General features: G+C 47.2%; 2 protein-coding genes across 2 annotated transcripts; one reads left to right on the top strand and one right to left on the bottom strand.

Moving 5' to 3' along the window:
• Positions 1–49437: 49437 nt before the first annotated feature.
• On the bottom strand, positions 49438–122511 carry LOC149337329 (uncharacterized). The gene is made up of 9 exons (XM_089554391.1): positions 122492–122511; positions 121255–121390; positions 105940–106158; positions 97238–97389; positions 91607–91907; positions 88299–88510; positions 85397–85517; positions 63033–63224; positions 49438–49617 (listed from the first exon to the last, which is right to left on the bottom strand). Exons 1-9 carry the CDS (start codon positions 122509–122511, stop codon positions 49438–49440), a joined length of 1533 nt encoding a protein of 510 aa, XP_089410517.1.
• Positions 122512–130117: 7606 nt separating this feature from the next.
• On the top strand, positions 130118–133170 carry LOC149337328 (uncharacterized). Its single transcript, XM_089553417.1, has 2 exons — positions 130118–130648; positions 130954–133170. The coding sequence occupies exons 1-2, from the start codon at positions 130415–130417 to the stop codon at positions 132790–132792; spliced, it is 2073 nt and encodes a 690-aa protein (XP_089409543.1). The 5' UTR covers positions 130118–130414; the 3' UTR covers positions 132793–133170.
• Positions 133171–144179: the final 11009 nt, after the last annotated feature.

The raw sequence follows: 144179 nt of genomic DNA, 5'->3' as shown, positions 1-144179 counted from the left end.
ACGGGTGGAGGAGTGTTTTCCTCCTGAATCAACTTTATGTTCAAGTAGCAATATTTTGGCTTAGATATACGCCTTCGAAGGAGTTTCGAACTTTAGGAAAGCATACAAAAATACCCCCCTCAGAGTTTGATTTCGTTCCTAAAGGGAAACAAGTCAGTAACCAATTCAGCCAAGACAAATTCAGAGGGCACAAAAAATCTTGACAACCTTAATGGGAAGCCAAGCCGATAACCTTGACATGTCGCGGCAGCAGCACTGCCAATTAAGCCATGGCAGCAGCTACCTTCTTGTGTACTTCCTTATGCCTAGAAATGAAAGACACCACCTTGCTGCGTGTAAGTAAAGAAGGGAAGAGACGAAAAATCTTTCTGTCTTTCTGTAGAGAGGCGACGCTTCGGGTATAAAATTGGTTGCCTAGTCATTTTGATACAAGAAAGCTTCATAGAAAACAGAATAAAAATGAACTACGCTGCCTGTGGCATCAGAACTCGTTACTTTCAGAAGTTGTTATCAATTTATATGACCATATTTAAGCATTCTAAAAGGGCGGATAATTTTTTGTCGGTATACGATGTCTAGGAACAACCGGTCTTTAAAGAACGATGCTGCTGTACCAAACAACGCCGTCACCTCTATTATGAACGCCGCAGTTGTACCAAACTATCTGCCGAATCTACAACGTGATGTTCTACTGTGAAAACGCCAGCACGAAAGCACGTCTTGACCATTGCCCTCGCCAGAACCATGCACTCGATGCCAAATTCGACGCGGAACGGGCTTCCGCTTGACGTGGTCAGCTTGACAAATCAAGATTCTTTCTTATCTGCTGTCGTGTCTCTGTTATAGACGCAATGTGTTTGCTAATGCTCTTTTTTTGCATTTTTGTGTTCTTGAGAAACACAGCGTATTTGTTCTTGCTTGTGTGCTTGCATTTTATTTTTTTATTTTTGCGTGTGTTTGCTTTGTTGCATGGCGTTGTACAAAGATGTATGCTTGTTCCACTCCTGCATTGGCAACCAAATGGCGGCTTGCAGTATTGAATGAAATAAAACAAGTAAAATAAATTAAGCCGCATCATCCTAGCGGCACTATACATATTTAGCTCACGTTCGAACGACAACAGAATGACTGTCGTGCTCGCTTACTACAATTGTATCAATCTACAACTGAGGCTTCTGACTTTCGAGTGACCCGTAGACTGCCACGCTACTCAGAATAGTCCACTAACCAGACCTTACTTACCTGGATAAATTACCTGGATAAGAGCACCGCATCGAGCTACGTGCACACCAAGGGAAGGCTGTTTGGTTAAGTGACCACTGTATCCTAGTAATGAACCTAGAGCTAAGGAAACTACTTCATTACTCTAAAGTAAAATACGCCCAAGCTAAAATTGGCTAACTTATTGACTTGCCCTGCCATGATAATTGTTTATCGTATTTTCCGGTGTACAAGACGCACACTTGTATAAGACGCACCCGCCATATATGCTGGCTGTCATTGAAAAAATTGGTATATAAGACGCACCCCAATTTACCCATTTAGGCTAGTGAGGCTTAATTAAACATGCTTATTCGACCAGCTCAAAATGCACCGTATGTGTGAGAAGTTCTTAAGCAACGCTAAGTGATCGAAAAAGGCAGCACTCACGCCATACCTGCCCACGTTTTAGCACAAAAGAAAAAAAGCGAAAGAACTCTCTTTATGTCCATAACAATTTATTTTTACATAAAACCTTCAAAGTCTTCATCTGCGGATGGGCTATCGAAAAGACAATGCGGCTGAAGCATTCTCTTCGCACTACGTACTTGCAAAGGGTGACTAAAAAAAAAAAATCGGCTTCTCTTGGCTTGTCTTGACAATGGCCAGAAGCGCGACTGTCACCGTCTTTTGGCATTTCACATTACCTTTGCTTGGGGCCTCCGAAACGGCCGTGAGTTTAAGATCCCGGAAGTGGTCAACCCCGCTGTTTCATGATAAAGTTCACCTAAAAAAGTTGCGCACGGCGGTCCCCGTATTGAAGTATTAACCATGTTACAACCGCATTATTGGTAGTAATATTTTTTCGGTGAAGAAAGCTTGAACATGCACCTGAGTAGTTTCTGAACTCGCAAAAAAAAACCCGTAAAATTCGCATATAAGACGCACCCTTGTATAGGACGCACCAGCAAGATTTTTGAAAAAAACCTGCGTCTTATACACCGGAAAATACGGTACTTGCCCAGCCCTAGAAAACACATGGGAGAGGTGCATTCCATCCAAGCTTTTACAGAAGTGCGCGGTGGTCTGAGATCGTTTCTACAGCACGCATACGATTTCTGACACACAGACTCAAGTGCCACACAAGGACGCAGTAGTGAGAAGGGCCAAGAACGTGGTCATTTGCGGCGTAGGAATAGTAGTTGTATCAAAGCTCAATGTAGGCTTGATGGTGACGCAGAACGTGTTCGCATAAGGTGGAAGCGGGGCTCGACTCACGGGTGGCATCTGAGGAGGTGGCAGAGGCTAAGACGCTGTTGTCGGCCTTTGAAGGGGATACTGAACCGGCGCAACGGGCATAGGTTTTTGAGAGAGTGCCACAGGCAAAGAGGCGGTGAAGCAGTCCATGGCACAGGCCAAGTCATTGCATCGGAAGACAGAGCTGGCTGGAGGTCCGAAGGCGCTGTAGATTGCGTGGACGTAGAGGGTGCTTCAGGTCGCAACACAGCGCGCCCGCGTAGCTGTGATCAACGACGCAGAATAAATTCAGGCGCGTGGCGCAGCCTCGCTTCGCAGCTCCGAGCTGAGCCCAGTTTGCGCTGGAGGATTCCGGTTGGGTTTTTCAGTTGAAAATGAGCCAACGATGCCGGACATCACCCCGCAGGGGCGTCTTCGGTGTTTGTTCCCACGGGGGGCACTGTCGAAGCAAGAAAACTAACATGCCTGCATTTATAGCCGTTCCACATTCCAGCGTCCTCAACATCCGGCGTGGTGTTGACGTTGCGGTGCTGTAGTTTTGACTAGGCACGTGCGCTGGATACTGCTTTCCCTTCACACAGAATATCCAGACTCTCAAGTTAAATCTTTAGCTATATTGCCCTTTTAGTTTCCTGGTGCTGGCTAAACGATGGTCCTAAGCTGGTTTCACAATATTCGTTGTCTGTACAGTAGCGCACCTGCGGAGAGTGAGCACAGGTGCAGAACTGGCTTAGACTGAACTTTCAGCCTTCTATGTTGCCCAGCCAATAGCATGGAACAGCATGGAATACCGGACGAAACATTACCTAGAATACCGCCAGGTCTGCCATGACTCCTCATTCTTTGCTATGAGTGTTTAACAAAGTACACTGTGGGGCCAGTTGGTCATACATAATCATACATAATTTCATTCAGTTGTAAGTTGTAGTCCCGTCCTGTCCTCATCTTTCTGTGTCCTGTTTAAACGCTACGTTTGTTCGTTCAGATTTCCTATGAGTGCCCTGAACATGTGGTAACGCAGACCGCTCATTACCATGCATGAAAAGAGGACTGCCGTGGAGATATTTTCAACTACATCTTAGACTCAGAGTTTCATAGTCACGTAACAAATTTTGTTTTCACTTGCCTTCATACCTTTTATTACTTGCCTTATAATTACATATCTGCTCTTTTTTCCAGGCCCGCGACCTTTTCCTGAGTGCAATAAGAATGTGTCAGGCATTTTTTATGCTACGTACAATGATAGAACCGTGCCTTGGCACCCATAACGTTGTAGTAAATTTTCCGTATATAGCCAATCCCTCTTCCCCTCCGCCATTGGTGTGCGCCATTTTGTGTGTCTTCAGGTGTAATATAGATTGAGAGAAACGGCAAGAATTCACATTGCATACTGCCACCTTCTCGGCTTCATTTTTCTTTCGAGCAGCAACGGACTGGAACGGCCTACCCCGTGACATCGTCAACAACGCTTCATCCTCTACTTTTCAAGAACATGTAAGCAATCACCTCCAATGCTGAATAATATTCGCGTTTTTGTTTGTTCAAATCATTAAAATCCTACCCCTTATTGAATACCCCCGATACAAGGGGGCCGCTCAGGTTGGAAAGTTTCACGTGGTCAAATTTAAAGTAACGGCTCTATCCGCACTTTTTTTCGCTATTTTCGCAGTGTGCGGCCCTTACACGAAATAGCAGTTTTAATTTCATGTTCTCAGATAAGCTGAGAGGAAAAGTGCTTTATTGTGTCATATAGTCCGATGCTTTATCTGATGCTTTCTCTGTTACATATTAGTAATGTTCATGATCACTATCTCTATCACTCCTCGAGTCCAGCTCCTGATCACCCTTATAAATAAAGCCATCCTTGGCTCCATGCCCTGTGTTGGAAATTCCCGAAACGTTAAAATGTTTAACGAAGTTTCCGGGCGCATCACACGCCGCGAATAAAACTACGAGGAGGTAAGCTTCTATGATGCTCATTTAACCATTCTGAGTTAAACGACCATCATAGAGTAGACAAGTTATAGTTCCGCATCACATGACACATTGCACAACAACGAAGCACGCTGGTTTGCAACGATAAAGATAGCAGCCAGCAGCTGTATATTATTTAAACCGGGAGGTTTTTGTGTTAACTTCTCGATGTCATTACTTTTCTCTCAAAATTATTTATTTCTGATTATTGCTTTAAAACTTAGTTATTCAACCCACACCGGTTTGTTTCCTCGATTTGAAGTCCGATTTCCTCACGATCTATTAAAATTCATGAATTTTTTTCACAGATCCCTCTATTTGCTTTTAAGAGCCGCTTGAGGTAAACCTGGAACAGTTTTTTCCTGCTTCGATCTGCACCAAACCCTGGTAGCTGCCTGAGCGTGCTGCGCAAGGAAATTTATATACACCTCGAAATTATTGCCTACAAAGCTGAGCGCAGTGGCACTTAGTCGACATCCTAAGGTAATCCGAAACACTTCTCTTAGCGCACAATCTTGCTTTTGGTCTTTTGGTAAGCCATCTAAGAGCACCTGTTGCTGGGCTAGTGAAAAGAAATTCCTGGAGCGCGCCTTATCATGTCGTTCTTGAGCTTTAGGTGACCCTCCTGCGCATGTGACGACAAGCTATATAAAGCACGTTTAAGGAGTGCACGATGGGGGGCTAGTTGGTAATCCATGAACTAAGAACGAAAACCGCGCTAAGGACGATACACAGAGAAGAAGTAGACAGGACGAGCTCGTCCTGTCTACTTCTTCTCTGTGTATCGTCCTTTGCGCGGTTTTCGTTCTTAGTTCAAAGCACGTTTCATGCATGCAATAAAATCAGTTGGAAGTTGGCGCTTCGTCCTGTTACCTTCCTATGTGTCTCGTCTGTTTTTTGCGCCTAAAAACTATTTTGTTTTGGTACGCCGAATCTATGTTTAAGAATTTTCTTTAGACAAAGACGAAAATCGACCAATAGATGCAGAGAAAGAAGAAAAAAAAAGACTACGATGCGCGCTGTGAGGTTCAACGGCGAGAGAGCAAAGATTCCGCCAGCTATGCGTCCTCAAGCTCTCCGACCGCCACCTATGCGTCAACCTGCCTTGCGACCATCGACTACGTGTGGACGTGTTATCCGTCCACCACCTGTGAGGCCACCAACTATGCGGCCACCAGCTATGCGGCCACCAACTATGCGGCCACCAGCTCTGCGGCCGCCAGCTCCGTTGCCATCAGCTATGCATCGTCCAGCCGGGCCTCGACCGGTGATGAGCCCACCACTGGGGGCGCCTGCAGATTCACAGAGCCGACCTCCCACTAACCCGCCTGCAAAGAAGTCCGTTTCTTCAGCAGAGGAAGGCCCTACCGAACCGTATGTACACGGATTCAAAACAGCGCAGTTCTTAACCGCCGAAGCTTTAAATGAAATCTGTAGCATGCATTTCCAGCGCACTTATGTACAAAAATACACTTAATCATGCGCATACTCGTAACTTTTAGCCCTTGTGCTCTTTCATTGGTTTTGTTATAGCTGCACAAATTTTATACCACAGCATATGTTATGGACTTCTGTCGACCAATCATCATGATTGGCGACGTGTGTGTCTACTCTTTCTTGGTCTCTTGTCCTGTTTGCGCTATTGCTCCGAAGTATGAACCAGCAAGCCCGAATTTCAACGTTGTTAAACCATCCTAAGTTTGGTTTTGTTGGGCCGCAGATCCCATTGCGCCAAAAAATCACAATCATCTGTGGAATCCTTGTAGTGAAATTCGTTCTTGATCGGGCCGCATGAAGACCGGTCGCTATGCCTAAAAAGGAATTATTCGGCCACCAGCCAGAATATATTATTGCATGTTTTAGTAAGAGGAGGAACCAGGGTTTTCTTTGTGGTAATGGGTGGCGTATTGTTAAACTTCCTGTTGTTGATTAATATATCGGTGCCCTGCAGTTTTAATTTTGCTATGTTTCTGTTAATTAGCTGAATAGAATTTCGGCTGTTTATTTAAGGTGTGGCTTTTGTAGCAGGTGCAAGTGCCAGGGTATCGTAAGAACGTGAAATCTGCCTCACCTGCATGCCGGAATTTGTTCGAGTAGAGTGAAGTTTTAGAAGCTCAGCTATTCTGAAAAAAAAATTCTACGTTTCTGAGATGTGTACGCACTTTCGCAGAACCGCTATAGCAATGTTTGGTTATAGGCGCGAAAAAAGAGAGAACACAATGCAGAAAGACAGGACGAAGGTGCTTCGTCCCGTCTTTCTGCCTTGTGTTCTGTCTTCTTTCGCGCAGTAACCAAAGATGAACAGTTACCAGCTTGGGCAGCAAGACGTTCTTTTACGCTATAGCAAACATGCACTTATTCTCAAATTTTATGTTTGTGTGAAAAAAATAGATTTATGTTTTCTTTACTATTATAGCGACATACATTTATCATTCTACATTTGATTTGCGATAATCTATTTAGCGCAAGAACTCAAACTAACTTTGCATTCCGATCTCACAATTCGAAGAAATGATGACCGGCGTCGTATGCGCCATAAGATTGCTTCGCGTCAGAGTGTCACCAGTTAGCGCACTTTAGCGTGCGTTCCCAGACACACTTAGAGCGCGGGGGGGTAGCGGTCAAAGGAGATGCCCTCGACTCAGCATAGCAAGCTCAGCAGAGAGCAGCTACCAAGTTGCAAGAGGTTTTTGGTCGTTTGGTGCCCAGCTTTCGCCGGTCGGAAGCCAGAGAATGGGTCGGAACCAAAGGTTCACAAAACAAAACAAACTTTATACGGTAATGAGACGATACAGAGGATTTCACAATCACTAGTACAAGCATATACAAAGTGATTAACAAAACAATGCAACTCGCGCAAAGTTAAACTCGAGAGAGACTACAATGCAAAAGGGATATTGCACCTAAAGTGCACTAACACAAGAGAGAGGCAAACAAACGAAGCACAATTAGTGCACCGGGCACTGCGATAGTCCGACGACTAGAGGCTCACGACTGTGCCGTCCCGCAGACTGGCGCGCCCTGCCTCGTTGGACCGTGGCTAGGCGAGTGGTGTTTTCCCGGGGGTCGAGAAGGGCGCTTCAATGAAGCTTAAACGGCGGCTCGGGCTAAGCGACAGCGGTGAACGCCCTTCTTATATAGGCTTGCTCCGCGTCTCCGGGCGCCTACTACGGCGGCTGACGAGAAGATGTAGCGTTCTATTATTGTTCCTTTGCGTTTGCACTGATATCCTTCGTGTTATCATTGTAAACACCAGGATAAGCATTCAAACTCATTTTATCAAGCTCAAGTTAGAGAATAAGGTTATAACAACCGTCTGTATTCGTTTTCCGTGTTCTGAATATTCTTATCAAAATACTTTACCGAATAATAAGATCAAATAAGGCTCTTAGCAGCGTACTCACGCCTGGTAGCGAATTTGAAAAAGATGCCGCTTTTAAGTGAACTACACCAAATGCACCAAAAGCATGACCTAAACTTTACTTGCATTAAGTATCCGAAGAATTGAAAATCAGTTTGAATTTCGGACATGGTTATGGTGGTCGGCTGCTGACCCGAAAGACGCGGGTTTGATGTCGGCCGCGGCGGTCGAATTTCGATGGAGGCGAAATTCTAGAGGACCGTGTACTGTGCGATGTGAGTGCATGCGAAGGAACCCCAGGTGGTCGAAATTTCCGAGGCCCTTTATTACGGCGTCCCTCGTAGCCTTACTCGCTTTAGGAAGTTAAGCCCCCTAATCCATGAACCATTTTTGCAGCCTCGCATCGTAGAATATCACAACCAATTTTTCTATTTTAATACGGCGACGCTGTAGTTGGAAGGCAGAGCAGCTGAATTCAAACTCTTAGGTAGTTTTTTTTTTACCCTAATGGTGCTCCATTCTATCCATTCTAGTGTCGTGTTTTTCTGAGGAAGTCAAAAACGGGACCCTACAAATTCCGAAATTATTGCTTGCTGTTTATGCGTTGTTTTCCCAACAGGTCCACAGCCTGGATGGTTTTTGTTGCCTGGGTAACCGTCGCTTCACTGGCTGCGTTCCTCGCTGTATATCTTCATATCCTCCACAGTAAGTGTGCGGTGGCCTTCGAAAATGATTTTGAAATTCCACGGGCACAGCGACGACAGCTGTCAAGAAGTCAAGCACAACTAGTAGAACTGGAGGGAACTAGGGCTTTCCGGCCTCTTGGTCATTTAGCGGTCTTTAGCGAAACAGTGCAGGCTAATAAAGAAAAACGTAAACTTTTCATTGGAAGGAATAACACGTATACGTTTTTTCTTTTATGTGCGCCACTTTCCCTGTTTTCTGCTCTAAGCATGCCGCACAGGACTTCCCTCCACGAAGCGAAGGGCGTTATAACGATGAGAGCGTTTACACGAGCGAAGACAACTGGTCTTCTTGAAATTGCAGCCAGAAGACCGAGCGTACCCTCCCACCCCCATGTTCATTTTGCTTTCTGCGGCTAGTAATCCTGTCTTCCTTCTTTCTCCCTGCCGTGATTCTGAGCTATACTATTATTCAGCAATAAAGACCGTGGAGTGCGGTAAAGCGATGATTACACTGTAAGAAAAAATTGCACTCTTTAGGGTGCATTTCCGTGTCTATAACTCGCACCCTTGCACCCTGCCAAAAGGGTGCAAAGTATGCTCGTCGCACCCGTAGTAAGGGTTGGATCGTTAGAGTTACACCCTTTTTTTCCCGTCCATTCAAAAGGGTGCAAAGTATGCGTGTCGCGCAAACAGTAAGAGTGGGATCGATAGAGTTGCGCCCATTTTCCAGCTGCTTTGCAGTTTCAAAGGTTATGATTGCTTTAAAAGGCGCTGATCAATTTTTTGAGGGGTGCACTCTTCAAGGGAAGCTAAGCATTTCCAATGAAAAGCTGCCGACGGTTTATCAAACTTTGCATTACAGTGACGGCATCTCCAACAATAATACTCAGAAGTGTCTTTCACGTTGTTTCTGAATTCCCTTGCAGTGGAGCCACATCTGTGAGGTCTAGATTATGTTCACGGCGTGATTTTGTTGAATATAATAAAAGAAAAGAGCTCGCCAAAGGGGGCCAGCTTTCAGCAAACACGCTCGCACAGGGGTACGATGCTACAATATGCCACATATTTCTGAAAAAAAAACTAAACAGGCAGGTATAAGCTTAACTCGAATGAGCCGTAGAATGCTACTGAAGGGACAGAGTTCAACACAAAAGACACCACTGCTGCGCGCAATACTTACTTCCCATAACACGCATAGTTTATATATGCCATTTCAGCGAGTCCCTATTAGGAGTCAGTGATGCTTAACATGTGAGCTAAAATATTGCAGTTAATCATGACATAATGTAGGCATAAATCGCAGTCATAGCTGCTCGCATCAAGTTTGCAGCTGTCATTTAATGGAAAGCTCGTATAGCTCACATAATTTTAAATACGATTGTTTGATCTACTGCCATGTTATTGAAAGATTCAAAGAACACCCGTACATCCTATTCACCCTTGCACCTGAAGGAGCGGCAATACGCTTGCACCCGTGCACCTGTCAAGGGTGCATGGGTGCATTAAACATGCTACCTTGCTCACCGTCCCCTTTTAAAAAAAAAACATGAACAAATAAGGGTGTGAAAAGCGTGAAGTCATTAGCATTACACCTTGAAGGGTGCAAACCTTTTTACTGTGTAGGGGCCGCCTTTTTCAGCAGCCCATGATCGGACTCTCCACATTGCCATTCGCATGTTTTGACCAGGCTGCTGTTCAGACGATCAGGTAGTGTGTGGAACCGTGCATACCCTGCCAGAGGTTCCCAATGGCCAGGGGGGCCAAATTTGCACTGGTTGATCATGAAAGATAAACAACGCGCACATATGGAACGTGCTGTTGGGACACACAAGTGTGATGTACTGGAAATGTGCTGTACATTTATAACTGCGTGAGCATTATATGGCATACATCGCTGTAGACAGAGTGAAGACCTATAGGTAACGCCCAAGGAGTGAAGACCTGCTCACCGGATTGTGAGCAAACTGGCCTCCGTAGGAGGTGGAAGTTAAGGTAATGATTTGTCGCGACAGGTTGCCCGGGAATAGCAAACAGGTTCGCACGAGCCCCACCGATGGCAGCACTTGCCACCTCAGGGCAGTGATGCTTCTTTTAACCGCTGCAGCACTGCTCCAAGAGTGGTATGAGACCTCCCACGGATCTATGAATGTAAAGTAGAGAATGACCAATGCCGCGGCGTTAAACGACAACAAGAACGAAGACGCCAAGGACGAAAAACAAAAGAAATTAAAAACAAATTGCTGTGGGGTCAATGATCGGAGTTTGAACCGGTGACCGGTCATGCATTTCCGCCGTGTCGCCCAAGCGAGCACAATTGAGTTTTATATAAGTGTTGGGTACAGTGACGCGCATTTTCATTGGACGGCTCACATGTTTCTTTCTTTTTAGAAATGTGATGACCTGAGGCAGTTTCTGGCCGTTTAAATAAATCTAAGCCTAAAAGGTGTTTCTCTATTTGCTGAAACGCTATAAAGTATTTAGAAATATATTCATGGCAGTAAATTCTTTGGTACAATAAGTCTAAAATTGGTTCAACAATATTTTTGTTTCGAATATCAAGTTTCCATTTTCAGTAAAGTTTGTTCAAGCGATGTTAGTGATGTAACCTGGCCGGAAACCAAACTGCTTGGCTCTCAATAATACGATGTGGCATTCGTGAAACTACGCCGTAAAAGCGAACGGGTTTTTCGTTCTTGTCAAAAGGCAGGAGAAAAATAGAGATGCTGGCGTTATAAATAATTTTCTCTCGTTCTCAGCGCCCGAACCGAGTATCGTCTGACCTAATCGCAAAATCTACCTGCTTTTAGAACTTCATGTATTCAAATGAAAACTAAGAACTGTGAAATAATAACAAATGATAACTGCATTCAACTGCATTCAAGGAATTCAAAACGCCGGCAGCCTAATGGTTGCAGAAAGGGCAGTACCGTGATGTGCTCTGTTACCGCAAAATATACACATATATCAGGAAATTAACATATCCATCCGTAATTCTTTGCTGTGAAACATAGGTCGACAACAGTACACAAAAAATAAAATATATTCTCTCACGAATGCATTTCCTTTTAAACGAATTTACTTTTTGGCACACTCATTGTTTCTCCGAAGTCATGCTTCGAGAAAAAGCATGTCAATAGCGCATTTTTAAACTCACTCTTCAATTTTTAAATAAAGAAAGGCAAACTGGATAGCTGCCGCAAGGAAGGTGGAGTGAACTTTCTTGACTGTGATGCCAAATCACCACAATTACATCTTCTACACAACGTCATTTCAAACGCTGTTGGGATGTAAGGATAACTTCAGGTTTCAAAAATCACGAGTACTTTTTATTATTGCTACCTCATTTCCTCTCTACTTCCACTGTAAACAGCGTAGGCCGGCCTGTTCTTTTCTTTTCTCTTATGCGCTATTGTTTTGCAAAGAAGCAGATATTAAATCAAATGCGCTCTCATTACGCAAAAAGCCTTCTCCGTTATTGTTCGCGAGATGGTCATAGAAAATTGGGCAAGGCCACTTATGACTGCAAACGTGAGAGAATCCAAAAGCGTTGATGTTTCATTGTTCATGGCACAATGGCATAAATAACCGGTGCCAAGAAATCCAGGGCCGAAATGTGGCGCAGTGGCGCTCCACGGTGGGATTACGACAACACCCCTCCACCACACACACGCGGACGCACACGCTCACATTGGAGCGTATGACACCACCCCGAATGGTGTAAGCGGAACGATCGCACTCAACTTTTGACACGAAAGTCTGGAAAGGCATACAACTGAAGGTGCATATGTAGCCGGTTCGAAATCCTGTCGCAAACGGGCCTCAACTTTACTAGCACGTGCAAGCTATATGCAGCGAGAAATATTACGACACCACAAGGAACGCTTTGCGACAAACAGCTCCGTTATAATATTGGTACGAAAGTCTGGAAAACTGGCGCCACAAGGAGGTCGGCCAGTGGCGAGTATATGTAGGCGAACGTCATACATATTGTCTGAAGTGGCGCTGCTTGGCCTGCTTTGAGCGTCAAACTGCTGCTTGATGACGTCATACTATGCTTCTTGTCACTGCTGGGATTGCGAGTACACAGAAACTGCCGGCTTTTCTGATAATGAGACTAGTAACGCTTTCAGATGAAAATAGGTTGCAAGCGAAGAGGTGCAACATGTGTCTGAGAGGGAAAGCGGATTGGGCATTGCGGGATCAAAAACGGCGCAGATAGAACGCGTAGGCGGTGCCAGACATGGAAGGAGTGGAGCGGAGCGCTCAGGTATTGCGTGAAGCGACCCCATCGGACACTTGACGTCGCTGCTGCCTCCGGTGCGCCATTTGCTCTTTGAGTATCATCACCTCTTGCTGTGTGCTTTTCCTATCGACAGTGAGCCGACCGCTTCTACATCTTGGTCCCGGCATCGGCATCACGGGAAGGCCAACCTGGGCGGCCCCGCAAATACGCCACAGTCAACAAAGCACCACGGCGGATAAATGCGGGCAGGCGTGTTTAGTGGGTGGCGGTTGGTGCAACCTAACCAACCACCGTCGTTACGTCTGCGGAGGCACGCGTTGCTCGCCATGCAGGTCTACGACACGTCGTAGGCCTGTCTGACGAATCGCGGATGCAGAGCTGGGAAAATGAGAGGCCGGTCCCAAGGTCAAAGTGACGCGACCTTATATCTGTGGAGCAAGAAATTCGTTGTTGTTGTTGGGACTGAAGGACGGACGGAAAGTACCATCGGGGGATGAAGTTACAGACCCCCATCCAAGCTCCGGCCCCTGCCACTCTGACTGGGGGCGTCACCTGACAAAACACTCCTACTGTAGAGGCCAGCGCAGTGGGTCCGTTTCTATACCAGAAGTGCTTTGTCATGTGGCGGCCATACGCGTAGTGGCACGGGTCGGAACTTAGGGGGGTGGGGGGCCTCTTACTTTTGCCACCGGTGGCGCATGAGCCTGCCCACTGACTCGAGCTGAGCCGCAATCGCTGCCACATGCAGAGAGAGTAACGACTGAAGTAACAGACGTGCGTCGCAACAACCGCATCTGCTGAAGCAACGACCCTCGCTTAAACGATACCCCAGTGGCCAATAGGATGTTGTTGTGGCGACTGAAGGAAGAATGGAAAGGAAAATGCATGGGCCTGCCTACTGGCTCGAGCTGAGCCACAACCGCTGCCACATGCAGATGTTGAAAGATAGGAGGGTTGAAAGTTATGAGAGGAAAGAGTTAAAGAACTGACGCGCGTCGCAACAACCGGGTCTGCCGGAGCGATGACGCTGGCTGTAACAGATACCCCAATTCCTATTTCCCCTCCAATCTAAGAAGACCCCAAGGTTTGTGGTCTGGTGCGTAACAATTACGCAAAGACACCTACCTGCAGAAAAGAACCTTAATACATGTCTAAACATTACTCGATAACACTTCACTGAGAAACTGTAACGCTTTCGCAATCCCCACAAGTGTCTCTGCTGAAATTGAACTTTTATAACCTTCCTTGCCGGTGTTTGTGGCGTGAACCTGACATAAATTTCTGTTTCTTGCTTTTCAGCTAACCTCCCCACCTTCCCAGGTAAGGATAACTTCCACAGGGACCCTTAACATATAGAGGTCATTAATTCTATGCGAGACATGCTCAACTTAGTTATGACGAAAAGCGCAGTAACAGGCTCACTTTAGCTCGAAACCTCACCTCGCCGTGAAGGACGGGACGATGGAGGGAGTGAAGGGGAAATGAAGCGGTGCGGCCATGGATAGCTCTCGATTGATTCGTCCACGCGGGGCTATTTAATGCGCACCGCACCGCACAGAGGCGATTTTTGCATTTGGTGTCCGTGGAAACGCGGTAGTCACCGTCCAGTATCCGCTCCGGCCAACCACCCCGATTTAAGCAGCCTAACTCCGCGGCCACTGAACCTCCTCGGCTGCTCAATGCGGGCTGCATCTGCATCGAAGAGTTTATTGGCCAAGAAAAGAAGCTGGTGCCTCTCAAGTTAATGGTGCCTTTTTGAGCGATAAGTCTACTAGATGCAGAAGTCGATCTGCAGACCACCCCCGGAATTTGACTTAGACCATTATGGACCAAAATCGATGTCGAACAATAACTTTAAATTTGGCCCGGGCTACTCTCGAAATTTGACCTTGACTGATTTGGACGAAAATCGATGTCCAACGTTAACTGAGCCTGCCCAACACGATGGCGACCTTCAAATTTGGCCCGGGCTACTACCGAAATTTGAATTTGACTGATTTGGACCAAAATCGATTTCCAACCATAACTCATCGTGATAAGCACGATGGCGACGTTTAAATTTAGCCCCGGCTAATCCCGAAATTTGACCTCGGTTGACTGGGACCAAAATCGGTGTCCAAGCATAAGTGACTCGGCCCAACACAATGGCGACCTTCAAATTTGGCCCGGGTCATTTCCTCAATTTGGCCCGGGCCAATTCCAAAATCTCAATATATGGTCGATATGGACCAAAATCAAAGTGAAACCATGATTGAGTATGCGCGACATGATGGCATCATCCAAGTTTTGCCCGGGTTATTTCCAGAATTTTACTTGGGCCACCCCTGAAATTCTGACCTCGGTCGATCTGGGTAAAAATCGATGTCCAACCATAACCGAGCGTGCCCGACACGATGGCAATCTCTAAATTTGGGCCGGGCTATTTTAAACATTTTCCTTGGCGATTCGGGATTGCATTCGCACTATAATCGTTAAGTAAAACAATGCAGTTATGTGTACTTGAGTTTCTTTTGCAACAGACGGATGGTTAACAAGAGGCGACTTTGCTTCCTTTGTGTCCGACACCTGAGTCTATTGTATAACTTCCCGCGCAACGCGAAAACGCGTCCTCCTCATCCTCACATCACTCTTTCCTTATGCGAGCGGTTCGAATCGCTCTAACTCGTCATCTGGTGGAGGATTTTTCTCAGAACGGCAGAGCTTGCGTTCACATAACTTTTTTAACCAAGCTAAAACCCTATGGTGCACAATGTCTACCAAAGATACACCATAGTGCCTCACGTTGAGCATGGTGTATTGCCTTTTGCACAATTCACCTTTGGCCTTCATCCTAGACTCTAAACCCTTGACATTTTAACTTAAATGAGTTTCGCCGAGGTGACGCTACTTTCATGTCATGTGACGTTAACATATGACGCGTATATAAACGCCACGTAGCCGCGCTAGCATCATTAGCCATGGAAGACGAGACGGGACCGTCTGTCTAGCCATTCCAGAGCTATCACTCGACCTTTGGGTATAACTGTTTTTAAACCCTGTCAAACTTTCTTTTGTGTTCTTACCAGCTCTCAAGATTTTCAACAGTGACGCTCAGTGTCAAGTCGTTGTGCTGGATATAGTATATTTTAGGGGCAGTGTTCCGAATGTGCTGTTTCGGACAAAGAAACAATCTGACGGTTCATCACTTTAGACTGCGCATCTCTTGTTCTGCTATTCGGCACATGATACACGATCACATTGATTATGTGTTCACCGGGGTCGGCAGAATGCTTGCGGTCTTACTTGTGGTCGAGGTCACGCTCGCCATGTTTGAACGCCTGTCGTAGCTTTCATGTCGCTCCAGGTGAAAGAGGTTCGAGGCCAGGTATGGAGAGGAGAAAACGAGAGGAAAGCTTCCGATCGCTTCTTGTGGTGACCTTGGTGACCAAAAACCACGCTATCAATATCCATTTCAACAATATCGATGAAAATAATAGTCGATAGGGAACTGTGGAGTATTTTGTAATGTATATACGCGGAGCAATTTGCTTTATCAAGACGTTAATGGCCAATGAAAACATGAAACGTGTCCTTAAAAGAGCACGTTTCTGTGCATTTTAGGTAAGTTTCCGTAATATATGCTTTTGCATGCTACCTTTAAGCTAATGCCTAAAGCAGCTTTTTCTGACCTCGGCGAAATGACTGACCTTATCTTATGAATAGTTTTGTAACACGAACCATTCCTTTATTGCAGAGCCCAACATAACACCCGTTGCTCGGATCGCCGTGAACGCCGAGCCTTCTCACACGCAGATATGTAAGTGCACCAAAATCTTCTCTCCTGTATTTTAGATTTTTGCGTTGTTTGCTAAACTTTGCCTCCAGTGAAAGAAGAAAAGACAAATGATGAGGCGCTGAGGCTATCATGCTGAGTGTAGGCAGAGCCTTCCTGTTTGGAAACACTTCTACGTCGCGATCTCCGGCAACACCACCTCTATCCGGAGAGTGCGTTCGCTACCTGCCAGTGTAAACACTGAAAAAAAGTTGGATGTGAACCGTTTTTGCAGCCTTAAACTTTTTATTTGCAGATGGCTCTCTCTCAATTTTAGTTACCGTTTGGTTGATTTCATGCACGAGATAAGTACCCAGTACACATAAGTAGCCGGCAGGTCTTGAATATCACCTGCATTTTTGATATCATGAGCGCTGGCGCTTATAAAACACCACCAAGTGGATATTCACTGTTTACGTAACTCTCGCCTACCCGAGGCCCCAACTGGTAAATGAACAGGAATTTGATGAGAATGAACTGTGCATGTTTTGACAGAGCTTTTAGAGCTGCGGAATTTTTGTTAATGTTTTCGTGAAAGTATTGCTCCACACTAAGGCGCCTGCTTGCTGAGGCTACAAGCTAAGGCTCGAAGGCCTCTTGCTTCTTGGGTGGAGTTCCTTACCCAAGCTTCAATAAAGCTGCTGCATTCATTTTGCCTTCTTCTTCCGCAGTATGATTGCCTTCAGATTTTACCTACGCTTCATTGGAAAAAGGCTGCACCTTGCTCTATATAACTATGGCACCGCGGGTCAGTGCCAACAGGAAAATATACGTAGTACAAACCTACAGCCTGGCTCCTGCGCAACAATCCTAGCTATTCTCAATGTATTCACAATGTCTCGGAGTCAGGTCGATAGCACAGAGTGCAAAGTAGCCTTAGAGAGCTGCATAGCGGTTAGTTACTTCCAAACTTACCATAACAAGACTAGCCACCGGTATGCTAGCTTGTTAGTTCAGCATCTTTTCTAAGAAAAGAACTTCACGCCAAATAAAGAACCAAGACTACTAAAGACAATCATACCAGATCTATACTATGGACAGGGGCGCCGCTAACCGGAGCGAAGGTCTGAAATCATGCTAGCCGACCCTATTATTAGCTTTAGTGCTTTCACCACCCTCCAGAGTGGAAGCAGCCTTTTGGTAGGAGGGTATCAGATTATGTTTCGGTGGTTCACCACGCGGATGTGCTGTGTGCGGGAATTTCGCAAAACTACCACCTGAAGCAGCAGGTCTACGCCTCTCCAAACATTATCCTGCGAAATACCTCGCAAGCCCCAGTGCGCTGTATTTCGTACGACAGCACAATGGACTGAAGTGGAGCCCTCAAACCAACATGGCGATATTGTCACCATCTTAAAGGCCTACCTGACCGAAAGTTTACTTGAGCCAGTTTTGTGCTCCATATAGTGTGCATGTTATGAACAATATTTATTTTCAATATTAGGGCTGTGGAGCGTCTAGTATTTTAGTCAGAAGCGTTCAAAAACCTCTGTAGCAGACGACGCAGTCCCCTAGCGGTGTTTTGGGCAACTAACAAACCTGCCCGGAAATGACGCACCAATGAGACACCGGCATCGCCGGCTCGTCAGTTTCAGGCGTTCTGAAGTGAGTGAGCGCCCCTTGAAAGCCATTCTTCTTGCACATTTCGGGCTGTTTTCACCGCGAGCTCGATGTACTCTGCGAAAAATTAACTGCTGGCATCATGTCGACGGAAAGGAACTCGAAAAATGCGGAAAGCGCCATGTATACCTTTAGGCCTTCACACCCAATCTCGAAAGCTGGTGTCAACTGGCTGGAGCTCAGGTTTTAACGTGAATTCCTTTCTATTTACAAAAAAGGTAATGGTGGGTGACTCACGCTTTTGCCTCGCGCCCCTTTTGTGGGTTCGGCTGTGTCATTAGACCTCTCCCGGTCTACATTATGCATCTGAGCACGTACGTGTTTCTGGCCCGATCGGTAAAGCATGCCAAGAAACGAGAGGTCAATTGGGCGAAGAAATATTTCGAGGCGTCTCTAATCGGTAGAATAAAGAGGACAGGGGACCGCTCATCGCAAGCTAGCCTAGCCGGTTCACAAGCTAAAGTGGACGGCTTTTCTCATCGAGCAACACCCTTTTGACGTCACGTTGTTTACACCAGACAAAAGTCTAAGGAGAGGTCTGCTTCTTCCGAGAAGGAATCAACATGCACGTGTTTATTCCAAGTACAGCTCTGCCCAATGCGCAATAATATCGTCGTACACCGAGTGTATCTGCTCCCTGAAAGATTCGCAGGCCGGGCAGAAAATCCTGGAAGGCAATACGAGCGCTACTGAAAATGTCGAATTTCTTACTACCTCACGCTGTTCATACTTGAGGTCGATTATACAAAGATACAGCATTACCATCCGAGGCGGTGTCCAAGACGTCAGAGACCTGAACGCATGTTATTTGAAGGATAATATCTTGAAAGGAAGACAACGCGCAATTTTAATTATATGTTCTGGATTATTACTCAGTCAATACAGATACACTGCCTTCCGGCAATCTGCGAGGTAGGCGATACGGTCAACTGGCGTCCGGCAACCACGTCGTTCGATCCAGCTGTGTGGTTTGAAAAGATAAGAGAAACTTTTCCATTCCTGCCGTACACGGGCCTTAAGTGATTCTAGGTAAATTCAGTAATGAACGCAGGGCATAAGTCTTTGTTTATTTGACCCGGCATGTATTTTGCAACGCGCAGTGGCTTGCCTCACCGAGGCGCGCACAGATGAACCAGACCGCCATCGGCACCGCATTGAAGCCATGGTCCTCAAAGAGAAAAATTTGCAACACAAATTTTTCTTCTGGGATATTTTTCGCTTAACACAGCGCTTAATTCTCTAGAGCTACCTCTTTGGACACCCAGCGCCCGTGTCTGTGTCTTCTTCCTTCGTGTTTTCGTCCCGTTCCTTGCGCTGATATTTCATCATGGATTACCAATAAGCCCGGCATCTTGCACTTTTGCACTTCTTTACTGATTTGCATGGCGTTCTCAGCACCTGTTCCAAATTACTATGAACAGGCAGGAAAACCTTTCGACGGGGGAGGAAAATGAGGAGTGAAAGGAGAAGCAAAAGGAGAAGGCAGGTCATTTTTTTTTTCATCAAGGCAATAACCATATTTCACCCACAGCAGAGCGCATATGTGGTGTAGGCACGCGCGTGCCCGCTCAAAAAAGGAGACTTGATAATGGAAGAGTTTTTTCTACTTGGCCACCATTTTAATATGCCTCCTTCCTTCGATATGTTCGAAGTTTGCACAAGCTGTAATCGAATACTGTCAGGCAAACAACGCTCACTAGCATTGCGGCGCGGTCATCTTCGCTGAGGTTGAGCGAAAAGTTTTCTAGTCTACTACAGCAAATAAAACACGTTTAAAACTTTATCTGTGGCATTTCATCCGATTTAGGATGTGTGTTTTCATATATAACCTGTGTTTATTGCGCAAAGTGCTGCACGCGCTACCGGTACCAGTGCTTTGCACGAGCCGCAACGAGCAGATGCTCCAAACCTGTCAGGACTCGAGTCTCAAACATGCGTCACGTCTGGCGGGCGGTAATGGCGCCTGTTTTAACTTAACTGCTTGAAAGTGGAATATAATGTTTTATGGGTAGCATAATACGGCGGTGCACTATAAAAAAACAACCTTTTTTATGGTTTGCAAAATTTCGGTCAAGTCGGCCTTTAAGTGTACCCGGTTTCGAACCCGACCGCGGCGGCCGTGTTTCGATGGACGCGAAACGCAAGAGGCGCCCGTGCGTAACCGATTTTTACTCGTTGGTCAACTGAAGCAGTCTCCTGGCGGGGTGGCAGCCGCATGCGCCTGTCACACAGCTCCTAGAGATGCTCTTGCGACATCTACTTGCCAGAGCGTGGCTCACTGCGAGAAGAGACGCTGCTATTATAAGTTCTCAGAAATTGCAAAAAAAAAACAGTTTTTCCCGCGACGTGGAGCGCTTTTTTGAGATGATTTAACTCGTGACTTACATTCAGCCAAGTGAAAAATATTTAGCATATGGCAATCTCCCCCATCACTGCATCGCTTCTAAAACTTCTTGGTAGGAAAGGGCGACATGTAAGAACAATGGCGCCAGCATCCCCTCGTTGACACCGCTAGGAACGGTCCCGTATCAGTGCGCCAGTGTCTCGTATGGCACTGAAAAGCAGTTCGCTTGCTTAACTGTTACAGTATGCAAAATTTTACGCTGAAAAACCAGTACACGCATCAGGGAGGAATTGCGAGTGATCTTGGTGCCACGAGCAGCAGCAGGAAAATCATGAAAGAAATTTGTGTATTATTGTGCGTCCTGCACCCCGTGCAGTATCAATGCCAACAGTTAGTATAATGGTACTCTTTTATGTCGTTACCATTATAACGCGCAGAAGAAAACGTGAAACGAGTATCCCTTGCTCTCAGCTACGCCTCATTGTGCGATAGGGTCCCATGTTCCCACACTCACCGGTGGTTTCGCACTCGGCGACCACCTATCCGCCAGGCGTCACGGGCGGCACACAAAAAGCCAGATGCTACCTGTCACGGTGGGCAGGTGGCGAATGGAGGTAAGGAAATTCCCTCTCCTCCTCTAGGGTAGAGGAGGGAAAGACACGAAACTGGCTACCATAGAAGGAGGAGATACTGAGTCGGGAGCGGGGCTAAGTGGAAAGAGAGAAATTCTCCTCTCCACTTGCATTTCACACGTGGTCTTGCATGGCAGGTCGTAACGAGGTTCTTACTCTATTTCACTGTAGCAGCTAATGGCTAGTAGGCGTGCGCAAAGTTTTGTGCAGTGTGAGTGCTCAGTTTTGTCGTTAATGGCTAGCAGAACTAACTCTTTTATTCATGCGAAGGAAGCCAACAGCTAACGGAACGAAGGGGCTCAGGGGAATATCTTTTTTGATTTACCGTGTTGATGAATAGGATATTATTAGTGTAATTATTTCATCGCTTATATATTACTTATCACAAAGCAGAAGGAAAAACAAGAACGCAAATAGACCTGAAAAACAGCACACTGGAGAGCCGTCGCCTTAGCTCGAAAATGGAAAAACAGTAGCGGCAAAAAACACACACACACACACACACAGCTCAAGAACGACGTAAGACAAGCGCTTGTCCTACGTCGCTCTTGAGCTGTGTGTGTGTGTTCTTCGGCGCTACTGTTTTTTCCATTTTCGAGTACAATGAACCATCTAGCCCAAATAGAAGTTCTAAACTATTCGCCTTAGCTCCGTTCATGGAGCACCGTAGGTGAAATCGGGAAGTAATAGTTTGGTATTCCACCGGCGCGGTTTGGTTGTTTTTTTCTGCTTTCTAGTCAATTACCTATAAGCGATGAAATAACGACGCCATAATTCTGACATCAATAAACACCGCGAATTAAAAAAAAAGTTCCACCCCGCTCCTTAATTTCGCTGGCTGTTAGATTACTTCGTAGGTGTCATAACAAGCCCCTCACTTCCCTTTCCTTCTATCCTAATCCTAATCACTCAGGTATTGATAATTATACGACTCTAGATTTCAGATCTACATAATTGCTTTTGGAAAAGTAGCATACCGGAATGGCCAGCGATCTCGCACTACAGGAATATGAACATGTTTTAAGAAAGCGTTTTCAGCATCTTCCAAATAGCCTCAATGTCCGTTCGTTGGCTTTGTAATTTTGTATTTGCTACCTAGGAGAGATCACCAGACTTACCCAGCGAAATAATGTCCTTGCTCTCGTCTCTAGCGGGCTACGTGGGCGACCGGTGCGCCGCCAGGGCTCCGTGCTTAGGCGAGGCCAACTGCGTGGACGGCGCCTGCTTCTGCGATACGCTCGCTTTCCAGGTGGTCGCCGGCGTGTGCGTCCCGTTCGACAGGGTCAGCACCACTCACACGAAAACAGCAGACGAGGCTGATTCTTCGGAGCTCAGCGAGACGAGCAGCTCCGATAGGTACGGAAAAGTTTTGTTGGTGGTGTTTTTCAAAAGAAGTTAGACCTCTTAAATTGGACAGTTGATGACTTTGGGAACACATAAACTGTTGTCGAGTGACAAAAAAAAATATTCACAGGGGGACCTAATTACTGGATTGGTTAGCAATACAAAGAATTAGAAGCTGTGGATGCCTTTGCACTAAGAGACGCCATTTCCGGTACGGTGGCGTCACTTCTGTGTTAGTGACGTCACCTCCCTGCTGAAAAAAAGTTCTATGATGCAATAACCTCATAGATCATTCATCATAGAATATCATACAATCTGTATGACATATCATACAATCAGTATGATATATCATACGAATTGTATGATATATCATACAGATTGTATGATATGTCATAAAGATTTTATGAAATTCTGTGATGAATGATATATGAGGTTATTGCATCATAGAACTTTTTTTCAGCAGGGCTACCTTTAGCCACTAAGAATTTTCCGCTCTGGTTGCTATTTCCCTCCAGCCAAAAGGTATTATCTGACTGGTGATGTCACCATCAAGCCAATGGGCGAGTTTTAACGCCACAGCGTTAAGGCGCCAGTTTTGCACAAAAACCGGCTTCGTTGTCGTCGTCAGGCGCATGAGCAAGAAAACAAGTGGCCCTCCTGCCACGTAGGTCAGGTGATCTCGTGACGTCATCACGACCTGTCCACGGTGCCGGTGGCGGTTTAATTAATGATTGATAGGGAGATGTTGCTCGGGAAGAAACAACATGGCTTTCCCAGTCCCCTTAAGGTGGCTTGCCTGCCGGGGCTACGGCGAATCGCTGAACCGCTGCACCATTGCCTCAAAAACGGTAGGAGGACGGCCAGGCATCTGTGCATGTAAAATAGAGAATCGCCAATTCCGCACATATTGCATTCTGAAGAGGTATATGTGGTCTTTAATAGCACGGAGAGTTGAGCTAGGTGGTGCAACATTCTTAAACACAGCGCAACGAACGAAGGAAAAGTGAGTAGATAGGAGAACGCTGACTATGAACTGCTTTATTTATTGGACTCGCCTTTACATGACCAAAAAATGTTGCGACAACCAAGTGCGCATATTCCCAGATAAAAACATTCGCATCAACCAGCTTGGGCAAGATATGCGATTTTTCGGGAGCGAATGACAACCGAAGGGGTGCTTACACACGTGTCAGAGTTCTTATGAATGAGGTAGGCTTCTTTTAATTCTCTCGTAAATTTTTCTGTATGCTTGTGCGTACAACGCTGATCCATCATTGAACAACGGCATGCAAGGAGGGTGCAAAGGGGGCTTATGGCTTCATTCCTTGTGGTGTATGCTAGGTTGAAGGGGGGGGGGGGGGGGGGGGGGGGGCTTTGTCTGATGAGTTTTCATGTCTGCGTAGCTCATGTTGAGACATCTTCCTGTTTTGCCGATATATTTCTTGCTACATGTGAATGGAACCCTGCACGCAACTTCTTTTGTGCATGGAAGAAAAGATACATTATCTTTTACCTGGCATCTCCCATGGCCTGCGCATTGTTTCTTGTCATCTATTTTTCTGCGTAGTTTAGTACAAATTCTGCCTAGCTTAATGAGCCCCGAAAACATAGCATAGGTTCAGAAATCTTCAAATTCTGCGAGAATACCATCAAGAGTAGCTTTAAAGAGCAGGTTGCAGGTTGCAGCTGCAGTGGCCGGTCTCAGTGAAACTGCGTGCACCTGTAGAAGTACTCTAGAGCTCTTTAGCCAGTGTTTATGCGGCATCTTTTTGTTTACCTTGTTCTGGCAGACTGACCTAATGATGGATGCTTCCTTTAGAACCCTGCGGCTGTTGTTGCCTCCTTGTCTAAGACAACGAGTAGTAAAACGTTGGCAGCAAGGCTTGCTTCTTGCACGTGGACCAAAACTTATGTTAACTGAATCCTATATTTATGGTCCCTCTGTATTTACAGACTAGTAGGTTTATGGCCGTGTGCGCGTGTCGCAGAAGACAATAACGATAAAGGCCGATCTGAGAATGAGCTTTTTTATACTGAGCTGCGGTTTCTAAAGAGGTTGCTTTGAGATCACGTACCGCTCTTGTACTCCTCCACCCACTAGATTTTTTTATATTCCCCTCCCGTGCATATCAAGAATTGGTTAAAACGTGCTGCGCATTCAACGACCTCTCTGTGCCTGAAACTGCAATGACCCTGTGTTTCTCAGGCAACAAAACCGGATTCCCACCAAGCTATATGCGGCGTGGATTTCCTCTGTCATTCAACTGCCTCAGTGTGCAAAATACATTAAGTGTTCACTGCTGGAATATCGGAGAGAGGCGTCTCTTGCATATAAAACTCTACATTTTCTTCAAAACATATATACTGCCATTCCTGCTCACACCACCCACTGTACTGCTGCTACTAATATTACTACTGGTGCTGCTATGATCTATATTTCTTAAAAGGTAAAGACAAAACTTATTAATTGAGCGAATGAAATGGCGTTTTGACACTAACTTGTCTGCCTAACATTGCTGAACAAAATCACACTAATGTTTCGCCAAATTGGTCGTGGAGCTACTTATTTGTGCGTTAGAAAAGGGATTAATTTGTTGCAGATACCCTCTTCTTTTTCACATGCCTTCTGCAGCAGCTAAATGACGCAACAGTGCACTATTGGCCGCAGCTTTCGGGAAGTTTTTAACAACTCACACTTAACGCTGTGATGCTTACACACGCCTCTTTATCTTTGTTTACTTTCAGTGCTGAAGACCAGGCCGATTCTAATCCTGAAATTTAAGATCTCGCAAGAAAGAAGAAGCTCAAAACGCCTGCTGCTAACTGCTCTTGGAGCCAAATGTTCCTTTCCTAGTGGAGCCATACCTATCCACGTCAGCGATGAGAAAATGAAATCGGTGGCTGATGCTGCGATTCTAGCTCTGTTGCAGTGGCTTTGCAAACCCTGCGTTTCGTCCGCATGTAACATCACAGTCATTGAGCGTTACCTCGTTTAGGATGTAGAACTTAATTTGATGAGGTCAAGCGCCATCGCTGACGACTGTTACTATATTTTCGGGTTATCATTTAACAAGTATGAATCTGAAGTTCTACATATCAGTCAACCAATCATGTGTTTATATTCGCCAAAAAATGAAGGTTGGCCTAGGTAAAAGTGGAAAAAAATTTCCTCTTGAAACAACCTGAGCCCTCTGGCATACATGGCTTGCAGCGTGAATGGACACGTGCGCACGAAAAGAAAGCGGAAATGATTTGCATTCCAAAATAAAGCTCAAAACATTTGTGACCTAAGATGTACATACAGGTAAATTTTATGAACAAATGAGCCATAAAGTAAAGGGTGACAGTCAGTAGTTCCAGAAAAAAAGACGCATCAGGCGATCAAATGCAGCTTGAAGCACAAGTAACACAAATGTGACGATTATCTTGCAGACTGCAGGTGACAGTACATTGATCGCAACAAGTTCATCTAGTGGTACTGGTACGTTATGGCGCAGCATTTGATGGCCATATTCAGAGCCTCAGAAAGGGATGGGCCAAATTAAGGAGTTCGAAGAGTGTACATGGGATCATTTGTTTTTAATGTGCATACATCTAGAAAAGTATCATAGATATGGTGAAGGAACTTTATACCTTGTGGTTAATGTTTTTCTGGAGTCTTGGAATTTTGATTCTATTTCAGCGGCTCAAGCCCTCATCTGTGTTCGCTCGGTGTTCTACATTTGCAACAAAACGAATTCCTTTCTTTTGCAGTCAAAACTGCTTTTGAATATCTTTCTTTGTGGTGCTGCCCAATATCTAAAAAACTGACATTTGGCACGAGCAGCCCATTGTAGATTATTAGTTTACTTGGCACAGGTAAAATGAAGAAAACGTGCATTCCATTAAACTTTATTTACTCAACTGTTCCTCTATAGCTAAGCTTCATTAGTGAAGTTTTTCATCCCTTTTTAAGATATATCGACGCGTTTCCTCTTGCTTGCGTGTGATTAGAGTGCTTCGAAAGCATTGCGCTCGGAATGTTCTTTTCGATTGCTATAAATGGCGATTAGAAATGACATCTTATTTGATAGCTCTGGCAACTTCTGCGACTGCCCAAGGGCGAGCGCAGTAAAATCTAGGTAACACATTTTTCTTGTCGTCTTCTAATGGTATGCAGTTGGAAATGAATTCGGTGGAACTTAGCGCCCGGGTGGTACGTTGTGAAATATTTTGTTCACAAACTGAATGGACCCTACCATATCAACAATGTTGTAATGACAAAGGATGTATTTTAGTGTGCGCCATTCGCCAAATAACTTCATAAAAGCGTTTACCTATGTTATCATCATCATCCTGACTACGTTCACTGCAGGGCATTGAACTCTCCGACTTCTATCTGTAGATAACTGTTGGTATCCTTTAAGAAAACTTGGTTGACTGGGTTCGTAACGTTGATTTAGAGCCCATGAAAATCGCTCATCGGCCCAGGGTTCGGCGTAGGATTGAGAAGAGAGCTTCTTAATGGCCGTGAAGTTCTACTGCCATGGAGGAAGTCTTGTTCTAGAGGCGATAGGAAAGCGTTTGGCTTGTTGAGGGCACGTAAAGGACACCGCAGGTGTTCTCCTGATAAGTTTTTCCATCAATGAAGATGAGGGTATCCTGAGAATAATTCTCGGCTATGTAGGTCACAGGCGCTTGCGGAGGAGCTGCATGTCGATCTTTGCACCTTGGCGCAAATAAATTCACTTGTAAAAAATAGGCGAGAAGACAACGGACAGGCGCCAACTTCCAACTGTTTATTGCGCGAGAAAAGCACATACATTAATACCCTCAGGTTACGCCCACGTTTTCACTCCACGTGCCTTATCACAGCCGTGACTTATAGACTCGCGCTATCATCATTGTGTAGAAAATCTTACTCCACCGCATACAATTGATCTGAAGTGTCACTCATGCACAAGACTGCCTTTTTTGTGTGAAAGGCTTCCAATATAACCCGTGCCTTTTTGATCTTGCTTCTGCCTAAAATCTGAGGCTTTTAAAGTCGATATTCACTCTTGTTCGTGTTAACGTCGCTGACGAAATTGGCATATTAGGTCGGCCATTTCGTATAAAGTTTATTTCCAACTTTATCTGACATAAAATTGGCGCCCTGCCGTTCTCTCCTCGGCTTTCTGTATGTGAATGTATTTGCGCCAAGGTGGTTTTTCCAAGTTTCAAGATGCTAAACAAACCCGGCCGGCAACATGCTTTACTGATCAACCCATCTAGCCTGAATGTGCGTTATAGCACCATTCGAGAGGGGAGTAATGCCGCGAGTCTTTGCAGCGTTTGTTTGTTGTGTTTATTTGTTCATGCTTCAAGGCTGCCGGCACGCCGCTTTATCACTTCGTTTGTGACGCAAGACGCGCCTAGAATTATCTCGATGGATCGCATCCGGACGGAGCCGACTCTAGTTTGTGCCAGAATGTTCTAGCAACTTCTAAAGCTTTATCTCGAAGATTCGCTATCGGCTTTAGACAGGGAACGGCTAGCGTACGCGATGACCTTCTCCACTCCGACAATTTTCTGAACGAGGAGAGCGGCTAGGCCCACACTACTTGCGTCGGCACCCTATGCCAGCTTCCAAGCCCTGCAAACTGACCAGCCTGTTCTACTTCCAAAGTTGTAATTTGTTTCTGTTTATATTTCTCCTACACTCTGTCATGACGTGATTATTTGAATTTGTTACTTCTGTCTTTTTTTCGTCTTGTTCTACTTTTTTTTCTATCCTATATTTTTATGTATTTCCATATTCCTTCTATATTTATATATTCATGTATGACTTCTTACGTCTCGCCTTCGTCCTGGGGAAGACAACGACATGGCGGCAGCGAAACACCGACAAACCCCGAGACGCGCGTTGGGTGAGCGCCTGGATCGCCACGGAAGCCGCGTCCGGCTGCCCGGTCGAGCGAGCGTTTCCCCTACACCGAGTGTGAACGCGCGTTCGGAATGCGCGGGAACGCCGCTCGAGGACATTCCGGCGTCTGTGCGATGGCATCGTTCTCCCTCTCCCAGCGCGTGACGGCGGTGTGATCCCTCGGGAGTGAGAGTGCGTGTGTGTCTGTGATTGGTGCCAGTGAGAACTTCCTTCCCCTGCAGGCCCGGCCCCCATCTAGGCACCCTAGGGAAGGGGAACTCTTTAAAACCTCGGCAGCGGCACGGCCGAGGGAGCTCTTTTGTCGTCGAATGGTCTCCTGATGAGCTGTCGTGATGCAGCGTTCCTGAAGCTCACTTGTAAATATGTAAATTCCTGTATAAAGTCCTCTCTAATTGTCTTTTTCCAGCAGCCTCGTCTCAGACGTCCCTCATTCCCTCTCCGGCACACGACCATGCTACCTCGTATTTAACAAACTGGTGGCAGCGGTGGGATGCTGCTACCTCGTCCTTAACAGACTGCTGAACACCCCTGCACCACTTCCCCCCCTCCCTTATGTAATGTCCCTAACGGGACCCTTAAGGGTTAATAAATGATGATAAATGATGATGAATTGCAGTCTCGGCGTTTTCATCAAAGTGCGCAAGGATCGGTGGGGTCTGTAAACGGCGCTGAAGTTCCTTGAAGGCTTCTACTATTTGCGGCGCTTCCCATTTAAATGGTACATCTGCGTTTGTCAGGTGGATCAGTGGCTCGGCGATGCGCGAAAAGTTTTTGACGAAACGTCGGTAATACGCGCACAGTCCGAGGAATCTGCGCACAGCTTTCTTATCGGCCGGTGGCGGAAACATTGCGATAGCAGCTGTTTTCTGCGGGTCTGGGCGTACTCCCTCCTTGCTAACAATGTGGCCTAGAAACAGCAGCTCTTCATAGGCAAAATGGCACTTCTCTTCTTTCAAAGTTATCCCGGACTATTTGATTGCGTCTAGTACTGTTCGAAGCCTTTTCAGGTGCACTTCAAAGCTCGAGGCTAAGACAACGACGTCATCTAAATATACCAGACAAATCTGCCACTTCAGGACTGCCAGCACTGTATCCATTACTCGTCGAAATGTCGCTGGTGCGGAACAGAGACAATACGGCATCACCTCGAACTCGAAGAGGCCATCTGGAGTGATGAATGCGGTCTCCTCGCGATCTCTTTCATCGACCTCAATTTGCCAGTAGCCGCTCTTGAGGTCCATCGATGAGAAATACCTGGCGTTGCAGAGCCAGTCCAGTGTGTCGTCGATGCGAGGGAGGGGGTAGACGTCCTTCTTTGTGATGTTGTTCAAGCGCCGGTAATCAACGCAGAATCGAAGTGCGCCGTCTTTCTTTCTCACTAGAACAACAGGTGCCGCCCAGGGACTCGTTGAAGGCTGGATAACGTCGTCGCGCAGCATTTCTTCCACTTGGTCCAGGATGGCTTGTCGTTCTCGCATCGACACTCGGTAGGGGCTCTGGCGGAGAGGTCGGGCGTGCTGGTCGGTTTTAATGCGATGTTTGGCAATTGGCGTTTGTCGGACTTTTGGCGACGACGAGAAGCACTGGCTGTAGCTCCGAAGGAGATTACGGATCTGGTCTTGTCTGGTCCGGGGCAGGGCTGGGTTTACGTCGAAAGTGGGCGAGTTCTCTTGGTCAGGTGAATCTTCTACGGATGGATCGGAGAGGGCGAATGAGTATCGTACGTCGGATATTTCGTCGAAGAAAGCAATCGTCGTTCCTCTGTTAACGTGCCGGTATTCTTCGCTGAAGTTTGTCAGGAGTACTTCGGCTTGTCCTATCCGGAAATGTGCGATGCCTCTGGCGATGCCGATTCCTCGGTCGCGAAGTAACTGCATGTTCCCCTCGATAATGGCTTCAGTGTTATCCGCTTCCGTGGCGCCTACGGTGATGATGACGCTTGAGCGGGGTGGGACACTCACTTGTTCCTCCAGGACACTGAGCACAACGTGATGTTCCGGAGTTCTCATCGACGGGATGGCCTCGTCCGTGGAAAGTGTGATCACCTTGGATCGCAGGTCGATGATCGCCTGTTGCTCATTAAGGAAATCCATGCCCAAGATCACTTCGCGGGAACATTGCCGTAGCACTACGAAGGTCGCGGGATAGGTATTTCCCTTGAGAGTCACTCGCGCTGTGCATCGTCCTGATGGCGTAATGAGGTGGCCCTGCGGTGCGAAGTTGTGGGCCGTCCCAAGCGGTCGTTACTTTCCTCAGCTGCGCAGCGAATGATCCGCTCATCACCGAATAATCGGCTCCTGTGTCGACTAGAGCGGTGACTTTCCGGCCGTCGATAACCACTTCTAAGTCGGATGTCTTGGCTCTGGAGTTATATGTCGTCCTCGGTGTCGGGTTACGGCGTCGTCGCGTATGTGAATCGTGGGTGGGGCGTGTCTTCGGAGCTTTTCTTGATGGCGGCGTAGTTTTGAAGGCGATTAGCGTCGTGGTCGAGGTTGTTTTATGCCTCGTCGGCATAGTAGGTGCGGCGTCTTCATACGGCGTGGTCGCTGGAGGATCTTCGTCGTTTCCTCGGCAAGTGACCTGACCTCCACAGGTTGCTTTGTTTAGTTTCCCCCACGCGGGCTAGGGGACCTTCCTCGGACATCCGCGGCGTAGCTGCGACCCGGTGATGCAAAACGTGCGGTGGACGGAGACGGCGAGCGGGAAAGACGGCTTGACGACACGTACTCCCCTCTGTGTAGGTAGTCGTCGATTTCCCGTGGTCGTTGGCCGGGGAATGGTCGTGGGGCGTCGATGTGGAAACCACGCAGGTCGATGCGTCTGTACAAGCAGTGGCGAAGTACATGACCGGCTTCGCCGCAAGGGAAGCACAGAGGGCGGTTGTTGGAAGTCCTCCAGGCGTCGCACTAACTGGGGCTTGGGCGTCGGTCGTAGGCTGGGCGGGCGGGGGCAGGGGGACGGCGTTCGGGAACAGCTGGTTCACGTCGAACAGGCAGACTTCGGCTCTCGCGTTGGCGCTGAGGACTACGTAGTGCAGCAGCGTAGGTTAAGGCTGGAGCTTCAGCTGGAGGCGAAGATGACTGAGTGCCAAGCGCATGCTTCACTTCTTCGCGTACAATTTCCTCAAGGGTCACTACTTGAGGCTGGTTAGAAGATGGTAGCAGGTGACGTAGCTCTTCTCGTACAATTTCGCGGATAACATCCCGCAGGTTGCCTCCGAATGCTGTGCTATCCGAGAGGGCGGTCGAGGTAACTTGGAGCTGTCGAGGAAAATGACGGGCACGTGCTTCCAAGGTTCTCTCAATGGCGGCTGCTTCGCTGGTGAATTCCGCAACCGTGGTCGGTGGATTGCGGTTGAGACCGGCAAAAAGTGCCTCTTTAGCACCACGCATCAGAAGCTCCACTTTCTTACCTTCTGTCATGTCAGGGTCGACTCTTCGAAAAAGCGATTTCTACGTATGCGGTCACGGACTCGTTCGGGTGTTGGATGCGTGACTGGAGAAGCAGCTGAGCTCTTTCCTTGCGTACGACGCTAGTGAACGCAGCCAGCAGTTGCTTCTTGAAGGTCGCCCAGGTCGTGAGGGAAGATTCGTGGTTTTCAAACCACGTTCTGGCGGAGCCGTCCAATGCAAAATAAACGTTACGAAGCTTAGCGCCGTCGTCCCAGGCGTTCAGCGCTGCTACACGATCGTACATGTCCAGCCAGTCTTCCCCATCTTCGTGTGGTTCTCCACGAAAAGTGGGTGGCTCACGGGGCTGGCGAAGCACGACGGGCGTTGGCTGTGCACCAGGTTCCATCTTGGGGGACATAGCAGGCCAGCACCTCCACCAGATGTCACGTAGTGGTGACTGAAGTCCGGCGGACAGGAACACAGCGAGAATGTCTTCGAAACGGAACTCTTTATTTGTGCTGACTTGCGCCCGCAAAGAACTGAATCACTCGGCGCCGGCGTAGCAACAAGCGTGCTCGGCGGTCGTCGAACAGAATGCCCGCCGCTGTCGGCCGTGCTCTTTTTAAAGCCGATAGCGAATCTTTGAGGTAAAGCTTTAGAAGTTACTAGAACATTCTGGCACAAACTAGAGTCGGTTCCGTCCGTATGCGATCTATCGAGATAATTCTAGGCGCGTCTTGCGTCACAAACGAAGCGATAAAGCGGCGTGCCGGCAGCCTTGAAGCATGAACAAATAAACACAACAAACAAACGCTACAAAGACTCGCGGCAATATTCACTCTTGTTCGTGTTAACATCGCTGACGCAATTGGCATATTAGGTCGGCCATTTCGTATAAAGTATATTTGCAACTTTATCTGACATAAAATTGGCGCCCTGCCGTTCTCTCCTCGTCTTTTTGTATGTGAATTTATTTGCGCCAAGGTGTTTTTTCCAAGTTTCAAGATGCTAAGCGAACCCGGCCGGCAACATGCTTTACTGATCAACCCATCTAGCCTGAATGTGCGTTATAGCACCATTCGGTGATAAAGGGCGCCTTTGCGAAACTGTCCTTTGCCAAAACTTACGTCCGTCCTGAACTACTCATTGCCTCATCGCATGACCGTGCTTGTCCCTCGGTGGCTGGCCTCCCATTCTCTACGAACAATTCTGCTAGCTCCAGGACAGGCTGGAGCTAGCGATTTTTAAGGCGGAAGCCTTTAATGCCTCATCGCTGTAAGCAGGAGTTGTCGACAGAAATGTCACGCTTTTCAATTGGTCGAAATGGTAGTGACGTCACAGTGCGCGATTTTCAAACTGGGCCAATTGTACTTTGGCTGGTAACCGTGCAACCACTTAAAGGGATGGTTAGCGATGCTCCAAGTAAGTTGGACTGAGTTCAGTTCATTACTTAATTAATAATTAACCAATTAGCCTAATTAACCTTTCCAGTATGACCTGATAAATAAATAAAACCAAGTAGGAAATTGGTCGAGTTGAGGATTCGAACCAGAGTCTCCGGAGTGCGAGACGAGCACGCTAAGCACTCCGCCATGCAAGCGCGATGATTTGAAATAAACGAAGGCACGTCTAGTGAATACGGTGTCTTTGTTCACTCCCATCTTCCTCCATTCCCTTACGGCGAAGTTCAGGTGTCCACCGAGATATGCGAGACAGATACATTTCCTTTCCTCAAAAACCAATTTACCGACGAGCAAGGCGTAGGGCCGAACAGGCGATGGCGTTCTGTGGACTCCCTGGCAGCGTTGCAAGACGCCGTCGCGTTCCACTCTTAGAGGCGAAGCTTAACATCTTGACCACGCATCAGTGACACAAGCAGCAACACCGTGCTTAAGGCTTTCGCCTCACCGCACTTCAGGTCAACAATGTGCCCCCTGAGTTTTGTTTTTGTGTAATAGTAGAGGATTACATAGCATGGCGGAAACCAGGTTTACACTGGTTTATGTGAATAGCTTCCTTGAAGTACATGCTGGAGTTGGGTACGTATAGTTCCTTGGTAGGCAATGACATCTAGCGGAACACATCCTGATTCCGCTACTGTTCCCCATGTAGAGGAGCCCTTTGCGAGGCCAAGACATATGCGCAGGCAATTGTTCCGTGCGACTTCCAGGAGTTTGTGCTTGTTGGAGATGATTTGTAAAGCACCGGTAAACAATAATGTATTATACTTTCAACATGGGCTACTTGAACCAGAAGCGTTGAGGGGCATTTACAGCCCGATCGTGTTCCCGCCATAACCTGACAACTTGTGGTGCTGTGGAAATCCACTCATGAAGTTTGTTGATCTACCCTTCTAAGAGAGATTTTTGTTCTAGTCAGTACCAAAGAAATTGCTGGGAGTGTACATAAGGTAACGACCGTTTGTTTAACGTGAGATGGAATCTGATGCTAGTTTTCATGGTGAAATCCATGGAAACACGCTTTTCGGACGAGAGCCAAACGCCTCGTGAAGTTAAATACACAGAGGTGTTCAGTAACGCTCTACGAGGCCGTTGCATGGCGTTGTAGCTCTAACGTGATGCGTCGAGATACATATATCATCTGCATAAATCGTGATGTGCAGTCCTCGCGGAAGGCTCATAATGCGCATCATTTACATTGAACAAAAGAGGGCTGTCACAGCTTCATGAGGTACACGCCGTTCTGCACTGCGGGATAAAAACTTTGGAGAATTAAGTGTATCCATAAAAGTTCGCCGCTCATTTGGGTAGTTTTCAATCCGCTTATAGGGCTCCCTCCAGGGACAAGACTGGACAAGGCTGCGAGCACGGCTTGGTGAATAACAGTCAACAGCGCTCTTGATGTGAGGGAAAGTGGCTGTTGAGATGCGCTAATATGAATACAGCTTTGTTCAAGTGATTAGACGGCGGCTATAACGTCATGAATCGTGGACTTGAGTTGGCAAAATGGGTTATTTTATGGAGACAGTAAATTCGGCTTTCGAGGAATCATTTAATGCGTTTGTGCATCATCCAGACCATAATCGTGCCACGCAACTTACTCGCGCGATGGGCCTGGTAGAAGCGTAGCTTGTTGGCTGCTTACAAAGTTTTAAAACGGGCAGAATTTTTCATGGATTCCACTCCTTGGGTGGGGTCTCCCCGGTCATTCAGGAAGAGTTGTATTATTTCAGAAGACGGAGGCGGCAGTTGCGGGGTAGCTTAGCGATTGCTTCATAGCTCACTTCTTCAAGTCCCAGTGAAGTGCTAATTTTACATGCCATAGCCTTACATTGCATTTTTATACTAGGTGAGGCGCTTTTTGCTGGGGTGTCTGCCTGCTACCGCGCAATAGAAAGGGGTAGTGCTTTTAACAACCTCGCGTGCGTCGTGGAAAGTGGGTTTGTCTTTATTTTTCATGTTTTTCCCCACTGAAACACTTTATATCGTGTGTAATGTTTGTACAGTTGACGAGAAGAAAGCAGCGATCCTCTGAAGCAAGTGAAGGCACTCATAGCTTCCTCTGACACCCAGGTTAGTGGGGCATGCAGGGGTCGAGTCGCGGTGGATGTCATAGACCACGATGTTAAAGTACAGAGGGCCGCAAGTCTGCAGCCAAATCAAGAGGAAAGCGTGAAGTGAGAGAGCTCGGCTTAGTCAGGCCAAGTTATTGCAAAGGCCCCTTCGCGCTCAAATTTCATACGTAAAAGCAGTATTTTGATGGCATTCCTTCCATCCAGCCATTGCGGATACCCATTTTATCTTTTTTTCTAGCCGAGGGAAAATGTTTTTGTTTTTAGGTTTATTATTCTTTTCCTGAAAAAAAGTATTACTTACAATAGCATGAAGTGTACCAAATAAAGATAACGAGTACTCTATCTCAGTAGCCATTTCAATGGTAGCATTTCAAAGTAATTTTAAAATTTTAATTGCCGATCACAAGATTTATTGGGAATTACTGTGATGTTTCTCTCGGTAAGCTTATAGAAGAAAAACTGGAATATTTTTAAAAAACTTTCGATATTGACGCGCAGTGGTGACGCCACTCCAGTGGTCAAGAAGACCGAGAAGACGGCTTCCAAAACAGACCGCTGATTGGGCTGACCTCCGCCCATAGTGAACTGAACTACTCGGCGGCGACGATAGCGATGAGCGTGCTCGGAGGTCCTCGAACAAAGTGCCTGCCGCATCGCCTCGCTTCAAAAAGCTTATGACAGAGCGGCAAATGTAGCTACAACTATCACGAAGAACATAAAAGTGGTTGCACAGGGCGGCGATCATTCGAGATAAAATTGTCGCAGATCACATCACAGACTAAGCGATAATGCCCCGTGCTCGACTATCAGCATGATAGAAGAAAAAATGTAACGTTTCACAGCAGTATGCTAAAATCATTTGCTCTACTGCTGGTTTGTTAGGTGTTCATTACCAATAGTTAGTTAGTTATATGGGGTTTTATGGCACATAAGTAACTATGGCTATCATGCGCCAAACACAAGATTCATTACCAATAAATAGGACCATTCTATGTGATATCACCCTGATGTTTACTACTACTGTAATAACAAGAAAACTACCTCGATGACCCAAAAACTTACAGAAATGATTCGCTTTCTCGAAAGTCAGCACATTAGGGATTTTTCTGTGGTTGCCAAAAAAAACTAACTACTCTTAAATTATCTAAAACAGTCAAGGGTGCGCAAAAGAGTTCTAAATCCTTATATTCCCGCTATGCAAATTGTGCGACAAGTCGGAAAGAGTATTCGCAGCTGTGAAATAACCCGCCTTTTCCAGAAGTGACCGGTGCCCCATAGTAAACGGGAATGGTTAATATAACAGGTAGTCTGATAACGTCTCGAAATCATCTACATCTGTGATGTAGATTGATGTTCTTTGTTTAGACCTAGAAACGAAGGCGACAAGCTTGTACGGAACCCGTTGTCACTGAGACACCTTCCAATTTAGAGCATCATCAGTTTCTGTAAGACACCTTCAAACCATCTTGCTCAAAAGACGTAACTACGATAGGGTGGAGTAGTCTGCGGGCCGTACAAGATCAAAAGACTCACTTGTCAATGCGATGAAACGACAGCAAGCTTAATGCCGAAAACTTTTTCTCGACTGGAACAAACAGAACCTGATATCGTGAACAAGATGCCTTTAACATTGGCTATCGAATGCGGATTCTTTTCGGAATTTACTTGGAATCCCTTGATACGAAATTTCGGCTGCGGCCGATTGCGCGGTAAATTGCAGTTGTTTGCAGCCTGAAAGATTTTATTGTGAAAGCACTCTTCTGGTGGGTAAAATCCTGAGCAAGATCTTGCGATGTTTGTGGGTTCCATTTGGATGTGGTTTTGGGCAATGTGAAAGAAATGAACGAGAATGAATCAACTAAATATGCGCTAGTGGGATTCGAACCTGCGGTGGCGCGAACAGATCAGCTTTGCTGTCCACTGCCAGAGAGGACTAGGCTCTCGCCGCAGTTTTTTTTCTTTATTGCAAAAAACTACACCCACACTAACAAGTCCGACTTAACCAGGCCACACTTTACGTTAAACTACAACAGACTTTCCCGCTGTGCATTCACATCGTCTTCTTCGTTGTAACAAATATTCGCGCTTTGAGCTATGTGATGGCAGAAACAGGCGCTGTTCTATAAGGGACCGCAGTTTCACAAGGGGACGTGGCAGGCACCAGTGAAAAGCGCCCTCTCCGGCCGACTCCCCACTGCTGACCGGGCAGACCGGTCACCCCTTCCATTGAGTACCGGCGCGAGTAGCACGCTTTCTCTCGAAGAAGCCTAGTTCTGCACGTGCTTTGCACGCGTTGGCCTGCCTGCAAATCTCTTTGCGCAATCGCATGCTTTTTCCGCCATACTTGAACGCTGGCAAGCTTCAAATGATAGGGAAAATGTACAGGGGCGATAGAAAGAAATGCGAACAGCGCAGCGCCCGCACGCGGCGCACTTAAATTTATCATCAATGAGCTTTTACCTGGGTGGGAACAAAAAGACGCTAGAGTGGCATATTATTGTATCACGGATGTCTCTAGCGTATTTTTGTTGCGAGCTAAGTAAAAGCGTGGCGAAAATAAATTCCAACAGCGGAGCGCTTACGCAACGAGCTGTTCGCATTTCTTTCTGTCGCGACAGTACACTCTGAGCTGTGGGTTTTAAGAAATAGAGGGCTGTGCGATTTTTTTTCGCAGCGCAATCTTATCAAAAAAATGAAGTGCTAGTGGATCCGGTCCACTACGTGGCGCAGATTGTTGAAGAAAACACCGTTAAAGTAACGGCGAAATGTGTGTCGCAAGTACATGACAAGATCATTCAGGACGTGCAATTCGAGGTACATACCTATTTTTTTGGCGCCGTCTTCATCACAAAAAACTTAATTTAATTCAGTGGCTGAGGAGTTAGGTGCACGCAGCTTTGTTAGCCAAATAGTTAGTTGTCTCGTTACTTCTTTCGCTTAATAATAACAAAAATAAAGTTTATTTGAGCATAAAAAAGTGCCCTTCAGGCGACACGAGAGGCTTAAGAGAAGAACGAAAACACGCACGAAATGCTCCTACCAGGTGCTCGCAGCGCACAAAAAATTCTCTTGTTTGGTCAATCACTGCCACCGAGATAAGCGGTTGGTATATTTATTTTATTTCCGATTACAGCGCCCCACATCCCAAAACAGTTTATTTGCAGATCCATTGCTCATATGCAAATGACCATTTATGTGCAAGCAAACACTTGACTAATTTTATTTTTAGAAACTTTTTCATGTAGTAAAGTAACTTCGAGAGCTGAGCCGAGCGTCACACGTCGGAACAATGATGTGAACACTGATCTTGCCTCACACGCGTCCGCAGCTGCTGACGTCAGTCTCCAAAATAAATTTTTGCATTACCTGACCGGCGGAGGGCTTTACTGGAAAAAAAAATGTCTTTCTTTAGCGCGAGCTCTGCTACTTAACACTGCAAGCTTAGTGAATTACAACGAAAACTGGTCACAAATAATATTACACGTGCAACATACCAAACATGTTTAGCAGCAGAAAAAGCCTACTTCACCCTGCGCACAGGAGTTCTCCAGGCTTGTTGTCTCTAGTTCTCAACCATTTCATGCCCAATAATTCCGAAAAAAAACCCATGTTTGAACAGGAAAGAATGAACGAACGTATTTTTTATAGATCGGAAGATTTCACTAAAGCAATCTCCCATCGACAGGCTTGCCTTTTTTTTCCCCCTCTTAACGTTTTTGCTATGGACAACTGCTCGATAAGAGCGATGAAAAAATTTTAAGGTTTTGCTACAATAGAAAGGATGGACCGTTACCTTCAATATTTCCGTTACAGTTTGCTACAATTTTCCAGTATTAAAACATTTGATCCATGAATATAGGACCTGTCGAGGAAATATGCAGAATTCCACGTGCAGCTCTTGGCCGTTCGTGTTCAGAGAACTATTGTGGCAGTTCCCGACACAACGATAAGTTTCTCCGCTCTCTGAACGTCGCGGAATTCCAGCCGTCTCTCACAACGAGCGGCAACACCTCTTTTGTGCATCCGCGAGCAGGACGGTACGTGCTCACAATGAAAGAGAGGCGAGCAGCACGCGAACCAGTCGAGACGTCGCTCACTCAATGCGCTCCGCTGGGGACCTTCCAGGACGGAAGTTCGTAAATGACCGCCACGGGAGATGCGGCGCTGGTGCAGTGGGGACAAACTTTAGGTGCGCTTCCCTATAAATCAATGGCGAACATTCGGTAAGATGGCATTGACAATGACAAAGTTCTAGACGCGCATGACAGGCTCCCTGGGTAAGTGGACACCTCCATCGCGATTTTAAGCACATGGCGATGAAGTCCACTGGCAAAAAGCTGGGCTTTCGCACAATATTTCTTGCCTAATGATACTAAACCGTCAAGCATTTCTTTTCTTAAATTGTATTTTATATATATATATATCCATATTCAGGCTGAATAATTCTTATAGTCTAGGTCAAGGGCACCTATCAAAATTTTGCTTGTCGCAAAAAAAGATGCCAAGTTGTTTTTTAACTTCAAGATTAGCGTGTTGTTCGGAAGTCGTGAGGTGAAAATTTTTGGAAGATTGTGTGCTGGCAGTTTCTGAGGATTTACACAAAACAACATTGTTTAGACATTATTCAGAAAATATTTTTTAGAGATTTGAGGTTTAAGTAATCATCCATGAAATTCAATTTGCAGTCACATCGCCCTCCCCCCATTTTTTTTTTTCAAATAACGCGGAGAAACACAGAGAGGGCACACCAGTTTCTCGCGTTCTCAGCTACCAGCTGGCCCCTTCTGTCCCGTCCGGCTCCAGTAGATTCCTGCTGCACTGTGTCCCCACAACAGCCAAATGCCTAAGTTGTTAGGTCGCGAAATATTTCGAAACACCTTAACCCGCGGAAAGCCCCTGCAGATACGGCTGAAAATAATTTTTCCCATTATTCCCGTGCATATCTTAAGCTCCCAACCCATGGAACGCCAACGGTGTCTACCAACTTTGTCAAGACAAAGGGTGCAAATATTATTCCTCTAAACCACGCAATGGGACCGCTGCAGTATCTTTAAAAATCAGAACAGTCACATGATTGAAGCCGGCAAAAGCCTCAATTTTGGAAGATTCGTGACGCAGGTGATGCATAACTAAATACACAGTACAACCAAGAAGCAAAACTCTCCGCACTGATTATTTTTTGAAAAATGTGGTTCTTGCCTCCTTTGTTGCTCGTCAGATTCTATCCCCCCCCCCGTTCTTCCACGAAGGAAGCTGCATGGCCACCCACGCTGTCGCTCATCTCACCTCGCCAAGACTTTCAGAATGCAAGCACGGAGCACTTAACAAAGCCAGGATTGCGTCTATTACCTGTATTTACTACTCTTCACATGATCGGTGCACTCTCCATTTTTTGTGCGTCTCCCACATCCCACCATTTTCAACTCCTTCCTAGTCAAGTGCATCTTATTATTTGTTTATTTATTAGTCATATTTTACTTATATTTACTGATTTCGTACTCTGTTTGTCGCTCACATGTTCTGCCTACAGCTCTATAAAGAAGGAAACACCAACCAACTCGTCTGTGTAGTCTTCTTCCTTCGTCCTTCGTCTTCTTCGCGCTGTACCCTCCCACGATGAAGAGGTCTACTCTTGAAGAAAACCATTCCTCCGGTCGAAACGTCGAGTTAAATAAAAATGTTTTCTTTCACGAAACCCAAACTTCGCATATACTTTTTTAGCAGTCAAGCGCGTTATATTTTTGCATCATCAACATAAGCCTGATTATTACCACTGCGGGTGCCGCGTCCACGCACAATCCTTAATCTCATCCGCCCACCTAACTTTCTGCCGCCCCCTGCTACGCTTGCCTTCTCTTGGAATCAACTTCACCATTAAGGACAAACGGCTATCTTGCTTTCGCATTGCATGCCTTGCCCAAGCCCATTTCTGCTCCTTGATTTCGACTAGGATGTCATTAACCCGCGTTTGTTCCTTCGCTCACTCTGCCCGCTTTCGGTATGTTAAAGTTGCACCTGTCATTTCTCATTCCATAGCTCACTGCGTTATCCTTAACTTAATCTGAACCCTTTTTGTTAGCGTCAACGTTTCTGCCCCATAGATGAACATCGGTAAGATACAACTGCTGTATATTGCCACGTATCATTGTAGTGTTTGTTCGCTACCCTCAAGGCTGCAGGAAAGGGGTGTTATCACTTTTGTTCGTGACGCGAGAAGCGACCAGACTAATCTCGATTGATCGCAGCCATGAAAGGCTGCATCTAGGATTTTCCAGATTACTGTAGATGATCTTGTCCTGTTATCTGGAAGTTTCTTTGCCGGCTTTAAATTGAGCGTTGCCGCGAGCGGCGGACATTCGTAGTTCGACGACCGACGAGCACGCTTGTTGCTTACGCCGCCGCCGAGTGATTCAGTTCTTTTGCGGGCGCAAGTCAGCCCAAATAAAGAGCTTCGTTTCCAAGACTGGTTGGTGTCTTCCTGACTGCTGGACTGCCGTCACTAGAACGTGACAATATTCATGATTTGAGAGTACTTGCCATATGCCTTCTACCCCAGTCTTATTCTTCTAGTTATTACCTTCTCATGATTGGGATCAGCGGTGACTATCTACCTTAAGTAAGCGTATTCCATTACCACTGTTGAACATTACTTTGGTTTTCTGCATGTTAATTTTTAGACCCACCGTTCTGCTCGGCCTCATTTACAATGATTTGCAGTTCATGTCCTGAGTGACTTAGCAAGGCAATGTCATCAGCAAATAGCAGGTTACTTTGGCATCCTCCACACTTATCCCAATTTTTCCCACTGGATGCCTCTAACCCCTCTTTAACAGGCGGTGAATAGTAGTGGTGAGATCGTGCCTCCCTTCCTGGCACTCTTCCTTGTTGCAATCTTATTGCTGACTTTATGGAGGACTATGGTAGCTGTGCAGTCGCTTTAGATATCTTCCAGTATCTTCGCATAAGACACTTCTAGACTCCGACTCCGCAGTGCCTGCATGACTGCTGAGGTTTCCACTAAGTCAAATGCTTCCTCGTAAGCAAAGAGCGCTGTATATAGGAGTTGGTTATCTCCTGATTGGTACTGTGAAAAGGTCTATTGTCGAGCCTGCCTGATCATTTGGCTGATTGAAGTGTAAGGTTGTCGTGCTTCTATTTCCAGTTACCTTAGCAAATACCTTGCAGGCAACGGACAGTAAGCTCATCGGTCTAATTTTCCCAGTATTTGACGTCTTCTTTCCTATGAATTTCGATAATATTAACGTTCTTAGAAGCTGGTGGTATACTCGAGGTCATAAGGCATTGCGCATAGCGTGTGGCTAGCTTTTCTAGCCCAATCTCCCCTCCGTGCTTCAGCAGATCTGCTGACACCTGATCCTCAGCACCTGCTTTAAACCCTTGCATTGCTCTTCAGGCTTTCTTTTCTTCCTCTCTCGTTACTGGCGGCATGTCCCATTGCTGTGCGCTACTGACTCTGTCATTAACGGTGTGATTACATTGGCTACTGTATAGGTTTGTGTAGAACTCTTTGGCTACTTATTTTATCCATATTAGTAATGACATTGCCTTTTTGCCTCTCAACGCACACATCTGGTTCTTACCCATACCCAGTTTCCTTTTCACTGCTTTCAGGCGACCTTCATTCTTCAAAGTATGCTCGATTCTCTCCATAATAAACTTCCTTATGTCGGCTCCATTTCACTTAGTTATTAACTTTGATAGCTCTACCAGTTCTATTCTGTCTGTAAGGTTAGACGCTTTCGTTTTTCTGCGTTTCTTAACCAAATCTTTTGTCTACTGATACATCCGAGGTTGTGATATCACAAGGTCGCATGACCTAGGTACTTAGGCTTCAGGTGGACCATAAACATGCCAAACAATGGCCACACAACGCTAGCGCACCTAATTCAGAGTTGGCCAAACTACGCGAATCCATCATTTTCTTTTTTAGTCGTAAGGTTCCGCTTTTGTTTGCTGAGACTGCTCCTTTTATCATAATATTCCGGTTTGATGACCATTTACATCCTACAAATCATTTTGTGAATTTAGCTCTTGGTATGCTGCCGAGAAAATAATAATGTTTGGTGACGGCGATCCGGTGAAACGTCTACATGACGGATGGGGATGGCATGATCTAATGGCGCTTAGCCTAGAGCGAGCGATCCGTGCCGCGCCGCGGCCCACTTTACAGTCTTCCAGACCGTGATAACAAGTAACAACCGTAAAACCGCTTTGACTTGCACTAACCGGACGCTGCCTTGTTTTTGTTTACAAATTTAGCAAGACTCTCATACTTAGCGTTACTGTACACAAGTACCATGGTCTCAATTCCAAACCAAGTATGTCAAGATCGAAAGCTACGTATTTAATACTCAGAGGCATTGAAAACTTCTGCCGGCATTCCATAATAACTGCAGTTTCAAGAGACACGAAACTATTAAGCTATAAATTACTTATCCAGCTGCTAGAATAACACGCTGCTCTTTTCTGGAACACGCACAAACGCGACATGAATCAATCGAGGCTATTGAGAAGAAAGGCGTTCGCTTCTGCCTTACACAACACTTTCCTCACTAGGCTTGCAACTGCCATTGGCTCCCCGACAAACTCATCCGCTAAAGTAAATCAGTTCTTCCTCTTCCGGGATTTCTTGACGTGAATGCGTCATTTTTGATATACCATCTAAAAGCAGACGTCACAATCACCTAAGCATCTTACCTTATTTTGCCCATTCCGAAACTATTAAATGAAGTTTCCTTCCACGTGTAATCGAATACTGGAATTCTTTGCCTGGTGATCTCATTCTCTTCCTTTAAAATTTCTGATTCAAATCGGTTTATGGAAGTTCATCAGGCCCATAGAGACTTAGGCTATGAGGGACGCCTCAGTGAAGGGCTCCGGAAATTTCGACTTCCTTGGGTCCTTCAAAATTTCTGTTTAACAAGTGATAATTAGTTCGACCGAAATTTTAATTGGTTTGCATTATATTATATCTACGATTTTCCATCATTCTGTTCTTTGTTGTTGCACTATTCCTTTGCCACCTACCCCTGCAATATGCACTTAGTGCTGCGGTATGAAGAAAGAAATCAAAAATAAAATGCATGAATGGATGGACTGCATGAGCAGATTTAGAATAGTGCGATATTCGCTATTCTTCCGTCTCTATCTCAAAATGATACATGGGAGTACTTCCTATTTTAAAATACATTGATCAGAATACATAATGTTACCAGGACACAAGCCAGCGCTTGTTGCTTTCCCTTTCTAAAGCATGCGGCGCCGAAAGTAAACATGAGGACGTGAGAATCGTACACAATGAGCGTTGACTGCCGACGTTTATTTTAACGATAAGAAGGAGTCCAATACATTACGCGTGGAGGGAAATAATGAACACATGAAAGAATCTGTGCAATATGATTCAAGCAACATTTAGCAAATTAAGCTACGTTTTTACTGCGAAAGCAATACTACTCGCACTTTCAAGCCTTCGCGTGACCCGGCCGCAGTTACGCTTGACCTTTAGCGGAGTGAATATGGGCGACCAACTCGCTCCTTCAGATAGCCCGGCTGCAGTTCCGCCGAGCCGCGCACCTGTGGCGCGCCGCGCACCTGTGGCTCTACTACCGCTGTGACGTCATACAAGCTGTAGATTATGGGCGACCAACTCGCTCCGTTGTTGTGTTGCGTGGGGCGTTCATGCGTGCGCGTTCATGCGAAGGAGCAGGCAAGTTGCCGCTGTGGCGTCATACCAGCTGTAGATTATGGGCGACCAACTCGCTCCGTTGTTGTGTTGAGTGGGGCGTTCATGCGCGCGAGTTCATGAGAGCGCGTTCATGCGAAAGACCAAGCAAGTTGTCGCAATGACGTCATACCAGCTGTAGATTATGGGAGACCAACTCGCTCCGTTCTCGTGTTGCGTGGGGCGTTCATGCGCGCGCGTTCATGAGCGCGAGTTCATGCGAAAGACCAAGCAAGTTATCGCAATGACGTCATACCAGCTGTAGATTATGGGAGACCAACTCGCTCCGTTGTTGTGTTGCGTGGGGCGGTCATGCGCGCGAGTTCATGAGCGCGCGTTCATGCGAAGGTGCAGGCAAGTTTCCATGGGCGAAGCGACGTTTATATCGCGTGTTGCGTAAATTAGAGAGAGAAAAAAATTGTCTCCTCCTAACCGCACGTTTGTTCGGGCTCAAATTTCGCACAGAGCTTGCGTTTGGGGGTCAGTTTTGTTTTATACCACATTTAGGTGAGGTACTTCTCTGATTCGGTCATAATTATTTGAAAATCCCCGTCGTCTGCGGCGACGGGGAACCAAAACTTAGCAGCACTGGTACCCGCAGCGCCAGCTCGTGCCCAGCGTAGAAACCCAGATGTGCTCAATTGGGGAGCGAATCATCTTTGTTTGGTGCTGTCTGCTGCGAAGCAGCGCAATACATCCCCGAAAATGCGGTCGTCCAGCGACCAAGAGAAGGCCATGGCCCTGACTTGGCTATGCGAGTCCAAGTCCTCCTACGCCGCCCTCCTGGTAGAGGGCTCGTTTCTCCGGCAAGTGCGAGATGGCGCCACGGGTACCAGTGCTGCGAAGACTTTCGGTTTTGGTTCTCCGTCGCCGCATACAATGGGGATTTCCAAATAATTCTGACCGAATCAGGCAAGTACCCCTCCTAAATGTAGCATAAAACAAAACTGACCACCAAATGCAACCTCTGTGCGAAATTTGCACCCGAACAAACGCGCGGTTATGCCGAGATAAGTTTTTTTCGATTTTCTATGATTTACGGAACAGTCGGTATATGCTGGCGTTTCACTGCGCCAGCCGAGATTCACTATGCCGTCGACTAGTTAGGCGAACGAGAGAGCTTGACAACAAGTACTACCTTCAACTTAGCCCTCTGCAGCCAAAGTCTACAACTCCATGGGGAAGCAGTTTAGACTTGGTTATGTATAGACCATCGGATGAATATGCAATAACGAGTGTATAAAGAGCCATTTCTTCACTGACCAACAAAGTGTATTCATTGGAATAAACAAAGTGCATAAATAAATGCCATGCCAAGTTTCAGCCCAAGTGTAGCAATACTCCAGGCTTAACCACGCTAAGCCCCCACAAATTTTTTTGTAAATGACAAAGAAGGCTGATTTGGCTAAGGGGGGTGATAAGCGGCAACACCCTCTTAGTGGCGCGGCTGAGCGCAGATTCGAATGAAATCTCATGAACTCAAAACAGGTCCGCTCAGAAGCCAACAAATGATTCCAGCGTCGCGATGCACGAGCGTGCTGAGATGAGTTTATGGCAGGAGGGACACTTCCCAATGCGCTGTCTTCAGAAAGGCTAACCGATATTCCAAGGTAAAGTTAATTTTTTAGACATTCGAGTGAGCAGCGATTTGCTAACGTCGTTCGCGGATGTTAGGCTGCAACAGCTGCGCGCATGCGCCGTGTTGAGGGGAAAGGAGTGGAGAGGAGGTGAGGTATCAGAGCTGTATAAATAGGCTGCTAGGCGGAGCTCTCGCGTCACTCCATGTTTAACGAGAGCTAATCCACAGCCTTTTTTTTTGCCCTGCTCCTGTCCTCAAAACTGTCCGATTCGTCAGGAAACAGAAAGGAGAGGTGGAGAGCTTGCGCGTAGTCGCGCGCCTGGAAGCACTCGCTTGGGTCACTATGGTAATCCCGCTCATTAACTTCCTGCAGAGACCGATTCGTTTCGAGCCGTTGAAATAACCTGAGGCCGTAATATAAATTGGTATGTTGGTTTTTGAGGAAATGAAATGGCGCAGTATCTGTCTCACATATACCGGTGGACACCTGAACCGAGCCATAAGGGAAGGAGGGAAGGTAGGAGTGAAAGAAGAAAGAGAGAAAGAGGAGCCGTAGTGGAGGTCTCCGCAATAATTTCGACCACCTGGGGATCTTTAAAGGCCGATTAACACGACGGTCCGTTCGCCCGCGTCTTGCGCATCACGCGTGCATGCATGAGCACATTGAGGGGCGCGCTGACCAGGCCGCGGGCCGACAGCGCGCCTCTCAACGTGTTGACGCATGAACACGTAGTGTGCGGGCCCCGGGCGAACGGACCGCCGTGTGAATCGGCCTTAACGTGCACTGACATCGCACAGCACACGGGCGCCTATTGCGTATTCTATATAAGCTGTCCATTTACCGTTCTCAGTTTAGCGTCCATTCGATCTGCTGTCAGTTGTCACTGAGACATACCAGCGGCTTCCAAACGTCGGCGGCTAGCAACCCAGCCATTGAGTGGTTGGCGATGGGACCTTACCATTGGCAGCATATCGCAGTCAACGGCAACCAGTGGTCAAGTCCTGTCGCATGCTGTTGACAGAGCGCTGCGATGTACTCAACATTGGCTGCATATTTCACCCAAATTCAGCCAATGGTAAGGTCCAGCCACCAATCACCCACACAATGGCGGGGCCGCTTGTGACAGATGATTGAAAGACGTAGGTGTATATGAGTCACCACTGGATGAAATAGACCTGAAGTGAGCAACAGAAAATGGACAGCCTATGATATACGGCCCCTGGCTACCGCGCACGGATGCCACCCAGCTGAACATCGACGCTGGGCTTCACCTTCTGTCGGGTACTTTCTGTTCTGCATCAGAGCATCTTGGTAACATGAACATACAGCTTTCCCTACTCGCTAAGCTGTTAAGTTTCTGACAGTTTCGCGTTAAATAGTCGGTACTCCAGTGCAACAATTTTTAACTATGGAGAACCTACATTTGTTTCTTTTAAAAATATACACTTCTCACAGGAATGGCAGATACTCATTCGAAAGAGAGCCCAAAAAGGCCGGCGTTTGCGAGAAGCGCCAAGTACGAGACGTATGGCCTAAGGTGGGGGAATTGCCAGCACTGAAAAAATACGTGCGACGTTTTTTCCGACGTTAATCGCGCGGCAGAAAACGTCGTTGCGGAGCGACACCAGGCTGTAGATACACGGAGCGTAGAAGCGGCGGAGCGCCGCCGCGTATCCCTCGGCGCGAAAGCAAATGAGATCCACAAGTCTCAAACACCACTGAGCAAGGTCGTCTGTGAGAGCAGCGACGCTGACCCTTCTGTTAGAGTCACGAAAGTCTTCACTTCGACACCATTTTACGAATTTTAGCGCGCGTGCATATGTATCTACAAGAATTTTGCATGCCGTCCCGTACCTTCCGACGCTGGCTCAGCCGCGGACGCCATGGGCGGCGGTTTTCTTCGACCCATTCGCTTCAGGAAGGAAAAGCAGGCATCCCGACCCAAGATTCGGCCGTATTCTCAAAAAAAAAAAAAAAACGACATCTCATGTCTGATGATGCGTTTATTTTCACGACAATAACATTTCCGTTCCAAAATCACTGCGTAGCTCGTCGGCGGCAGGCAGAGGCGGCCAAACCGGAAGAGCGGGCTTTCTGCGCGGCTAGCGGGTCGCTTCAGCCGCCGCTACCGACACGATGGAAGAAACAGTATATTCTTCCACCGTGGCTACCGATCTCACCGGACGCCGCGCGTCAATATCTGGCGGGTCCAGATCAGCGGCGGCGGGCGCTATTCTCGACGTCGGGCGTCCAGTGCGTGCCGTCCGCCGGAAATCGCTAACTTGCCGCCGTACAAACGCTCCATGTATTCAGCCCTAACCCATGATAAAATCTTTCCCTCTCATGGCACTACTTTTACGTCACCTCGGGCGAAATTAGCTTGCTCTGTCATAGAGAGGACGCTGCCGCGCCCATCTTTCTCTGTCGTTTGAGCGCATTGGCTTCCATGAATATCACGCTGTTATTTCTCAGTTCCTCGTCTACATGGGCCTGAACATTTTGCCCACCGTCGCGCACTTCGTGACACAACTATTCTTCGCGCGTCCTTTACATCAATATAAAGGAGAGTACGATATGAGCAACAAATGCTGTAGTACCACTAGGCGATGAATTTCAACGCAGTAAAACAACTAGCCCATGTAGGCCATAGAAGCGTTGGCTGGCAGATCAAGGAGAGAAGAAGGAAGTGTTCAGGTTTCATTTCAGTATGCGCTTACTCTTCATTGTTTTTCTATCTTATTATATGCGCGTTATCTTCGCCGCTTAACTAGTGAAGAGTTTATTGTTTTCGATACAAATGAGGCCGGGTAATCAGATGGTTCCCGTTCCTGCTATAGCTGCGAGGAGCGGTGGCTTCAAAGTAAAATTGCAGACGTTCTTGTGGTCGTCCAGCTCGATGTCGTACACGACGACTGGCATTCTCCCCATCTCGTCATCGTACGATGTATCGAAGCGCTTCGTCAGTTCCGCGACTCCTGCGAATGCTGCCACCTGCCGGAGAAAAAGAGAATCCGGCAATTGTTTTCACCGAGGGGCTATTTAGAGAGTTTGAGGTTAAAGGCAGCTGTGCCTTAATTAAACCATGCGCACTCGCCAACTTGACCATGAATCATTCGCTTCAAAGCTCCGAAATGTACGCGGCTGTGGACGTACTCATTAAACACAAATATACTTGTTTGGTGTTTTCAAAGGAACACATACTATTTCATTTCCAAAACTGTAGACATTTATTCCCTCATTGAAAAGTAAAATCGGTTCATCTACTGATCGCACACCAGACACTAATTTACGGAGCATATACGTAATATGCCTCGATTTTATTTCCATTATAAGCCAGTATTTTTTTCGTGATGAGGATAAAAAGTGATTTCGGAGCAAAAGTTTGCTCCGACCAAGAGGTGATTGGATACTGTTCATGTGGGTGAATTTCATGTTCATGTGGGTCGACAGTCTTGTCCCTCTTGGTATATAAGCACATGCGCACGTTCCCATTTTCGAGTGTATGACCGCGTGTCTGCTTTTTTTTGTTATTATGCTGCATACTTTTTGTGTTATTCTCATCACTTGTATGTGACGTGTTTTTGCATTTTGCATTGTGCTATTTACTTTTGTGTTTGTAACCCCCCAATGTAATGCCGAAAGGCGCTGTGGGTATCTGATAAATAAATAAATTGTAAAGAAGAAGACGATCAGCGCCCACAGTGGGAGCGCCAACGCCTAGCGCGACACGAGAGCGCTGGCTGTTCGAGCCTGGACGTGCGATTTTGCTGCTCCGCCTGGTCGCTCCGGCCAAGCGCCTTTTGCCAGTAAAGCCCCTTACATCTTGGTGGAGGTCGCGGAGTTCAATCCTGGCCCGACGCAACCGTACCCTCGCTACTACCGTGCCATCTGACACCACCCGGACCCAGCCCGTCGGCACTTCACCGACGCCCGTTGTTTGTCCTGGTACGGTCCGCCAGCGTGATGCTACCATCTTCAGCGGTGTGGAAGACAACGACGTCGAGGATTGGCTCTCCTCTTACGAAAGGGTGAGGGCCCATAACCGGTGGGACGACTCCATAAAGCTAACCAACGTCATATTTTATCGAACCGGAGTAGCCAACCTCTGGTATAAGAACCACGAAGTGGAATTTCCAACCTGGTCCGCCTTTAAAACCAGTTTCACAGACATCTTCGGCCGGCCGGCCGTCCGAAAGCTTCGCGCCGAGCAGCGTCTTCGCGTTCGCGCCCAGCAGACCGGCGAAACGTTCACGAGCTATATCGAGGACGTCATCCACCTCTGCAAGCGTGTCGACGCGTCGATGAGGGAGGAAGACAAAATCAAGCATGTCCTCAAGTGCATCGAGGAGGACGCACTTCACATGCTTGTGGCTGAGAACCCCACCTCCGTCAGCGCCATATTCGACCTGTGCCAAGCCTACGACGAGCTCCGCCGCCTGCGTGTTTCCACTCGGTCACCCTCTGCGCAGCCCGAACCGCTCGCTGGCCTTGTGTGCACCGAAGACAGCATCCTTTTGCTGCAATTCAAACAATTTCTTTGTGAGGAGGTCGATCGGCAGCCGTCGCTCCTTCCGTCCGTTCCGAGTTCACCATGTCATCTTGCGCCTATACTTCAAGAAATACGGGAGAAAAGTGTCTGAGGCCCTGCCATCTGGTTGTCCCCCACCTTCCGTTACTGCCCCTCTTACGTATGCCGAGGCCGTCAGGCAACCTCGCCATGCGGCGTTTGTGCTATCACGACCTTCACCGCGGCCGACCCCGTTCCCTCCTACTACTCGACCGCCACCCAAACGCTTCCACCCTTGGCGGACGCCAGACAACCTTCCCATCTGCTACGCCTGCGGCATTCCGGGTCACGTGATGCGTCACTGCCGCCGGCGCTACCTGCCCTCTCCTGATACCGCCGACCCTCGCGCCTACACCCACGCCCCTCCCCAGCACTTTCAGCCTCCCTCCTCTCCTGAGACCGTCCCCACTTCCCATGGCCCCCGAACTGTTCTCCACCGTTCCCAATCTCCCCGTCGTCGCTCGGTTTCTCCGATGCGCCGTCGTCCTACTTCCCCAACGGAAAACTGGTCCCCACAGTTCCGGAGGCCAGAGCTGCGTGTTTGACGAAGAGTTCAAGACCTCGCCTATCTCCGTGCAATGTCAATGAAGTTTCTGTAGAGGGCACCGATGCTTTTGCCCTGGTTGATATTGGCGCTGCTGTATCCGTAATGAGTGAGAAACTGTGCCTTAATTTGCGCAAAGCGACAACGCTGCTATTTGGACTTTCGCTGCGAGCCGCCAATTCGCACCTGATTAATCCGTTGGCCGCCTGTACTGCCAGGGTCACTGTTAAGGACGCGCTGTACATCATTGATTTCAACATTTATTCCTCGTTCTCTCATGACGTCATCTTAGGGTGGGACTTTCTTTCCCAACATCACGCCGTCATTAACTGCACTCGTGCCTAGGTTGAGTTTTTTCCCTTCCACGATGATCAGATTGGCCCGACGCGAACAACGTGCGCGAAATTAACATGGTCGACGATATCTCGATACCGCCGTGTTCATCTGTGCTCGTCTCTATCCTGCGCCTCTGCTTCCGACGGACCTTTCATCTTCAGCCCGTCCGACACCTTTCTTGCTCGCAACGATCGCCTGCCCTCCGCTGTGCTTACAGTCGCAGCTGGCTGCAGTGCAATGCCCGTCACAAACCTCTTCATGCGCCCTTTTGCCTTGCATCGCGGCCAATGCCTGGGCTTTGTACAGCCATTTGCTTTTCTAGTCGTCTGCGACTACTCCGAGGACGAGTCCTGCGGTCTCCCAACGGATTCACTTACTCCTTGCGCCGCTCCGACTGATCCTGCTCTCGTGGACGTCTTCGCCAGCTCTATCGACGCTTCCCTTACGACAGCGCATAAGAACCAGCTTCTTGCCCTGCTGGCCCAGTTTCGTTCCTCCTTTGACCTTACTACACACAGTTTGGGCTGTTCATCGACCGTGACCCACCGGATCGACACCAGCCCCCACTCGCCGTTGCGCCAACGACCGTACCGTGTGTCACCGGCCGAACGTCATGTCATCGACGAACAGGTGAAGGACATGCTGCAACGTGGCGTCATACAATCCTCCCACAGTCCTTGGGCCTCCCCCGTGGTTCTTGTCACCAAGAAACACGGCTCTATCCGCTTTTGCGTGGACTACCGCCGCCTCAACAAAATCACTCGCAAAGACGTCTATCCTCTGCCCCGAATAGATGACGCCCTAGACTGCCTGCAGGGCGCTGAATTCTTTTCGTCTCTAGAACTACGCTCCGGATATTGGTAAGTCCGGATGGCCGACGATGACCGCGCCAAAACAGCGTTTGTGACGCCAGACGGGCTGTATGAATGCACCGTAATGCCGTTCGGACTATGTAATGACCCGCAACCATTGAGCGCATGATGGACACTATACTACGAGGCCTGAAATGGAAAACCTGTTTGTGCTATCTCGATGACATTGTTGTGTTCGCCCCGGACTTCCAGACTCATCTCGCACGCCTGGGACAGGTGTGGAAATGTCTCACTGAAGCAGGGCTAAAACTAAATTTGAAGAAATGTCGCTTCGCTACCCGACAGTTCACAATTTTAGGCCGCATCTTATGTAAGGATTGTGTGCTTCCCGATCCAGCAAAACTTTGTGCTGTGTCCGAGTTCCCGAAGCCCTTTACGATGAAGGAACTTCTCAGTTTCATCGGCCTATACTCTTACTTTCGGCGTTTCATCCGTAATTTCGCTTCAATCATCGCGCCTCTGACTACGCTTCTTCGCGCCAGCAACGACCTCAGTGGCTGGAATCCTGCCTGTACGACGCATTCAGAAGCTTGCGCCGGCTGCTTACCTCTCCGCCGATATTACGCCACTTCGACCCCAATGCGCCCACTGAAATCAATACAAATGCCAGTGGCGTTGGTATTGGTGCCGTCCTTGCGCAACGTAAACCGGGCTTTGCTGAGTATGTTGTTGCATACGTGAGTCGCACTCTGACGAAGTCGGAGTTGAACTACTCTGTGACTGAAAAAGAGTGTTTGGCAATCTTTTGGGCGATAACAAAATTTCGACTTTATTTTACGGCCGACCTTTCGACGTCGTTACAGACCATCAATTTTGTGTGTTGTCCACCCTGAAGAACCCATAGGGACGACTCGCTTGGTGGGCCTTACGCCTTCAAGAGTATGACATTCATGTGGTATATCGCTCTGGCCGGAAGCATCACGACGCCGACGCTTTGTCACGCTCACCTCTGACCACTGAACCTGCTTGACCTCCCCGCGTCGACTGCGCTTCCTTATCGATGACCACCATGGGCACCGAGCAACTCAAGGACCCATGGATCGGTTCTATTTTCAACTTGCTTTCGAACCCTTCCGTCACCTCCGTCCCACGGGCACTGCGCCGTCAAGCTGCCCACTTCAAGATTCGCGATGGGCTCTTGTACAGCCGCAATTATATTTGCGACGGCCGAAAATGGCTCCTTGTGATCCCGGGACACTTACGTTCCGAAGCGTGCGCCGCCTTTCACGATTACCCAGCAGCCGCTCACGCCGGTGCTTTCAAAACTTTACACGTCTTTGCCTCCGTTATAACTGGCGCGGTAAGTACACCTACGGCAGCAAATTCGTCCACTCTTCCCCACACTGTCAACGCCGCAAGCCTAGTCACCACCATCCGACCGGCCCCATGCGGTGTCTACCTTGCCCATCCAGGCCTTTCGACCGGGTTGGCATAGAGCTGTACGGACCGCTTCCTTACACAGCTACAGGAAACATCTGGATGATTGTCGCTGTCGATCATCTCACACGGTACGCCGAAACAGCTGCCCTTCGATCTGCTACGGCGCGAGATGTTGCAGCCTTTCTCCTGCACCGCTTCATACTTCGCCACGGAGCCCCACGTGAACTTCTGAGCGACCGGGGACGTGTGTTCCTGTCCGAAGTCGTTTGATGCCTTCTAGAGCAATGCAACGTTACCCATCGCACCACGACGGCTTACCACCCGCAGACTAACGGGCTGACTGAACCTTTAATTCTACGTTAGGTGACATGCTGTAAATGTACATGGCGGCGGACCATTCCAACTGGGACGCAGTACTACCCTATGTCACGTACGCTTACAACACTGCCATTCAGAGTACAACTGGTTTTTCGCCTTTTTTCCTGCTCTACGTGCGTGAACCTTCGTCCCCACTTGACACCATTCTTCCTTACCGGCCCGATTCTTCGGAATCCACAACTGTTTCCGCAGCATCTCGCCACGCCGAAGAGTGCCGGCAGCTAGCTCGGGCGTTCACATCCGCCGACCAGGGGGGTCAAAAATACCGCTTGGACAGCACGCATGACAATGGCACATTTCTACCAAACTCCCTAGTTTTGCTCCGTGTTCCGCTTGCCTCACCTAGCCTGTCTTCCAAGCTGCTTCCGAAGTACCATGGGCCCTACCGCGTCCTGGAGCGTACTTCCCCGGTTACTACATCATCGAGCCTGTAACGCCTTCGCCAGATCACCGACGACGTGGGCGCGAGACAGTTCACGTGTCTCACTTGAAGCCACATTACGACCCATGCATATTCACGTCCCCTTAAGTCGCCAGGATAGCTCTATTTCTCCGGGGGGCCGACTGTAAAGGAGAAGACGATCAGCGCCCGCAGTGGGAGCGCCAATGTCTAGCGCGAGACGAGAGCGCTGACTGTTCGAGCCTGGACGTCCGATTTTACTGCTCCGCCTGGTCGCCCTGGCCAAGCGTCTTTTGCCAGTAAAGCCCCTTACAAAATAAATAACCTATTTTTTAACGAATTTCACAACGAAGGGGATTGTTGTATGATGCTAATAATCATCTGCCACACAGGAATGTTTATTATTGTTTCGTTTGATTTACATTTGAATCAGCTCTAAAAACTAGAAAAAAAAAACGAAACGTGAAGCGAACAGACAGACGAGGAAGAAAAAAGTAGACGTTCCACAACGCTCAAACAATGACTTTGCTAGTTTAAAAACGAATTAATTCGAATTTTAATTGGAACCGAGCGCTTCCACTTCTGCGTTTAACAGCCGAAATAAACAATAAAATATAGCCGAAGAAACGTTGTCCTCGCGTATTTTTCCAACCTAGCATGGAAGAAGGAAAGCTCGAGCGAGGTTCTCGCTGCCGGAGCTGTCTGACAAATTGTGTGCCGGAAATCACGGGTTTCCGGCACGCCGGCATGCCGGCGCGACGCGAGGCTATAAGCTGAGCATGACCAAGCGCTCTGATCATCATGAGCTTGACTACGCCCACTGCAGGCAAAGGTGTCGCCCAGGTCTCTCCATTAGCCCTGTCTTTTGCCAACTGCTATTCCAATTTCCTTAGGCGACCGTGAAATATAGTTTCAGTCTAGCTTTGCGTGCTTCGAGCAATGTGCAGCCCATCTCCCCCTGCACGCACTTTATCTCTTTGATGGACCTCAATTTTCAAGTAGCCTCTCTTGAGGTCAGTAAAGTTTCACAGGTTCTTTTCCTTCCTCTTTGCACCTGAGGTGCCCCGCCAGAGACGGTTCGTTTAACTCGAAGACTGAAGCTTATTTCTTCGCACCAGGGGTGCCCCATCAGAGACGGTCTTGTGATCAGTTGACACGCAGGGATAAAAAAAGGCAATAACTGAAGATTTATATACAAATATTTACAGAATATACAACTTAGATACAACGGCAAAAAGACAAACAACCAAAAGGCGGAACTGGCTAACACTAGGGGAGGTCCCTACTCGGCGTAGCCGACGATGCATAGCATCTCACCTTAGCGCAGAACCTCGCTTCCCCCTCCGGGGCCCGGTTTTAAAGCCCTAAAGGCCCGGCCCACATTTCGTAGCTTCCAATTATGTTGTGCTCTTATCATGATTGGCTCTTCAAGGGCATGGCCAGCCCTCCGGCTTTTACAAGGTAGACGACACTCTCTACCACAAAATAAAATAAAAACGAACACAAATATACATTCGTGCCAGTACGTGCGCGAATCGGTACCGCGGAGCGGGCTGGACACCCGTACTTCTTGGCGCGTTCGCGAGCGGCCGCGTTCCAAATAGGAGACGCTTCGCTTTGAGCGCCCCCAGCCGCGTTCCGATAACCCCGCGTACACTACCGATCCCTTACAAGGTCTATCGATCAGAAATACTTGGCGTTGTAGAGCCGATCCAGTGGGTCATCGAGCGGGCAAGGTGTTAGACGTCCTTCTTTGTTATGTTGTTCAAGCGGCGGTAGCGACGCAGTATCAAAGTGCGCCGTCTTTCATTCTGACTAGAACAATCGGAGGCGCCCAGGGGCTCTCTGAAGGCTGGAAAATACGTTGCGAATCATTTCTTCCACGTGGTTTCGGATGGCTTGTCGTTTTCGCGGCGACACACGGTAGGGGCTTTGGTGGAGAGGTCGGGCGTGCTGGTTGGTTATAATGCGATGCTTGTCAATCTGCATTTGTCAGACCTTCGGCGATGACGAGAAACACTGGCTGCGCATTCGAAGCAGATTGTGGATCTGGTCTTGACTACCCCGGGGAGAGGCTGGGTTGATGTCGAAAGTGCGCGTGTTCTCTTGGTCAGGCAAACCTTCTGCGGATGAGTCGGAGAGGCCGAAGGAGTTTAGTATATCGGATATCTCGCCGAAAAAAAGCAATCATCGTTCCTCTGTTAATGCGCTGGTATTCTTCGCTGATGTTACTCATTAGTACTGCGGCTTGGCCTTTGCGGAAATGTGCGACGTCTCTTTTGATGCCGATACTTCGGTCGAGAAGCAATTGCATGTTCCCCTCGATGGTGGCTTCAGTGTTACTTGCTTCTGTGGTTCCTACGGTGACGATGACGCTTGAGCGAGGTGGGACACTCACTTGTTCCTCCAGGATACCTAGTGCAGCGTCATGTTCCTGGAGTTCTCATCGAAGAGATGGCCTCGTCCGTGGAAAGCGCGATCAGCTTGGATCGCATGTCGATGATCGTCTGATGCTCATTAAGGAAATGCATGCCCAACGTCACTTCGCGGGAACATTGCCGTAGCACAACGAATATCGCAGGATAGGTATGTCCGTTCACAGTCACTCGCACTATGCATCGTCCTGATGGCGTATTGAGGTGACCCCGTGCAGTGCTAATTTGTGGGCCGTCCCAAGCGCTTGTTACTTTCTTCTGCGGCGCAACACATGGTCCATTCATCACCAAATAATCGGCTCCTGTGTCAACTAGAGCGATAACTTTCCAGGCCCGATAACCACGTATGATTCGGATGTCCTGCCTCTGGCGCTGCACGTCGTCCTCGGCGTCGGGTCACGGCTTCGTCGGGTATGTGAATCGCGGATGGGGCGTGTGGTCGAAGTTTTTCTGAATGGCGGCGTCGTTTTGAAGGCGTTTCGCTTCGTGGCCTAGGATATTGTATGCGGCGTCTTCATATGGCGTGGTCGCTGGAGGACATTCGTCATTTCCTCAGAAAGCAACCTGACCTCCACAGGTTGCTTTGTTTGGTTTCCCCTACACGGGGTAGAGGACCTTCCTCGGACAGCCGCGGCGTAGCTGAGGCCCGGTGATGCAAAACGTGAGGTGGGCGGCGACGGGGAGCAGACTCCTCGGCGACTGCCCTCTTCGCAGGTTGTCGTCGATTTCCTGTGGCCGCTGGGCGGGGAGCGGTCGTGGATCCCCGCGGTCGTGGATGCGTCTGTACCGGCAGGGGCGAAGTATATGTCCGGCGTGGCCACAAAGTAAACACAGTGGGCGGTTGTCGGAATTCCTCCACTCGTCGCATTTCCTAGATCCGTTGCGTCACTGATAAGGTGGGCGTGCGGGAGCTAAGGGCCGTCGTTCTTGTAGAGCTGGTGCTTGCGGAAGAGGGCTTGGGGGGTCTCGTCGAGGTGGAGGACAGAGTATTGCGGCGGCGTAGGTAATGGCTTCAGCTTCCGTTGGTGTCGACGGTGGCGGGGAGCCAAGTGCATGCTGTACTTATTCATGTCCGTGAGCGACGCCGCTTGACTCTGCTGAGTCTGCTGTGTTTCGGATGGCAGCAGTCGACGAAGTTGTTCGCGAACAATTTCGCGTATCAGATCTCGCAGGTTATCCCCGCTTGCAGGGGCATCTTCTGGGGGGTGGAGCTTTTTGTCAGCGCTTGAAGTGGTCGGTTGCAGTGACGGGTCCGGCGCCAAAGGTCTTTTCAATGGTAGAAGCTTCAACTACAAGCTCGGCGACCGTTTTTCAAAGATCCATGATCTGACCGGCGAGCAGTTGCTTTTTTACGCCATGCATCAGACAGTTGAACTTCTTTTCTTCAGTCGGGTTAGGGTTGGAGCGCCTGAAAAGGCGCTTCATTTCTTCAACATGCGCAGTCATGGCCTTTTTTGGGTGTTGAATTCGTGGCTGCAGCAGCACCTCTGCTTTTTCCTTCCGTACGACGCTAGTGAACGTACACGCTACCTGCTTCTTTAAGGTCGCGCAGGTTGTGAGGGAAGATTCGTGGTTTTCAAACCACGTTCTGGCTGTGCCGACCAATGCAAAATAAATACTTCGAAGCTTAGCGCTGTCGTCCTAAGTGTTAGGCGCTGCCACATGTTCGTACATGTCCAGCGAGTCTTCTATATCTTCCTGTGGTTCTCCACAGAAAGTCGGTGGCCCACGGGGCCGGCAAAGCCCGATGGGCGTTGGCTGTGCGCCGGGTTCCATTGTGTAGGCATCGGGTGATAGCAGGTGTAAAAAATTCGGCGCATTTAAAAAAAAAAAACAGCGCCGCGCGGACGCATCTGGCCAGCGCGCGTCGTAAAACAGAGAAGAAGGAAACTGCGGAGAGCGACTAGCCTTGTGTGTGTGGCTGCCCTCTCCACCACTGCTCGCCGGCGCGACGCCAGAGGGATTGCGTCAGCCGTACCTTCTGGAATGTCGGAGTCGTTTCTACTCGATGTACGGAGAGGGCATAGCTTTGCATGTGCTAAGAGATGTCCTCTCACACTTCACTGGCCCGTCGGTAGCGGTGCCGCATAAGAAGATCCTCGAAGCCAGTCACAGCGGCGACCAATGGGGAGGCGCTCCCGGCGCGAGGAGGAGGAGGAGCGTGCAGAGCCGATGCTGTGTATGAGCGCGCCTACCTTGGCATGAAGAACAAACAGACGTGGAGCAATGCCTATATAAGAAGGGCCTTGACCGCTGTAGGCCAGCCCGAGCCGCCGCTTAAGCTTCCGAGAAGCTTAAGCCCTGACCCAAAACGCCTCATCGAGGACTTGGTAGCCAAAGATTCTTCACCCCCGTCTCATTCAAGCGAGGATTGTCTTCGTTCTGTGTACAGAATTATGTCCTCGTGAAGAAGAACTTTGCGGTGAACAATACAGCCTACCTTCTTGTTGTGACTGGAAACCTGCGCGAAGTTCTTCAGGCTTCACACGACGAGCCGACAGTTGGACATCTCGGGTTTTCTTGCACCCTCGTCCGCATTCAAGACAGGTATTACCGGCCCCGACTGCCTGCGATGTCGCACACTATGTGAAAACCTGCCGAGATTGTCAGCGACGAAAGATCCCTCCAACCCGACCAGCACGATTTCTGAACCCCACTGAAGCCCCCTCAAGGCACTTTCAGCAGATCGGCATGGACTTGCTTGGCCTTTTCCCTTGTCAACGACTGGAAATAAGCGGGTCAATATTGTGACTGACTACCTGACCAGCTATGCCAAGGCAAAAGCCCTACCGAACGGATCAGCAGCAGAAGTCGATAAATTTTTCAAGGAGTGCATTCTTCTGCGACACGGCGCTCCCGATGTGCTCATCACGGACAGAGGAACAATATTCATCGCTGAACTGACGCAAGCCATCCTGCGTTAGAGCAAAACCAGCCACCGCAGGACAACTGCACACCATCCGCAGACCAACGGACTGACCGAGCGCCTGAACAAAACCATCGCCGATATGCTTGCCATGTATGTCGATGCCGAACACAAGACCTGGGAGGCCATCCTTCTTTACATCGGCTTCGCTACACGTCTATTGAAGAATAAAGACCGCTGCCATGCCCATTCGCCGTCCGGTTCCAGCTACAGGCACCTTATCTCCGGTAATCTCTTCGGCCCACCAGGCTCACTGCCACGCCTGCCATGCTTGTTCATTCTTGCAATGCACTCCTTTACCCGGAGAGATCACTGTGCTCCAACGAAAGTATATAAAGTGGGTCTGAGTTCCGACTCGCAGTCATCATGGTAAACTGGCGGTGCCGTCACTCACTTTTGTTAAGAAAACATTAGTTGAAGATTTTTAATGATGTGTACTTCCACTCAGCAGTGAATGCCACTAGCAATAAAAGCACATTGTCATATTACAGTGACACCTTTCACCTTCACTGCTTTTTTTTTGCCTAGAAGACGCGAGTTATGAGTGAAGCTCTAGTACTGAGAGCGTTATTCACAATCTGCCAACTTTGATTCCTCGTACTTAGTGCGTTGTAGTCGATGAGAGCTAACTCTTTTTGGTGGGTGTATATCAGCTCTTGTGTTAAACAAGTGCAAAAGACGGTGGGAGACGCTGAGGCTGTGTCCTACTGATGAACTCTGAAACTGAGACGGCAGAGAATGAAGCGAGCGAAAATGAATAACCAGGAGAAGTTCTTTTATATTTGGAATTTATGCCCTCTGGAGGGCCCGTGTTATGCAGGCAAATTTTCCTACTGCCAAAAAAAAACTGCACTTCGTCCGCAGATCGTTGAAGTTTCTGACCTTGGAGCAAACTTTTACTTGTCAATCATGGATATTCGGAAGGCGCCTGCAGTGAGAAACACGTTTACATACAGAGGGAACTCTCAGTGCTCGAATGTGTTTTCGGTGTTCCCCATACTGATTCAGACGATTGACGTTGAAAAACGCGTTGTGGAATAGCATACATTTCAAGGGCATTTAAAACGGCAGTGAACGACGGGTCTCGCATGCATTTCAGCACTGTAAAAATAAATTGCAAACTAGTTCGTGCTGCGCCTAGATTGCATGGACACGTGAAATGCAAATAGATTTTCCTGAATGAGAGTACATGGGCGCTCCTCTGTCATCCAGATTGGCTTAATCCTGTGGGTGTGGTGGACAATCACAGAACACAAGGAGTTAAAGTACCGCCTATTCAAAGGGACGTTGTTTCGTTTCACAACAGTCTGTGTGCACATAGGTGCACAGACCCAGGTGACAAGCTCAGGTGGTGTGCAGGAGGACATTAATCATTGAAGTTTTCCATCTTGCAATGCTCCTTGAGCACGGATGAAAAAAAAACGGCATTTGCGAAGCGTACTGCCGTCAGTGAACACTGCCTTTCTTGCAGAAAAAAGTGAGGCACGCCTAGCGCGGCTTCGACTATTGGGTACAGCGCCCATATTCACTGCAGCGCTTGATCAACGTGGCGACTTGTAGTGCTTGTCACGTTCTACCAATTTTTGGCTTCACTACACACAGGTGTATAGTGCAGTTATGTTTTTGTAAGAATGGCTAATAAACGGTGGCAACAGTGGAGGTCAATCATCGTGCCGAGGGAACACACTGCATAAACGATTTGTAAAATACGTCTGTCCAGCGTATGCAGTGTTGGAGGAGAAAATCGTGTTTACTACATGGATTGTATTGGAAAACATTTATTGCAGCGAGAGCAGGTTGCATGAGACACGTACTAGATTGCCGCTAGCCCATGGCTGGCAGCGACCTCATTGGCCCGCTCGATCTCCCGTGCTTGAGTCTAGGGGTCCGAGGTGACCAGCGCGGCCTCCCACCGCTCGGGAGAACGGAGCTGTATCAACTCCGCCGGAGGCGGATCATTTGGCAGTTCGACAGAATGTGGTCGCATGTGGCCCTTTCCCAACATTTATGGCAGTTTGGGTCGTATTGGCCAGGTTACATTAGGGCAAGCATCGCCGGATTCAAAAGAGAGCGTGTTTGCAGTCGGCGCCAGGTAACTTCCTGCGCTTTTTTTAACGATTTGTGGGGAGGGGGATACGCGCCTCTCCAGCCTAAAGTGATGGGTGATGTCATGAAATGAGATCAACCCGTCCATCGTGAAATTCGGGTCGGAGGGCGCGCTCACTGACCGGTCGACGAAACCTCGGGCTTGCGCGTGAGCCGCCTCGTTCCCCGGAATAGACGAGTGGGCCGGGACCCAGATCAATTCAACTTCTCTAATCAGAAGGGGGGTGTTTTGAAGGATGCGGAGTGAGGTAGATGTGATACGGCCCCTCGAGAAATTGCGATTGGCTGTTTTGGAGTCGCTGAATATACGTGTGTTCGCAATAGCTAAGGCTATTGCCGCTTCCTCCGCAGTCTCGGAGGAGCTAGTTTCTATCGACGCGGCCGCCAACGGGCGCCGTACCCGTTCAGCGAGATCAGTGCAAACGCTCTTTCTCGGGGTTTGTCGGTATTCCGGAAACTCACTTCGTATCCGTCGCTGCTTCCTCCTCCGGTCGCTGCCACGATGCACTCCGATGTGGCGACGAAGGGAGGCACTGTGCACACCGCATCGTAGCTCAGCTTCATCTTGCCCTGCACTGGGTCGTAGAAGCGACTCAGAGGCATAGCTGGCGCCCCAAGTTTCTTCTGCTTGGTGAGGAACAGGTCCGCGCCAAGCTGCGGTGACGACAGGATAGAATGTATCAGACAAGTTGTTGCTGTAAAATACCGCTAAGATGTAACTAAGAAAAGAAGATTTCCGATCTCGGCAATAGTCCTCTAATTCTGAGCACTTAATTGAATCAAATCCAGATGTTCTTTCAGAAGTGTGTTAATACACCGCCATCTTGCCAATGTATATATTCATCCGCAGGATAGAGAAATCTTATACACAGCACCCGCCGAGCATGACAAAAATCTTTGTTGCTCTAAGTAAGCGCTCGTCCTGTGTCCCCACTTACTTCGTCCCCGTCATTTGCGCTGGTACCACGAAGAATAATTATAATGTGGCAGTATCCATCTGGATGCTTTTATAGGCAAAGTCATTACCGCTGAAGCCCTGGGATTCATAACGTCAGCGAGCCGGCGGCATACTTTATTTATTTGAAATACTCAAAGACCCAGCAGGACGTTACATTAAGGGGGTGGGGGAGGACCAAATGAAAGCAAAATAGGATGACAACAACGAACCGGATGGGAGGTCCTGTTATTGGGATATGCCAGAGTATTAAGCGATTTGACAATTAAGCTATCATAAATATAAGACAACTATAGCAAACCGACAATATTCCAAATAAATATTAGAACGTTTATAAAGAACAGAGAAGCAGTGATGTCAAGGGAATAGTTTTAAGAAGATGTACAGTCTGCCAAAAGTAACCGGGCACAGGTGGTTTGTTCCTTAGCCGCGTAGCGAAGCACTTATGGCAGCTCTTGAGCTCTGATTTTGTCTAAAGTAAGGTTAATCTTCGTCCTCACGTTCCAACAACCTTTGGTCTTTGGGGATTCCGTAAAGGCTGCGTAATGCGGTTGAGAAGCAAAAACTTGTTGCTCGGTTACTTTTGGCATAGGGTGTACCTAGTGCATGATAGCCTAGGAGAACGAACACTATACGCTTAAATAGAGCGGAGCATGACCTTAAAGAACTGAGAAAGACAACTCAAAAAATAAATAACAAAAAGAAAAAATGCTGCAGAATCACCGGGTTAAAGACAGAGTGATTGCACCAAAACGAGAAATAGAAGATCTGTACAGTACAACGAAGACCCGCACAGTCTGATAACAAAGCGCCTAAAAAAACTGGCAATGTTGCTTGTAATGATGTCGGTCAAAACGGCGATATTAGACGGTTGCGTATTCCATTCATTTATTCATAAAATTAGCAGTGAATTTTCGTCACTTTTTGTGCATGAAAAAATTGAGAAGATTGTGTTTCCTTGATCGACACGAGATAGTTTTATTTTGACTATGGGGGTGTAACGACCCAAAGCGACACACACTTCATCTTGATCTGTGATAGAACGCACATAATGCTTTTCCTCCGACCATTTAATGATGTTCTTATATTGCGTGCCTCTGACCTCTCTTTTAAAGGCCTTAAATTCTCCGTGCTGGTTTTCTGGATACTCCGCAATAAATTTTAATGTCCTGCTTTTCTGTTGTGATTGCACGCTTTTTCTGCAAATTCAACTCATAAAATCTTATCTTCTGCTTCCAGCTCTTAAAACCATGCCCTGCACAGGTGTCCCAGTGGTGCCTGATTTGCGCTTTTGCCGTCGGCACTTAGTTTTAACCTGCCGACAGGTTTCCGATTATGTTCCTAGTCCGAACCAAACGTCGTCTCTCATGCATATAAATACAGCCCAGAGAGTAAACCTTGTCACCATAATTCCTTTTTAAATGCCTCTCAATACTTGATGCCTGTGGTACGCTCATAATGCTCCTTGTTTCATTATCGTGGTATCTCTTGCCCCTTTCTCCCTAATACCTGTTCATAATTTTCCATCTATATTTGTCCTTCATACACCCATGCCCTTAAATTTTGCAAGCTTGGTTATCTGATGTCCCTGTATTGTCAGTATTTTATCAGTATTAGTGTTATCCTTGAATACCATTCAACCCGAGATAATTATGATAACTGTAACGCTTAAGAGAGCCTGCATTGACCCCACAAGTATTCAATAGTGTAAATCTTACTGGCTAGCCGCATACACACTCGTGGTTACCACACATTAACGCCAGGAGCCGCTAGGCTTCGACCTTTCGACAGAACTAGAACTAGAAATTACAACCTACATTACTTTCTTGTACCCTTTATGCTATAATTATCGTATAAATCATAGACAGCAGCGGCGATGACGGACAAACCTGCTCTAATTCTTTGCGCATGTCAGCTGTTGTACACTTCATATCCCTTCCCATGCAATTTCAACTTTCTTATCTCTGCATTTTTCCTTTAACAACTGTATTATCTACATCTTATTATGTATTACATAATGTTCCCCTGCAAAAAGTACTTGAATATAAGTATCTCGGCATTTATTTCATATCTAACCTAACGTCCCAGGCAGCACAACACCATTGGTCGAACGTCGTGCAATTCTTGACAAAATTGGCCCGACATCGGTCCTACATTTGGGCCGAGCGCTACCACTTTGACATATTGGTCCTGCTTTCATGACAGTTTAGGGCCGACGTTTGGCCGAGAGAGCTATCAACGCAGGCCCGGCGTTCGTTCTGCAGCAAGGACCAGTAAAGGTCTCATACTGGCATCTAACTTTCAAACCTTGGTATCCAGCTTTCCAATAATGGTATCCAGCTTTCGAGCACTGGTCTACTGCTTTCGAAAATTGGCACATGCAATATAACCCACTCGCCGATGACGGCTACTGTGGATGTACCATTTTACCAGCAAATATTCATAAATGATGGTGCCAAATTATTCCTTTAAAAAGATCCGTTTATTGCATCGAGTTACAAGGATCACGCTTATAGCGCACGCAGGATGCCTTGTGCTGCCATCAGCCACCCTGGGGAGTAAACGAAAAGAGGGCCCAAACCAGTTAGCACATGACAGCGGGCCAATATTAAAATACCGTTGGCAAAGCATGGCCCGAAGTAGGCCCCGAGCTCCCAATGAGTACCTGATATTGGCTGCACCACTCACTGCCGCATCCAATGATGACCCTGGTTGTCCATCGGTTTCCCTTTACTGGCTGTGACATCACAAAATCATGGCTATCATGACCTAGGTTAGCCAGGATTTTCCCACTCTTGTGTGCGACAGGAATCAGAAGCGCTTGATTAATTTGCCACTGCAGACCAGTCGGTAAGAATATGTGTAATACTTCAGTGCTGTTTCTTTTCGCCTTCTACAATTGTGGGCGCAATAACAAATCAGCAATTTTTGGTTTCAGCTTCTGCCCAAGTCGGCTCTTATTGAAAAAAGGACATTACTGTGGACTATCAGACGAGTGGTTTTGTTTGGTTTTCAAATGTTGTGAAACCAACATTTTTGATCAGTTTTCTTTTCGAATAGGGTTTAAAATACAGCTTGCGATTTTTTGCGGAACACGCTGAACGCAAGAACCTCAAGGAACATTTTTTTTTAATCTTAACAGTTTATCTTAGTCGCTTCGCATGCATAGTATATGGGATTTGAAAATTCGACTTGAAAACCACTCAAGAACGCTTGTCTGATAGTCCAGAGTAATGCCCTTTCTTCATTGAGAGACAACTTGAGAACCTTTAACCAGAAATTGCGGATATTCTATTGCGCCTGCAAGTGTGGAACCCAAAAAGTAACAGTACGGAAGTATTGCACATATTCTTACTGACTGGTCTGCAGTGGAAAATTAATTCAGCGGTTCTGATTCCTGTCGTGCATAAGCGGTAAATGAGAAACGTATTCCCGAATGCATGCGATCTCATGTCACATGAATTCAGAGCGACTGTGAGACAAAGTAGTGAAAGTTTTGTGAATTCATCTCGCCAAAGAAAAGAAAAGAAGCTCTTAGCATTCGGGCACATTTGCACTGCGCACGACGTCAAGGTAGACATTTCGCAATGAGAGTAGGTACACAGAAGTCGTCCTCGTGGGTTTTGGCTGGTTCTCTTTTTCTCCCGGAAAAATAAAGCCGCATGTAGTCAAAGCAACATTTACCCCCAAAACCACATTAACTTTCGCGTCGGTGCTCTCCCAACCATTGAGATATGGCTTTTCGCTTGCACAGACTATGAACGGTGCCAGCTAGCTTTTTAGTCGCGCTGGTTGTGTGTTTGGGCGCCGCCGTGCCAGCCAAGGCAACACCCGCTGAGTCAAGGATGTGTCATGGTGATGCATCGCTCTGTTCCGAGACGAGTGGCAAGGGAGAAAATGGTGGGAGAGAGGGGGTTGGCTGGATGGGGGAGAGTCATTATCCTTTAAACAGGCTTTGTGGTGGGTAGAAAACGCCTCCAGCTGAAAGGTGGACAAAGGGAGACCGGGGGAGGATGCAAGAACGGTGGAGCGCTTTGCTGCGCGCGAGGGAAAAAAAGCTTCGAGAAAGTGACTCAAATCAAAAATAAACAAAAGCGCTTCGCGGGGTGGGGGTCAGCGCGATACCTGGAAAAGAGCTCGGCCGGGAGAATTGATGGGGAGATATCGGACTTGAAATTTCGAGAGAGGGAACGGTGACAAAACATGTGAAAAGGGTTTAGAACTTTCGGAGAATGATACCCCTGTCACACGGGCGTTTCGAAGGCCCTTGAACCGATAGTCTATCGACTCAAAGCGGATCGAGCACTGCTACACGGGCAGTTTGAATGGCCATCGAGCCAATAGTCTATAGAGTCGACGGAGCTACGCGGAACTCTATCGAGATTTGTAGGGCCCGGCTTCAAAGCCGGACCCCTCGCTTCGCATTGAATTCTCGTTGTTGCTGCCTTTTTCAGCCTGTTCACTGGTCATAAATGAGGCACCGGTCTTTCGCTTCGTCTCGCCTTGCCTATAAGAAAACGTATAAGTGATAAATTTGCTTTATTGTTTACTTAGAATGACGATTCTACCGCTGCTAGGCTTAAGTGGAGAGTCGGTTTGTTGACAGTAATCGCTCCCGTCATTACAACCAGACGGCGCCATTATAGGCTGAGTTTATTTTTGCGTGTGTGCTAGCATACCCTGAATTAAAAGAGGGAATGCGCCTGCGTTCAGCGTACGTAAGCATGCATACGCTTGTGGTACGTAAACAGCCTAAATTTATTCTCTTTTCTCCCAGTATCTGTGTACGTCACGAGCGGGGACGTGGTGTGCAAAAGCGAGAAACAGCAGCGGCGCGGCGGTTCCACCTCTTCCGGGCGTCAACGATGAGAACAGGTCCTGGTTTTTGCGGCAAGCGAATCCGCTTCGCTCGCCTTATTTTTGGACAAGTGTGAACACGCCTTACGAGGGGCGTTCAAAAAAGATTTCCCCTGACTCACTTCCATTTATTGCAGGACACTGAAATTGCGCATGTGTAATGACTTAAAGGGGTGGAGACACCAAATTTGTGGTTCGCGCGTTCTAAGTTTCAAACGTTTCTTATGGCTCCAGGAAGCATGATACACACTCAAATATTCGTATATTCACAGTGAATAATTTATTATAGCATTTTTAGGTGAACGATTTTTGGTTTCGGTTTCGGAACGCCGAGTTGTACAGTGACGTCACAGAGGGGGAAGATCAACTGCTTCGCTTGGTCACGTGAGCCCACAAAAGTTGTGACGCACCTACTGCTGCTTCGTCTGCTTTCTCGCACACGTGCTGACCAGCGCATGAAAACAAACTGCATGTCTAGTCCCAGCAGCTCGGATTCTGACAGATCTGATTCCAATGAGTGAGGACATCGACTTTTTTTTTTTGTTCGCACGCTAAATCGCCTTCGCGGGTTCGCGTGAGGATGCGAAACACTTTGCAAAATACCAGTAAGCATCGCTGCGCCGCTCTACCCAAGTTGCGCCCAAAACCGGTGTCACCCTTCGCTGCCGTGCAGCAGTACCTGAGCGCTGCTTGGGATGGTGTACAAATATCACAAGAAAAGACAAGATCGCCTTGTTATCAGAACTGCCAGCTATACTCGAGCAGCGACAAAGCATGTCTGCTTCTGTTGGGAGCTTTCGGCAACGGCAACGCTCGCGGGCGCTCCGGGCGACGAGCTCTGCTGCTGCCTGTCTGCCGTGGTCGTCGCTATGCCTGTAGCCTGTTTAGCAAGCGGCCGGCGCTTCGGAAGTCGCCCGCGCTATAATAAAAGGCCTACTTTTCACAAATAGCTGTAGTGTTAACAGAATCATCTCACAATAAAATAATAGTATGGTCAATCTCCTCGACGCCTTCGGCAGCGGAGCTAGCGGGCGCCAGGCGAGCCGGACCCCAACGTCGCGCCAGCGGCAGCTGCTAGGCGCGGTTGTGAGAAATTTGCTCATATCACAGTTGTTACCTCTACTAGCAGCTCAGTATTGGTCAGCGATCCTGAAAAATGACACTGTTTTTCACATTTCTTGTCCCATGGTTTATTATTTACGTCAAGAACACTCTTTAGCTCGCTTTTATGACGTCGGCAGGCGGTATCCAGGCTGACCTACTGGGCGGCAGACTCGGCGTACTTCAAGTCCGCACAAGAAAATACAAAACAGCCATGCTACCAGAAAGGATGCTTTTTAGATTCGAGATACGACAGCTTGACTGTGCTAAAAGTGGATCTTTCGGCAGCGACACTGCCTGCGGCAACGCCGGCCGACGACCTGCGCGCTGGTCCCAGACTGCCCTAGTCGTCGCTAGGCCTAGCTGCTTTCGCATCGACTCCGCAGCTGAGGGCGCTTCGGGACTGCCCAGCGCTCAGAAACGTGCTCCGCTCGGCACCCCTTTACTGTGAACTCGTCCCATAATAAAAGATATGTTCAATTTCCACGACGCCTTCAGCAACAGATCTAGCAGACGGCAGGCGAACCGCACCAGGTAGCAGCAGCACAAAACCGGCTATGGGATGAAATTTGCTTGCATCGCAGTCATCACTTCTACCAGGAACTCGGTATTTGCCAACGATCGTCAGAAACGATGCATTTTTTATATTCATATATCCCAGGGTTTGCTATGAACGTTAACAAACAATACTATCGCATTCTTCAGATGCCGGCGTTCGGCACGAAGACTGGCGCAGACCGCCCGGCTCCAAGGAGTGCGCCCTATGTCATCATGACGCTGCCGCTCTCCGCGCTCGCATTGGCTGCCGCTTCCCGTCGTTGTTGTTGCCGCGAGCGGCCCGCCGTTAACATCTAGCAGGCCGGACGCAGGCAACGAGCTGCAATCGGACGTTGCGACGCTGTTCGCAACGGCGCTCCGCAAACCGAGCGAGTGGCGGTTAGCAGAAAACGCGGCTCGCTGGTGCGTCGACTGCGCTCACGCGGCTGTGCCCCGCTCATCGTACGTCACTGTATTTTGGTATGACGTCACTAAAACTGATTTTTCTACACCCCTTGTGACGTCAGGGTTGATGGCGCTAGCGATGGGTCTAGATCGTGAGAGTGAGCATTTAGGTAATCTTTGGAACCGAATTAAAATATTTTTAAACGTTTGTTGCGTCCAACACCTGGCTGTGATTGCCCTTGCATACATAGGAATCCCATAGCAGGCTTTTTATAGCTTCAAAATTTGGTGTCTTCACCCTGTTAAAGGCCTACTTGACCGAAATTTTTCAAACCGTAAAAAGGTTGTTTTTTCATAGTACACCCCCCCTATTATGCTACCCAAAAAATATTACGTTCTAGTTTCAAGCAGTTATGGTGCCAAAGGCACGCAAAAATCGGAGTTTTCAATACCGAAACTGGAAAAACGGGCGCCATTGCCGCCCGCCGGAAGTGACGCATGTTTGAGTTTGGAGTCCGGACAGGTTCGGAGCGTCTGCTCGTTGCGGCTCGAGCAAAGCGCTGGTACCGGTAGCGCGTGCAGCACTTTGTGCGATAAATACTGGTTATATGTGAAAACACACATCTTAAACGGATAAAACGCCATAGAAAAAGTTTTAAACGTGTTTTATTTGCTGTAGTAGACTAGGAAACTCCTGGCTCAACCTCAATGAAGATGATCGCGCCGCAATGCTAGTGAGCGTTTTTTCCTGGCAGTATTCGATTATAGCTTGTGCAAAGTTCGGACATAGTGGAGGAAGGAAGCATATTCAAATGGAGGCCAAGTAGAAGTGCTTGTATTATCAAGTCGGCTTTTTTGAGCTGGATCGCGCGTGCCAACAGCACATGTGCGCTCTGCTCGGCGTGCAATATGGTTGTTGTCTTAATAAAAAAAATGACCTGCCTTCTCCTTTTCTTTCTCATTTTTCTCCCCCGTCGAAAGGTATTCCTGCCTGTACATAGAAATTTGGAACAGGTGCTGTGAACGCTAGGTACATGAATAAAAACAGCTGGACGTCTAAAAAGGGAGCTCAAGAAAATTAAGCGCTGCGTTAAGCGAAAGAATGCGCCAGAAGCAAAATTTATGCTGCAAAATAAATATATATTTTTTTCTTCGAGGACCGTGGTATTAATGCGGTGCCGATGGTGGGCTGGTTCATCTTTGCGCGCCTCGGTCGGGCAAGCCACTGCGCGTTGCGAAATACATGCCGATTCAAATGAACAAAAACTTATGCTCTGCGTTCATTACTGTATTTACCTAGAACCACTTAATTAAAGCCCGTGTACTGCAGCGGCGGAAAAGTTTTTCTAATCTTTTCAAACCACACAGCTGGGCAGAACGACGTGGTTGACCGTAGGCAGTGTGTCTGTATTGACTGAGTAATAACGCAGAACATATAATCAAAAACGTGTTGTCTTCGTTTGAAAATATTATCATTCAAATAACATGCGTTCAGTTCTATGAGGTCTTGGAGACGCGCCTTGAATGGTAACGCTGAAGCTTCCTGTAATCGACCTCAAGTATGAATGGCGTGAGGCAGTAAGAAATTCGACGTTTTCAGTAACGCTCATGTGGCCTTCCAGGATTCTCAGCCCGGCCTGCGAATCTTCGAGGCAGCAGATACACTCGGCGCACGACGGCATTATTGCGCATCGCAGAGTTGTACCTGCAATAAACGCGTGCATATGTGGATTCCTTTTCAGACGAAGCAGACCTCTTCTTAGACTTCTGCCTGGTGTAAACAACGTGCTGTCAAAAGGGCGTTGCTCGATGAGCAAAGCTTAGCTTTAGCTTCTGAACCGGATAAGCTAGCTTGTGCGTGCGGTCCCCCGTCCTTTTTATTCTCCCGATTAGAAACGCCTCGAAGCGTTCTCCGAATTATAACCCTCTCGGTTCGTGGCATGCTTTGCCGATCGGGCCAGAAACGCGTACGTGCTCCGTTGCATGATGTAGACTGGGGCAGGTCTATTGACAAAGCCCAACCCACAAAAGGGGTTAGCGCGAGGCAGGAGCGTCAGTCATCCACCATTATCTTTCTTGAAGAAGAGAGGGGAATTCACGTTAAAGCCTGAGCTCCAGACAGCTGACACCAGCTTTCGAGATCGGGGGTGAAGGGCAGTGGCCGAGAGGTATACATGGTGCTTTCTGCATTCCTCGTATTCCTTTCCGCGGCCACGCACTTCGTCGACATGATGCCAGCAGTTAATATTTCTCGGAGACCATCGAGCGTCGCGGTGAAAACAGCCAGAAACGCGCCAGAAGGAGCTTACAAAGAGTGCGCACTCACTTCTGAACACCTGAAACTGGCGAGCCGGCGATGCCGGTGTCTCAGTTGTGCGTCATTTCCGGCCAGGTTTGTTAGTTGTCCAGCACCCCGCTAGGGGACTGCGTCGTCTGCTACAGAGGTTTTTGAACGCTTCTAATTAAAATTCTAGACGCTTCACAGCCCTAATATTCAATATAAATATTGTTCATAACATGCGCACTATATCCAGCACAAAATTAGCCGAAGTAAACTTTCGGTAAAGTAGGCCTTTAAGTTACTATAGGTCAGGTGCCAATGTGAAACTCTGAACTAGTCTTTCTTTTAGAGGTGCTGAAGTGGTGTGAGGTGTGATAATGGATGCATTGGAATACAGAACAAACATGAAGTTCCTGTACTTGAAATGCCGCATTCCAAGGGAGACGTTCAATGAGATAAAAGAGGTTGATTGGGAGGATTCTCCATTATTTGATGTAGTGAAGAACTGATATCGTCACTTCAAATGTGGTTGGACTTCGCTGGAAACGACTCCGATTGCAGGGCGACCCCACTCCGCTATCGATGAACACAGCATCCAGCAAGTGGAGGCCGCAATTTTGGAAAACCGCCACGTAACCGTTCGAGACCTAGCCCAAAATGTCAAGATTAGTGTGGGGTTCGTGGAAAAAATAGTTCAGGACTCTCTTCATATGCGTAAGGTATCCGTTCATTGGGTTCCCCGGCTGCTCACAACTTTCCAAAAGCAGGAACGAGTCGAATGCTCTCAGGCTCTTTTGACCACGTGCCGTGGAAGCCAGGAGGACTTTTTCAACAAACTGATTGCCCAGCATTAAAGCTGGGTCCATCACTCTGATCCGGAGACTAAAGTCCAGTCGATGCAATGGAAGCACTTGGACTCACCGCTTCCAAAGAAGGCAGGCGCCCAGCCCTCGGCGGGCAAGGTCATGCTCACAGTCTTTTGAGACCAGCACGGAGTAGTCTTGATGGACTTCCTAGAAAAGGGTGCCACGATTACTGGCGCATAGTATGCTTCACTGCTGCGGAAATTGCGTAAGGCCATCACAAGCAAGAGACGTGGCATGCTCACCAAAGGTGTCCGGCTTCTGGAAGACAATTTCCCAGTTCACAACTTACATGCTGCCCAGATGGAAGCACGCTACTGCGGCTTTGAAATTCTACCGCATCCCCCTCATTCACCCGACCTCGCACCATCGGACTTCCACCCCTTTCCAACAATGAAATAATATTTGAAGGACAAGCATTTTCCAGATGATGAGACTCTGATTTCTGAAGTCACAACATGTACCTTTGGAGCAACCTGTCGACTTCTACATGCGAGGTTTTTGCAGTTACATAAAAAAATGGGAGAAGTGTGTGTCCCCCGGTGGCACCTATGTAGAGAAGGACTAATAAATCTGCAAAGTTTCATTGCTCTCCGTCCACAGGAAGTGGGTCAGGGGAAATTTTTAATGAACGCCCCTCGTATTACTAAAAAAAAAGTGCATTTCAATATTTGGTTAGGTTTTATAAAAATATTTTTGTTCTTTGCGCAGAACCGAACGTAGCGATTGTGGCGACAGACGAGCTTGGCGTAAGACACGAGAACCATTTCAATGGCTATTGAGATTTGCGGTGTAGCAGCACCACAACTCATTCGAGTTCGATGGCGATCGAAAACCCCGAAGGCCCTCGATTCAATGGCCATTGAAACTGGCCGTGTGACAGGGGTATGAGTCACAGGCAGTACAGAGGGCGATATCTATAAGAAACAAGTAGATTGGGAACATTGAAGCGTCAAAGTATTGTTACAAAGATGGAGCAAAAGCATCATGTTTGGCGCCCGAAAACTGTTGAGAAAAACGTGGATCTTCAAGATGGATTTCGCCAAAATGACTTCAGACACTCGCGTATTTTGCGGGGCTGTGTGCTGCGACTTCTGTTAGTTCAAGAATGCCTAAAGTGCAACCAGAAAAGTTTTCAAAAATATGAAGGAATAAAATATTATGCAAGCAGAATGCGCGCTCTTTTATACTTTTATGTACCGTACATGTGCCAAAGAAGCTAGGTTAACTTGCGTGTGACACCAGTTGTCGGTCGCTTTATTCGCTGGTCGTCGGAGAATCCTAAAATTCTTTGTTGGTGTGGAAGATTCACGCAAATAAAGCAAAAACAAATAAAAGCGTGTTGAATTATTGTTGGCAACTACTTCGATGATCTTCATCAATTAAAGTGATATTCGGGAGAAAAAAAAACTTGCGAGTAAATAAGCAAAGACGTGCGCAAGCGCTATAGAGCCACCAACGCAAATTACGCAACAGAAGAATAAAATGTACAAAAACAGCAATTTCCAACTTTACGGTTTGCAGAAAAGGAATGAAATAGCAAATTAGAGGACACGGGAAAAGCACGACCACAGGGCACGACGTAAGGAGGCGTGGGAATCTCTTGGCGTATATCTGCGTGCGTTTGTGAAGAACCGGCCTAATAATTCACGTACGCAGTGCATAATTCGCAATTACCAGGCGACTGCTTCCTTTCTGGACATTGCTAAAACTGCGCGCAAAGACGGTTTAGCGAATGAACTTGCACTAAGCTATTATGTTTGTGTCGCGATCTCCATGAAGCAGACGCCCTCTGCGCACTGGGGCAGTGAATTCCTCGCACGAATAAAAAAGTGAGTTTTTAATTTAAAAAATTTAATCACATAAAACTTATATAATTTTTCAACTAGGCGCTTTTGGGCTGGCTTCCAGATACTCGTTCGACAAGCGAGTGCAAGAACGCTTTCAAATCCCTAATGTTTCATTAAAAATAGGCGGGTCATTATGCCCAGAAATCCGTCAAAGGCAAGAGCGTGAGCTCTGTCTCTGGACTTCTCAGACAAAGTTCTCAGACAAAGAATATGTTTTGTTGACTGCCGGCTTGGCTAGGCCATATATTATTAATTACTAAATTTGCGGGACCGTTGAAAAGAAAATTTAGTGATTAGTGCAGCCGCTCCTCGTTACCTGGTATTAACGATAGAATTCTTTGCATCTGTGGTCGTTGGTCTGGATGGTGTCGCCTTCGTTCCTATGAGATAGACCGGTTACTCTGTGGCGGAATAAGGACAGTCCACTGACCACCACCTAAGTCGTCGTCACTTCTTTGTTCAACTCAAAAACAGCGATGGAACAAAAGCAAAACTCGACGGCAGCAGCTATAGAGCGAGCGATGTGTTTTGAATGCTTCCGAATGCGTTTGGAAATTGTTGTTAAGCGTCGCACAACTCGCTTTGGTCCGTATGCCATTAGAAGCGTCGAATACGATTCGACTCAAATGCCACTTAAAAGTCCGTGTAGCACGGGTGTTACGACAGAATGGCAGTAGTAGTAGTCGAGCAATAGCACTGCGCTACTACTCTAATACTGCTCATATGCTATTATGTGCTCCAGGAACATGTGTTTTGATCTCAAGGATCAACGTAAAACATCTACCTTGGCAACGTATACATGCCAATTACAATTAAACTGAGATGAGAAAGATTATACAGGTCTCACATTTTTTATCGGGAGCTCGAGTGACATTTTAGGAATTCGAAAAGTTATAGTAACTGTGGCTCTCTGTTGTGGCAATATTGAACGTTGCCATGTCGTTTTAGCACATGGCACAAGGTTGACCGACATTTGCCATTATACTTTTAATACTCGATGAGCGATGGCAACGCTAGGCCAATGTAGACAGCTTGTGGTTGTGGTTGATGTCGTTTTCGGCGTAGTGTGACCGCCGACGCCGTCTCGCGCAATTGTACGCGCTGAGAACGAGCAAACTAAAAAAAAGCGAAATTGGATGGCAACTGTGCTAGTGCAGTACAACGAGTGAATGTTGAAGATTTCAATGCGCTGGAAATTGTCGCGAAGAAGAGCGGCGTTTGTCGCGTCCAAATGACATTTCAGCTCTAGATTGTCATTCGACCTCGATGCCATTTAAGCGTACCCCTATAGAACTGGTATAACTTAGCTTGCCTATTTTTCTGCGTAGTCAGCGATCTAGCCCCGTGCGGTTGCTCGCAAAAGGTCCTTAACTTAAATCTTGCAACCTTCGAATTCTATTTTAATAAACTTTTTCATTTTGAAACAAATGTGCGCTTTGCCTCTAAATAACACACACCTCACGTTCTTGCAATAGCAAAACAGAAACTCCCACGTGACGGTGTCCGTAGATTCAAGTCGGCGGCGACATGGAGCTCCTGTCTTGTACCTACTGCGCTCTCTCTCATGTTGTGGTACTTTTTGCGCCCTCAATAACATGCGAACTTAAGTTCTTAAATGTCAAGCGTTACTTAAATAGAATGTTTGATGAAATAAAAGCGATAGGAGGAGTTGCGAAATAAACGAAAGCTACCGGAATAGTGGTTCCCCCCCCCCAAGTCTGATGCTATTTTTATCAAATAATGTGCACGCACTACCTTCCACGATGTTACATTCTTTTTCCCGTATCTTCTTCCTCATCAGCCTGAAGAGCCATAATCAGGCAGCTCTCGAGGAGCTAAAACTCAGGTTTTTGGGCGTACACATACGGGCGGACGTTCTTGCTCTTGTACAACATTGCATAATTACAACAAATCATATTTGGGTTTAGAGGGTAAACTGTCCGTAGGAAAAATGAAGGTTAGGGGAACCGTAGAAACTTAAGAAAATGTTTATTTTGCAGCACGAATGAACTCAGCGCCATTTTGGTTGCAATGTCTAATCTACAGAGCAATCGGCAGTTTTGGATTTCGCGTTTGTAGAATGTCTCACACGCTTATGAATAGAGTTTTGGATGCCTCTAAGATGGGCAGCAAGAGTGCTAGACGTCTGCCTGAATTTATTTGACCACCGTTGTTCCTCTGTGAAGGACTCGGTAGAGCGCTGTGACCAACACCAAGGTTTAGAAGTGATGGCAGGTCGGTAGGATGAGAGGGCGCTTTCATTCTCCTGGTATAAGTAAGTAGATCACCGACTAGAAACACCGACTAGACTGCTCGTGCCCCCCCCCCCCCCCCCCGCCACCGGATACGGGCCGGTGTAGTTTCGGCTACTAAGCGGAAAGTTGGGCAAGTTGGATAACGTTCATGATGTAAAAAATAGCGCACAGGGAACACAAGGGACGGAAAGTAAACGACGCAGACAAGCGCGTTTACTTTCCGTCCCTTGTGTTCCCTGTGCGCTATTATTTACATCATGTTCGGCTACTAGGCTTTGTTCCGGCGCAACGCCAGCGGGGCAGGTGGGACGGCCGGGACCCATCCTCTGGGGATGCAAAACCCCATGGGAGTGGCAGCGACTCCCAGGCGACTCTGAGGGCCAGTCGCGCGCGTGAGGTCCGATGCCTGAGCGGAGGCAGGCCTGGGTTTACACTCAGGTAGGACCAACGAAATCCGGCCCGGAAGGCATGTCCAAAGAACGAAAGGTTTTCAATATACATGCTATTTCCCGCCGCACGCGGGGCGTGCAAGTCTGGCTACCGACGCGTCGGTTTCTGGTTTCGGAGAAACCATGTCCGCGCGGGGGTTTATAGTAGCCAGGCTCTGAAACGGCGCCTCGGGGAAGGAGCCTTACGGCCGGCCGCAGGGCTGTAATGGCCTTTGCGGAACGCCGGGGGATGGGGGCCTAGTACGAACTCGTAAGAGTCTGCCAAAACCGTCGATGTTGTGGAGTACCGGTGGAGTAGGCCCGGGCCATCTGACCCTAAGCCATGGACGTTCTTGGTTAGTGGCCCGCGGTCGCCCGGCCTTGAACACTCCCTCCTCAGTAGAAGAAGAGCAAGCTGGGGGAGGAAATAAGTGCATGGTTGGATGGATAGAAGCACAGATGGGTCACCGCAAAGGTGTTAAGTCATGACGCTGAGGGCCGGGGGGCCGTTAGGCCGAAGACCTAAACCTCTACTGGCTGACCACATCACACATACTTCCGGTGTCTGAAAAACTGCGAAAAGCACTCGACGGCGAGTAGCCGGCTTGTTGGAAAAGCCTCCTAGTGTCATGGAGGGGCCCCAGGTAGCTGCTGACCCCGTGTTAGGTTTCCCTGTCTCCGACGGTCGGAGCCCGTCGCGTATGGTGGGTGATCGGATATCCCGTGAGTGGGGCCGCACCATTGGGCAATCTCGATGCTCTCCCTGCCCTGGCCAGGCAGGCCAGCAATGGAGTCGAGATAATCGAAGGATCTTAACAAAAACCTCGCTGTCCCCATTCCCAGCCTTTGTCCCAATCCATTTACTTACAACCATTCTTCCCATCCATTTGCCCATCCCTTCCACTACTTCCCAGGGGAGATCAGGGGAGTCTCCCCGGGCCCACTCCCCCGGCTGTGGGTCGCTATAGTAGCTTTTCCCTTTTCATTTACTTTTCCACCTACGGGTGGTGAAATGACAATTTGCCTACGGGCCTAATCTTTTATTTTAGAATTGGGTTAAGCCTCTTGTACGTATGTGGTGCAGGCAGGAGCATATTATTTTTATTTACTTTTCGGTTGCCACAACCTACTCTTTGTCTAAATAGTCTGCCGCACTTGAAAACATCGATCTACTTAACCATTCAGCTCTGACCATGATGACCCATATGTCACCTCGCGCGATAACTGTAGGTCACAGTAGTTTGCAATATTCTTACCTCATCTTAAAGTACACAACAAAGTAAGAATCTGCGGACGTTTCTTCGAAGTCTTGGGAAATGTTAGAAATTTCTGTAAAATAAAACATTACTCCTGCTGACGCCGCGGTGGCTAAGTTGTAATGGCTCTTGGCTCCTGGCTCGAAAGACGCGGGTTCGATCCCGGCCGCGGTGGTCCCAATTCGATGGAGGCGAAATGCTACACGCCCGTGTACTGTGCGATTTTAGTGCACGTTAAGGAACCCCACTTTGTCAGAATTTCTGGAGTCCTTCACTAGGCCCTCCGTCATAGCCTGAGTCGCTTTTGGACTACTACTGCGTCGCAAAGCTACCTTTCGGCCATGGTTCCATGACACGCATTGTCTCGGCCTTCTCATTTGACACCCTTGTGACTGTCTTTAGGGCAGTAGTCAAGAAACCCACACATTCACTTGACATGGCAGGAGAAGCCTTCTGTAATGAACGGGAGCCTGTTGTACAGTGGTGAGCAGCCTTGTCTAGAGCGCTCGGGCGGTGCACTTCCTTGCAAACAAATCCAGATTTTGTGGCAGCCTCTAGGGTCCAACTGCAACGCTTGCACGGAAGTAGAGCCAGATAGCCTCGTAAACAAAGCAGGCACGAAAACTTTGCCCTGCAATGAGGGGCTGCTCTCTAATTTCGGTTTTTGTTACCAAGTGCGCACTGCTCAAGCGCTCTAGACAAGGCTGCTCACCACTGTACGTATGTGGTGCAGGCAGGGGCTTATTATTTTTATTTCCTTTTAGGTCGCCCCAACCTATTCTTTGTAACGAATGGGCAGTGGCTTCCAGCGTAAAAAATTCCTCTACTGTAATGGTAGTACCGTCGCTTACCGCCAAGCCACGATGTGTTTCCAGCATGATGATTGAGTTCGACGCATGCGTGACGACAGTCTTGGTCTCGAATAGATTTTGTTGTGCAGCGGAAGCAGCCTGCATGCTTGTACCACTACTGCTTCTTCTGCAGAATAGGAAGCTTACAAATTCTGGGACTGGGGCAAATGTTGGGTAAACTTATCAAAAAGGGCCACTCTCTGGAAGTCTTTGAGAGTAGCCGCAATGTATACAAGATATCTGCCGTGTCAAGCGAGTTCTACAGTATTTGTTGGCCATGCACACGGGCCGGATGTCCCGGCCTCTACAGGTCTTGAAATGGTTCTTCAGGGCTCATTTCACCAGCTGCAAGCGCGAGCGTACATCCCAGGTCTGATGCAGCCGCAGTGGTGCATTGGCCATTAACGGCTGCCTCAGTTTTATTGAACTGATGGCACTGGACAAAGCTGTCAGACTGTAGCATCCACAGCTTCAGAAAATGGTGGCTTTCTCGCGCCCAATGTCCTCAGCCCTAGTATAATGGTGAAAGCTTGCTCAGAATGTCACTTAAGCGCTGTATTCGCGGTCCACGAACCTATGCGCGTCAGCACATCATTGGCGATGTGCATACCCAGAAATTCTGGACAAAAGCTTTAGTGAGCGGGAAACCCTTTTGAACGCAACGTTTGCATATAATGTAAGATTTCACTCTAACAATCAATATATCCGCAGATCACCGGACGGCAATCTTGCATCCCTATTTACATTAACATTTTTGCTATCGTCAAAAGAATTTCTTATTGATTTTCTATAGCGGTCTTAACTGTTCGATGCCATCGATGGGAACACTTTAAAGGAAGATTGTGTTGCTGATGAGAAGAGTGGAGCATTACCTTCCATATTTCCATAACAGTACCTTGCAATTTTTTATTTTTCAAAAATTTTGTGCGAGAGTATTAGCTATGCGTACATCCAAGCATGTCGTGTATGCAAAGAGACTTTTACATAAAGCATTGTCATCCATGTGCCCGTCTGCAGTCTACAGGGGCTTGCGATGGCGAAAGCAGCGTCTCCATTCAACAAAAGCCGCAAATTATTGAAAGGCACAGTGTCGATGGGGCAGTTCTTTTCACGTATCCGTTCATTTATTGTTCCCAAACTCGCTCCATTGGTACAGGACTTAGTAAAAGTTACATGCCTCCAGCTCTTTCAGGTGAAGTGGATATGGGTTGTGTAGTTGCACCTTCTATGACCTATGTAGGTTTGACGAAAAACGATTTCGGCGACTGAGGAGAAGGTCGGCCAGATATCATTTCGCATTGTCTTCATTCTCAGCTGCCGATGCATCTTCGCTTTGAAAAGCTCCTTAATCACAGATCTATCTTTTAAATTCTAAGTTCATTTCTTACCACACAAATATTAAGCGCCCGTGCCTAGCATCAGCGGCTTTGATATCCGTGCCTCCTGTAAGACTATTAGGAGGAATGCGCCCAGAGATAGAGAGAGCGCTCCGAAGAAAATGAAGGAGGCGGTTGCAGAAGGCGGAAATGGTTTCGGGGCGCGCGACGGGCACATCTTGCAAGACAGGGCGAAGGAAAGATCAGATATACAGGCAGTAGACGTCTCCTAGATTATCAGGAGGCAAAGACCCAGAAGAAAAAGAAGGAGAAGGAAAAGGACGGCGGAACTGGTGTTAAGAGGTACGTGGACCACAATGGCGGCGTCTGAGCTCGTAGATCACGTCACTACTCGACGAAACACATGCAAGTTCTGCGCTTGTGGAGCACAATAATGAGAAAGCATAATCACAGAGCAGTGTCCAAAACATCGTGTTTTGCAATGTGGCTCTCGTGCAGGGACATTACTGGGTAAAGTTTCACTAGAAGTGGATTCACAAGCACACTAGCCTCGTTCAGGCAGGAGGAGCTCAGCGCCCACGAAATTGGCCGCTCCAATCCCCCTGGTTCCTTTAAAGATTAGCTGACTGGTAGCTGACGCTCCCAGGCCGTAGATCTCGGGTTGCTGAAAAATGTTTTCGATTGGCCGGCTGAACATAGTGACAGGGATCACAATCTTTCACAGTTTTCGAACTGTGATTGTGATCACAGGCTGAACACAAGAATGATTGCGACTTGTGCAAGTGTTCCAGGACAGCTAAAAGAACGGCTCAAGCAGCTGCTTCAGGCGAGGTTTCGTAACCCGGAAAACTTATCAGTCCCGCCCAGAATCCCAGCACGAGTGTACTGGCTTTCCACTTAAAAGGAGAACCTTCGTATTCTTTAATGGCGTCGGAGGAGCCATGCTTACATTTATCCAACATTGTGAACATTTCTGTCACAAGGTTTAATAGGGATCTCAAACAGTCGTCTCTTCTCAACCTCGTGAGAAATACTTCCCTGATATCGGACTCTATCCTGAAGGGTTGCATCTCTAACTTTTGGTTACTAAAGCATCATTTTTAATTAGGCAACCGCTATTCTATGGAAGTGGTGGTGCGACACCTTTATTCGAACATCCTTTCTATTAGGCGTTGAGTACGTCCTGGGCCAAGGCCACGAGGGCACGTTGCAGCTTCAGATCGAGGGAGGCGAGCCAGATGGGCCACGGTGGGAGTGGGGGGAAAGGATAGGCGGTGGACTGGAAGGCTACGTGGCACTGTGTAAGCCAGTATTCTGCATCTGTATATGTGAGTGGACAGTTTGGGCACTGAGGTGTGGAACTGTACCGGTATAGATAAAGTTTGGCTGGTGTATATACGAGATTAAACTGTACTCAGCGAAGAATGCGAGCTTCACGGATCGATAAGGATGGGTGTGGTGGTGGCAAACCAGCTAAGTCCAATTTTTGCTGCGTGTAGTATTCGTCGACAGTGCGTTTGTAAGCCCTGACCGCCTGCTCCGTCGGTGGGCTCGTCCATGGGATCCCCGGCGCCCGGTGTACAGGGTGTCCCAGCTAAAAGTAACCAAGCTTTTAAAGAAGACGAAGTGTCCTAGCCCCGTGAGACCAACTGAGGGTTGTTGCCAGTCGCGTGTCCTAGTCTGCGGTATTTTTTTTATTGTGCAAACGTAATTAATTAGCAGAGACTGATTAGCTAACTTTTTAATTATTGCCTTTAGGAAGAAAGTGTCGATGCAGGAATTGTAGATCCCATAGAAAAATAACCGGTCGCGGTGTTTCCAACCATGTACCACTTATACAGCTTCTTTTATTTGCCTTAAAAGAAAGCCCGCGAAATACAAAAAGAACCACGTAATAAGGAAGCAGTTTCAGCGCTCCCAAACGACCGGTCAAGCAACGACATCTGCTTATGTTTGCAACGCTGCCCCGAACAGGGTTCGGCGTTTTGAGGTGGTGGCGAGATATGCGTCATGAAAAGTACGCGGGCGCTGCTTTTCAAGGAAGTGAAGCGCGGCTCGCATGGAGCGCTTTTTCACGCGAAACCTCGCCTCGAGTGATAGATATGTGGCCGTGCCGCCGAACCTGCACCGTCACGCGCTGAAGGAGCGGTCGCCCTAGCGCCCATGCGAGAGTTGCTGGCGTATATCTCGCAACCATCGCAAAACGACGAACCCCGTTCTGGACAGGGTTGCAAAGATAAGCGAATGTCGTTGTTTGATCGGTCGTCTGGGAGCGCTGAAATTGCTTCCCTATCACGTGATTCTTTTTGTATTTCGCGGGCTTTCTTTTAAGGCAAATAAAAGAAGCTGTATCAGTGGTACTTGGTTGGAAACACCGCAACCGGTTATTTTTCTATGGGATCTACAAATCCTGAATTGACGATTTCTTCCTAAAGGCAATAATTAAAAAGATAGCTAATCAGTCTCTGCTAATTAATTACGTTTGCACAATGAAAAAAATACCGCAGACTAGGACACGCGACTGGCAACAACCCTCAGTTGGTCTCACGGGGCTGGGACACTTCGTCTTTTTTAAAAGCTTGGTTACTTTTAGCTGGGACACCCTGTATAGTTTTGCAGGCAAGCTGGGGAGCCAGCTCATTGCCGGGAATGCCCGTGTGACCAGGGATTCACCGAAGGGTCACCGGTCGTTGGCTTAATGCTTTGAGGGCGGCATCTAAGTCCGATCTGGCAGGGAAGGGGAGGGCTCTTTCGTGGAAGGCCTGCGAGTCTGTATAGACAACGTATGCGGGGGCGGGGGGTAGGATGGCAAGCGCGTGATGGCATCGGCGACCCCTGTATTTCTAGGGCGAAAGTGGAGGGTGAGGAGGTCTATAGACGGGTTGTGTGAGTGCTGCCTTCAACCTTCTTCCTCCACCCTTGCCTCTCTACAACCGTTATTAAGTAGCATTAAACTCAGTGCAGTCATACGGCTTAGAATAATTATAATCATCAATTCCCTTCTGTCCCACTTAACGGTAGCCGTCCTGCTTAGATTAGCTCCCAGATCTAATGCCCCGGACAGGCGGTGGTCCGGGGTTGAATCCCGGACCTGCACTAATTTTCCATAATTTACGAGAGAGACAGAAAACTTTATTGTCAGCAATACGCTTGTGAATTTCTTGGTTACTTCAGCCGCTCCAGGTGGCCGGCAGTTTCTCAGTCCCTCATTTATGAAGTTTCTGCAAAAGCAGTGTAGCGGTCCTTACTAGAAGTATAGCTGGGCTAAGGATGCATGACATTGAGTAATTAATATCTTATTAAAAATCTACTCTGCCTTAGAGATTTAAGCTATAATATTGCACTAAGTTTCATAGGTAATTAATTTGTTGTCCCTTCCTTCCTGCTTCTGCTGATATCGCATCGCATAACTCGGCCATTTGTGAGAATGCATGATTGGTTTACTCGTTTATTGGGGTTTAACGTCCGAAAGTGAATGAGGCTGTGAGGGACGCCGTAGTGAAGGGCTCCGCAAATTTCGAACACCTGGGGTTTTTTAACTTGTGCTGAGAACGCGAAGCACACGGGCCTCTAGAAATTCGCCTTCACCAAAATTGGGCCGCCGCGGCTGAGATAAAACCCGTGTCTTTCTGGTTAGCAGCGTCGTAACCAGTGAGCCACTACGGCGGGGCTAGCGAATGCCGCTGGAAAAAGTATTGTCTTGCCCCAGCCAGAGCCTGGCTAGCGTTCTTGCCGCCTGAGCTGCATGCTTTTTTTAGCGCAGCTTGTTGCCCACCTTGAGCGAGCTAAGAGTAGAATTCGCGCGTAACAGGTCCCACGTGTTTTTCTCGCGCCCGTAACCAACACTCACCGCAACGCTGTAGGCAAGCCGATCCGTGTATAACGGCTCCAGCACCTTGCGGATATCGGCGAAGACCGAAGCCGCATGGATACGGGCTCCGGTGCAGTACACGATCCCGGAGGGACGCAATCTGAAACCATGGAAGGCAGTGAGCGCTGTACAGGAGCCTCCACATCAGAGCTCCTGCTTTGCTCTCTGCATCCCATACTTTTTACAGCACTCAGCTCCTTATGATCTCAGACATCAGCGCAGGTGTAATATCGACACCTGGTCGGATACAATTGCAAATCTGATGGCTACACGTGTAGGCGAGAGGTGCGACGGGCTTCGCCGAAATGTTTCAGGCAGCAAAGTGCACAAGCAGTCTGTCTAGCTCTTGTACGAGTCGTTCTTTGTTTGTATACTGGTTGGTTGGTTTATGGGGTTTAATGCCTCAAAGCGACTAAGTCTATGAGAGACGCCGTAGTTGAGGGCTCCGGAAATTTCGACCACCTGGGGTTCTTTCACGTGCACTGACATCGCACAGTACACGGGCCTCTAGAATTTCTCCTCCAAAGAAATTCAACCACCGCGGCCGGGATCGAACCCGCGTTTTTCGGGTCAGCGGCCGAGTACCATAACCACTGAGCCACCGCGGCGGCTTTTGTTTGTATACTGGTGGTTTTTTGCGTAGTTTGACGTTCGAAAAAAAATTGTCTAGCACTCATAACTCAATCTGATACCACATTTTGATGTAGTTTGGCGAACTTGCTGAGTTTGCAAAAACCATGGCTAATCCTCGTTTGCCCATAAGCTTCGGTTGGGAAATCGTAAAGTTCGCCGCCGAGACAATTATTTTTCTCATTACTTGAGAGCTACAAAAACTCACTTTGCGGCTGCTTTCCTTTGGCAGATACGCCCGAGTTACCTTGTGCACGCTTCCTTTCAAGGCTCGATCTGCTATCACACCCCTATATAATCTGTGCCGAGGCACTCAGCATTAAGAGTGTCAGAACAGGCATGTGCGTGCAAAACAGATGTTTTTCACTTTAGCAGGACCCAATGCTAGAAGTGGTTCTATCAAAAACATCGAAAGACTATTCCTAACCAATGTACTGAACAGCGTGTTTATTGCCACATCAGGCGGAGTTGCTTCCGTTCCAACTCCCACTGAATGTGTGCTGCCAGAAGATCTGATTTCGTGATGTACGGTAAAATCGCAAAGACAACACTGCTAATTTTATGTACAAATAGAAAGGAGAAGAGAACACAAAGCTTCGCCTTACTTGTCGCTGCTCAAGCGGTGTTTTTTTCGCGCTTTTGCCATATAAGTGCTCTCATGCTTTCGTTACCGGCAGCTTCAGTGAGGAAAACCTAGGCTTTGCATCGGAAGCACCCCTAATGGCATACTTCGATGCAAACATTGGTGACTTCACCGTTATTGCGTGATACTCGAGCCATAATGTAGCAGTTGTCGCTGCCATGAATTTACACAAAAGCATTTTTGAATGGTTCAAGTTATCGTTAGGCACAGGCATTTTTTTTTTACTTGAATTTAGTTCGTAGGATGAAAGTGTCACCTTATGTGCACAATTTCTTCGACAACCTCCAAAAAATAACTAAACGAGCAAGTGGGAAATTGGTGTTTTTATCGCCGGAGTTGACAAAACAGTGCAAAAGGGTCATCTACACCGTCACTGAGGATGTAAGCAGTCCCATCAGGCAGCAGCGGCTGCCCGAGGCATGGTCGGGTAAAGTGGTCTATTCGATTCCGTTGCCCTGTTGACGATCCTACATCGGCCAGACTGGCAGATGTTTCAATGAGAGCCTCAGGGAACAGAACAACGTCACTTGTGTTTCTAGACACTAAAGTGTATACATTGCCGAAACTGCGAGCAGTGTAAGCAGCATGGGCCATTCTTTGAACGAACCATATTCCTTCGCAAGTGCGCTGAGAAGACCACGAGGGAGATAGTTGAAGCTGGTGGAATTGCAAAGCTTCAAAAGGATTTGCATCAGCATGCCATCTGTGCTGTTAAGCGATAAGGGACACAATTTCTTATGCACAGTGACCCAACAATTCGCTTGTCTGGACCAGTTCACGTGTCATGGTCTACTCTGTCTTTGTGGAGTGAGGAATTTTGTTGTTTTCAGAAACACGGAATTTGGTGCTTGGTTTAGTTTGGTTTATTGGTTTAACGTCCCAAAGCAACTCAGGCTTGAGGGACGCTGTAGTGAAGGGCTCGGCAAATTTCGACCACCTGGTGATCTTAAATGTCCACTGACATAGCACAGCACACGGGCCTCTAGAATTTCGCCTCCATCGAATTTGAGCCGCCGTGGCCGGGATCGAACCCGCGTCTTTTGGGTCAGCAGCCGAGCGCCATGACCACTGAGCCACCGCGTCGGGCCGGAATTTGGTGCGATGCTATGGCCGACGCTGCTAACGGTTAGGAAACTGACATTTCACCAATGTTTGGGGGTTCCTGCTTGCGTTGGCCTACGCACCGATATGTAGAAATGTAGGCACAGCACACTGCAATAATAATCTCCTTGTGGCCTGTTTCCTTCACACCGTGTCTTTTATGTGCGCTGTGAGGAATGGAAGCATGCACAACCAACTAAGCCAGCAGTTCTTCATCAGCAAAAACTCGCTTACCGAGTTCAGAGTATGAGCATAGTCCTCTTTTACTTCTACTCCTGACCTCTGCCCACTGTGTATATATGTCGGACTTTTTTGGCATTTATTCATTACCGTTGAAAGCCAGCATTGTGTTCTGCGCTCTATTTTCATCCTAGTACAGTGTAAGGGAACGTGTCTCAGACCACTCGAGCTGCAGAGCCACCATCACTCCAACGCAACTTCCAGAGTGAAAAATTTCCTTCGCTCTCCGGATTTCTTAACTGGGCCTCATCAGCCACTACGAAGTACCTGTGCGTGGCGACAATGAAGAATTTGACTGCCGAGAGACTTGAAGGCTGCTCGAAAAGAGGATAGTCCCGTTGGATGATCTTTGCGTCTGGTGGCAGAGTAACGAGCACTTCGTGCTCGCGCCCGTTGAACTGCTGGAGGAAGAGCAAGAACCTCCTCGCATCGAAAGTGCCGCAGTTGTTGCTCGGACGGTCCCAGTCGAGATTGAATCCCTGCGGAGAAAGCCTTGTGCATCATCTGATAGTCGCGTCGAAAAGGAATTTCGTGCAAGGTACACGCACATGTGTGTGTGTGTGCGTGTGCGTGTACGTGTGCGTGTGCGTGTGCGCGTGCGTGCGCGCGCGGTCTATTTTTATGTCCCATTTATGGGCAGCCTGTTTATATTTCTGCTGGAGTTGCACAAATTAGGTTCATGAAGCTGTTATGACCAAAATAAAACAACTAACAGTTGTTTAACTATGTTACACGGATGACGGAGCGACGGCTAGTCTGTCACGCAAATATTTTTAAGCGACATGGTTTGGTTCGTTTTGCTGTCGAACTCTCTCAAAAGTCAATGTCAAACCTAACAGTACGACAAAGGTAAAATAAGGCTGGACATGGTTTCATGCAAATCTAAGAAAGTCAAATATGGTGGGTAGCCAAATGTTGGCTACCCACGATAAGAAGTGACCAGGGTCCAATTTTGAGATTACTATTGGGATGCACATAGTCAAATTAGCGCGGACAACGAATGTGCTCCAAATCAAAGGTCGGCCAAATTTGGGAGTGGCCTGTGCCAAACTTGAAGACTGCCGCAGTACCGACGACATTCAAATTAGCCTGACCATAGATTTTTGCCCAAATGGATGAACGTTAATTTTTAAATGTGGGGTGGTCCAAATTTGGTGGGTGGGTGGGCAAGATTTCGAAAATGACCGGGTCTAATTTAGAGGCACACCCGCATTGCTGTAGTAGAGTACGCTTCCGCATCTTACTTAAGGCAGTTGCTATTCAATCGCCAAGTCCGAAGGTCGATTCCAAGTCCTATACACAGACTGAGCTGAAACTAGAGCTTCGCATTGAGTGCAGTTATCGATCCATTATAATATATATATATATATATATAATGTATTACTAATTTATCATCTTATAATATATAATAATATATTACTTGTCGGGCTTCGTTTTTATTCCAAACCTAAATACCGACGGCTTGAAATTTGCCTAGCTCTGCGTAAACAATCAAGGAAAACATATTCTCCCCATATCACGTAATACTCCAGCAATTAAATTGCAAAGATTCTACCCTCAGATAAACAAAATCTTTCACAGCTGAGGCTATCATAGCTTTGGCTTTGGCATATAGCCCTGCATTTTAGCGCTAAATCTGCAGCGTCCGCCGTAAACCCTCAATTACCTAGCAAAATAATTTAGCATTCTTTTGTTGATAAAGTTTGTATTTATGCATGTTAATTGAAATAACTTGGAATACATTGAATTGGGTGGCAACTTGGAAGCAAAGAAAGCTCTTCTCCACACCTAAAACAGAGAACAAAAGAGAGGGGATTTGTGGGCAGCGACGGGTGTTCAGATAAGATTTCGATGAATCCCACGAGCATGGCTACGTTTTCTGTTATCTATGACAATGCAGATTCCACGTCGAAGTACAGGGCAGCAGGCTAAACCAAGCAGCTTTCGTTGAATTTTTCGCTATGGCAAGCTGCACATATCTTATTCTGCAAGTACGACTTGTGGATTCTACCACTCTGCGTTGTGTTGGCTCGACGAGGAATGCCCAACCTCAGTGAAGGTTACGAAGCCTAACATCGTCTGGATGTAACACGCTGGCTAAATGTGTTGAAGCGTTCCGCAGGAGAGAGAGCCGTTAGGGAAGAGTAATCGCTGCGGCACTACGCGCACAATTTTTATCTACAGCATGGATGTAACCTTCCAGCCGGCTTGACTCGCCGTGTGGACATGGCTCTGCGCAAAATTCTAGTGGCTACACCGCTGACTCTTCCCTTCAGAGCATCCTGAACATAAGATGTCGCAGACACCTCTGCTGACATGTCCCTTCTCTGCTGAAAAAAAGTTCTATGATGCAATAACCTGATAGAGGCTTCATCATAGAAAATCATACAATCTGAATGATATATCATACAGCTTGTATGATATTCTATGACATCTCTATGATGACACTATGACTTTACAGAATTGTATGGCATTTGTGTGACAATTTTCTATGGTTTGTATGACAAGTCTATGATTTTTGTATGAAGAACTGTGTGAGTTTATTGCATCATACAACTTTTTTCAGCCGGGTTCTGTACGGCCCTCACTACGCAGGCAAAGTTTAGCCAATTCTTAAAATTTTGCCCAGACGTTGTGCTCGACCTTTGACTCAGCGAGGACTACCGCCCAAATGCCCGACATACACACGCATCTGGACGCACCAGCCTCACAATCGAGCTGTTTTAGCATTCAAGAACGGCACCAGCCCGTACCATTTTCTTTATTTTTTTCCCCACAAAAGAAGAATATGGTCTATAAAATATATCAAAATTATATCGTCTTTGTTCGGCCAGCAGTTCCCGCCGGAACAAATCTTATTCTGTATGTTATCGGTGTGAGAAAAACCACGGAAGCATTAATCAGCAGACGGCTGGGAGCGAACACAGGCTGTTCAGTACGTTTTTTAATACAAAAACAGTGACGATGATCCATCCCGTCTGAAGCTGATGCCTCTTGCAGTCAAGCGTCCACTCTGCATAGGCAGCATTTAATAGCACATACACACCGAATCTAGTGTGCTAGGGGTGTCAACTAACAATCATCAACTAACTGCCCCGCCCCACACACTGTAACTCAACCTCCGAAAGCACCTTCCCATCACCTACCTTCAGACTACACGAGGCCTCCATCAACTGAAGCTCTTGCAGCAGCGGAACGCGAAAGTGAACGCGAAGTCGAGTTCAAAAACAGTGGTAAAGAGCGAAGCCGTACAGAAGCATCATCCGCCTCCTCACCATACTACCTTAGTCGGCTTCCCACCCCCACCTCCATTGTTCACCCACTCCCGCCCACATCACCCGCCAAAAATATGGTTGCGCTTGGGAAGCCTCGGCTTAATGTAAGGGTATTCATTACAGCAAAGGCAATCGACGCATCAAAGGCCTGATCGGCAAGGAATTTTTCTCTCTTTATAACTGGACCCAACCAATACAAACATTTTTTTTCTCACACCGTTTTCTTGCTTTAATCGGCTGTGGTCACTGCAGCAACTTATCCCATGCTCCCACGCCAACCCAGAGGCGAATGCAGCGTACCGCGTAGCCATGCTCCTTTAACATCGTGCGCATCTCTTGTGCCAGGGCGACCACGCTAGGGGCACTTGCAGCGAGAGGAACGCTGTCAGCACGGCTGCCCCCGAGTGTGGCGTAGAGCTTCATCTGGCTTCCTCGGTGCGTAGAGAGCGAGTTGTTGTAGGGTAGGCCAGATCCGGGAGCATTTCCAGATCGTCGCTTCATACGAAGCTGCTGAGAGGCACTGTCGTAATACATTGAGTACACAATTATGTCGGTGCAGAAGTTGTAAGGCCCGGAATACGCGAAGGCTGTCGTGAGGTTACTGCATACAGAAAGCAAAAGAGAAGATTTTTTGGTCACCTTTTCACTGAATAAATAAAAGTTCGCGAGATTCATTTAAGAACTAAGATACTGCAACGTGCGTGTGACATATATTAATAGGCTTCAAATTTCTACCTGTATCCATATACCGGCTGAGTCACCCGTGTAATCGTTAACATGCTAAAAACGTTTAAGTAGCAGCAACCTTGCAGGGGTGTCTGTCCAGTCGTTCAGCAGTCAAAGCACTAGTTTTATGTATCTTCCTTCCACCAGATAAACAAAGCACACCACCTCCACATTCCTGTTTTAACCGTCTCTAGCTACTGGGTTCAATTTCGTCCGGATGTTCAATTATCAACTGTTTTCCGCATTGCTCCACAGAGTGGGCGATAGACTTTACAAAGCTTTTTTGCCCAGAGAGTAGAAAAAACTCTTCACTAACTTTCTGACAAGCATCCTCCCAAAATTCTTTTTTTATATTTATAAATCGCATTCTACTCGGGGGCGAGAAGGTTCAGGATTTCCTAACACCGAATCCGATATCCTCGAATTCAATTCTGTGCAGCAATCAAAAGAGCGCGTTCTGAATTGTTTGAAACAAATAAAACACGCTTTGAAGCACTCCAAGTATTTTTGAACAGCCGGAACAAAACTAACCTGACGTTGATGGGCTTTCATAACGAAATGAAATTTTCGTATGGACGCGATGCGAACGTGTGAGGCTAGACTGTATAAAGCTGCAGTACAAAAAAAAAACAGAAACTAGAAAGCAAGCGCCGCCTAAGTTTCATCAGAACGAATATATTGCTGTGAATGGCAATCTCTGGAATCTGCCGCGAGCTACAGCAAACAGCTGAACACACAGCCAGATTTCCTTTGCGCAATGCTGCATCAGGGTATGTTCCGAGCGTGACAATACGTGGGCATGACTCCGGTATAGTCAGTTACGAACTTTCGGGTAAAGCTCGTTGACGTTCGTCAATCCCGTTAAGAAAATTCTCCAATCCGTAGCTGTCGCATGAAACACCTCAGACAGCTGCTCTAGCTCATTTAATCTAAAAAATTCCACTAGAATGCGGATCAATAAAATATTCCGCAAAATAAAAATATGCACTTGTATGCATGCGCATTATGCACATATTTACACGAAGCGTTTTGCTTTGAAGAGTACAATGAGAAGGACAACAGAGCGTTTCACTGTAGAAACATTTTGCTGAGTGGGTTAAAGTGAGATATCGGGTTTGTGTGACTATCCTGTTATGCATGGTAGTTGTCACAAATCAAGGTATTTTTTTAGGCGGAGAGGGGCGCGGCCAATGAGTGCTTTTGCAGTAATAATGTGTGCTGCGTTCAGAGAGTGGTGCAGAATTTCGATCAAACCGGTCCTATGACATATTTTTAGGTTTGGTCTATGAGGTTTAACATCCCAAAGCGACTAAGGCTATGAGAGACGCCGTAGTGGAGGGCTGCGGAAATTTCGACCACCTGGGATTATTTAACGTGCACTGACATCGCACAGTACACGGGACTCGAATTTCTCCTCCAAAGAAATTCAACCGCCGCGGCCGGGATCGAACCCGCGTCTTAAAATCCTCAAAACGTAATAAGCTCTACCATTTTTGAATTCCTTCTGCCTGTGATGGCTGAGCTCATTCTGCAGTTTTAAAGCACCGTATTGCAGCGAATATTTGTAGTGTTTGTTCATTCTTCAAAGCCGCCGTCACGCCACTTCATTGCTTTGTGTGTGAAGACGCGACAAAATTTATCTCTATTGATAACATCCAGGTGGAGCAGATTCTACTTTGTTCTAGAATGTTTCCAGTTTGCACGCATATCTCGAAAGCTTGCTATCAGCTTTAAATTCCCATATTCAAGTCAACTGATCGCCTGAGTGTATCCAATTACCGTCCAATTTCCTTGACCTCAACCAGTTGCAAAATATTGGAACATATAATCTGCCGACACTTGACCGTATTTCCCGAAGAAAACAAACTGTTATCAGACGCACAGCACGGGTTTCGGCGTGGTGTGTCGACTGTAACGCAGCTCCTTAGTGCATGCCATGATTTTTCACTCGCGATTAATAACAAAGAACAGATTGATGCTATATTTTTAGACTATGCGAAAGCATTTGATAAAGTGCCACATAATAAATTATTACAGAAACTTTACGACATGGGAATAAATAGCAGACTTATCGAGTTCATTAGGGGTTACCTAGAAAACAGGTATCAGTACGTCCAAGTTGACAAGTACTGCTCGGAGGCACTGCAGGTGACATCAGGGGTACCACAAGGCTCGGTTCTGGGACCGATTTTATTCCTTATTTATGTTAATGATATCGTAAAATTCATACACAGTGATGTTAAGATAAAGCTTTTCGCAGATGACTGCGTTCTTTACACCTCTGTTAAATGCGCAACTGACCAAATTAAACTTAACAAAGCCCTTGCTGACGTTTCAGGTTGGTGCGCAAATTGGAACATCTTTTTAAATGCTGATAAGTGCTTAGTCCTCCGTATATCCAGGAACAAAACCATTTACAACATTCTTATTCTGTAAATGGCACTGCACTTAAGGAATCGCCGTCTGTTAAATACCTCGGAGTTACTATTACACACAATCTGAGTTGGGATTTTCATATTAATACAGTCTGCACCAAAGCCTTTAAATCTCTCTGGTTTATTAGACGCAAGCTTTCAAAAGCCCCCATGCACGTGAAACTAGCAGCCTATAAAGCGTTGGTTCGGCCATGTCTGGAATATGCCTCGTGTCTATGGGACCCTTATAAAAAGAAAAATATTTCCAAATTAGAAAGGGTTCAAAGAACCGCGGCCAGATTCATTTGTAATAAATATATACGCACTGACAGCGTGACAGAAATGATTGATTATCTTGGTCTCGAGACACTACGAGCGAGGCGTTCCGAATGCAGATTAAAATACTTATATTTAATATATAACAATATAATAGACATCAACAATCATAATTTCATTACCCCTCACACACTACGCACAAGCTCGCGTTTTGATAACGGGAAAATGATTCGTGAATATAGCCCCCTAAACGATACCTTTAAGTATTCATTTTTTCCGAGAACCATACGCGCTTGGAATAAATTACCTAAGAATATTGTCGACAGTCCCAGTGCGCAAGAGTTCATTAAAAACCTAAAAATGCTGGGGTGAAGTGGTACTTGTACTTGTATTCTTATATTGTTTCTTGTATTCGTGTATTCTTGTATTCTTGATTCTAGTAATTGTTTTTTTTTGTGTCCACTCCTGCTTGGAGTCAGCTGACTCTGCAGTATTCCCAAATAAATAAATAAATTGAGTGTAGCATAGAGCGGCAGGCACTCTCTTCGACAACAGCCTAGCACGGTTTCGTGGGCTCAAGTGAGCATACTAAAGTTTGATTTGGAAGCCCTTTCCGCTGTCTTCCCGCATGCCGGTCTGCCGCCACCACTAGCCGATAATATTACCTCTGACTAGGCGTCTACCCCTAACTTTCCTGAATGGATATCCCAGGTGTTACAGGGATGCCGATCACTAATTTTTGAAAATAGAGTTTTTCAGGTAAAGAGAGGCTTTTTGCGGCACAGTAATACTAGTTTTGGCGGATGTCAAGAAACAGGCGAATTACGTGAATAGAAAGATGATTAACCAAATTTTAATACTTAACTTTTTAGATATTACCGATAGGCACCAGGCTAGATTCGAGGTTTCTAGCCAGTTGTTAGTAATAGACACAGCAGTTTTTAGAATTTCGAAAACGCCATTGCCGTCGGCGCTGTGGCTTGACAAAATTTTGCTATTTCGACTAGTTACGTGCACAAGAGGGGTTGCTTTGAGTGCATGTTTTTCGAAACGTATGTATTTCTTCACGATGTAGCCAAAATGTGAGTAGCCACAGCGACAATGGGAATCGTGTTTTCGAAATTCTAAAAAGTGATATGGTTATTACTAACGGCCGGCAACTAATAAGTAATTGTAGTCAGGCGCCTATCAGAAATAGATGAAAATTGAAGTTTTATAAGTCAGTTTAATACTTTGATTTATAGCATGATTCAATGTTTATTGAGGTATGTCAACAGTGGCAGTACTATGCAGCAAAAATATTCTGTTTACCTCAAAGGCCCTGCTTTTAAAAACTAGCGATCGGCGTCCATGAAACACTAGGTATATTCCCGACAGTATGTGACACAACTGTTCGTCCAACCTTTCATTTCAATTTTTTATTTCAGTTTATTTGTTTGATTCTGATTTACAGAAACCGGAGAAAAGGCAAAAGGTGAGAAGCCTAACAAAGGCCTCTGCTCCATATGTAGTTCAGCAGACAGGCGTCAAAAACTTAAAACACCACTGCAAAGAATTGCTTCCCTTTTTAGGGAAGCAATAAGTCAAATAAGCCAAATGGATTCAATAGTTTCTTGAATTATTACTTTCTTAAGGAACTTTTTCGTATTGGCTTGTGTGAAATCAAGTAGTTTTTAAGGGCGATTTGGTAGAGACAGATATTTGAAACTGTACGTGTGGCCTACCGTAGTTTCTCCTGACTGTAGGGAATTTTCTGCTATGTGTGTGGAAGCAATATTCTGCAGCGAAGTTTGATGCGCTCTAATGTTTCATGTTCTGGACATGCTGTAAGAGCTTATAACAGTATAATTGGTTAGCCTTTATCAGTGAATAATTTCTGAACAATCGATCTGTCGATAAATATTGTGGATGGCCACGATAGTTTTCAAATATGCCCAATACTAGCTTCTATAGAGTAATCAGCTGATAAAAATTGGCCTGCATGGTTGTTCCCCAGATTAGCGAGCAATAAGCCGTTCTGGAGTTAAAGAGGGTATAATATAGCGAGGTTCTAAGCCATCGTGGTATCAATGGGATTAGTTTCTAAATACTGCCTACTGCGTTACTTAACTCGGCCGCCAGTTTCGACACGGGAACATTCCCTGACAACGCACCCTGAAACCACACACCCAAAACTTCTTAAATCTGAACCCGCTCTAGACCGACACCATGAAAATTAAGCTCCATATCAGAGGTGATTGGTTTATTTATGGGTGCGAATATCATATACCTTGTCTTGCTGGTATTCAGCAGCAAGTTTTCTTGTTAAGCCAGCCCGAAAGACGTTTCAAGCAATAATTAGTATCATATTAAATTTTAATAAGTGAAGCACTCGCGGAAAAAAACGTATTGTCGTCTGCGTGCATAAATATTTTCTCTATAATAATTCTACAGAATTACATAATTTTACATAATTACATATATAGTACATAATTTTATATGCGCACATAATTAACCTTCATCTTGTGATACGTACAGTGTGTCCAAAACGCAGAATACTCGACGGAGATTCAGCGTTTCAGCCTCGTTGCTGCGGGAAATGTTGAAGCTAGCGAATGCTGACACGTTACTGTAGTCCGGCGAGAAACTGCAGTCGTCCGGCCGACCATCTTTGTCGTCGTAGAGAACCTGCGCAAGAAAATGCGGGTTACCTCTTCGTCATGTGTCTCTCCATGCCCTCGTTCCACCTATATACCTTTTACACTCGACGTATTCTCATAGCAATCGCGTTTCGACTGCAAAGGTTGTCTATTGGTATCAGAAACCTGCTTGGACGTGAGCAAAGGCTGATGCGCTGCGATTTCAATAGTCGCTCGATGAATATACAGGGACGAGCGTAGAGGCGTGCGCTTCCACGCCATCACAAATAAATAAATGAATGCGACCCAACCTCGTTATCTTTTATTGTTTCGCTCTTTATAATCGTATTCGTGGAGTACTATGCTGACATCTATTGACCACTGAAGAAAGTGCATCGATAGAAATTAGTGCTCAGCTTGTCAATGACGAATCGTTTTTGCTTTGTGGAAGATGATTGCGCTTAAACATGCCAGGGGCCAACGCCGTGCGACACAGAGAGATGTATAATTGGCTGCAGCAAGAACAATGAATTTATAACGATAAATCGCGTGCACGACAATAAAGTGGCATTAGTGTCAGACAATCGCATCTTTGTGGGCGATATTGCTGGCACAAGCACACACACATGATCAACAGATTTTGAATCACAGGAGAAAATATTTAGTGCGGCTGTTGTCATTATATTGATTCGCCGGTGTTTAGAGAAATACTGTTTGGTTTTCAACAAATTCAGCTCCAAGCTTTGAAGGAGTGTGGCGGACAGTATAACTTGCGACTGTTGTATATTCCAACTTTAATGGCTGTCGGAATTGACCAGTCATAAATCGTAAGAACGAGGGAAGAAAAATTTAACTAAAGGAGTATTCCAAAATTTGTAGGCTTAGATTTGGTTTCGAATCCATCAGAAAACCTCGAGCTTTTGTATTTTTGACTCAGCTGCACACGTTGGAAGATTCTACGTATGTTACGCAGCTTAAAAGCATGTTATTTTTTCATGCGAAGAAAAGTGTTCATAGTGTAATATAAAGCCACTTCTGGGGGTCATGTAATCAACAATTAACTGCTAACGGCTTCGAGGGTAACGCTGGCTTTCAAGAGACAAACAATGAATGCCACAACGGCACATGCATACTTGTGCTTAGGACCCTTTGATATGCTATTTCCAGGATATTTTCAAACGAAATCATTGATATGAGAACTTCTTTATACTTAATGCACTAATGCTCCAATGTGAGATAGGGAACAATAAATAGTATGCCTATGCATATGATAGGAGTAAACAAAATTAGCGCGTGCCTCGTTTAAAATATCTCATTTTTGCGCGACAAATGGCGTGGCTTCTAACAGAGCATCTTTATGAAAATAAACATTTAATCGGGACTGTACAGGAGTAAAAAAAAAAGTAAGCAGAAAGCAATGTCAGAAAGGAAATTTTACCAATATGGTTCATTGTCGTTTCATAGTATAACAGCACAGGAGTCCAGGACAAATGCGAAGCCAGACAACACGAGTGCCGACATTCAACTAAACTTCATTACACACCTGAATACATTTAATCCTTTCCTGCAAAGACAGAGTTTAAAAAACCAAACTTATCAACCCTGATCCAGACTTACAACTCCGCAGAGGCCCCGTCCAAAAAATTTCATTTCGTGGTTGTCAAGAGAAAATGACGGTTCGCTGACACAAAAAGAACCACCCTTACATATTTGGTAAGCCTCGCCTATCGCGCTTAGTCTGTGGCTGTTTGTGAAAACGTCTCGTGCTCCATGAAACAGAGGGTTGTATGGGTAATCTCGTTGGAAACAATTAACAGGTAGATTAGATCCCATACCGCTGTCCAAAGATTTGAGTTGTGTTCCATTTGGCGGATTTCCATACAACTTCCCGTCTGTTCAGCGTAGAAGCCACCGCAAGAAGAGGTGTCCGATAACAAACACATTTACACAATGTACTACTTTAACAACGTGCTTTACAAGCCTATCTTTTCTCTTTCTCCTTGTTGCAGTCAGGCTGCCGCCTCCACTTTACTGCCGAGAAAATATTGGCCGCTTTACGGCGTGAAGAAAAACAAACATCAACTTTGTATTTTCTTCGTACTTCTCGCATTCTGTGCGACACGCCCAGTACATAACGGGATGACGGCTAGCTTTCTACAGACTTGTTCCTCATTCTGCCTCGGGGCGTGACTCTGGTCCGCTTGGTCTTAGCAGTCACAGTTTTCCACAATCTTGCAATCAACATGTTGGGATACCCTGCTTCCCTGAGCCTGTCAATCTGATCATCCACGCTCATCGCAACTTGATGTAGACAATGATTGTTTCAGGCTTTGGAATACAAGACATGTGAGGCCATCTTTAACCAACTTCGATTGACGAAGGTGATAGCTAAGCAGTGGCTTGACCGAAAGGGGGGAGAACTTCTAGCGAATGTGACGTGGCTGGAGAGATAATCCAGCTCTACGAAGTGCATCTTGGCTTCGTTTGTGGATTCGATGGTAAAAGTGAGGCCTTGACCATGTCTATCGAACATGCCCAAAACGCCTTGTGAGCAATGTTCTTTCCTTGCAAAAGTGAGGTAATCATCAACGTACCTATGTACCTTCAATTTACCACCAGTTAACTGCGCCGCTATTGCCCGATCAAAACAGCTAAGAAAGACGTCGCTAAGCAATGGTGTTATACGGGCTCAGTTCGTACGTATACACCATCCTTCCAGGCAACAATGGTCGATCTCAGGTACGGTTGGTTGGTTTGGTTTATGGGGTTTAACGTCCCAAAGCGACTAAGGCTATGAGAGACGCCGTAGTGGAGGGCTCCGGTACGTGCACAGCGCTTCTACAATGGCATCAACCGAAATACGAAATACATTGCTGAAACGCACCTCCAAATCCTCTTCATTTATGCACTTTCTGACATAAGGCAACAAACAATTGCTGAGGAGCTGAGTAATATAAGCCTACAACTTCGACGCTAAACACATGGCAGTGCCCATGATTCGTTGACAGAAGGTAGTCCCGAAGAACATCTCAGTTCCGTGCCCGGAACAGGTCTTCAGTGGCCAAGGAAGCAAGCGACGAATGCGCTTCCTATAGAACGGTGTTCGCCGCACTTTGCTCACACGCAAGCGACACATGTGTACAGGCGATACGGGGGCGACACATGTGTACAGGGTACTGATACTGGACGATGCAGTTGTGGATCCACTTCATCTTAAGATGTTGAAACTTGGTGCGGAATTCTACTTATTGGGGATCATTTCACTCCAGGATCCTGAGGGGCGACGTCAACACTGCATCTCGGATTGCTTCTCCGCCGTTCTCAATTCTCTAGGAATGCCATGGACACTAAAAGGGTATGGCTCTTTGGTCAACTACCTTGTGTCAAAAAAACATCAGATCGGTGATAGCGGACAAGGAAGGCGTTTTGTTGTTATGACTGAGAGTACTTTGTCTGAAAAGGCGATGTCTGCAATTTCCAAGAATTTCCGACAGGTGGAGGGAAATGTAGCATTGGTAAAAAGACGTCCTGTCGCGATCTTGCGTAAGCTGAGTCTTGGTTGTCTGTGTGAGTCTCTGCGAAAAGCGGAACGGTGCACGCTATAATTCTTCTTTACTGTGAAGTCGCAGAAGGTGGGTTTTCCGTTTTGCTAGATAGTTTCAGAGCGCGAGACGTGGCAGCTCTCTGTTTCTACGTATCTGCAGATGTCGCTTGATTCTTTAGGCACTCAAGGCCCGTTCCGTGTACGAAACTCATATGTTGTTCGGCTCTACCTTTTGTCGACGAATATCAGGTTTGTTTGCTGCGTTACGGCAGAGAGTGCATAACTAAAGAGAATGGCGAGGTTCGTTTCAGCAATGTATTTCGTGTTCCGGTTGATGCCGCTCTAGAAGTGTTGTGCACCTACCTGAGATCGACCATTCTTGCCTGGAAGGATGGTGTATATGTACAAAGCCCCGGAATATGCATTGGGTCCCGCGTAGCACCGTTGCTTAGCGACCTGTTTCTTATCTGCGCTGACCGCGCGATAGCGGTGGAGTAACTGGATGGTGCACCAAAGGTACTACATAGGTACGTTGTTGATTAGGTTTCTTTTTCAAGAAAAGAAAGTTGCTCACAGTGTCTTTTGGGCACGTTGGAGAGGCATGGTCAAGGCCTCGCTTTTACCATGGAGTCCACTAACAAAGGCAAGGTGCCGCTCCTAGCTTTGGAATCATCTCTCCGGCCACTTCATATTGGCCTGGAGTACTGCCCCCGTTCGGTCAAGCCATTGCTTAGTTATCAATAGAGGCTGGATTTTTAGGCACTAAAAAGCACGTTTTAGGCGCCATAAATAGGCGGCTAAAATTGCATTTTAGGCACCTAACGGAGAAATATAGGCACTATAAACTTTATCAAAATTGCACACAGTTCCGAACTTCAGCGCGCTATATCTGCCGTAAAATAAAACAAAAACACAGCAGGAATGATTTGGGACCTTAAGCATGGTGCGAACATTAGAAGTCGTTTTTTTTTAAGGCTGTCGCGCAACTTTTCGCACAATACACATGCCTCAGCAGAGCAAAAGGGACGGTTACCAGCCCTTTTAAAACACTTTGGTATACCTCGAAACAAACAATTCGCTTGTCGTGTACAAAAGTAGAAACAAAGAATAGCTTAACAGGAGGCCATGTATTTAGAAATTGATAGAAACATCGTCAATTCAAAGCATCTGACAAATGAGTTCAGTCTTCGCTCACACAGGAATTGAACTTATTTACTGCAGGAATACACAATGCTTCAACATTAATAAATATGTTGTCATTTGTGTAAACAGTGTTTTATAGTTTGTGGCTTCACGTGTCTGGAGCCACGCGACTATCAAATGGTGCTTGCCATTAGAAGGGTCTGGAAACCATAATTACGAGATGCTAGAAAATGAAACACACAGTGCTGCTTGATGCGGAATATGCCAAAAAGAATCATAGTTCTGCACGGGCCTATGTACATCCACGAGGATTCATGGTAAAATAAACATCATCCATCTAGAAATCACAGTTAAAGCTATAGAAGCAGTAGCAGACAAGCACCATCTCCAGGTTGATGGACTCAAATTTATGCCTCTTATCAGTAAGAACAAGCTTGTATGCTGAAAAGGAACGCTCATCATCAACGGATGTTACATACAGGAGCGTGCTTGTACTTAGGAACATTTGATGGCTTTACACTGTTCGGTATCATAGAATGTTCACCGGTAAGTACTCCTGAAATTTGCTTGAGGGCTGAGAATCCCCCGTTTTTGTCCAAGACTGACTGCAAAAAATAAGGCAGGTTACCCAGGTGGAAATTTTAATCAATTAACTGTTTCCAGCAGGTTTATCGAACATTTTACAGATGGTTTCAATTTGAACCAACTGGGAATTATTTGGACTAACCTATAACTTACTCCGTATACTTTCCGAAATGTGGTGCCATCTGGCCAACTACCACTTTAACAGCCAAAGTCACCAACAAGCTGCCACGATAAATTGGCAGAAATTAGGTAAAAGGTTGCTTCGATATTTTCGGCTGACGTGGTTGGTATTGTGTACGCAGCCGACGTAGGTGCAGTGTTCACCACAGCCAACTAACGAGGTCATCTGATGTTGCCACGTGTGTGTTCTACTCAAAACCGAAATGGATTCGAAAGCAAACAGAATCTGAAAGCAAAACCACAGCGTATTCCAGGGCCCTTTTCTGTAAAATAGGGCCTTTTTAGGCACCGACGTCGGAAATAGGCATTTATAGGCACTGACACCCAAAATAGGCATTTATAGGCACTATAAAAAGAGTGTTAAACATATTGCCACATTCCTGGACATTCTCGTGGCGCCGTCTCCTGGCCGAACTGTCTAAACCGCCATCCTGGCTAGCCTTAGCCATGGAGGCGGGCGGGGCTTCTTCGTCGTCTCTTCTTCGGGTTCCGCTCGGGAGTTCGCTGCTACCTGGCGCTGTTCAGTAAAACGTGACCTGGCTGTCCCGACTGTATAGCCGTGACATATTTGGTGGAGCCGGCTGGGTAACGTCCCATGTACACTGACTCTGAAGACACCTTTGAAGCCAGCCCTCAACACCTAATTCATGCTCATATGTAAAAATGGTGCGCCTACGAAGCGTTGAAAAAAATAGGCATTTGCCTAAAATCCGGTCTCTAGTTATCAATCTGGCCATTCGAAGTCGGTTAAATATGGCATCGCCATGTCTTATATTCGCAAAGCTTTAGACAATCTTGTCTACATAAAGGATGATTAGATTGACAGGGTCAGGAAAGGAGGGTATGCCCACACGGTGAGTGCAAGATTGTGCGAAAGGATGATTTCTAATACACTGTCAGATCATAGTCACGTCCCAAGGTAGAATGATGAACAATTCCCTTGAAAGGTAGCCGTAATTCCATACGTACACGCCACGTCGTACAGAATGTGAAAAGTACCCAGTCAAAAAGCGCAACAGGAATACAACAGAAAATTTCTGTCATGTTGTCCGTCTCTGTTCTGTCTCTTTTCTGTCATGCTTTGTCAAGTTTGAATTAAAAAATTAATTATGTAATTAGTTCATTCAAGACATCCTTCCCGTTCCCGCTTTATTCTGCATTTCTTGAAGTAGAAGGTACGACATTCTATAAATATTTCTAAATTAAAGCAGCTTAAAACACAGCTTTCATACGGTAGAGATAAGTATCAAATTTAATTCTAAATAATACCCGAAGACAACTTTCCTTCTGCCGTAAAAAGCTTATTTGCTTCGCACTCAGTACCTGCTGCTGTTGCACGCAATAGAACGAAACTGAGAGCATGTTATCCAATTCAAGGGTTTCCAGCGTTTAGCATGGGTGGCTATTCTATAGATCCAATATGCTGGGTGCACTAGAAACACAGCCAGAGGATAGCCTGTTAGCAGAAACTGCCGCCTGGTAGATAATAAAGGAATTAGCGTGTGAAAATGTTACTGAGTTCCTTAAATATAGAAACAAGATTGTCACTATATTCAGAGCAGGCACATTAAAATAAATAGTTTGACGACAGGTGTCATGGAGTCATGGTATATCAGATGTGCTGCTACGTCACGAGTCTTTAACTGCTCATATCCCCTGTACAGAGTTGTTGCGCCCTCAAAAATAATTACATCCCTCATGAATGGCGGTTTAAGTCGTTAAAACGGTCATTGCCCTCACATATACGAAAACCTGAAATATTGCTTTGTTTCCTTGGGTTCAAAAGCTCAGAATAGCCGTGTGATGCTTTAGGACGACCAATCGGAGCTTTAGGGTTTCGGGTATCAAACCGCTTTTCGGTTCAGTGCTACAAGACAAGAACAGCCACCGCGCCTTTCGTTATTTCTCGAGGAAGGCCCCAAAAAAGCTAAGGTAGGCCTATATACATATATTCGTGTAGTTGCGCAAGCTACTCACAGTTTAAATCATCAGGTTAATATTTGTATGCCTACATCAGCATGACAAGGCCCGCTCATGAGACGCCCGGCGCATAGCCGCTTTTCACGGCAGAATACATGCAGGCTACCACTTTCATGGGCAGTCACACTGCCGACTAGCCGCTTCACAAAGGTTCTCTTTCGCCCATACGAAGAGAAAGCAGGCTATAATTATTCCTCAGTCCTCCTTGATGGTGCCTTATCACTTCTTTCTCTCTCAGTTGCTTCCACCAAGGCATCGTCAAAGTGTCCAAAGGTAAGCGAGACAGGTACAACACTATCATTGTAGTTTATGGGTGTTTAGCGTCACAAAACGACTCAGGTTATGCGGGATGCCGTAGTGAACACTCCGGAAATTTCGACCACCTGCGGTTCTTTAACGTGCACTTACCGCACACAGTACACGGGCATCTAGCATTTCGCCTCCATCGAAAGGCGACCGGGTCGGCCGGGATCCAATCCGCATCTTTCGGGTCAGAATTCAAGCGCCATAACCACTGTGCCACCGCGGCCGCTTAAAGACAGCACTTGCCTTCTCTGGCAAGCCAATTTTACATTGACCCTGCTAAGGCAAAATATACACGGCGAACTCAAGAGCGTGAAAGAAAGAACGAAACACTTCAAGACTCTGTACGTTCTGCAAAACAATGCGAAGAAAACTGGTTTCAAGACTCCTTAGTGGATGCCGTCGAACCTGCAGCGGGAGGGAGTGGCGTAAACACTGCCGTTACTGCCACCGAAGCTCTCAGCGTCATGCCTGCACAGTGTCTGCCGCACGACAGCAAACGAGGCGGTGTTTTAGGCTTGCGACTGCTGTAGGAGACCGAAAGACGTAATAAAAGCTATTCGGGGACTTTCTCCCCTAGAGCCTCGCTAAAAATTTTTCACTAAGAGGAAACTGAAGAACTGAGCGCTTATGTTCTAAATTTAATCCGGACACCCTGTTTGGTTCGTGCGCGGTGTTAACAGGTTTAGATCATTCCTCTCGTCTCCTGTTGTTGAGGAATGAAATTAGAAATCATTAGTTATTTAATTGATGAGTACACACTGATATACAGGAGGCCGTTGCTCGTTCTTATCCTGTTTGCTGGAATGAGCTAGCTGTGAGCTCGTGCCCCTGCAGAGACCAGCTACGGCCACGCTGACTCACCAGATTTTCGTTGTCGATTACGATGTCGGGTTCTGTCTGCGTGGGCAGCGGTGACGCCCGCGTGGGTCTTGTCGGATTCCTGCGCATCCTGCCGGCTGCTCGGTAGGAGAGCAGCGTGAAGGAGAGCGGGATCATCAGCACGATGATGGTCACCGAGCACACCACCCACACACGCAGCCAGCAGGAGACCCCCTGGTCCATGTACTGTCCGAAATACTCCTGCGTGAGCGAGCACAAATGCGACCAAAGTGCGGAGCTCAGTTCTTATCCCTTCGAGAGCAAAAGATTTCCCCTCATATTTGCGGCCAATCAGTTTGTCCGCTGCGAGATGCATTTTGGCACAATCTCTTTATTTGCATCCCTTTTTCTGTTAAAGCCGCGCCAGCCTCAGGACTCAAGTGCCTCTTGAGCAGTAGCTCGGCGTAGCCACACAGCGAGGGCAGATGAAGAGAGGACCGAAGGAGAAGAAGCACATGAGAGGATTTCCCAAATTAAGTATGCAGTATGAGTTCTGTACTGCAGTAAAGTAATAATTCTCCCATTGATTAGTTGCCTCACAAGCATCGACTCACAAATAGTATTACGCGTAATATTCAGCATTGCATGTGGTGGCACTACCTGTGTCTCTTCATGGAGCCATTTTACAGATTCTTGACGGTCAAAATAGAAGGAGTTTTCAAATATTTTGTGGTCCAACCACCTCGAGAGAAAACGTTGCGAATGGGCATTCAATACTTTCTGTAGTGAAAGAGCAGCCAAGATAGGGCTAAAGGCAACGAACCTCAAGCAAAGGGCCTCAACAGCAGAGACACCGCGTGCGTGAACGCATTAGTGAGTGTCGGTGTGTTGGTGCGCGCCTATCTTACATAACGGGGGTTGTTTATTTCGGTTTAAACCTAAAGAAATGGAAAATAGTAGGACAAATTCCCTTTTCACTATTCGGTCTTCAAGGACAATGTCAAGGTCGTTGATATGTAAACGACTGATATCTGCCTCTTAGTTCGAATGTCATTCGATGACTAGCGAGAATTAACAAAGCTCATTAGAGCATTGCGGCAATAAAGTTGGGCCGCTGGAATAAGTAGTGTAAGAATTTGTTTGTAGACATTCTTCTGCAAAGTATTGACCGCGCCAGTACAGACCGGCAGGCCCTACCTCGTTGTCAAGCACCCGATACTCACTGACTCTCGCCACCCGCTTAGGACCGTTATTTGTTTAACAAAGTTTCCCTCTACAAATAACAGCACTGGCAATTTTTCTAAGAAACCAGCGTTTACGCAAGCCCAAGCAAGATCGTCATGAATAAAGCGGCATATTTTCTGTCTTCCGCGGCCGTTTAGCTAACGTGGTGTTGAAGCAGTTCCATTCCTCCGCGTTATAAGCAACGTTCTTTCTCTGAATACAGGAACTACATTTTTCCAACCTTTATGTGGTTGGTTGCCTTTAATGCTCTGCGGTCGCATATTCCCTCTTAGCAGTGGAAATCCAGGGTTGTTTTGAAGCGTTTTCTGCTTCCATAGTTCTTTTCTCCAGATTCAGTGAACAGCATGTCGACGGCAAGAAATACACCTGCATATAATTTAAACAGATCAAGTGATTCCCGCATGACGGTGAATACAGTGGTAAGCCGCAGTTCACCATCTGCAAGCTTGTTGTGTATTTCCTTTCTACGAAACTGCGTCTTTAAACTCCCAACTGCATTTTTGAGTCGCGGCTAGTTCATTTTACATCAATACCATTATTGGATTGGAGCAAACTTTATTTGTGCCTGCAGTTGGGCGCTCGCGCGCCCCGACGAGGGCCTACGTCGTCTACGAGGCTGCCATTACTCGGCGCGGGTCTCCGCTCGCCGTTGCCGGCTCGCTGGGTCCCTGCCTTTCGAGCGCCCCGAGGACCTGCTGGACGGCCCATAGCTGTTGGTCGTGGTCGTTGCTCTTCGCGGCTGCCTCCAGCCGCTGCGGGATTGTTCCTGATCTTGCTTCTTTTGGATTTCTGATGCAGTCCCACAAGATGTGCGTGTGATCTGCCGGCTCCCTCCGGCAGACTCTACACGTATCGGTCGGGTAGGTCTCGGGGTACATGCGATGCATCAGTCCCGGGCTCGGTAGCGATCCGGTCTGGAGCTGTCTCAGTAATACCGCCTCCGCTCGACTCAGCCTCTGGTGCGGGGGTGGGAGAGTCCTGCGAGCCAGGCGGTAGGCCTTGTTGATTTCGCTGTAGTCGGTCATGCGGTCCTTGGTTCCGAACCACGTCGGACGGTGTGTTGCCGGGGCGCGGTTGGTTAGCGCTCGCGCCGCTGCGTGCGCCGTGTCATTGTGGTTCACACTGCGTTCCGACGCGTCGCCCGCGTGCGCCGGAAACCACTTGATTCTTACTCTTCTGTCTTGCAGTTTAGTCGCTCGTAGTACGCGCTCGGCCTGCCTGCAGACTTGGCCTTTGGCGAAGTTTTGCACCGCCTGTCTCGAGTCACTCAGCACCGTGTAGCAGTCTGCGTCGGCGATGGCCAAGGCGATGCCCACCTCTACCGCTTGTTCCGCTCCGGCGCCTCTCACGCTCGCTTCCGTCCTCGTGGCGCCGGTCGACGCCTCTATGACGACAGCTGCGAAGGCGTTCCGTTGGTATTCGGCCGCGTCCACGTACCGCGCGTGCTCGTCGTTGGCGTGCAAGCCGATGAGAGCCTTGGCCCTCGCCGCTCTTCTTCCCTTGTTATACTCGGGGTTCATGTTCTTGGGTATGGGGTCGATTCTGGTCTGGCGTCGGACCTCTTCGGGTACGGGGAGCTTCGTCTCCGCCTCGTTCGAGTGTCCTATTCCCAGGTCGTCCAGTATCTTCCTCCCGGCTTTGGTCGTGGACAGCCGCTCCAGTTGAGAGGTCCGTTGCGCTTCGACTATTTCTTCGAGCGTGTTGTGCATCCCGAGTTGTAAGAGGCGGGTCGTGCTCGTGGACTCGAACAGGCCCGGCGCCGCCTTGTACGCTCTCCTGATGATTACATTAATTTTGTTGCGTTCGTGTTGCAGCCATCTGTGGTAGGCTGCAACGTACGCGACGTGGCTGATGATGAAGGATTGGACGAGCCTGATTAGGCTCTCCTCTCTCATGCCAGCCTTCCGGGAAGTGACTCTTTTGATGAGTCGCATAGCGTTGGCCGCTTTTGCCGTGAGACGGGCGATGGTTTCGCCATTTCTTCCATGCTTTTCGATGACCATGCCTAGGGTCCTGATTTTGCTGACCTCGGGGATCACGTTGCCGGATTTGGTTACGATTCTGATTTTTTCGCATTCGCGTTGTCTGGTCTTGCATCTGCCATTGTTGGTAGGTGGGAGTATGAGGAGCTCCGATTTGCTAGGCGAACATCTCAAGCCGGTGCCTTCCAGGTGGTCTTCTATCACGTCGACGGCGGCTTGCAGAGCGCCCTCGATGTGGGCGTCGCTGCCGCCGGTCACCCACAGTGTGATATCGTCCGCGTAGATGGTGTGCCTGACGTCTTCGATGTCCGCGAGCTTCTCGGCCACTCCAATCATTACCAGGTTGAATAGCATCGACGAAATGACCGATCCCTGCGGTGTGCCGGTGCTCCCGAGCTTCTTCTCTTGCGTTTGTAGGTCGCCTGCTCGTAGCTCGGCGGTCCTGTCCGTGAGGAAGTCCTTGATGTAGTTGTAGGATCTGTCGCCCATGTTGAGCTTAGAGACTTGGGACAGAATCGCCGAGAGTTTCACATTATCAAAGGCGCTCTTTAGGTCGAAACCCAGGATTGCCTTGTTGTCGCGGGCGCTGCCGCCATTATCTATGATTTGGTATTTGAGCTGAAGCATCGCGTCCTGCGTGCTGAGGTGCTGTCTGAAGCCGATCACCGTGGCCGGATAGAGCCCTTCTCGTTCCAGGTAGTCTTGCCACCTGTTGAGCAGGACGTGCTCCAGCACCTTGCCCACGCAGGACGTGAGCGAGATGGGCCGAAGGTTGTCCGTGTCCGGTGGCTTCCCCGGCTTGGATATCAATTCAATTCAATTCAATTTTATTCAACATCTTGTGGATGTTGGGTGCGCCGACAAAAAGCCAGAGAGAAGGCTTGACAGAGGTCGACGCACCCTACAATAACTTGACAGCAGCACCAGAATGTTGTACAATCCACGGCAAGTGAGCACACAGGAAAAAAAAATAATAAAATACAAATCATGAGTAAAAATCTCCGTGACACGAAGTGCTGACGGTACCTAGGGTTACAGCAATTTAGATGCCTTATTTAATGAGTACGGAAGAGTATAGCAAAGCATTTGGCGACCGTAATTCGTTCGAGTTTTCGGCACGAACCATGTGAAACCAGTACGGGTGGTGTACTTCTGTTCTTTACATTTTAAGTTCGACAGGTTCATCATAAATGGATTGTTTTTTCTAATACTTGTTTTATACCGCCTTAACAGTATACTTTCAAAAACTTGTGGGAGGGGGGTAATGCTAAGAGATGCAAAAATCGGTTCGGTGTGTTCAAATCGTGAAGCATTAACAATATTCCGAACAATTTTCTTCTGAAGTATATGTACCCGTTTAATATTAATAAATGATGTTGTGCCCCATACTAAAATACAATAATTAACAACAGAAGAAAACAGTGCATTGTACAGTATCTGCTTAATATGTTTTGGTAAAAGGTATCGCAGTCGGGACACGATACCAGCAACCTTGGACAACTTGTCCCTGACCTTTGAAACGTGTTCATCCCAACATAAATTTTCATTAAAAGCACTCCTAGACTTTTGACCGTAGGAACTATTTGAATGAATGATGAACCCATTTTCAGATAAATTTGTGAGACAGCAGGATCCTTATTGCGAGGTCAAAAAAGTACAGCTTTGCTCTTTTCGGTGTTTATGACCAGCGAATTCGACTCAGACCATTCGTGAAGCTGGTGCAAACAATCTGCAGCTTGATGTTCAAGATCACGCACATGTGCCGCTCGGCAGAATAGAGTGGTGTCATCGGCGTAGATCACAAAAATTGGCAGTTTACTGATGCAGACTATGTCGTTAACATAAAGGGGGAAAAGCAGCGGCCCTAGAATACTGCCTTGCGGCATGCCAGAAAACAGATGTTTAAAATTTGATGACTCGTTGTTTACCGTTACTTGTTGGACACGGCAACTAAGGTAGGATCTGATTATTTGATGAAATTTTCCGCGAAAACCATAATGCTCGAGTTTCGCCAACATTGTGTTGTGACTGATGCGATCAAACGCTTTCGAAAAGTCGATAAAAATGCCGAGAGTGAGAAGTTTTTGTTCAAATGACTCTATAATTAGTTCTTTCTGGGTTAGATGCGCAGTTTCTGTAGAAAAGTTTTTTCTGAAGCCGTGCTGGCTAGGTGTTATTATTTTACATTTCTCGCAGAAACTGGACATTCGCTTGTATAGTATTTTTTCAAAACACTTCGAGAAAATGGGAAGGATAGAAATTGGGCGATAATTTGACATATCGTTTTTGTCTCCACCCTTATGAATAACAGTTACTTTGGCAATCTGCAATTGTCGGGGAAACACTGCATGTTCGAGGCAACAATTAAAAATGTGCTCTAAAACTGGGCTAATTACATCGGCTACATATTTTATTGGTTGGAGTTTAAGGTCGTCTACGTCTCGTGACCTACTATTGCGGAGAGTCAAGAGACAGGTTTTAATTTCATTTGCGTCCGTTGGTATCAAGAATGCCGTGGAAGACACCCGCGGGTCAAGGCATTTCGTAGTATTGGGGCCGTGGCTGCCATTTACCAGTGACACGAAGAAATTATTAAATTTTTCTGCCAAAAGTTTCCCACTCATTGGTGTGTTATCTACCAAGACCTCGAGTATGCCGTTGGCATGTCCACCTCGGTTCAAAACTTCATTTATTGTTTTCCATACAAGGTCACTCCTTTTAATTACGTCTGGATTAAATAGTTTTTCCATATACTCTTGCTTTGCTTGGCGAAGAAAGGAAGTGACTTGGTTTCGGTACACCTTAAAGCGCGCTAGGTCGTCAAGGGAACGGCTTTTGATAAAGCAGTTGTAAAGATTCGTTTTTTGTTTTATCATTTGAAGGCATTCTTTTGTTATCCAGGGCTTGCGGAGTTTTTTATAAGTCTCAAGTGGAAAACTTTGCTCATAGATACACTTAAATGTAGTAATAAAGGCACCATATGCGTCCTCTGGATCATTTTTGCCGATCACATGATGCCAGTCCACGCCTGCAAGTGCTGCCCGAAAGGAATTTAATGTGGTCTGGTTTATACGCCGATATTGTACCACAGGAAACTTGCGTTGTTTTGGTGGAGTTAAGGAATCTACAAACATGAATATGGGTAGATGGTCACTTATCTGGGCATTAATGACTCCGGAATGAAGACAGTCAACTGAACAGTTACTAATGAAGACGTCAATGGCGGTCGCTGCCTTCGGCCGTGTAGGTTTATTTATAACATTCACAAATCCGTTGCTGTGCAATACGTAGTCGACCTCACGTTTATTTGCAGATTGGGATAGAAAGTCTATGTTAATATCACCGCCTAAAACTAGATTAAGCCTGTTTTCTGTAATCCATTGCAGATATTCATCAAGAAAGCAGATGAAATTAGAAACGCTGCCTTTAGGAGGCCGGTATATAACGGAGAAGACGCTACTGCCGCTTTGCAACGACAGTATTTCGTAGTCCTCATGGGTTATAGAAAAGTCTGTAAGCATGTTACATTTGTAAGTTTGTTCGGTTGCTATCAGGACACCACCGCCTCGTTTACCAGTACGGTTCTGCACATGCGTGTTGTAACCGGGCAAGCGCAAAGTTTCGTTACTGCTTTCATACCATGTTTCTGTAATCATTATTACATTGAAACAGAAGTTTAGTGTACAAAAAAATGCTTCTAACTCGTCACCCTTGCTTCGCAAAGATTGCGCGTTAAGATGAAAGAAGGATACAACATTCTTTTTCTGAGCAGACATAGCACAAAGGTCAGAAGGCAAAACTATTGTGCACATCTTGGGGCATCATTTCACTGTTTGGTATTAGAAAAAACGCCAAATCTATGCTATCTTATCCAGGTCTCGCTCGCAGGCGATACGCACAATCGTCGATGACTCTGTCTCCCTAGCAAGAATGTGCCCATTTTTCTTCCAAACAAATTTCCATTTCTGCTCCTTCTTTCGAGCTACTGCCATGCCCAGCAATGTCTTGAGCAGGGGACACAAGTGCTCATTCACATAGACAGTATCCGAACTATCGTAACCGAGGTCTTCAGCTGCAAGCTTTGTCTTTTTCGCTTTTGCCAGTAGAGTGTCACGCTTGGTTCGTGTTTTGAACTGGACAACTACAATCGAGCTAGTCTTGTTCTTCGTTTGAACACGGTGGCAAACATCAACATCGCTTTCCAGTATTGGCTCTTCGATCATTTCGCCGATTTTTTGCAACATGTTTGGCAGGCTTTCATTTTCCTGGGATGGAAGTCGCTTTATCTCAATGTTTTTATTTCGGGAGTACTGTTCCAGGCCTATTAGTCGTAGCTTAAGGTCGGAACATCGCTTCTTGAGTTCCTCACATTCGGATGAAATTGCAGCCTTTTCGGATTTCAATGCCTTGTTTTCCTCTTGCAATGATGAAACCGTAGCGAGCATATCATCAAATCCATTGCTGCAGTGTTCAACACTTTTAGTTAATTCTCTTGAGTCGTTGCGCAAGTCGCGTTCTAGCGAGTTCCGCATAGCTGCAATCTCTTTTCTGAACTCTTTTCTCAGCTCTTCTCGAAGTTTTTCCATCTCAGAAGGCATAGCAAAAGGCACTATAGGCAACTGGCACAAGCGACAAAAAAAAACAAAAAAAAAACAGTGCGGCTTCAAAGTGGCAGCATTGACGGCAACAAAGCGTAACAAGAATGTGTAACAAGAATACGATAAAACTAACCTGTAAGTAGACAGGGAGCGACGTAAGCAAAGGGCGATGTGCTCACGGTGCCGTCACTGCTGCCAAGAAGAGGGGCCGAGCGCGGAGGGCCTTTATATACGGTCAAGAAGCCGGTCGAGGCGCTGGTGAAGGAGACCAGGGCGCAGGCGCAGATTGTAGGCGTTGCCGGCACCTGGCGCAGGCTGCTTTGTCCGCTCGAAGCGACTGGGCTTCGAGTCAGCTGCACGGACGTCGGTAGTGATCCTTGGTGAAGATACAGATGTGCTGTATATAGACAGGGAGCGACGTAAGCAAAGGGCGATGTGCTCACGGTGCCGTCACTGCTGCCAAGGATAGTCTTGGCTGTCTTCCACTGCTTTGGTAGCGCGGCCGCTCTCCAGCACTTGTTGAAGTATTTTGCGAGGTTCGCAATCGAGCCGTCGTCGAGTTTCTTGAGCGCCTTGTTCGTGACGAGGTCCGGGCCAGCTGCCGACCGGCTGTTGAGGGCGTGCAGGGCCGCGCGGACCTCCTCGACGTCGATGTCACGATCGAGCTTCGCGTTCGGTAGGCAGCCGTACGGCACGTGTTGTTCGGTGGGCGTAGTGGGCAGGTATTTGTCATTGATGCGCCTGATGACTTCATCGGCGCCATGTACCGAGACCACCCGATGTATGAGCTTGGCGAGTCTGTCCCTTTGGTGCGACTTGGTCTTGGTTTCGTCGAGCAGGTGCCGCAGCAGGCTCCACGTCTTCCCGCTATGCATCTGCCCGTCTGCCGCGTTGCAGATCTCGATTCACTGTTGCGTGCATAGAGCGCGGCAGTGCTCCTCGATCGCTCGGTTGCCCTCCGCCACCTTATTTCTGAGTCTGCGGTTGAGCCGTTGGTTCTCCCAGCGACTGAGTATTGACTGCTTGGCTTCGATGAGATGCGCAAGCCGGCTGTCTACTTTATCAATCGCAGCGTTCGTTTCAATTTCTTTGGTCGCGTCGTGTACGTTCTTGGTGATTTCGGCCGTACACGTCTCTATGTCTTCGATCTCGCCGTCAGCGTCTGTCTTCTGGCTTCTGGCGTCTCGGAAGGCATCCCAGTCTGCCCATCTGTGTGTTTAGGTGCTGGTGTCGTTGTGTTCCGGTATGCTGATTTCCACGATGGTGTGGTCGCTGCCGAGGTCAGTTCCCGTGTTTCGCCAGGTGATCGCGCCCCGGACGTCGTTCTTAACGAACGTGAGGTCCGGAGTGGTGTCCCGGGACACAGAGTTACCGATTCTCGTCGGATGCGCCGGGTCCGTGATGAGGGTGAAGTCGATTTCCATGGCGTCTTGGTACAGGTCGCAGCCCTTTGCTGTGTACTTGTTGTAGCCCCAGGCTGGGTTCATCGCGTTGAAGTCGCCGCAGACGATTAGCGTGTTGCGGCCTGCCGCGGTGCTGGCTCTGTGTAGTATTGTTTTGAATCTCTGTTTTCTCTGCGATGGGTTCCTGTATATGTTGAGCAGAAAAATGCTTCCTTTTCTCTTCTTGCCCGGGATGATTTCGGTGAGTGTGTGCTCGATCTTGATATTGCTTTGCAGCTCGTGCTCAACGAACGTGAGTCCCTTCCTGACCAGGGTGCACAGGCCTCTCCCGTCGGGCTGGCCCTTGTGCACTCTGTAGCCGGGCAGGGACGGTGCGTCGGTGAGTGTTTCTTGTAATAGGATCACGTCTGGTTTGCGCGCGGCATGTGCGATGTGCTGTTGGATGACTGCCTTCTTCCTTCCGAGGCCGCGACAGTTCCTCTGCCACGCTGTTACGGCTGCTGCTGTTGTTGCGTTGGCAGCCGTGGCTGAGTTGGTGTGTACGCGGTTCCCTGGTTGGGTGGATGTTACTTTTTCTTATGAAGATAAGATTTCCTCTTGGGAACACTTTCCTAAATATTACAATACCTAAGTTAAACATGGACATGTACTGAGGCTAAAAAACAGCGCAAACGGGGACGAAGCAGAGAGAAGGACCCGGCGCTGTCCCTCTCTCTGCTTCGTCCCCGTTTGCGCTTTTTTTAGCCTCAGATCATGCACCAACCAGCCCAAATTTCCACTCTTTTGATGGACATGTATATTGTTGCAACCCGGCAGTTTCTTGGTGGATTGACGAATTGACTGAGCTGAACGGAGCTCGGCTGAACAACGCGACTCATGCTGAGACGGCAGGGCCCGCACGTCGTTTTTCTTCTCTCCAGCTGCCAGCCTAGCTACATCCTCAGGGCTGGTACATTTCCCGCCAAACTGCCGAAGACCGCCCAGGCGAGGTAGTCTGTCGTCCTCTCGGGCGTGGTATGGCTTTATACGGGCCGCATAAGTGACTTTGGTCGTGGTTGACCGAAGACCACTGGCGATAAGGCGTGCTATCCGGTAGATCAGATCGTTGACGCGGTCGATGACAACGTAGGACCCGGCGCAATGATCCAACACCTTCCGCACTGGCCCCAAAATCCACACTAAGTCACAAGAAGCGTAGATATTATGGCGATGGCGGCTCTAATAGCACCTTATGAGCGTTCTTGCGACGCAAGAGTCCGCATTCGTACGATGTGGCGAGCCTACTCGGCTAAACAGAGGGTTTGTTCGATGCACCGTTCATCATCCACGAAAAGGGAAAGATCGTGTCTAGAGAATACGTAGGCGCCTAGAAGAAAGACTTGGCTATAGCCGGTCGACTCCTATGTCTCAGTGTTGGGGGAGAACGTAAAAAATGGCAGAATGGTGTCTCAGTTCTTGTGGTCAGATACGGTGTACATGGAGAGCATGTTGGCAAGTATGTGGTTCGTGCGCTCCGTCAGACCGTTTTTATGAAGGTGATATGGCGTGCAGTGCCGAAAATGCGCCGCACATCAACGAAGCAGTTCTTTTACCACGTCTGCCGTAAAATGTCGACCGCGGTCGCTGATTATAACTCGCGGTAGGTAATGTCGAAGTCCGACAGAGGAGAGCAAGAACAGCGACATGACGTGCGCGGTTAGCCGAAGAAAAGAGCGGCCATTTCGCAGTAGTGAGCGAGATAGCACAAACCATTATCTATTGATTGCCTTTGGGCGACTTCAGAAGAGGACCTATCAGATCAATGTCGACTCTCTCCAGAAATATTGGGTGTTTGTTTTTCCAATGGCCATCCCGAGTAGAACTGCGGAAGCATCGGCGCGGCAATCGCAGCGGCGGCGGCGTCTCAGGGGGCACTTTGGCTGTCTATAGAGCATGGAGGCGAAAGCGTTTCACTGCCTCTGTGACACTGATGGCATCACCAATGGATGACGTCACACATAATTATTAATCACGAAGCAATTACGAATCACTAATTAGTGACTAATTACTTATTAATGCCTGCATACTAATTAACTGGTAATTTATGACGCTTAATCTTCACCTTTAGGAGTGGAACGCGACAGCTTGTTGTAGCGCTGCCAGGGAGTCTACGGAACGCCACCACCCGTTCGGCGCGATGGCTTGCCCTTTGAACGCAACGCTTTTTGAGGGAAGGAAATGGCGCAGTAATTCTCTGTCATCTCAGTGGACACCTGAACCGTACCGTACAGGAAGGGAGCAAGTCGGAGCGAAAGAAGAAAGAGAAAGAAGGGCCGTAATGAAGAAACTTAAAAATGTGTTTGAGGAAAGAAAAATTACGCAGTAACTGTCTCACATATCTCGTTGGACACCCGTCTTCCATTTGTAGAAAAGGGAGGAAGTGGGAGTGAAAGAGAAGAGGGGCCGTAATGAAGAAAATGAAAGTTGTATTTGAGGAAAGGAAATTACCCAGTAACTGTCTCACGCACACTCCTCGCGCATGCGCAGTTGAGGCTCACCAGGACTCCACGAAGGCGCTCACACCTAGCGTTTTTCTCTCTTTCTCTCTTTATTTCCTTTCCTTTCGAAAAGGTAGGAGCCGGGACTAAAAGCTGTAAAAACAGCTTGACAGGGGCCCCGGCCCCCTACATGGTGGCACTGCAGCGTGTCGGAAACAACATCACCATAACAAAGGAAAAATAAATACAGATACATATTACAGAGGCAATATAGTTCAAGCGCAACAAATAAATACAAATTCAACATAGCAAGGCAAACAACAGTTTGTAACGCTTCAAACACAGAAAAAAAAGAAAACAAAGAAAAAAATAGATGAAGTACAATGTGTTGGACATTCTGGACACAGTATGTAACGAATTGAAGCGACAGTAAATTTCTAGAAGGGACATGGGTACAATAATTACAGCGCAGAAAACGTCTCACATTACAAGATCTAAGACAACTATAATAATTTCTGCCGACAGAACAGACTAATGGTATGTTTAGGTTCGTATGCTGGATCGAAATTCGACGACTCTAAACTATTGAGTAATGTGGGAGTAATATATTTCAAAGATTGCGTATGGTATGAGGTGCGAGGTGTAGGTACAAGCCATTTTTCCTTGTGCCTCGTAAGGCGAGGTCTGGCGTTTTCTTGTAGTTGGGCTAAAGATATTAAAAAATTACTTTTTTCTTTCACAAAAGATTTATATATTAGCATTAACCTATAGTTAAATAGGCAAAACACTGGGAGAACATTATATTTCTCAAAAAGGGGGGCCGAGTGGTGCAAAAAAGACACATTAGCGATATACCGAACTGCTTTTTTTTGAAGTAAGTGCAGTTTTTTTTAAGTCAGTCATACCAGTCGTGCCCCAGACAATAATACAGTACTGAAGAAGAGATAATACTAGGGAATTATAGAGAATAATTTTAACCTTGGTAGGCAAAATTTCTCTCAGTCTCGCAATAACACCAACAGCACTGGATATTTTCGATTGAAGGTACTCAACGTGTTTGTTCCAAGTTAAATGCTTTGAGAAATGAACACCAAGTATTTTCACTGTATCGACTATTTGGATGCGATCTGTACCTAGACGTAGATTCAATGAAGTCAGCTGATGTTTTCCTTTTGGTGAATATAAAATTGCTTGTGTTTTAGACGGGTTTATCCTTAAACAGTTTGCGTTAACCCATTGGTGTAAATCGCCAAGCGCTTTATTCGACAGCAATTCAATGTCTGCTTCTGTTTTGCCCTTAACAAAAAGCGTCGTATCATCTGCGTACGAGACAAACTGAGCGCTGTCTGTGCATCGAACAATGTCATTGACATAGATAATGAATAACAGTGGCCCAAGTATGCTTCCTTGCGGGACTCCAGTTGATACAGCCAGCACGGAAGATTTACTGCCATTTATGTCAACGTACTGAGTTCTATTTCCAAGGTACGACTTAAGCAGTGTGTGAGCAATGCCGCGGACTCCGTATCTATGTAGCTTGGAAAGAAGGAAGAAATGATTTACAAGATCAAACGCTTTCGTAAAGTCGATATAAATGCCTGCTATAATCTCTCTTTTGCTAAAAGCTTCTAAAATGATCTCTTTTTGTGCTACAAGGGCCGTCTCTGTTGATCGGTGCCGTCTGAAACCATGCTGAAAGTCAGAATACAAACTGTGTTGCGAAAAAAATGAAGAAATTCTTATGTGTAATATTTTTTCGATTCCCTTTGAGAAAATAGGTAATATGGAAATTGGACGGTAATTGCTTAGTGTACCTTTATCCCCATATTTAAATATGGGTATTACACGAGCGACCTGCATTTCTTCAGGAAATATGCCTGTAGATAAAATTAGGTTATAAATATGAGTGATAACTGGACAGATTAGGTCAAGGACGTACTTTACCGGGATCACCTGCATGCCATTTGAGTCTTGAGCTTTACTGTTTTTTATAGCATTCATGGAAGAATAAACTTCTGAGCAGTTTGTGGGTGCAAGAAATAGTGACTGACTGCTGTACATTTCCGGCAGATACCGGTCAAAGTTGTCCATACTATTATTACTACAAACCTTAATCTGATTAGATTGTTGAATGAAAAGAGTATTGAAAGCGTCGGCTAGTTCCTTGCCAGAAATGCACACTCCATGGTGCTGGAAATTATCAGGAAAAGCCTCTGAGCCATCACCTGAGAGCAGGGGTTTCAGTTTTCGCCAGACTACATCTGACCGCAGAGTAGTCTCGTTCCAGAAAATGTTAAGAAAATAAAAATTCTTCGCTGCCTTTAACTTTGAGTTTAGGCTATTTCTATATGCCTTAAAAACAGAAAAATCATCGCCACTTTTGTTCTTTATGAATCGAGCATATAATGCATTCTTGCGTTTAATCATGCTCAACAATTCATGCGTTAGCCACGGCTTGCGCGCTTTCGATGGTGTTTTTACACGACACAAAGGAAAGTGGGCATCATATATGAATCTGAACACAGCTATGAAATTAGAGTATGCAACATCGCTACTTGTTGCTTTGTAAACGGTGTTCCAGTTTTCTTGACTAATCGCAAAACGGAAAGATTCAAGATTGGTGGGAGTGATGATCTGAACAAGATTGTTTTCTTTACATTTTTTTCTTTTTATTTGACGAGCCTTGTCAGCTAGCATAAATATTCCTGAATGGTCGCTGATACCAGTGTATACTGTATCCGCGGTTATTGTCTCAGTATTAATGTTTGTGATGAACACATCCAGCAAAGAACTGCTATCTTGAGTGACACGCGTGGGTTCAGTTATAACATTTGTGAAACCATATGACTGTATTAAAAGCTGAAATTCTTTCTGGCAGTGCGTAGGTGTAAGCATGTTAACATTCAGGTCTCCTCCCAGATAAAGGTCCAGACTGTTAACTAAAGTGTGTTCTAGAATTCTGCTAAAGAAAGCCAGAAACTTAGTAAAATCACCAGAAGGTGGTCGGTACATGACCACAAAAATGCTTTTTTGGTTGCTCAGGGTCAGCGCCTCATAATCAGAATTCATCTGGCAAAAATCTTCCAAAATTTCAACACCAAGATCATTTCTTATCAAAAGGCTGATGCCACCGCCACGTTTGCTCTTACGATAGCGCGAAAAGCAGTGATAGCCAGGCAAGCTAAACACGCGTGATTCTTCGGTGTACCAGGTTTCGGTCAGCATGATTGCTGTGAGCGATATACCAAAGCTCTCCACCAAAAGTGCTAGTTCGTCTTCTTTATTTGCGGCTGAACGGACGTTTTGATGAAAAAGTGATATGGCAGAAGTTTTCTTTTCTACCACGGATTTAATCTCAGAAGGATGAAGTCCCATGGTGTGGAAAAAAAGCAAGCAAGTTTAAGCGCATGTGTACTCAGACAATTTTGGACAAGTCATCAACATGGTTGATAGGGATTACTGGTGCACCATCTAACTTCCGGACGAAGATTTTCCCGTTCTTAATCCATGTATACTTATATTTGAGTTCTTTTGTCTTAGATTTGGTCGCACCGAACAACCGTTTCATTGACGGGCAAAGGTGTTCGTTCACAAAGATTGGAACCACAGGTTCCATCTGCACGTCCTCTGTTGTTAGTCTCTGCTTTCTTGCCTTCTCGAGGAACGAGTCGCGCTTGTCCCTGCGGGTGAACTGGATGACAATGTTCGGCGCAGTGTCATTATTGGCTGTGCGAACACGGTGGCAGGCCTGAATGTCCGTGTTTTCAAGAGGTACGCCAAGAGGTGTTCTTTCCGCCACAAAAAGTGCCACATGTGAAAGTTACTGGATGGATTGATTGATTGATAACAACTTTTATTTCCACCGATGTAGGAGGCCCCCTACTCCCCGTCCCTGGCACTCAGGCCTAGGGAACGGGGGACGGGACCTCCGCGACTAAAGACTGGCGAAGATACATTGTCTCTTCGCGGCTTCAGCCGCCAGGCGGACAGCTCGTTTCTGGTCGGCGGGGACCTCGCTTCGCAGAAGGGCCTCCCAGGTTTCTCTACTCTTAATATTGTCCTCAGCACCCGGGGATCCAGGGCATTGCCAAATTATATGATCGAGGGTCCCCCTCGCTCCGCAGGTCTTACATTTGTCACCTTTTTTATCGTCTAATGTGGTTTGAAATAACCAGACAGGGTTAACGAAATTTCCGGCCTGTAATCGTCGCCAGGCGATGGCCTCTGTATTGGTTAAGTTTGGATCTCGTGGTGGCATTAGACGCCTGCCTAACCTGTAGTGCACAGCGATTTCCGCGTACGTTTGCAAACGTTCGTCCATCCCCTGGGGGTCGGGCGGCTCTACAGTTACCCGGAAGTAGAGATCTCGGGCTAACATGTGGGCCTCCTCGTTACCGGGGACGGATGTGTGTGCTGGGACCCAAATTAAGGTGATCTTGCGATCAATTTTGGCTGCGGACAGAATTCGAGCCGTTTCTGGCGAGACCCTGCCCTTTCCGATGTTGCAGATTGCTGTTTTGGTATCACTAAGAATCAAACTAGCCTTGGTTCCGGCGCAAGCAAGCGCTATTGCGACCTCCTCGGCCGTATCTATGTTTCTACTCCTAATGGAGGCGGCAGTGACTGGTGCACCTCGGCCGTCGACTACTGAGACGACCGCCGCCCCCGACCTGCCACTCTCTGCGTCCACGTAGGCAACCTCATTTGCCCTGAAATTTCCGGCCCTTTTAACCAGCGCCTCCGCCCTCTTCTCCCGTCTTTCCCGGTGATGTTCTGGGTGCATGTTGCGGGGGAGGGGGGGAACGATGATATTCTCTGGATAGAGCCGGCCCTGCGGCGTGGACGTGGAGCGTTTGTGTAGCTGACACACCGCACAGCTGGCGACATACCTTTCAAACGTGTGACGCATCTTCAGTCACTAAAAGCGGTCACGGGCGCAACGGAGCTATCGGGCAGAGACCGGACGGCCAGAGGTGGGGCCGTCGTACATGGCAGAACGCAGAACGCACGAACAATGACTATGGGGAACTACGAGTAGGAAATACGTGCCGGTCTTCGAGTTGGCCAGAGACCACCGCCCACAAAAAAGGGTGGGTGCAAGAGAATCTTGCGCTGGAGCAAAAATTGGTTGCCTGAGGCTTTTGGCTCTATCGAGCCATGCGGATAGCTGAAAGATGCGTAAACTCTGGCACTAATGTGGAGATACATTGATCAGTGCTTTCATAGTCGCGGTCAGTAGTATCAAGCGGAAGGCGCGAAGAACAGTCTGCGTCCGCGTGTTTGCGGCCATTCTTTACGACTCAGTCGGCGAAGAGCTCAGCCTGAAAGACGACTATAGGGGCTACGCAGGCTGACGAGCCAGCAGAGGGAGTGATGGTCGGTGAAAAACGTGAAGTGAAATGGCGTCCATGGAGATAACACCGAAGCCGTTGCGCAGCGAAGACCATTGCAGGAAATTCTTGCTACTTAACAGTATAATTGCGTTCACGCTTACTAAGCGAGCGGCCACCGTAACTAATTACAGGCTCTCCGTGTGCAGAACGTTAGAAAATCACAGCACCTACGCCAATACCAGTCGCGTCATTATGGACTTCCGTCGGCTCGGACGGGTTCAAGTGCCAGAGAATGGGGTATGAAGTAAGCAGGAACATGACCTGATGCAAATGAGAGTCAGAGTCTGAAGTCCATTGGAACGGGACGTCTTTTTGGAGAAGGGACGTTAGAAGATGAGCGCAGGAGGTCTTGGCAAGACACGGTGCAAGTATGAGTACAATCCGAAAAAACTTCGCAGTTCCTTTTGAGTTGGGGGTCGTTGGAATAGTGCAATTGCCGTAGTCTGTTTTGGATCGGGCTGAACGCCTTCACGGTCGACGAGATGACCGAGTATCAGAGCTTGACTTTATCCAAAGCGGCATTTCATGGAATTTAGGAGAAGTTCAGCTTTGTACCGGCAGTCTAAAAGAACCGTAACCCATCGGTTATGTTCAGTAAAGGACCGGCTAAAAAGAACAACGTCGTCTAAGTAGCACATACAGATTTCCTACTTGAAGCTACGAAGTATGGTATTCATAGATCTTTCGAACGTTGCCGTTGCATTCAAGATACCCAAGGCCATCACGTTAAATTCTAATGGACCTTTCGGCAAAATAGATGCTGATTTTCCTTGTGGGCCGGGTCCATCGGAATTTCCTTGCATTTCGAACGTAAATCAACAAAAGTTCAATGTGTAGTCGTACACATTACAAATGGTACAAATTGTAGTCAAATACAAATTGTAGTCGGGAGCATCGTCGATACACGGCAGAGGATACGCATCATTTTTAGTGGCCAAATTAAGGCGGCGGTATTCTATGCAAAACCGCCATGTATCCACATTCATGGCCGCTTTCATGGACATCTTTTCTGACTACCAAGAACTAACGCCATCTCTCGGCCAGTAGTAGCGAGCAGCGCGTAACTTCTGACCCCCAAAATCCATCTCGAGCTCGTACAGACTAATTTTGGCGGTCACAGGAAATCAAAGGGTGTTTAACAACCTTTTAAACCCCGGTATTTTTTTGTTGTAACGCGCCGTACATTGTCACATACTCAAACTAGAAACTGTTCTGCCGTTCTCCTTAGTTTCTGATTTCCCTGTAGCATTCAACGTCTGTAGAAGTAACATGCTACCATGGATGATGCACTGGCAGCTTTCATGGCGACTGCTGCGCCATGGCTTGGAAAACCTGACCTGTTGAGCCAGCGCACTGCAGCACAGAGAGGTCTCTACCAGTGGTTGCGTCCTCCGTTAGGTCGAAAGACACCATTACGTAAAGGCAGGATTGAAATCAACTAGAGTTAGTGTAGTCTTCGAGACTACTTAAATATTTTTTTCGTGGAATAGGGCTTCTATGCCGGAAAGCTATGTTGGATGATGTGGTGGCCGAGAAGGCAAAAATGCGCCAGTGCGCCGCGAGGTAGGCAGGAGGAGCAGCAACGCCACTAACTGAACGCTCAGTGGTCGTCGTCTTTGCAATAAACACCAGTTTTTATCGCGACCCAAGCGGTCTTCTTGGGCAAATTTGAGGTGTCATATACTAAAGAAATTCAGGGCGCCACACCGCTGCCTTGAATAGAGGTGGTGTACCAACGCTCTTCACAAACCTACATTACCAAAGCCATCACCTATCCACCTCCTCTGGTAAGCTTTACAAACAAGCGTGACAGTTTTTCAAATAATTTCTTAGTACAGCTGCCACTACAGACATTGTACCTAATGTAGGTGAAGGAGCGATCATTCTATCCATCAATTCCTCACCTTGTGTGAAAGCGAGAGTTTCGGGTCTTTTTACAAAGCCCTTCTTCTGTGGCTCAAATTCTTATGTTTTTGTGTGCCCTTAAAAATTCGGAATTTCTTAAAGCGTCCTCTCCATCCGCGGCCTATTATATCTATGTATTACAGTTTGCAGACTTCAGTGGGTATGAAACTCGCCATGTGTATAGTATGGTGAGGAAAATTTATTCGATTAAGCGGTATAGGTGTCGTGATAGGTCTAGGTCAACAATTCCACCGTTCTGCTACTACACACGGATCTGTCTTCACTGATTCAGTCAGTGCATCGAATGCAGGCGGCCGCGCCCGTGTCACTTTTTACGTTCAATGCCCTTTTCAGCCGACTTCAGGTAGTCTTTTTGAATAAAATCCTGCCCACGCAGCTTATACCCCCCGTATTCTAGCTCGCTGGCGTCGCTACACAGATGTAATGATTGCGTGACTTCAATGCGCGACGCTAACGCGCGGCGGTGTATCCAACTTTCTGTGGAACTGCCCTGACTTCGCCATCGGGTGTTCCGAGATAAGACTCTACCGTCTTAGCTACCGCGCCCTTCTATCAGCAGGCTGTTAGGTCTGAATGGCGTTTTTCAAAATATGGTCCCTTAGTGGCTCGATAAGAGTAGCGTGAAGTGACTGATGACCGTTAAAACTGCAGGCTCTGTCTGCTCCTCGTTGCCCCCTCCCATCACCATGCGCCTTGCTTACAAATAAATGGCTTTCAACTGTGCTATGTTGAAGAGTAGGGGTGAGATAACTGACCCTTGGGGTGTTCCTTTGTTTTGGAGTGCGAATTTTTTCCGATCGAAGGTCTCCTATGCCGATGGTGGCAGTTCTATCGGACAGGAAGGCTTTGACGAAGCCGTGGATTCTGCGTCCGCAATCCAGGTTGTCTAGGCCCGTAAGGATCGCTTCGTGGCTAACGTTATCGAATGCCCCCTTGATGTCCAGGGCCATTATGACATTTTCTCCCGTCCGAGGTACGTTTCGCAGGACATCTTCTTGTATTTGGAGGAGAACGTCCTGCGTCGAGAGCTTCGCTTTGAAGCCGAACATGGTATGTGGTACACAGTCGTTGTCTTCCATGTAATTTTGCAGTCTGAAAGTTACAACCCGTTCGTAAAGCTTGCCAAGGCACGACGTGAGTGATATAGGCCTGAGGTTTTCAATTTGTAGCTTTTTACCAGGTTTAGGTATCATTATTACTTCGGCGTGTTTCCAATCTTCGGGAACCGTCTCCGCCTCCCAATTTTTGTTAAGAAAGGTGACGAGCTCTTGTATGAGGTCGTCGCTCAGGTTGCGGATTAGGGCGTTGTCGATTCTGTCCGCTCCGGCTGCCGTGTTTTGGTGGTGTTTCTTATGGCCGCGTAAACCTCTTCCACAGTTATGGGGCGGTCGAGTTTCTCGTTTTCGGCTCCTCGATACGTTCCTTGGTATCGCGGGGGGTTGTGATCGCCGAAACATTTTTCTCGTGCCTTCTCCAGTAGGGCGATGTCTGATCCCTTGAAGGAGTGGATGAACCGGTGGATGGCTTTATTGTTTTCTGATTTTATTTTGGTCGGATCGATTAGTGCACTTAAGAGATTCCAGGTTCTGGCCGTGCCTAGAGTTCCCCTAAGTGAGTCGCTGAGCTATGATTGGCCTAGCTCGAAAACTAGAGAACATCGAAGGCATCAGGCATGCAATGTATGCTGACGATATAACAGTCTGGACAAACACGGGATGTCTCGGAGAGAAGGAAGAAAGGCTACAGCAAGCGGCCTCTTGTGTAGAGCAATACCTCGCAGAAAGAGGACTCGCATGCTCGACCGAGAAACCGGAACTGCTGAGAGTCTGGAGAGGCAAGCAAAACCGGACCGTCCCAACCAACGAGGACCTAAAACTCAACGTCTACCTAAAGGGACGCCCATACCCGAAAAGACAACAATAACAATTTTGGGCATGTGGGTTCCATCCAACCAGCGCTGTACACACACTTTTACCCTACTGAAAGCAACAACGCAACAAGTCGCACGCATGATCACCCGCATCACCAACAGGCGACATGGCATGCGTGAAGAAGACACACTAAAACTAGTCAGAAGCCTAGTAGTTAGTCGAATCACGTACAGCCTACCCTACCAGTGCCTCAACAAAAATGAAATACAACAAGCGGATGCCCTGCTACGCAAAGCGTATAAGACAGCGCTCCGACTACCACGCAACACGTCTACAGAAAAACTCATGGCCCTGGGATTACACAACACCTTTGAGGAGCTACGAGAGGTGCAGCTTGAGTCGCAAAAACTCAGGCTGTTGCAAACAACGACAGGAAGATCACTCCTGCAGAGGCTCGGATACCGCGAGCAGATGCGAGAAATGTCGAGGACGGCAACGATCCCCGACGAGCTTCGCAAGACCCTCAAGGTAGCGCCAATTCCAAAAAACATGGATCCCAACCTCCATCGAGGCAGAAGAGAAGCGAGGGCCGAATTCATCGAGAAAACATACGCTCCTCAAGCCACGACCGTGTATACAGACGCGTCTTGGAGAGGAGGAGATACCAAAATCGCTGTAGTGGCGGTGGTCGATTCGTCTTTACGCGAAATGACCAGCGCGTCTCTCCGAGGCTGCACAGCTGCTGAGTACGAGGAAGTAGCCATTGCTCTAGCGGTGGCGGAGGGCTATAGAACCGGGCGGTCACTAACAATACTTACGGACTCTCAAACAGCCTGCCGAAATTACATGAATGGCAGGATAGGTCGTCACGCGCTCCGTATACTCCTCGCAGCGAGTGACAGAATTAAAAACCGGGAAGAACAAAACGACAACATCCGACACAAAATTGTGTGGGTACCGGGGCACACGGGGGTGAAAGGGAACCGACAGGCCGACAGGATAGCTCGAGGATACATAACTTTCCGAGCTTCCGACGAGACCGCGGAACTCGCGCCAGCACCCAGGGAATACTCGGCCATACTACAAAACTATAGAGGCAGAAGAATGCGATATCCCCCACCGCACAAATCTCCCAGCAGAGAGGAAGCTGTCACTTGGAGACAATTACAAACAGGCTCTTTCCCAAACCTACATATACTAAACAAAATGCACCCTACGATATACACGAACAAATGTCCCTGGTGCGACGAAAAACCTACACTATACCACATCACATGGGCCTGCCAAAACATAGACGTGGTCCCCAAAATACAAAACCCGAGTGCGGAGCAGTGGGAGACTCTGCTGTCCAGCGACCGCTGCGAAGACCAACAAGGTCTGGTACAGCGAGCTCAACGGGCGGCAGTGGCCAGCGGAGCCCTGGACTGAGGGCAACCGACCACTGATTAGAGGCGGACGACTTCGACAGAGAAGGCTCCTGGGGGTAGAACCAAGACGTCTCTGAAGATGCCCCCAAACCGCAGGAAAAACCATTAGTGTAAATAAAGTTTTCCCTCCCCTTCAACTGTGCTATTGGGCACTGAGAGTACGCGTGAGGAGAACAAAAATTCAGGGGGCACTTTTGACTGTCTAAAGTGCATAGAGGTGAAAGCGTTTTCCGCACCACTTTGCCTATGTGACACTGGTACGTCTCCACTGAATGACATCACACATAATTGATGACGAAGTAATGACAAATTGCTAATCATTGACTAATTACTGATTAATCACTCAGTACTAATTGACTGCTAATTAATGGCGCTTAAGAGGGCTCACCAGCTACAAGGCAACTCAGATTTGAACTTTTTCTGTCGATAGATGGCAGCACCTGAGTACCCCAAAAAGGAGGGAAGTTCTATTCCCCCTCCAGGTGTGTAAACTACACCGCGACACGAAAAAAAGTATTCGTTCTTCCGCGTACACAAAGTAGAGCCCAGAACTATCTGTAGGTATGCGGCCAAGGTTCCAGAGACCGAAGCACAAAAAAGTTGACCCCCCTCTCAAGCCATTGAGCACAGAAGGATGTGGGGGTCATACAATGGACCATTTCCCAGTAACCCACCAATTTAGCGTTTCTGGTTTGGGTCGCCTAAGCTTCCTTCAGTCTTTTCTGCGAAAATTCTTTTACAATGGTAAGGTGGGGTGACTGGTTTCGCCTGAGCAGACAGGTGTGGTCGGTTAAAATGGCTTGGTGCATCCGCAGGACATTACCCGGAAAAGGTTCCATTGTGTTGAACACCTATGTAGTCAGTCTCTAAATAAAAGGAAAGAAAGGAGCTCCTAGCACTGTAACGGACACGTGTCGTGTTCGTATCAGTGCCGCGCATCAGTGATTGCATCGCGCCGATGCGCAACAGTAATGCGCAGTAGGTTACAGCGTCCCGCTCGGCTCGCCCAGAACGCCGGCGCGCGTCCCGCTCGGCTTGCCCAGAACGCCGGCGCGCGTCCCGCTCGGCTTGCCCAGAACGCCGGCACGCGTCCCGCTCGGCTCGCCCAGAACGCCGGCGCGCGTCCCACTCGGCTGGCCCAGAACGCCGGCAAGCGTCGTCCCTCCGGTACAGCGCTCTTGCTCGTGCCTATAAAAGCTGTGCCTTCAATAAACAGTGGTTCATTCTTGCACTGACCATGCTGCTGTAAGCGTCGTCCCTCCGGCTGGTTACAAGCACAAGGCTCATGGCTGGTCTTCTTCCCTTTCCCGCGTAGCCTTCTAGCTGCAGAAGGATGTCCTCGATTGTAGTGACAGCGTGCAGCTTACTTTGCCTAGTCTCGTACGAGCGTTCCCAGGGCCGGACACCCATCTTCCGCTTCTCAGCACCAACAAGGCTTGAGTTTGGCTTGTTCTGACGGTAGCCATCATCTTGTGGCACTTTTGTGCGCCGTACTTTGTTCCCTGATTTGTCTCAAGGTGCTTGAATACCAGCAGGCAACAAGTCAGCAGAAAATGCCAGCAAAGAATTTCAGGTACGGGAAGCGTAAACGTGCAGGTGCACTGATTGCGAACACCAGAAAGAGGCAAGCTCGTGATAACGAACCTCCTACGTGCAAAACACACTATCCCCTCTATGGTGGCGACCTTGCCCACCCTGCTGAAGATTCTGCGTCCCCAGAAGTCAACGAGCACAACCCAAGGCCGGCAGACGTTGAAGCCCCCATCAAAGAATCCGAGGTGTCAGGAAGTGCCCTGTCATCTTCAGTGATGAGCACAAGAGAGTCGTGCGACGAAGATATTGCTAATGGAGGTCCCGCGATCACCACCGTAAAGAGCGGCAGTGCAAATGCTGGAATTCAAGGGCGGCGAATTGTTAGCCTTCAGTACCTGTTGACCAGCTTGCAAAAGACCGCCCTCCATGTTCCCTTCAACTGCACTTTGGCGGATATGGACTGTGTGTCTGAAAGAAAGCAAGGTCTACGAAGCACGTTGACTCTTGTATGCAGGATGTGCCGAAGGAAGGATGTCATCCACACAGACCCGCCATCTGATGCGCAAGCTTCCAGCGGCTGCGGCGATATAAACACATCAGCGGTGTGTGGAATAATGTCAATTGGCTGTGGCTTCTCAAACCTTAACTAACTGCTTGCGTCTATGAACATCCCAAGAATGTCATCGGACACTTACACGAAAATAGAGGACGACGTTGGCAACATTATCAATCAAGCCGCCTGGGAGGAAATGAAAACAGCGGGCGCAGAGGAGGCAAGGCTGGCAAGAGAATGCGGCGACATTGACAGTGACGGTACACCCACGATAGCAGTCATCGCAGATGGTGCGTGGTCAAAGAGATCCTACAGGAACAAATATGACGCTCCGTCAGGCGTGGTGAGTGCACGAATTTATTTAGTTGCCATAGCGGTAAAAAGCGCTGCATTTTGTACTTGAAATATTTCACACTTGTTCTTTCGGCTAATTGGGGAGGTATGGAAAAGATCCGCGCTTTCATAACCTAGCTGCATGTACACGGGGCTATGTACCGTTGTGATCGAAAGGCATCAAACTGCCTAGAGGTAGTTTTAAAGTAGCACTTGAATAGCAGGCATGATAAGCTGAAATACCTATATGTTCGAGCGATTAGCAGTGCAGCCAGTAGGGCAGCTTCTTGACTAATATTGGTCTTACTCTTTCAGGCTGCTATCGTTGGTCACAGAACTGGAAAGGTCCTGTACCTTGGCGTGAAAAACAAGATATGCGCAATGTGTGGCCGGACTCCACAAGGTGCCACCCCGAAACAGCATCAGTGCCACAAGAACTGGCAGGGAAGCTCAACAAGCATGGAGCAAGCTATTGTGGTGGAAGGCTTCAAGAAAAGCGTTGAGCTACATGGCATCAAATATACAAAACTTATTGCTGATGGCGATTCCAGCACTTACAGATCTATCGTAGCAGCAGCACCGTATGGCAACCAGCGGGTTGAAAAAATTGAGTGCAGGAACCACCTACTTCGAAACTATGCAGCAAAAATAAGAGAGATCGCTCAGAAGAAGCGGCTAGAAAAAATTCCTCCTAAATTAAAGAACTCTATTCTCCAAGCAGCTGTTCGCCTACGGCATGGAGTTGCAACAGCAATAAAAGTTAGAAGCTCTGAAGAGGCATCGTTTTCTGAAAAAATAGACCGTCTTGCTCATGACATAAAGAACGGCCCAAATCATGTGTTCGGAGACCACGCTAACTGCGCTGATTACTTCTGTTCCGGAAGCAAAGCGGGAGAAGAAAATATATTTCCTGAAATAGTTCAAAAAGGCATCTTTGAAGAAATTTGTGTTGCCATGAGCAGAGTGGTTGCAAACACGGCGAGCCTAATAATGGACGTCGATAACAATGCTGCCGAACATTACAACTCCATTGTGGCGAAATTTGTAGGAGGAAAGAGGATAAACTATTGTTTGAAAAGATCCTACGAGACAAGGTGTTTTGCAGCCTCCTTATCGCTCAACTGCCGAGGAACATACCACGAAAAAATCGCGCGCAGGATTTCGGGAGGGCAGCTTGGAGGATGCACAGAATCATTTGTGAAGGCGATAGTTTCTAGGAGGAATTCAAAGCGAAAGCTACCGAAAAAGAAGATACCAACCACTTCACGCTGCAAGCGCAGAGAAAAGGAGCGACATACTGGTGCCGATGCTGATTACGGCTTACCAGACATGGAGCCCGGTGCTTTTCAATCTACTTCCGACACCTTCCTGAAATCGCTTTCGCTATCAGCAACCAACATCGAAGACCTGCAGCGAGCAACGTCGAAGCAGAGTGGATGCACTCTGTGGAAACAAGAAAGGCGAAAGAGATTGACAGCATCATTGTTTGGTGCTATTTGTAAAATGAAACCAACGACGGGATGTGGGCGGACAGTTGGCGACATCCTGTACAAGGAAATAACTTCCGAAGCGATTCGGTATGGAAAAGACCACGAGTGCTTAGCACTCAAGCAAATCGAAAATGAGTGCAACGTCGTGGTGAAGGAGTGCGGCCTGTTTGTTGACCAGGAGAACCCCTTTCTTGGCGCTTCCCCGGACGGACTCATTGGGGAGGACGTTCTTGTTGAAGTCAAGTGTCCTTACTCAGCGAGGGACCTTACTCCACTAGAAGGAGTTCGCGCCAAAAAAATAGTCTGCTGTGAGGAAAACAAGAGCGGGAGATTGCAGCTGAAGACAAAAAGTAATTACTGGTACCAAGTGCAAGGACAGCTGAATATTGCTCGCCGTAAAAAGTGCTTGTTTGTGCTGTGGACCAAAAAAGGCATCAGCACTGAAGCGATTTCCAGGAATCAATCGTTTTGGGAGGACGAGATGTTGCCGCGGCTCAAAAAATTTTATATGTACTGCTTGCTGCCTGAGCTCGTGGACCCAAGGAGGAGCCGTGGCCTTCCAATTCGTGAGCCTGATTACATTCTCGAAGCACAAAAGGCTCGCTCGCTCAAGCGACCTTTGAAGGAAACGTCGGAAAATGACGATAGCCAAGAAACCGCCTAGAACACCCATTCTGGCTACAGCGTGTGTTTCGCTTTTCCTTCTTTCACTGTGTCCCGCGCGACACACACGAACTGCGTTCACTGTGCAGCTGACGCAAGCCATCCTGCGCTACAGTATAGGTGCCGTCGGACGATGACGCGTTTCATCCACAGATGAACGGCCACATGCAGCGCTTGAACAAAACCATTGCAGACGAGCTCGGCATGCATGCCGACGCAGAACACAAGGCCTGGGATGTCTTCCTTCTGTACGTCATGTTCGTCTACTACAGCGCACTTATTGAGACCAGTACTATGTGACACATTTTAGGCTCATTTACGGCAAAAAGTAACCACAACGCTGGACGCCATGCTGCCAAACGTCACCAATGAGGACATACTTGACGCGTCACCGCCTGCTTGCAGCGTGCAGAAGCTCTACGAGTTGCCCGGCTACGCATTACAGACCAAGAGCGAACGTACGCCCAACGCTGCAATCTCCGCCGTCTCCACGCACAATACAAGCCAGGTGACCGTGTGTGGGTGGAGACGCCTATTCTACGGCAGCCCAATAAAGAGCTTGTTTCAGTACCGCGTTAATCTGCTCGTCTGTGTTTTCACGGCATTTTCACCACCTCGTGAAAATATTTAAATTATAACAGATTTACTTGCTTTGATACCTCCTTCCCTGCTTATAATTCCACAAACAAATAAATCAGAGTTAGAGAAAACTGAAGAGGACGGGAAGTGTGGCTCGCAAAAGCACCGAGAGCGTCCTGCAGCTATGCATGGTGGCCGGACGCAAACTTTGTCATTGCATAAGCGAGTTCTTGCTCAGCCCTGTTTACATGAACCAATAACGTCAGGTTGAGTCGGGCTGCGCAAGGTCAACCCAACTCGACCAACGCGTGTTGTTAGTGGCTATTTATTGGCAGTGTTGTCAGTAACGCGTTACAAGTAACGGCGTTACCGGCAACGCGTTACTTTTTTCGGTAACATAGTAACGTACTCGTTACCATTTCGAAATTGTTACGGGTAACGTACTTACGTTAACATTTTTCGGTAATTAGAGGTGTCATGTTACTGGTTACTTCTTAATTCAATTGTCCCTCTCCGCCTCTCTTTCAGAAAAAAAAAACGCCAAAAAATAGTATTGCAAATAAACAAAATCTACCGGTGTTCTTGACGACCCTTGTTGCGGCTCGCATGCATGCCAAAAAAAAAACCTGCCCTTGACGACGCACTCAACTAAAAAAAAGCACGAACACGCAGTCACAAACTTGTCTTCGCCCCCAAACCACTCACACACACATCTCTCTAAAGAGTGGACGCATGCCAAGCCACCAATGAACCATTTGCAGAAATCTGTAAGTCAGTGTCTCGTTCCCAGGTGACACTCTCGCATTCTTTGTGGAAGAAGTTCCCTCTTCTGAGAAAACTCAGGAATGTCGCCAGTTTACTTCAAGATGGCCCTAAGAGAGCCGTGGAAAGAGTACAATGGTACAGCACACAAAAGGGGATCGCAGTCAACCAGTTGTTTCTATCTGCAACTCCGGCTACGTTTCTCGTTATTGAGCTCCTAAGCGAGCGAAGCTGACCTTGAACACCTTGACGTAAACACTCGCATTTTTGCGATAATTACGAAGGTTCAAGTAAAAAAAAAAATTTTTTATGTGCGCAAATATATTTTTTCAGGAACTATGACATTTACATTTCTTTGTTGCTACACAATTTCCGCGTAATTTCGTAAGCAGAAGCACACCAGAATTACTGTAAATTTGCTCAGTTCAGCTGTTTTCTTTGTGAAGTTGGAATTATATGAGGTATGAGCTTTATAAAACTGTTATCTTGAGTTCTTACAGCAAAGACGCACTGATTAAAATTTATGGCCATGGAGTGACGGCAAAGTAACGTGCGATACTTTTTTTCGGTAACGGTAACGCGTTCCTTTTTTTTAGTGTAACGAGTAACGTATTTTGTTACTTTTTTTCGGTAACGCCTACAACACTGTAATGTCTCATCGTTGTAAGCAGCAGTTGTCGACAGAAAATGTCACGCTTTTCAATTGGTGGCAACGGTCGTGACGTCACAGTGCGCGAACTTCAAACCGGGCCAATTGTACTTTGGCTAGTAACCATGCAACCAATTGAAGGCATCGTATAGTGATGCTCCAAGTAAGTGGGACTGAGCTTAGTTAATTGCTTAATTGCCCAATTAGCCTAATTAGCTTTACTAGTCAGGCCATATAAATAAATAAAACCGATTAAGAAATTGGTCGAGCTCAGGAATCGAACCCCGGTCTTCGGCGTGAGAGACGAGCATGCTACCCACTCCGCCATGCCTGCTTTCTTTTTTTTTTTTTATTTATTGCCTGACTTCGGCAAGAACCACAGTACACAAATACACTTACAGAGCGCAATGAGCAATAATTAACAACACATCATATTAAAACTCCTTAAGCGTCACCAAAGGCTCGACTCTTTCGAGCCACTCGGGAGCTTCAGGAGCAAGTTTCTGAACTTCAATATACTTATGCATGCACTCCCGAAAATAGATCCGTGCAGGCCTTGCATCAGGATCGCAATGATATCCTGCCATTCTGGAGCGCCAAATACAATGGAGGCCCATTAGCATAATGAGGTCGAATGGTGTCCCATCCTCACTCTCCACAGGCAAGTACCGAATACCATGAGCGTCGAGCGGAAATTCCTTTTTTAAAGTCCGTTGCAAAATGTCCCAAAAGTATACCCCCTCCCAACAGTGCAAAAAAACGTGGTCTATTGTTTCTGGTTGTTTACAAATTAAACAATGTGATCCCCAAGGTAGAAATAACTGCTTCCTTTCCAAGAATTCCTTTACTGGTAGTGTTCCGGTATGTAATTTAAAGAAAAAAGTTTTTGCACTTGGCGGCACCTGCATCGCCTTCACACGCTTAAGTACGTCGCGTCCCTGGCCTCCATTGTATAAGGCCCTGTACATAGGTTGTGGAAGAACTACATCGCACAAATCTTTATACAACTTCTTCCTGCTAACAGAAGATAAATATTCATACGAAAATCGAACAGACAGGAATCGAACACTCACGACAACCTCTCTAAAGTAACCAAAAATACGTCCCGAGAACCTTTCGGTTGTGACAACAAAGTCCGGCAGTGCATTTCCGAGCCTTAATTGGCACACAGTGCGCAAAAACGGATCGCTTACATCGCGCACAAAACAAAATCTGCTTACAATCTGCCGCAGAAATAAGTGACCCAGACTCAGGCCGCCATCCTTCACCCGCCTAAACAAATTGGTCCGGCTACAGCGTTCCCAGTCCGCAGCCCACACAAAAACGGCAAAGATCCGGTGCAGTCTCTGTACGTGCATCCTTGCACAATGCAACACTTGCATCACGTACCACAGCCTAGACATAAAAAACAGATTGCACACTGTGGCCCTTGCGAAAATTGAAAGGTGTCGCCCTTTCCACCTTTCCACCTTTTCACGCGTGGCTTGCGTCTGTGCTTTCCAGTATGAATCGCTATCGCGATAACCATCCAGTGGAACGCCTAAGTACTTTACTGGGGTCGTCACCCAGGACACGTTTGCAAAATTGCCGGGCTTCGTTGGCCATTCTCCGTGCCAAAGCCCCAGGGACTTTGACCAATTCACTTTACTACCGGTGATCTTGGTGAATTCTTTTACGCATGCCACGGCCTCGGTTATACCTTCCCGGTTCACTGTGAACACCGCGACATCATCCGCATAAGCCAGCAGCTTAACTTCTGCTGCCTGTAGCTGGAATCCTCGAATTTTTTCACTTTCCATGATATTCAAACACAACGCTTCAATGTAAATGCAGAATAGAAGAGGGCTGAGGGGACAACCCTGGCGCACCGAACGCTGCAGGCTAATGGGGGCCCCCAAACTCTTATTTACAATTAATCTTGTCGTGCAGCTCCGGTACGCCAAGGCCACTCCCTCACAAATAATGGACCCTAAATTCACATGGTCGAGTATGCAGAACAGGATATCGTGCGAAACACAATCGAATGCCTTCTCAAGATCTAGCTGAAGGATGGCTACACAGCTATTTGTGTAATCACAACATTCCAGCACACACCTCGCTTTATGAATATTGGAAACAATAGAGCGTCCCTTGATCCCACACGTCTGGTGGGGACCGACTATATCCTGAATTACTGACTGTAGTCTACAGGCTAAAATCTTCATGAAAACTTTATAATCCACGTTTGTGAGGGCGATAGGACGATATGCTGTGACCTGCTTTAACTTTTCTGCGTCATCGGATTTAGGGATTAGCACTGTATGGGATTTACCATAAGACGGGGGCAATTCATTTTCTTTATAGGCTTCGTTAAAAACTGCTGTCAGTACTGGCACTATTTCGCGTTTATGTGCTTTGTAAAAAGCGGCGCTTAACCCATCAGGTCCAGGAGATTTTCCCAGGTTCAAATTTTCTATCGCTTGCTCGACCTCCGACGCAGTTATCGACAGCTGCAGCCTTTCTTTCTGTTCGTCATCTAATCGCGGCAAAGCGCCAAGAAACTTTTCCTTGAATGCGCTCACATCCACTTCTTGCTTTGCAAACAGCGCCTGATAATATTCAAGAAATGCCTGCTGGATATGCCTGCATTCTCCAGATAACGCCCCGCCCCATTCAATCTGTTCAATGTGGTTTCGTTGAGCATGCGTTTTTTCCATTCCTAGCGCTCGTTTTGAAGGTGTCTCCCCATCAGCTATATCTTGCGCCCTAGCCCGCACCAGTGCGCCACGATAGCGTTCTTCTTCAAAGAGTTCAATCTTATTTTTTATTTTCCTAATGTCATCCATCCATTTGCCAGGCTCTTCGCTTTCTCTTTCGAGAAGTCTAGCTAGTAAAGATCTTAAATTGTCCTCCTCACGCTTCTCCTCTTGTCGTATGCAACTTGACCTTTCGATTGCTGCTATTTTTATTTGTTGTTTGCAAAGTTCCCACTGCTGCCATACTTTCAGTTCCCCGCTCGGCTTTAATTTACTGATTTCTTCGTTTACTTTCCTGCTAAAGATGTCGTCTGTAATGAGCTTATTATTTAATTTCCACATTTCCCAAGAAAACTGATTTCCTCGTTTCTTTGTCCCTATCCCACACTTCACTAAACAATGATCCGAAAATGATACCGGTACTACATTATAGCTATTGCATTTTGAAATAACGTTCGGTGACACATAAATGCGATCTAGCCGTGCATGGCTTGACCGTTGAAAATGAGTGAGTCTCACACAACGCTCGCCTTCTAAACATTCGGCCACATCATCGAGGTTGCACTCCGCCATGCCTGCTCGATGGTTTGGAATGAACAAAGGCGCGTCTAGTGAATACGGTGTCTTCACTCACTCTCATCCTCCTGCATTCCCTTCCCGCGAGGTTTAGGTGTCCACCGACAAATGCGAGACAGATACATCTCCTTTCCTCAAAAACCAATTTACTGACGAGCGATGCGTAGAACCAAATGGGCGATGGCGTTCTATGGACTCCTTGGCAGCGTTGCAAGACGCTGTCGCGTTCCACTCTTAGGGGCATCAGTGACCACACACTAGGTCAAAAAAGTGCCCCCCTGAATTTTGTGAGACAGTTACTGCGTAATTTCCTTTCCTCAAATACAATTTTCATTTTCTTCATTACGGCTCCTCTTTATCTTCTTTCACTCCCACTTCCTCCCTTCCTCTACGGTGCGGTTCAGGTGTCCACCGAGATGACAGAGAATTACTGCGCCATTTCCTTTCCTCAAAAAGCGTTGCGTTCAAAGGGCAAGGCATCGCGCTGAACGGGTGGTGTTCCGTGGACTCCCTGGCAGCGCTACAACGCGCTGTCGCGTTCAACTCCTAAAGGCGAAGTTAATTAGTATTCAGGCATTAATCAGTAATTAACCATTAATAAGTGATTTGTCATCACTTAGTAATTAGTACTCAATTATATGTGACGCCACCGGTGCCACAGAAACAGCGAAGGTGGTGCGGAAAACGCTTCCGCCTCTACCCACTTTAGACAGTCAAAGTGCCCCCTGAAATTTTTGGTAATAAGAAAGTAAAAAGAAGGACCAGACGTCGCGTGTTTGCATAAACTCGATTTCAGCGAGTGAAGACCGGTTCAACTGCAGCGACACCAAGCTTCGAGCCTCGCATTGCAAGCGAGCAGTGGTAACATATCCAAGATTGAGGCACGCCACCGCTGCTTCGGAGATGCGACGGCGCAAGCAAAAACAATTTCGCGCTTATCCTTTCCCCTCCGTTTTTTCGGCTCGACAGCGTTTACAAGCACATCGGGGCAGGGAGGAGTTGAGTCAACCTACCCCTTTGCGCGGAGTTGACTGGTCCCGACTCCTGACCCGACACGGCGCGTTTACATGAACCCAGTAACCGGTTTTTGGCCGGATAACTCGACACACCTGCGTTTTGGTGCAAACAGTGCCTTACTGTGTGTGTGTGTGGGGGGGGGGGGGGGTTGCTTGTAGGTGTGACCTTGCATCTCACTTCTTTTTAGCACCACCAGCTCGAGAAAAAAAGAAAAGCAGGAATCTTTTAGAAATACAGCCCAAGCAAGAAAAAAGGAAAGAAAGAAATGAAGTTCGTCCGGGTTCTAAGAAAAACGCATGCGCACGAACACAGACAAGCAAGAAGTTGGTGGTAGAGTGCAGTAGCGACAAAATATTCTGTCGCCAGATGGAGCCACGCCGCGCTAGTAAATTTTGGCGCGAAATTCAAATCCCCTCAGAAAATACATACACAACTTTCAGAGCCTGTAAAAGGCTAACACTAACTTCGATATGGATAAAAATCGTGTCTTAACAATCAAGAAAGAAAAAGGGAGGAAATGTTGCGGACGAAATTTTGATTTTTGGCTTGGTTTTTTCACGAGATGACATGAAAGACCTACATATCTAAAAGCACCATTTTTCTGGAACTTTGCGTCTAATTGGTAAAAAAGTGAAACTTAAACAATAAAATCTGCCCGCAACATTTCCTTTATTCATTCAAGAAGAAAACGCTGCCACAAACCTCATGAAAATCGAGCCATATTTAGACACGGTATAGCTTCTGAAAGTTCCCATGTATTTCCTATGGACACTGCCACTGGTGAACCCTCTTAAGCTTCGCCTTTAGGAGTGGGACGCGACAGCGTGTTGTAGCGCTGCCAGGGAGTCCACGGAACGCCACCGTCAGTTCGGCGCGATGCCTTGCCCTTTGAACGCAACAGTTTTTGAGGAAAGGAAATCGCGCTGAAATTCTCAGTCATCTCGGTGGACACCTTAACCGCACCGTACAAGAAGGGAGGAAGTGGCAGTGAAAGAAGAAAGAGGCGCCGTAATGAAGAAACTGAAAATTGTACATGAGGAAAGGAAATTACGCAGTAACTGTCTCACATATCTAGGTGGACACCCGTCAAAACGCGGAGACATCAATCGACACGCTGCCAACACGGCTGTCGACACGGCTGCCGACACGGATTGCTTACGACAGCATGAGGCATTAAAGGCTTTCGCCTTAATAGCCGTGAATGGTATGCAGGCGGGATTGAGCTGTTTTCCAGAAGCTCTCGGGCACTCATATCTGATCCTGCCTTTCCTGGGGGTCGATGCACTCATGACGCCGACGGCTGGGCTGTAGGGTCAATTTATGACTCTTGAGCGATAGAGGATAGGAATGATCAGGGCCCCTGGAGGGGGGGGGGGGGGTGCTTCCAAAACGTGGATGGCTGTAGAGACACTGCTTCCCAGTCAGTGTAAAAGTCGTATTTGAAGACTCCATTTCTCCCGTCTTCGCGCCTTTTATAAAAGGGTATGCGCTAGAGGATACCTTACTCCATTTTTAGTCCTTTCACTTTAGAGTATAGGGAAGGTGGCATCAATAGATTTCTGTCCGAATTGACTCTCACCCAAGCAAGACTCGAAGAATGCGCACGACATACGTGGTCGACGAACGCTTAGTAATACCCCACGCGATGCTTCAGTGCTCTTGTTTTCCCTGTTTACTGAGCAGTGTAGCAGTTATCAAAATCAGAGCCTAAGTGAAAAAGGTTCCAGTTCAGTAGGTGGCCATTTAACTATTTCCACACCTGTAACCCTCGTAGCACTGCGTGAAAATCGCTATGTGTTTCACAAAGCCATCGCACGAGGTTGATTCCCACCTCATCGCCGGGGAACGGTCCCAGGTTAGCGTCTCCGGCACCTCCTGCTTCAGCACTCATCGCAGACCCGTGCGGGCGAGCCCCGGTGCCATCATCTTCCTTCGGTGATGTAGCCGCTGCGGCAAATATCTGGCCACGATAGAAAACGAGAACTGTTGCGCACACACGGACGTTTTGCTAATGCGAGCAGGTAAAACAAATAGTTTTCCTGTCAAAGAACAAGAGAGCGACAGGAACCATTAGCACATGCACGTGCAAAGCTCGACACACGAGAAGGGCAGCTGAGGCTAATTGGTATGTGGGTTTAAAAACTGAAGGAATGCGCAGAAATGCATGAGATAGTTCAGACGAGGAGAAGAGAATAGGGCACTTATTCAAGTAAAAATGAATGACCACGGATGTGCCCTAATGAATAAAATGTTCTCCCTCAAGCAGCCTGCAGTTAGTCCAATAGGACCTAGGGACGCTAACATGCCGTCGCGCGGGTGTAATATCGTAATAAGCTTTGTTTCTCACGACCTTGAGCCAAATCTAGCAAATAGGGTGAAAACCAAAGCTGATTCGACAAAAGTAACAGAAATTTGCGCTTTTTGAACAACCTTTACAAATTTCTAGTGGATGATTTCTGCTCCAAGAAAATATTGCAAATTTCACTCTTTAGTAAAGATTTTCTCAAATTTTCAATTTATTGTCAGTCTTTTAGAGTAATTGCGTGTGACCCTCCTTTAGTTTTATCTTCGCAGAAAAGACCCGCTTTTTGAAATTTTAGTGCCACTTTAATCAAGCGCGTCATGTGTGTATCCATGCCCAGGTTCTTTCCCTGAATGCAGCCATAATAACAAAATAGATTTTCTGTCACACAAACGTTTCCCTCAAAAAGATGTTTTCACCGTAGGCAGACGTTAAAAATAGTCATTATGAGTAAACTAGCAAATTTATTCGGTAAAACTGAACACTTAACTTTAGCCTACTCCAGTTTTGCGCACAGTTTCAGATAGAGATTACAACCTGCTAGCAGTACCAGTCATTTGAATTTAAAAATTTCTAAAATACGTGTGTTTCCACCGAAGCGCAAGTAGTTTTGACTCGCCTTCAGCTGAACATCAAAACCGGTCAGCCGAAGCGTCCACTAAGCCACAACCAATCCACGCGTTGCGAGATGGTGCACGTGTCACGCGACCTTCCGTCACTTGGGTCCTACCAAACTATGCCAGACGCGTCTAGAGCTGTTCAATGGCAGCCTCGTTTTGAGGATGGTACAAGTTGCCTAACTGGCAGGCATGAGAGGTGGGGAACCTGAATGCTGCTTTTACTTAAGCGTCGATGGATATACCCGAAGTCGCAGCCTAAATAAAACATACGGTCGTTTTATTTCCTTAACAGGGTATATTCAGAAAAACAAGTACCTACAGCAATGCACGTACGTAAAAAAAAATGGAAAATTCACAACCTGAAAAAAAAAAAGTTGAAAGTTTGAAATTTGGTTTGGTTTGGTTTTATGGGGTTTAACGTCCCAAAGCGACTGTGCACATTTACGGGCATCGGCCGCCTGTTATTTTCGTAAATGAGTTTGATAGCCGCCAGCGGTGCGCGAAACTCTCTTTTATTTTTAACGGTATTTTTAGCACCTTTTATTTCGTAGCCGCGGAGGCCGAAATTTGTGCGCCCTGAGAGCAGGCTTTCTGGTGCGTGTTCCCGCTTTAGTGCGCCGGTTCGACGCAATGTCTGCCACCTATTTTTGGTGTCGCACCCACCGATTTGATGCCAGCCAAGATGTTTTGGGCGCCTGGTACGGAAAGCACTGCAGCGGCAACGCCCGCCATTGGCTCGGTCCTGTTGACCGCAGCAGGGCTCGCTGCCTCGCTGGGTGAAACCTCCGAGCTCCCTGGACTTCCTTCGGGCTGCAGGGGAAAACGTGCAGGGCTGCACTGCAATCGGGACGTCCAGCTCCGAAACGCTCTGCACCCATTAAATTCCTTCCTGTACTTTTCTCTTGGTGAGGAGTAGCAGGCTAGGGTCGCGTTTCCTACCACCAGCTTCACCATCTTCCCTGCCATAAATTAAAGGTCGATCTCTCAGTCCGTAACCTATCATAGTCCCGGGGACGAATTCCCATTTATGGCCTGAAACATGTGATAGCAAGCGTGTGTTCGAGAGGAGCACAAACAGAAATTTCGATTTTCACCATGAGGCAGGGAAACCGCCTTAGCTGCGAACTTGGGACTGATGGAAGTTTCTCAATAGAGCACGAAATTGCACCAATTACTTCATCGGCAAAATAATGAAAATCAAACTTTCATACACTTCCGTTTGGTGTAACAGCGATACATTACAGCATTTTGGTGGATGCAAGGGAGCAAGCTGTAAACACAAAATGGGACTTTACTTTTTGAACCGATGATTAGGCAGCCCTTCAATTACAAAATTTAGGGGTCCTACTAAATACAAAAATTGCACCTTCAAGGGCAGACACTTATCAATAAAGGAACCCTTTCTACATCTTTAATTTTTCTTGTTCTTAGGAAAAGGATGCACTGAGCACACCGACAACGCTAGTGCATCTATGCAGAATGAAGGTTGCTCGTAAGGAAGGGTGTTGGAGCTTTATGGGGTGCAAAGCCGTATGGGCTGTCTTAGACTTTTTAAACAGCTTTCCGATTGTTTATAAACCATGCTTTTAATAATATGTGAGCTGGTCTAGTTTTTCAAGAAATGATATCAGCAGGATTAATACGTGCACCTATGACTGACATTTTTGAGCGTCGTAATTTAGTTGCTTACATAACTTATTTAAGCTGAACTGCTAAGCGCCATTGATTCAATATCAGTACTCACTGAAAGTGTACATAGGTAATAATAATAATAATAATAATAATGATACTAATAATAATAATAATAATAATAACAGGAATAACACTCAGTTGGAAACTAGGCCCGGTATGGGCAAGTGCATGGCATGCACTCGCGGTTTCTTCGGTGTTGACCTTTGTCGCCTCAACATGTTAGTATCACTCTCGCCAGTCACATTTTAATCTCGTTGTGTTCTCTCGTCAGCAATTGTGTGGCACATGCTGTGCGCGCTGATTGGGGCTACTTATTCGAAAATTTGCCGTGAGCATCATGCTGACTTCATAACTTCAACTCCGCTGCAAACACGTGCAGACACTGTGTGAAGCACTTCTAGGCACCATAATTATAGTAGTGGATGCGTCTGTTGCAGTGCGTATAGGGACAGGTCA

The sequence above is a fragment of the Amblyomma mixtum genome, chromosome 7 (genome assembly GCF_055824585.1).
Source record: "Amblyomma mixtum isolate Tamu chromosome 7, ASM5582458v1, whole genome shotgun sequence".
Classification (NCBI taxonomy): domain Eukaryota; kingdom Metazoa; phylum Arthropoda; class Arachnida; order Ixodida; family Ixodidae; genus Amblyomma; species Amblyomma mixtum.
Note: the sequence above shows the minus strand (reverse complement) of the source record. Positions and strands in the feature narration are given on the sequence as shown.

Coding starts and splice junctions, on each gene's coding strand:
- LOC149337329 (XM_089554391.1), bottom strand. CDS start 122,511: ATGCGTCACACGTTTGAAAG. Junction 106,159..121,254: donor GCGACTCGTTCCTCGAGAAG/GCAAGAAAGCAG, acceptor TCGCTCACGCAG/GAGTATTTCGGACAGTACAT. Junction 88,511..91,606: donor TAAAGGAGCATGGCTACGCG/GTACGCTGCATT, acceptor CTTTCTCCGCAG/GGATTCAATCTCGACTGGGA.
- LOC149337328 (XM_089553417.1), top strand. CDS start 130,415: ATGAACATCCCAAGAATGTCATCGGACACTTACACGAAAATAGAGGAC. Junction 130,649..130,953: donor ATGACGCTCCGTCAGGCGTG/GTGAGTGCACGA, acceptor TTACTCTTTCAG/GCTGCTATCGTTGGTCACAG.